Here is a 116,857-nt window from a genome sequence, read left to right on the forward strand (position 1 = left end):
TTAATTAGAAGTTCAGAAATTAGAAACTAGAAATTTGAAATTAGAAATTAGAAATTTGAAATTTAGTAATCTATAATTTATTAATAAGAAATTAAGAAACCTATAATTTTTAATTAGAAATTCAGAAAGTAGAAACTAGAAATTTGAAATTAGAAATTAGAAATTTGAAATTAGAAATTAGAAATTTGAAATTTAGTTATCTATAATTATTAATTAGAAATTAGAAATTTGAAATTTAGTAATCTATAATTTTTAATTAGAAATTCAGAAATCTATAATTAAATAATTAAAAATTTAGAAATCTATAATTTTTAATTAGAAATTTAGAAATCTATAATTTTTAATTAGAAATTTAGAAATCTATAATTTATTAATTAGAAATCTATAGTTTTTAATTTTTTGGCAGCAATAGTTCCATTTTTTTTTTTTGGGCAGCAATAGTTCCATTTATTTTTTTGGGCAGCAATAGTTCCATTTTTTTTTTTTTTTGGGCAGCAAAGGTTCCATTTTGGGCAGCAATAGTTCCATTTTGGCAGCAATAGTTCCATTTTTGGCAGCAATAGTTCCATTTTGGGCAGCAATAGTTCCATTTATTTTTTGGGCAGCAAAGGTTCCATTTTGGGCAGCAATAGTTCCATTTTTTTTTTTTTTTTTGGCAGCAATAGTTCCATTTTTGGCAGCAATAGTTCCATTTTGGCAGCAATAGTTCCATTTTTGGCAGCAATAGTTCCATTTTGGGCAGCAAAGGTTTCATTTTGGGCAGCAATAGTTCCATTTATTTTTTGGGCAGCAAAGGTTCCATTTTGGGCAGCAATAGTTCCATTTTTTTTTTTTTTTTTTTGGCAGCAATAGTTCCATTTTTGGCAGCAATAGTTCCATTTTGGCAGCAATAGTTCCATTTTTGGCAGCAATAGTTCCATTTTGGGCAGCAAAGGTTTCATTTTGGGCAGCAATAGTTCCATTTATTTTTTGGGCAGCAAAGGTTCCATTTTGGGCTGCAATAGTTCCATTTTTTTTTTTTGGGGCAGCAAAGGTTCCATTTTGGGCAGCAAAGGTACCATTTTTATTTTGGGCAGCAATAGTTCCATTTTTTTGGCAGCACAGGTTCCATTTTGGGCATCAATAGTTCCTTTATTTTTTGGGCAGCAATAGTTCCATTTTGGGCAGCAAAGGTTCCATTTTTGAGCAGCAATAGTTCCATTTTTTTTTTTTGGATAGCATTAAAATCTATAATTTTTAATTAGAAATTTAAAAATCTATAATTAAATAATTAAAAATTTAGAAATCTATAATTTATTAATAAGAAATTTAGAAACCTTTAATTTTTAATTATAAAATTGAAAATCTATAATTTATTTATTAGAAATCTATAATTTTTAATTAGAAATTCAGAAAATAGAAACTAGAAATTTGAAATTAGAAATTAGAAATTTGAAATTTCTAAATCTATAATTTTTAATTAGAAATTTAAAAACCTATAATTAAAAAATTAAAAATTTAGAAATCTATAATTTTTAATTAGAAATTTAGAAATCTATAATTTATTAATTAGAAATCTATAGTTTTTAATTTTTTGGCAGCAATAGTTCCATTTTTTTTTTTTTGGGCAGCAATAGTTCCATTTATTTTTTTTGGGCAGCAATAGTTCCATTTTTTTTTTTTTTTTTTGGGCAGCAAAGGTTCCATTTTGGGCAGCAATAGTTCCATTTTGGCAGCAATAGTTCCATTTTTGGCAGCAATAGTTCCATTTTGGGCTGCAAAGGTTCCATTTTGGGCAGCAATAGTTCCATTTATTTTTTTGGCAGCAAAGGTTCCATTTTGGGCAGCAAAGGTTCCATTTTTGAGCAGCAATAGTTCCATTTTTTTTTTTTGGATAGCATTAAAATCTATAATTTTTAATTAGAAATTTAGAAATCTATAATTTTTAAATAGAAATTCAGAAATTAGAAACTAGAAATTTGAAATTAGAAATTAGAAATTTGAAATTTAGTAATCTATAATTTATTAATAAGAAATTTAGAAAACTATAATTTTTAATTAGAAATTTAGAAATCTATAATTTTTAATAAGAAATCTATAGTTTTTAATTTTTTGGCAGCAATAGTTCCATTTTTTTTTTTTTTTGGGCAGCAATAGTTCCATTTATTTTTTTGGGCAGCAATAGTTCCATTTTTTTTTTTGGGCAGCAAAGGTTCCATTTTGGGCAGCAATAGTTCCATTTTGGCAGCAATAGTTCCATTTTTGGCAGCAATAGTTCCATTTTGGGCTGCAAAGGTTCCATTTTGGGCAGCAATAGTTCCATTTATTTTTTTGGCAGCAAAGGTTCCATTTTGGGCAGCAATAGTTCCATTTTTTTTTTTTTTTTTTGGCAGCAATAGTTCCATTTTTGGCAGCAATAGTTCCATTTTTTTTTTTTGGGGCAGCAAAGGTTCCATTTTGGGCAGCAAAGGTACCATTTTTATTTTGGGCAGCAATAGTTCCATTTTTTTGGCAGCACAGGTTCCATTTTGGGCATCAATAGTTCCTTTTTTTTTTTTGGGCAGCAATAGTTCCATTTTGGGCAGCAAAGGTTCCATTTTTGAGCAGCAATAGTTCCATTTTTTTTTTTTTGGATAGCATTAAAATCTATAATTTTTAATTAGAAATCTATAATTTTTAATAAGAAATCTATAATTTTTAATTAGAAATCTATAATTTTTAATTAGAAATTTAGAAATCTATTATTTTTAATTAGAAATTTAGAAATCTATAATTTATTAATTAGAAATCTATAATTTTTAATTAGAAGTTCAGAAATTAGAAACTAGAAATTTGAAATTAGAAATTAGAAATTTGAAATTTAGTAATCTATAATTTATTAATAAGAAATTAAGAAACCTATAATTTTTAATTAGAAATTCAGAAAGTAGAAACTAGAAATTTGAAATTAGAAATTAGAAATTTGAAATTAGAAATTAGAAATTTGAAATTTAGTTATCTATAATTATTAATTAGAAATTAGAAATTTGAAATTTAGTAATCTATAATTTTTAATTAGAAATTCAGAAATCTATAATTAAATAATTAAAAATTTAGAAATCTATAATTTTTAATTAGAAATTTAGAAATCTATAATTTTTAATTAGAAATTTAGAAATCTATAATTTATTAATTAGAAATCTATAATTTTTAATTAGAAATTCAGAAATTAGAAACTAGAAATTTGAAATTAGAAATTAGAAATTTGAAATTTAGTAATCTATAATTTATTAATAAGAAATTTAGAAAACTATAATTTTTAATTAGAAATTTAGAAATCTATAATTTTTAATAAGAAATCTATAGTTTTTAATTTTTTGGCAGCAATAGTTCCATTTTTTTTTTTTTGGGCAGCAATAGTTCCATTTATTTTTTGGGCAGCAATAGTTCCATTTTTTTTTTTGGGCAGCAAAGGTTCCATTTTGGGCAGCAATAGTTCCATTTTGGCAGCAATAGTTCCATTTTTGGCAGCAATAGTTCCATTTTGGGCTGCAAAGGTTCCATTTTGGGCAGCAATAGTTCCATTTATTTTTTTGGCAGCAAAGGTTCCATTTTGGGCAGCAATAGTTCCATTTTTTTTTTTTGCAGCAATAGTTCCATTTTTGGCAGCAATAGTTCCATTTTTTTTTTTTGGGCAGCAAAGGTTCCATTTTGGGCAGCAAAGGTACCATTTTTATTTTGGGCAGCAATAGTTCCATTTTTTTGGCAGCACAGGTTCCATTTTGGGCATCAATAGTTCCTTTTTTTTTGGGGGGGCAGCAATAGTTCCATTTTGGGCAGCAAAGGTTCCATTTTTGAGCAGCAATAGTTCCATTTTTTTTTTTTGGATAGCATTAAAATCTATAATTTTTAAATAGAAATTCAGAAATTAGAAATTAGAAATTTGAAATTTAGTAATCTATAATTTTTAATTAGAAATTTAAAAATCTATAATTAAATAATTAAAAATTTAGAAATCTATAATTTATTAATAAGAAATTTAGAAACCTTTAATTTTTAATTATAAAATTGAAAATCTATAATTTATTTATTAGAAATCTATAATTTTTAATTAGAAATTCAGAAAATAGAAACTAGAAATTTGAAATTAGAAATTAGAAATTTGAAATTTAGTAATCTATAATTTTTAATTAGAAATCTATAATTTTTAATAAGAAATCTATAATTTTTAATTAGAAATCTATAATTTTTAATTAGAAATTTAGAAATCTATTATTTTTAATTAGAAATTTAGAAATCTATAATTTATTAATTAGAAATCTATAATTTTTAATTAGAAGTTCAGAAATTAGAAACTAGAAATTTGAAATTAGAAATTAGAAATTTGAAATTTAGTAATCTATAATTTATTAATAAGAAATTAAGAAACCTATAATTTTTAATTAGAAATTCAGAAAGTAGAAACTAGAAATTTGAAATTAGAAATTAGAAATTTGAAATTAGAAATTAGAAATTTGAAATTTAGTTATCTATAATTATTAATTAGAAATTAGAAATTTGAAATTTAGTAATCTATAATTTTTAATTAGAAATTCAGAAATCTATAATTAAATAATTAAAAATTTAGAAATCTATAATTTTTAATTAGAAATTTAGAAATCTATAATTTTTAATTAGAAATTTAGAAATCTATAATTTATTAATTAGAAATCTATAGTTTTTAATTTTTTGGCAGCAATAGTTCCATTTTTTTTTTTTGGGCAGCAATAGTTCCATTTTTTTTTTTTTTGGCAGCAATAGTTCCATTTTTGGCAGCAATAGTTCCATTTTGGCAGCAATAGTTCCATTTTTGGCAGCAATAGTTCCATTTTGGGCAGCAAAGGTTTCATTTTGGGCAGCAATAGTTCCATTTATTTTTTGGGCAGCAAAGGTTCCATTTTGGGCAGCAATAGTTCCATTTTTTTTTTTTTTTTTTGGCAGCAATAGTTCCATTTTTGGCAGCAATAGTTCCATTTTGGCAGCAATAGTTCCATTTTTGGCAGCAATAGTTCCATTTTGGGCAGCAAAGGTTTCATTTTGGGCAGCAATAGTTCCATTTATTTTTTGGGCAGCAAAGGTTCCATTTTGGGCTGCAATAGTTCCATTTTTTTTTTTTGGGGCAGCAAAGGTTCCATTTTGGGCAGCAAAGGTACCATTTTTATTTTGGGCAGCAATAGTTCCATTTTTTTGGCAGCACAGGTTCCATTTTGGGCATCAATAGTTCCTTTATTTTTTGGGCAGCAATAGTTCCATTTTGGGCAGCAAAGGTTCCATTTTTGAGCAGCAATAGTTCCATTTTTTTTTTTTTGGATAGCATTAAAATCTATAATTTTTAATTAGAAATTTAAAAATCTATAATTAAATAATTAAAAATTTAGAAATCTATAATTTATTAATAAGAAATTTAGAAACCTTTAATTTTTAATTGTAAAATTGAAAATCTATAATTTATTTATTAGAAATCTATAATTTTTAATTAGAAATTCAGAAAATAGAAACTAGAAATTTGAAATTAGAAATTAGAAATTTGAAATTTCTAAATCTATAATTTTTAATTAGAAATTTAAAAACCTATAATTAAAAAATTAAAAATTTAGAAATCTATAATTTTTAATTAGAAATTTAGAAATCTATAATTTATTAATTAGAAATCTATAGTTTTTAATTTTTTGGCAGCAATAGTTCCATTTTTTTTTTTTTTGGGCAGCAATAGTTCCATTTATTTTTTTTGGGCAGCAATAGTTCCATTTTTTTTTTTTTTTTTGGGCAGCAAAGGTTCCATTTTGGGCAGCAATAGTTCCATTTTGGCAGCAATAGTTCCATTTTTGGCAGCAATAGTTCCATTTTGGGCTGCAAAGGTTCCATTTTGGGCAGCAATAGTTCCATTTATTTTTTTGGCAGCAAAGGTTCCATTTTGGGCAGCAAAGGTTCCATTTTTGAGCAGCAATAGTTCCATTTTTTTTTTTTGGATAGCATTAAAATCTATAATTTTTAATTAGAAATTTAGAAATCTATAATTTTTAAATAGAAATTCAGAAATTAGAAACTAGAAATTTGAAATTAGAAATTAGAAATTTGAAATTTAGTAATCTATAATTTATTAATAAGAAATTTAGAAAACTATAATTTTTAATTAGAAATTTAGAAATCTATAATTTTTAATAAGAAATCTATAGTTTTTAATTTTTTGGCAGCAATAGTTCCATTTTTTTTTTTTTTTGGGCAGCAATAGTTCCATTTATTTTTTTGGGCAGCAATAGTTCCATTTTTTTTTTTGGGCAGCAAAGGTTCCATTTTGGGCAGCAATAGTTCCATTTTGGCAGCAATAGTTCCATTTTTGGCAGCAATAGTTCCATTTTGGGCTGCAAAGGTTCCATTTTGGGCAGCAATAGTTCCATTTATTTTTTTGGCAGCAAAGGTTCCATTTTGGGCAGCAATAGTTCCATTTTTTTTTTTTTTTTTTGGCAGCAATAGTTCCATTTTTGGCAGCAATAGTTCCATTTTTTTTTTTGGGGCAGCAAAGGTTCCATTTTGGGCAGCAAAGGTACCATTTTTATTTTGGGCAGCAATAGTTCCATTTTTTTGGCAGCACAGGTTCCATTTTGGGCATCAATAGTTCCTTTTTTTTTTGGGCAGCAATAGTTCCATTTTGGGCAGCAAAGGTTCCATTTTTGAGCAGCAATAGTTCCATTTTTTTTTTTTGGATAGCATTAAAATCTATAATTTTTAATTAGAAATCTATAATTTTTAATAAGAAATCTATAATTTTTAATTAGAAATCTATAATTTTTAATTAGAAATTTAGAAATCTATTATTTTTAATTAGAAATTTAGAAATCTATAATTTATTAATTAGAAATCTATAATTTTTAATTAGAAGTTCAGAAATTAGAAACTAGAAATTTGAAATTAGAAATTAGAAATTTGAAATTTAGTAATCTATAATTTATTAATAAGAAATTAAGAAACCTATAATTTTTAATTAGAAATTCAGAAAGTAGAAACTAGAAATTTGAAATTAGAAATTAGAAATTTGAAATTAGAAATTAGAAATTTGAAATTTAGTTATCTATAATTATTAATTAGAAATTAGAAATTTGAAATTTAGTAATCTATAATTTTTAATTAGAAATTCAGAAATCTATAATTAAATAATTAAAAATTTAGAAATCTATAATTTTTAATTAGAAATTTAGAAATCTATAATTTTTAATTAGAAATTTAGAAATCTATAATTTATTAATTAGAAATCTATAATTTTTAATTAGAAATTCAGAAATTAGAAACTAGAAATTTGAAATTAGAAATTAGAAATTTGAAATTTAGTAATCTATAATTTATTAATAAGAAATTTAGAAAACTATAATTTTTAATTAGAAATTTAGAAATCTATAATTTTTAATAAGAAATCTATAGTTTTTAATTTTTTGGCAGCAATAGTTCCATTTTTTTTTTTTTGGGCAGCAATAGTTCCATTTATTTTTTGGGCAGCAATAGTTCCATTTTTTTTTTTGGGCAGCAAAGGTTCCATTTTGGGCAGCAATAGTTCCATTTTGGCAGCAATAGTTCCATTTTTGGCAGCAATAGTTCCATTTTGGGCTGCAAAGGTTCCATTTTGGGCAGCAATAGTTCCATTTATTTTTTTGGCAGCAAAGGTTCCATTTTGGGCAGCAATAGTTCCATTTTTTTTTTTTTTGCAGCAATAGTTCCATTTTTGGCAGCAATAGTTCCATTTTTTTTTTTTGGGCAGCAAAGGTTCCATTTTGGGCAGCAAAGGTACCATTTTTATTTTGGGCAGCAATAGTTCCATTTTTTTGGCAGCACAGGTTCCATTTTGGGCATCAATAGTTCCTTTTTTTTTGGGGGGCAGCAATAGTTCCATTTTGGGCAGCAAAGGTTCCATTTTTGAGCAGCAATAGTTCCATTTTTTTTTTTTGGATAGCATTAAAATCTATAATTTTTAAATAGAAATTCAGAAATTAGAAATTAGAAATTTGAAATTTAGTAATCTATAATTTTTAATTAGAAATTTAAAAATCTATAATTAAATAATTAAAAATTTAGAAATCTATAATTTATTAATAAGAAATTTAGAAACCTTTAATTTTTAATTATAAAATTGAAAATCTATAATTTATTTATTAGAAATCTATAATTTTTAATTAGAAATTCAGAAAATAGAAACTAGAAATTTGAAATTAGAAATTAGAAATTTGAAATTTAGTAATCTATAATTTTTAATTAGAAATCTATAATTTTTAATAAGAAATCTATAATTTTTAATTAGAAATCTATAATTTTTAATTAGAAATTTAGAAATCTATTATTTTTAATTAGAAATTTAGAAATCTATAATTTATTAATTAGAAATCTATAATTTTTAATTAGAAGTTCAGAAATTAGAAACTAGAAATTTGAAATTAGAAATTAGAAATTTGAAATTTAGTAATCTATAATTTATTAATAAGAAATTAAGAAACCTATAATTTTTAATTAGAAATTCAGAAAGTAGAAACTAGAAATTTGAAATTAGAAATTAGAAATTTGAAATTAGAAATTAGAAATTTGAAATTTAGTTATCTATAATTATTAATTAGAAATTAGAAATTTGAAATTTAGTAATCTATAATTTTTAATTAGAAATTCAGAAATCTATAATTAAATAATTAAAAATTTAGAAATCTATAATTTTTAATTAGAAATTTAGAAATCTATAATTTTTAATTAGAAATTTAGAAATCTATAATTTATTAATTAGAAATCTATAGTTTTTAATTTTTTGGCAGCAATAGTTCCATTTTTTTTTTTTGGGCAGCAATAGTTCCATTTATTTTTTTGGGCAGCAATAGTTCCATTTTGGCAGCAATAGTTCCATTTTTGGCAGCAATAGTTCCATTTTGGGCAGCAATAGTTCCATTTATTTTTTGGGCAGCAAAGGTTCCATTTTGGGCAGCAATAGTTCCATTTTTTTTTTTTTTTTTTTTTTGGCAGCAATAGTTCCATTTTTGGCAGCAATAGTTCCATTTTGGCAGCAATAGTTCCATTTTTGGCAGCAATAGTTCCATTTTGGGCAGCAAAGGTTTCATTTTGGGCAGCAATAGTTCCATTTATTTTTTGGGCAGCAAAGGTTCCATTTTGGGCTGCAATAGTTCCATTTTTTTTTTTTGGGGCAGCAAAGGTTCCATTTTGGGCAGCAAAGGTACCATTTTTATTTTGGGCAGCAATAGTTCCATTTTTTTGGCAGCACAGGTTCCATTTTGGGCATCAATAGTTCCTTTATTTTTTGGGCAGCAATAGTTCCATTTTGGGCAGCAAAGGTTCCATTTTTGAGCAGCAATAGTTCCATTTTTTTTTTTTGGATAGCATTAAAATCTATAATTTTTAATTAGAAATTTAAAAATCTATAATTAAATAATTAAAAATTTAGAAATCTATAATTTATTAATAAGAAATTTAGAAACCTTTAATTTTTAATTATAAAATTGAAAATCTATAATTTATTTATTAGAAATCTATAATTTTTAATTAGAAATTCAGAAAATAGAAACTAGAAATTTGAAATTAGAAATTAGAAATTTGAAATTTCTAAATCTATAATTTTTAATTAGAAATTTAAAAACCTATAATTAAAAAATTAAAAATTTAGAAATCTATAATTTTTAATTAGAAATTTAGAAATCTATAATTTATTAATTAGAAATCTATAGTTTTTAATTTTTTGGCAGCAATAGTTCCATTTTTTTTTTTTGGGCAGCAATAGTTCCATTTATTTTTTTTTGGGCAGCAATAGTTCCATTTTTTTTTTTTTTTTTGGGCAGCAAAGGTTCCATTTTGGGCAGCAATAGTTCCATTTTGGCAGCAATAGTTCCATTTTTGGCAGCAATAGTTCCATTTTGGGCTGCAAAGGTTCCATTTTGGGCAGCAATAGTTCCATTTATTTTTTTGGCAGCAAAGGTTCCATTTTGGGCAGCAAAGGTTCCATTTTTGAGCAGCAATAGTTCCATTTTTTTTTTTTGGATAGCATTAAAATCTATAATTTTTAATTAGAAATTTAGAAATCTATAATTTTTAAATAGAAATTCAGAAATTAGAAACTAGAAATTTGAAATTAGAAATTAGAAATTTGAAATTTAGTAATCTATAATTTATTAATAAGAAATTTAGAAAACTATAATTTTTAATTAGAAATTTAGAAATCTATAATTTTTAATAAGAAATCTATAGTTTTTAATTTTTTGGCAGCAATAGTTCCATTTTTTTTTTTTTTTGGGCAGCAATAGTTCCATTTATTTTTTTGGGCAGCAATAGTTCCATTTTTTTTTTTTGGGCAGCAAAGGTTCCATTTTGGGCAGCAATAGTTCCATTTTGGCAGCAATAGTTCCATTTTTGGCAGCAATAGTTCCATTTTGGGCTGCAAAGGTTCCATTTTGGGCAGCAATAGTTCCATTTATTTTTTTGGCAGCAAAGGTTCCATTTTGGGCAGCAATAGTTCCATTTTTTTTTTTTTTTTTTGGCAGCAATAGTTCCATTTTTGGCAGCAATAGTTCCATTTTTTTTTTTTGGGGCAGCAAAGGTTCCATTTTGGAAAGCAAAGGTACCATTTTTATTTTGGGCAGCAATAGTTCCATTTTTTTGGCAGCACAGGTTCCATTTTGGGCATCAATAGTTCCTTTTTTTTTTGGGCAGCAATAGTTCCATTTTGGGCAGCAAAGGTTCCATTTTTGAGCAGCAATAGTTCCATTTTTTTTTTTTGGATAGCATTAAAATCTATAATTTTTAATTAGAAATCTATAATTTTTAATAAGAAATCTATAATTTTTAATTAGAAATCTATAATTTTTAATTAGAAATTTAGAAATCTATTATTTTTAATTAGAAATTTAGAAATCTATAATTTATTAATTAGAAATCTATAATTTTTAATTAGAAGTTCAGAAATTAGAAACTAGAAATTTGAAATTAGAAATTAGAAATTTGAAATTTAGTAATCTATAATTTATTAATAAGAAATTAAGAAACCTATAATTTTTAATTAGAAATTCAGAAAGTAGAAACTAGAAATTTGAAATTAGAAATTAGAAATTTGAAATTAGAAATTAGAAATTTGAAATTTAGTTATCTATAATTATTAATTAGAAATTAGAAATTTGAAATTTAGTAATCTATAATTTTTAATTAGAAATTCAGAAATCTATAATTAAATAATTAAAAATTTAGAAATCTATAATTTTTAATTAGAAATTTAGAAATCTATAATTTTTAATTAGAAATTTAGAAATCTATAATTAAATAATTAAAAATTTAGAAATCTATAATTTATTAATAAGAAATTTAGAAACCTTTAATTTTTAATTATAAAATTGAAAATCTATAATTTATTTATTAGAAATCTATAATTTTTAATTAGAAATTCAGAAAATAGAAACTAGAAATTTGAAATTAGAAATTAGAAATTTGAAATTTAGTAATCTATAATTTTTAATTAGAAATCTATAATTTTTAATAAGAAATCTATAATTTTTAATTAGAAATCTATAATTTTTAATTAGAAATTTAGAAATCTATTATTTTTAATTAGAAATTTAGAAATCTATAATTTATTAATTAGAAATCTATAATTTTTAATTAGAAGTTCAGAAATTAGAAACTAGAAATTTGAAATTAGAAATTAGAAATTTGAAATTTAGTAATCTATAATTTATTAATAAGAAATTAAGAAACCTATAATTTTTAATTAGAAATTCAGAAAGTAGAAACTAGAAATTTGAAATTAGAAATTAGAAATTTGAAATTAGAAATTAGAAATTTGAAATTTAGTTATCTATAATTATTAATTAGAAATTAGAAATTTGAAATTTAGTAATCTATAATTTTTAATTAGAAATTCAGAAATCTATAATTAAATAATTAAAAATTTAGAAATCTATAATTTTTAATTAGAAATTTAGAAATCTATAATTTTTAATTAGAAATTTAGAAATCTATAATTTATTAATTAGAAATCTATAGTTTTTAATTTTTTGGCAGCAATAGTTCCATTTTTTTTTTTTGGGCAGCAATAGTTCCATTTATTTTTTTGGGCAGCAATAGTTCCATTTTTTTTTTTTTTTTGGGCAGCAAAGGTTCCATTTTGGGCAGCAATAGTTCCATTTTGGCAGCAATAGTTCCATTTTTGGCAGCAATAGTTCCATTTTGGGCAGCAATAGTTCCATTTATTTTTTGGGCAGCAAAGGTTCCATTTTGGGCAGCAATAGTTCCATTTTTTTTTTTTTTTGGCAGCAATAGTTCCATTTTTGGCAGCAATAGTTCCATTTTGGCAGCAATAGTTCCATTTTTGGCAGCAATAGTTCCATTTTGGGCAGCAATAGTTCCATTTTGGGCAGCAATAGTTCCATTTATTTTTTGGGCAGCAAAGGTTCCATTTTGGGCTGCAATAGTTCCATTTTTTTTTTTTGGGGCAGCAAAGGTTCCATTTTGGGCAGCAAAGGTACCATTTTTATTTTGGGCAGCAATAGTTCCATTTTTTTGGCAGCACAGGTTCCATTTTGGGCATCAATAGTTCCTTTATTTTTTGGGCAGCAATAGTTCCATTTTGGGCAGCAAAGGTTCCATTTTTGAGCAGCAATAGTTCCATTTTTTTTTTTTGGATAGCATTAAAATCTATAATTTTTAATTAGAAATTTAGAAATCTATAATTTTTAAATAGAAATTCAGAAATTAGAAATTAGAAATTTGAAATTTAGTAATCTATAATTTTTAATTAGAAATTTAAAAATCTATAATTAAATAATTAAAAATTTAGAAATCTATAATTTATTAATAAGAAATTTAGAAACCTTTAATTTTTAATTATAAAATTGAAAATCTATAATTTATTTATTAGAAATCTATAATTTTTAATTAGAAATTCAGAAAATAGAAACTAGAAATTTGAAATTAGAAATTAGAAATTTGAAATTTAGTAATCTATAATTTTTAATTAGAAATCTATAATTTTTAATAAGAAATCTATAATTTTTAATTAGAAATCTATAATTTTTAATTAGAAATTTAGAAATCTATTATTTTTAATTAGAAATTTAGAAATCTATAATTTATTAATTAGAAATCTATAATTTTTAATTAGAAGTTCAGAAATTAGAAACTAGAAATTTGAAATTAGAAATTAGAAATTTGAAATTTAGTAATCTATAATTTATTAATAAGAAATTAAGAAACCTATAATTTTTAATTAGAAATTCAGAAAGTAGAAACTAGAAATTTGAAATTAGAAATTAGAAATTTGAAATTAGAAATTAGAAATTTGAAATTTAGTTATCTATAATTATTAATTAGAAATTAGAAATTTGAAATTTAGTAATCTATAATTTTTAATTAGAAATTCAGAAATCTATAATTAAATAATTAAAAATTTAGAAATCTATAATTTTTAATTAGAAATTTAGAAATCTATAATTTTTAATTAGAAATTTAGAAATCTATAATTTATTAATTAGAAATCTATAGTTTTTAATTTTTTGGCAGCAATAGTTCCATTTTTTTTTTTTGGGCAGCAATAGTTCCATTTATTTTTTTGGGCAGCAATAGTTCCATTTTTTTTTTTTTTTTTTGGGCAGCAAAGGTTCCATTTTGGGCAGCAATAGTTCCATTTTGGCAGCAATAGTTCCATTTTTGGCAGCAATAGTTCCATTTTGGGCAGCAATAGTTCCATTTATTTTTTGGGCAGCAAAGGTTCCATTTTGGGCAGCAATAGTTCCATTTTTTTTTTTTTTTTTGGCAGCAATAGTTCCATTTTTGGCAGCAATAGTTCCATTTTGGCAGCAATAGTTCCATTTTTGGCAGCAATAGTTCCATTTTTGGGCAGCAATAGTTCCATTTTGGGCAGCAATAGTTCCATTTATTTTTTGGGCAGCAAAGGTTCCATTTTGGGCTGCAATAGTTCCATTTTTTTTTTTTGGGGCAGCAAAGGTTCCATTTTGGGCAGCAAAGGTACCATTTTTATTTTGGGCAGCAATAGTTCCATTTTTTTGGCAGCACAGGTTCCATTTTGGGCATCAATAGTTCCTTTATTTTTTGGGCAGCAATAGTTCCATTTTGGGCAGCAAAGGTTCCATTTTTGAGCAGCAATAGTTCCATTTTTTTTTTTTGGATAGCATTAAAATCTATAATTTTTAATTAGAAATTTAGAAATCTATAATTTTTAAATAGAAATTCAGAAATTAGAAATTAGAAATTTGAAATTTAGTAATCTATAATTTTTAATTAGAAATTTAAAAATCTATAATTAAATAATTAAAAATTTAGAAATCTATAATTTATTAATAAGAAATTTAGAAACCTTTAATTTTTAATTATAAAATTGAAAATCTATAATTTATTTATTAGAAATCTATAATTTTTAATTAGAAATTCAGAAAATAGAAACTAGAAATTTGAAATTAGAAATTAGAAATTTGAAATTTCTAAATCTATAATTTTTAATTAGAAATTTAAAAACCTATAATTAAAAAATTAAAAATTTAGAAATCTATAATTTTTAATTAGAAATTTAGAAATCTATAATTTTTAAATAGAAATTCAGAAATTAGAAATTAGAAATTTGAAATTTAGTAATCTATAATTTTTAATTAGAAATTTAGAAATCTATAATTTTTACTTAGAAATTTAGAAATCTATAATTTATTAATTAGAAATCTATAATTTTTAATTAGAAATTCAGAAATTAGAAACTAGAAATTTGAAATTAGAAATTAGAAATTTGAAATTTAGTAATCTATAATTTATTAATAAGAAATTTAGAAACCTATAATTTTTAATTAGAAATTTAGAAATCTATAATTTTTAATTAGAAATTTAAAATCTATAATTAAATAATTAAAAATTTAGAAATCTATAATTTTTAATTAGAAATCTATAATTTTTAATAAGAAATCTATAATTTTTAATTAGAAATTCAGAAATTAGAAACTAGAAATTTGAAATTAGAAATTTGAAATTTAGTTATCTATAATTTTTAATTAGAAATTTAGAAATCTATAATTTTTAATTAGAAATCTATAATTTTTAATAAGAAATCTATAATTTTTAAATAGAAATTCAGAAATTAGAAATTAGAAATTTGAAATTTAGTAATCTATAATTTTTAATTAGAAATTCAGAAATTTATAATTAAATAATTAAAAATTTAGAAATCTATAATTTTTAATTAGAAATTTAGAAATCTATAATTTTTACTTAGAAATTTAGAAATCTATAATTTATTAATTAGAAATCTATAATTTTTAATTAGAAATTCAGAAATTAGAAACTAGAAATTTGAAATTAGAAATTAGAAATTTGAAATTTAGTAATCTATAATTTATTAATAAGAAATTTAGAAACCTATAATTTTTAATTAGAAATTTAGAAATCTATAATTTTTAATTAGAAATTTAAAATCTATAATTAAATAATTAAAAATTTAGAAATCTATAATTTTTAATTAGAAATCTATAATTTTTAATAAGAAATCTATAATTTTTAATTAGAAATTCAGAAATTAGAAACTAGAAATTTGAAATTAGAAATTTGAAATTTAGTTATCTATAATTTTTAATTAGAAATTTAGAAATCTATAATTTTTAATTAGAAATCTATAATTTTTAATAAGAAATCTATAATTTTTAATTAGAAATTCAGAAATTAGAAATTAGAAATTTGAAATTTAGAAATCTATAATTTATTATAAAATTTAAGATCTATAATTTATAAATTTCTAATTTATAAATTAGAAATTTGAAATTAAAAATTAGTAATTTGAAATTTAGAAATCTATAATTTTTAATTAGAAATTTAGAAATTAGAAATTAATAATTTTAAATTAGAAATTTTAAATTTTGAAATCTTTGAGATTAGAATAAAATTTAGATATATTGATTGGGGAATCAATTTACGTTTTAAACTTAAAATAAAATATACTCTTTTTTATGAAAAATCCGCTACCCGGATGATTTAAAATAAGACGCATAGTTTATGAATTTATAAGTTATATAATACTGAACTTCAAACAGTCATAATGTGAATTTCCAGTAAGCTGTTTATTTTTGTTTTTGCATTAAAGCAAACTAATGAAAATTCCTATAAAACATTTTAAAATTGTAGATATAAAAAGAAAATATTTATATGAATACTAACGAAAAAAATAATATGAACATTTTAAAAAATTGTAATAATAAAAGAAATAAAGAACATTGTTTTTATATATAATTTCAAAATATTTTTAAAATTATAACATGAGTAAGAAATACTCATAAAAAATTAGTTAAAATATTTCAGGTTATCAGTATATAAGATTATTTGTTTTTAAACTATAACTCAATATAAAAATCGTTTTAGAAGAATTAGTTTTTTCGGGGGGGATGAATAATTAATACTCAATAAATCATAAAATATTGAACTTTAAACAGTCATAAAAAATAATTTTTTCTTTCTATTAACCCTTTTTTTTGTTATAGGTAAAAAAAGCTAATAAGAAATACTATATTTTTTTTTTTTTTTAATGCCTTGAGGCTTTATTATTTAAACGACCCAAAGGTCTATAAATACTATATGAAATTTTTAAATTTTTATATAAAAAGACAATATTATATGAATATCTGATGAAAAAATAATTTTAAAATTGTACATATTTAGACAAAAATTGTCAACATTTTAATTTAAAATATTTATACAAGTATATCAGGACAATAGATTTTTGATTACAGTAATTTAGTAAACGACTGATGAGGAACCCTGTATTAAATTTTAAATCATATTTGCTATCGATAATTTTTATCGGCTTAAAAACTAAAATAAAAATTTTAATTATTTAAAATAGTTAAAATGTTTTTATACGTATACAATGACACAATGTATAGGAAATCATAATATAGACAGTTGGTAAAATGTTCAACATTCTATGATTAGTATTTTTAAATTAAAACCTAATAAATGAATTCATTTGGCGAAATTATACAAGTATATAGCGTAATGAATAATGATTTCAGTATTTCTGATATTATGACTAGATCTGAACTTTTTTATTTTATTTTACTATTAACCACCCAAAGTAAATAGATCATATTTGCTACAAAATTTCTCACCAATAAATAAGATTATCCTCGACCACCATAATTATTTACGTTGTTATACAATGTCGTTATAGTGACATACTTAACCTAGTCACCTACTAAACAGCAGACAGATAAATTAAGTATTTATCGTTTAAATATATAATTTCGTTTTATAATAATTTTACATAAATCAGATAACCTTAAATGGGGCCTTGTTTGACATTTTTGAGATTTTGACCCAATGAATAATTTTTTATTGATACTTTTAGAAAAACAAATTATCTTAAATGTGTTATACCTATAACATAGCTAAATAGATAAAAAATAATTAAATTGCTTAGAAAATAATTATATAAAATTTGCTACATTTTTTTGGTATTTACGAATATTCATTATTTAATTCCAAAAAACGCAAAAATTGTTTAATAGAAATATTATAATTTATAACTAAAAATATTCGATATTTTTAACTGGGAATCAAACTTTTAATTAGGAACCTTGCATTACATTTTCAAGCATTTTTTCAAATTAAATATTTATACTATTTTTATTAGCATTTATAAAAAAAAAATATATCAAATACAAATCGAAACTGTCTATTATTGCCTATAAATATCTAAAAAACATTTAAAATATTTGAAAAATTATTTATATATATATATAATGCTAATATAGGTAATCATTTATTATAGATAATTTCAAGTCTCTACAGTTATTCGTTTTTTAATCACATTGCCTAAACAAAATCAATTATGTTGAAAATTCTATTTATGAAAAAAATACAGATTTTCCTTAAATGTTTACTTATGTTTATCAATCATTTTGGAAAACACATTTTATATTTGACCTCCCTAAAGTACAAACTAGATCCAATTTACAATCCATAAACTCCCTCAAAGTTGAAAGTTCGACCAATTCATAATAAAGGAAAATCACACATAGTTATAAAATAAATGTAATCGTAACACTTATTAAAATCTAAAAATTATAAATTATAATACAAGTATTAGGAATAATATAATTTGTTAATTTATTTTCAAAATTTATTGTTAAGCAAATTTTTTTTTTTTAACTGAAATCTAATACAATGTTTCTCATAATATGTAAATATTATTTAAAATTTATAATTGTAATGTAATTTTTAAAAAAAAGGGGGGTGGGCAAGTGGGTATCGCTCTGCTGTATAGACAATATAGACATATAGTAGAAATAGAGAGTAGATTACTATAATGGATGTGTTAAATTTGAATGTAATGACAGGTATCATTGTATACAAAAAACGATGAACGTAGATGATTTGTTAGTCTAGGATAATTAGTAGGATATATTATATTATTACCTATATTTAAATTGTAATATATTGTTATTTTACTCGAATTCGTAAAAAAAAAAAAATTGAATCGAAAATTGATTATGCGTAAAAATTCCCGTTTTTGAGTTACTTTAAAATCAAAGCATTATTTCTACTCCAAAACATGATGACAGACACAAAAAAACATACATCATTTTAAAATCAATACATTCCTTACTTCGTTCATAATCTAAAAAATAATAATAACTTAACTTGAGTTAATAAGTTAATTGAAAGTTTTCATATAAATTTTAACTTAACTGAGTTAAAAAAAAAATTAGATTAACTATTAATTTTAAACTTATTAAAAATTTTTCTTTTAACTTAATTAAAAATATTATCATTAACTTTTCCAGGCTTAATTATAACATACACGTAAAAGTCTTATGTTCCTAAGAATAATGTTTTTAAATAATAAAACAATAATGAACATCGTTTATATATTATATATATAATTTCAAAATAATTTTAAAATAATAACATAGTAAGACAATAGATTTTTAATTACAGTAACTTAGTAAACGACTGATGAGGAACCCTATATTAAATTTTAAATCATATTTGCTTGATTGTTCTTTGGTATAAACTTTAATACCAAAAAATAAGACTATCTTCGTCTAGCATAGTTTTACGTTATGACTCAATGTCGTTATAGTAACATACTTAACCTAGTCTATATGTATAGTCACCTACTATACAGCAGACAGATAACTTACTTAAGCTTTTATTTTTATTTTTCTATTAGTTTACGGTTTGGCTGAACTAAATGATAAATAGTTTTAAACATTTTGGAAAGTTTAATCATAAATTAATATTACACACCAAATAGTTAATATATTATGATGTACGTATAATAAAGAAGGACTTACAAAGTTACAATTAATTGATTAATTTCTAAATAGGTACAATAACCTGCAGTTATTCACATTGGACTCTTTATACACATGACTTTACCATTCCCGTTCGGTACCGCCCTGTTTAGGAACAATACATACTCATATACTATTTTTTACTGATTTTAAAATTGATCGATAGATTCTAGTTAATATGCTCAGATAAATTGTTTAAAAGGAATATTATAACTAAAAATATTTTATATGTTCTAATACAATAAAATCAGTTATTTTATATTATTAATACCTATCTAAAAATTTTTGATATGTATTGTCAATATATTTAAATTTATAGTTCATAGGTTTTATTTATTTTATGGCTTATAGGATACAATAATGTTTCATAAGTATCAATGTAATATTCTTTATAATAATTGTATTATATTGGATTGTCTAAATAGGCAATTCAAATAAAAAATATGTTGAAAATGTATTAGCGTAGGTATTTTTTTTATAAAGCACTGTTTGATTAATAAATATTATACAAATTGAAATGAAATATAAACAATGTTTTAAAAAAATGTAATACTCCCGCCTATATTCTGATGTATTAACTTGATAATAGAGTATAACTATTAAATTACCTATTGAATGATTATGTAATCATTTATTTATTTATTTATTTAAATTATTTACGGGCATTTAGCCCAATTACAGCATGTATTTTTAAGATTAAACATTCAGAAAAATAAAAAGTTTAAAAATATGCATATATAATAATAGAATAATACTTTTATGGTAATATAAAAATAATCATAATAATTAGCAAGAGAAAGAATTACTATCAAAACTAAATTATTTTGAACATATTAAAAAATAATAATGAAGGATATGTTTCCTGCAGGCAAATTTATTTAAATATAAAAAAAAATTGATTTTAATGGAAAACTTAGGTATTATCAAATTTTTACAAGATTTTATAAATAATTTCTTATATTGCAATGTATTAAATTTTCAATTTTAACACCTAATTTTTGATAATTTAATACAAGATTCCTCAATAATTCATATTATAGAAACATTCATAACCTACAAAAAAATAATAATCATTAATTTTTTTTACAGACATCATAGTTCAAATTTTGAAATTAGATATTTAAATAAAAAATGTAAGAGTAAAGACAATGTCCACAACAAACATACTATGAAATTAAAAATATAAATGCATATGCAATTATTTTTTATATGTGTAATATATTATAGTATAGATGTGGTGTGCAGTTTTAATTGATTGTAAAAGGTAAAACCATATAATTTCAATAATAAATAATTATTAAAATATCCTAGATATCGGGCTAAAGATTAAATATATAGTACCTATATAAGAATGTTTTATCTAGTTTTATAAATGAGCAAAAAATATTGAATAAAAAATATTAGAATTACTGATGAACAAACAGAAAAAAATATGTATTAAAATAAAAAATAAATTAATAATTAAATAAGTAGAATTAGAAGTTGAAGAATACAGTCTATTGCGATTACTCAAAAAATTATTACTTAAAATGATTCCACCAATGAAAGAAAAAAAGTTAAATTATACAAACTTATAGAATTTCATTTATTTTATAAATATACTATTTGAAATCAAAAATTGAGAAAATTTGTCATGTATCTGTACTGTACAACATCAATCGCCACTTTTTATAAACCTCACACTTTTTTTATTAACGTATGTACAACAGATAATTTTAAAAAAAAAATTATATATTTGGTATAAACTGGTGACTGCAATCTAATTTTATTTAAAACAATTAAAACCCTATACACTTTGAGGCTTTAATCTAATTTGCAAATTCCTAAACATAAAAAGGCTAGCAAGTTGGTAGCGCTCTGTGCATTTAGCGCCGAGTGAATAACAGTTATAATATATAGGTGTGTTAAATAATAAATTTTAATTCAATAATATAATATAAAATTTGATACGAAAAAACGATTCTTAGCGGAGACTGTCAGCCGGCATTTAGCATTAAGTATATTTGATAATATATTTTTTTATATAGCTATTAAAATCGTTAATTATAATTTTACAGTAAGTTCATATAATGTTTTCGAAAATATTGCATTCATTAGGTTATTTTTATTTAATTATTATGATAATATGTATTTTTTACCATTTACATTTTAACTTATAAAATTTAAAATTTAATTTAACATGTTTTTGTGAATACTGTAAAAATAGGATCATAATGAAAGTAATATCATTATAATATATTAAAACCATAATTGCATTGAGTATAGTACAATTAGGTAAAAGTCTTAAGTCCACGCAAATATGTTAAACATTTAAAACTTTAACAAAATAATTAACATTGATAAATTAGGTAATAGGTATTAACCATTAAGTATCGATATTTATCGTTTAAATACATAATTTCGATTTATAATAGTTTTAATATACCATAAAAACTTATAGGGGACCTTGTTTTAAATTTTTGAGATTTTGACCCAGTAAATATTTTTTTATTGGCACTTAAAGAAAACAAATCAGCGTAAAAATTGTATGCATATAAATAGCTAAAAAATAATTAGTGTTTAGAAAATAATACCATGTATAGAAAATGATCATATAAACTTTGGTAACATGTTTAAGTACATACGACTATTCATTATTGAATTACAACAAAATGTAAAAATCGTTTAAAAGATTGTTTATATTTTTAATTAAGAATTGATTTTTTATCAAGAACCGTGTATTACATTTACAAGCATTTTTTCAAATTAAATATATGAGGTACTTTTTATCGGCATTTATTAAGAAAAAAAAATATCAAATATAAATTGAAACTGTCTTTTGCCAATAAATATTTAAAAAAAGTTAACATACTTGAAAAATTATATTATGTATAAAATATTGAAATACTAATATAATCATTTATTGATAATTTCAAGTTTCTATGGTTATTCGTTTTTGAGTCACATTGAAAAAACAAAATGAATTATGTTGAAAAATCGATTTATGAAAAAAATACAGTTTTTCTTAAATGTTTACTTATGTTTATCATTAATTTTGAAAAATACAAAAAAAAATTCCTAAAATACAAAATAATAATGCTTTCAATTTATTTTAACTTTATTTTTATAAGGATTTTTAATATTTATAGTTTTGTATAATTAAAAAAAATAAAATTTTACAATACGAATGATTTAAATTATATATTTAAATATATATTTGAATGAAAACGATAAAACTATTTATCAATGCTATAAATAAATATACAACGTACTCATAAGGACATGACCGTGTACATTTTTACAGAGAATAACTGTTAAATCAGGACACAGCACATATAAATAGATGCCTATAATACTCTATTCTAATATAATATAATCGCGAATAATACGAATACATCGTTGTTATCTCTCACCATTTTTGTCTGCTATATACCTAATGGGTAAAATAAGCAGACATTGTGTACTACTTTTTAATTGGACCCAGTAGAATAAAATATGTATTTACGTCGATTATATCCGGGTAGTGGATTGTTCATATAAATAAATATATTTTATTTTAAGTTTAAAATGTAAATTTAATCTCAAAAAAGAATAAGAAAAAACTTACTTAAGCGTCGACTCTTCCCGGGAAACCGAGTTGTACCAATCTACAGTGTTTACGGAGTGGTGCACCGCCGTCGAAGAAACTCAAAATTTTTTTCATACAATCTTCATCATGATTCTAAATGGGAGTATAAAGATATTTTATGAAAATAAACAGCACAAAATGAAAAGGAGAATATTAGTCATGTACTGAAGACTGTTGTTTAACGACTGTTCATTAAGACTATTATAAAATTGTTCGACGAATGTCGTCAATTGTCGTATGCCACAGATGACTAATATTTTAATACGATAAATCTATGGTTTTTTTATAGAACTTTTTGTGATATATACGATCTATTTTTCTATTTTAGCTATTTGACATATTAACGTAAAATTGAAACATATAAACTAGACCAAATCTTTATAGATATTGCAAATTATTAATATTTTATTCTAATGAAGATGATTAAAAAATTATTTAATTTAACCTATAAAAATAGTGAATTAAACAAAAATAATTATATTTTTTTATATAATTAAAAAAAAAAATTATGATTAATATCGTTATGTTTCTGAGTTATTATTTCTGCATTTTTGTGATTCTAATCACGCAGTGATTTAACTTAATCTTACATATTACATTAGATGCAATTACCTCTGTAGACTTTGTGTCTGAAAACACCTATCATAATAGAATCAAATTCATACATTTCTTTTATTATGGTTTCGTGTAACAAATAGTACCTAGTTAGTACTTTGGGGGATTCAATTTTCAGTACTATTTTACAAAATAATTAAAAATTACATTAAATTAAAGGTAAAGAAGTGGTTACAGCTGCTTTATACATTAGTGATTAAGTGTATTACTGTAATTAGAGTGTTAAATTTGAATTTGAAAGAGACAGCATAATTTTGATGTATTATGACTTATAATATTATATGTTGATTGATATTGCTAAAGAATTTATTTTTTTTTTTTTGTGTAAAGTTTAACAGGCTAAATTTTTTCCGAACACATTGCATTTATCATAATTATTATTATAACATTGTATAAATAATAAATATAATTTATACCGTATTATATTCTTGTTATATACTTTTGAGTTAATAGGTACAACGTACAACCCTTTCGTAAAATAATTTGAATAAATAATATCTTAAGATTAATCTACGTATGTCAACAATGCCATTGTGTATAGTACCTATAACATATACAATGAACTTTTATGTCCCTATCAATATTTTTTTAAATAATAACAAAATATATAATATCGTAAATATATATAATATTTATGAATATCTAACGAAAAAAATAATTTGAACATCTGATAGGTTTAGCCGAATTTAATCAAAATTTTAATCGTTTATAAAAATATACCGTGACTATACATTTTTTATTACAGTAAATTAGTGAACGATTGATGAAGAAGCCTATATTAAATTTTAAATCATATTTGCATATTTATAATTTTTTTTGACTTAATAATTGTTTTAAATAGTGAAAATGCTTTTAAAATTATACAATTTACCTGTAGAGAAATCATAATGTAGATAATTGGTAAATTTTTCAACATTCTACACTTAGCATTTTTGAATTAAAACTAAATTAATAAATTAATTTTGTCGATTTTATATAAATAAATATCGTTATAATATATTTGTTTTTTTTTTGTTTTTACGATATTATGAAAAGATTCGGTTTTTTTATTTTACTTTTACTTTTAACCACCCAATAACTACTAAATAGATCATATTTAGTACCAGAATTTATGACAGAAAGAAACTATATAATTTTCAAATCAATATATATTCATTGCTATGTCCAGGATCCAAGGTATACTTGACAACTTAATTTTATTCTTGGAGAATTTTATACATTGTAGCAGTGGTCGGAACCTTTTTTGACTCTCGGGCCACATTCACAAATTAAAAACTGTTTGCGAGCCAGAAAAATAAAAATTTTATATTCTTAAATTATTAACTATGCAAAAAAATATTGTTTAGAACTTTAAAATGAAAAAAATTTTTAAAAAAATTCGTCGTTTTAGAATTTAAAGCGGGCCGTATACAATAGCCCACTGGTTGCCGACCATTGCATTGGACGATCGGAAATAAAATATAAGTCTGTCATTCAAGTATAACAGCTTGTACACGTCAATAAATATTTATTTTAAGTATAAAAGATAAATTTAATATTCCATAATTATAGGAAAATTAACTTACGTAATTATTCTTCGACGCTGTTCGGCGAAATCGAGCTGTACCACATTTACAGTTCAAACGTGCACCATCACCGCCGAAGAAACAGCTAGCTCTTATTTCTGCATTTGTCTTCTTTGCACTTCAGAATGAAATTATTAAAATACTCTATAAAAATGAGAGCACTTGTCATACACTAAAGGCTGTTGTTTAAAGACTGTTCAATAAAACTATTAGAATTATTAACAGTCTTCTACGAATGATGACGATTGTCGTTTGCCACGGATGATAAATATTGTAATAATGTGATAGGTCATATGTTCTTTTTTTATAGAACTCTTTGTGATATTATAGGATTTATTTTTATATCTCAGCTGTTTTGCATTCGAAACTTTTGGTATTTAATTAATTTTATACGTAAAATCATAATAATTGTATATTCTGAATTTTTTCTTTAATTATAGTTTTATTATTTCAATAGTTGTTTGGTAAATTTTTTCACCAAAAAATAAGACCATCTTCGACCAGCATAATTTTACATTGTACACAATGTTTATTATACATTGAATTCAAATTGTACAAATTCGTTATAGTGACATACTTAACCTACTCTGCATGTAGTCACCTACTTATATTAGGTAGCTATACAGCAGTTTACGGTTTGGCTGAACTAAATGATTAATAATTTTAATAATATTTAAAAGTTTAATCATTAAATTAATACTACATACTAAATAGTTAATAGATTATGAACTACGTATAATAAAGAAGGACTTACAAAATCAATAAAATTAATTCTCAAATACAAGCAGTTATTTACATTCGACTCGTTATACACATGTGACTTAATCATCCCCGTTCCGGTACCGTCCTGTTTAGGAATAATACATACTCATATTATTTTTACTGATTTTAAAACTAATCGATAGGTTTTAAATACTAATTAATATGCTCAGATAATTTACGATATTAATATAAATATATACACCTATATATATATATATATATATATATATATATATATATATATATATATATATATATATATATAATAAATGAATCTATTTATGGTATTATGTTATATTTATTTTATCCTACGTATAATAAGTGAATAGTCAAAATATTTTGAAAATTATATAATATTTATAAGAAATGCAAACATTAACATTTCGTAAAATTTTTAAATAACTATAGTTTCAAGAACAGCTTTCCTCATCCGTCTTTACCGCATTTCGAATTGAAGATATTGAGATATTTCATAAAAATAAGCTAAACAGAACGCCAAAACATGCGTATTTCATATGCGTATAAAATATTAAAATATTATATATATTAAAGTACAGTTTAACGATTTGTTCGTCTATTTTTTTTCTCCGTTGAAATTATTACAACCGTCAATCGTATCCGACGAATTTTTACTAGCTGTTATTAACATGTTACATGTAGGTAAATCGATACCATCACCGATCGGTGTTAGGTAATAGGTTTATAGCACATAAACAGCTTAAAACATAATATTTTGAATACTTCTCTGTTGGTGTTAATAATATACACGAATTGGTGTCTTTAAATAATATTTTTGTAATAGCTTAGAACAAAATAGATAGGTAAGTATAATAATTATTTTTCGTTAAAATAACCAGTTTTGCCAATATTCAAATTTGGTATGTACCAATATCTTGTACATGTGTATTGTGTAATAATAAGTTGTGTAAATATAATTTTGATGTTTTTAAATTGTAATAAAAACAACTTATGAAGAACCTTATTGTTAAACAATTTACAGTGAATGTTTATAGTTAAAAACTATTAAAATATCCATTATATTTTGAATTTATTTGTTAATATTCTTTAAAACTTTTATAATTACTCCTCTTGCCAATTGTCATACTATGTATATAATATTATAGGTACTGAGATTATTTTATTTTTTAACTTTTCATTTGTTTTAGATATAGTATTGATGTAGGTAGTAATATCGGATAGTTTATTTAATTATTGAAATAATGAAATGGTCATGAATTATATAATAAATAATTTAAAATATAAAAAAATGTAAAATTTATGAATAATTCCTATTATAATTTATAATATATTACACTTACACTACAGGTTGAAATAGCTACAGATGCGGAAATTTTTAATATTATTAATCCACATGACCGCTTTCCTATAAACATCTAGAAAAGAATATGTTTTCAAAGTTTATATCTTTATTTTTTCCTTGGTTCATATTGTGCTAATTAATAATTAATATTTCGAGTGCGTAAATTAATATTTTGTGTATAATATTTAGACATTTTTTTAGTGCACATTCGGAGTAACTGTCCTGATATTCGTGGTAATATTCGGAGCAATACTATATTGGCGGTGAACGGTCACATAGATCCCTCGACAGCTAGATCCCGGTGACTAACTGACGCAAGAGGATTCAATTGACGCGAGATTAAAATGACGCATGAGGATCTAATTGACGGGGGATTATAATAATCATAAGGATTTTACAAATTAAATGTGATTAGTATTATTAATTTTTAATCATCAATGTATTTAAATGCTTTTACGTTATTATATGGTAGTAACACTAGTATAACACAAGTTACTAGCATAATCCATATAATTTTTGTTAAATAGACAATTAAAAAATATTTTCTATTTTACCCTAATGTTTTAATAATACACGCATAAATTATTTCATAAATAAAGATTTCATAATGTTAGGTTTCGTTTACACATCTAATAAAAAATTAAAATGTAGTAACTGAAGTTACTGAACATTTCACTTCTCAGTTAAAATAGCCATAACTCATTATGTCTGGTCACCATCTTATGTTTTTTTTATATAATTCAGAATATAGTACCTATATAACTTAGTACAACTATATAACTATAGCTACTATTATATTATTATTATTGCTTAAAAGTCTTAACTCAATTCATATTCTCACTCCCAGTCTCAGAGGTTAGTCATAAGTACAGTGGAGCCGATCTATATTTCATGTTATGGTAAAAAAATGCTGGTTTTAGACCCACCTACTAAAAAAATTTTTAGTTAGTTACGTTCGAATGGTACTATATTTATTTCTAACTATATACATACAAGATACTGCATAACAAACTATTTTTGATTATCACCCACCCACCCATAAATATTTCTGGGGAATTTTGCCCGTGTTCGGCGCTACTGTTAGTACATATACCAAATTTGAATATTGAAAAACTGTATATTTTAACGAAAAATAACGATTATATTATAGATATAATTATCTATTTTGATTTAAGTTATTACAAAAATATTATTTAAAGACACCAATTCGCGTATTATTATTTAACACTATAACAGTGAATAGTATTCAAAATATTATGTAGATTAGTTTTAAGCTGTTTATGCCATAAACTTATTAACACCTGCAATGGTGGCTCATCAGGGGTCTTTGAGACGGCGGACTCAGCATAAAAAAAAAGTAGTAAAGCAATAAAAAATTTTAAAGAAAATTGTAGTACCTATAATTTAATATTTTTGTCTATTTGGGAAATAATTATGATGGTCTTCGATATTAATATTGATTATTGATAATATTATAATATTTTTACATTAATAATGAGAAGACGGATGTCATTCAATAATAATACGGGCAAAAAATATCGATAACAACAAGTCAACAACTAATTACAAATTTATGCGATGCCAATGGCAGAAACTTTGAATGAGTCTAGTCATCTCAATATCCTGAACAACATTTATACAATCTACCCCACCCTCCGCCTTGTCATGCATATAAAATTTGTATAAGTACACAATTGAGTCTCTCGAACGGCAGACTCCCGAATAAATTTAAATGTCTGGCTAATAATAATATTACAACATAATAATACAGTACATAATCTATGTATATGGATCTATCATATTAATCTATCATCTATGGTAATCATCAATTTTTGCTATTCGTCGGAGACGATTGACGGTTGTAATAATTTTAACGGAGAAAAAAATAGACGTACAAATCGTTAAACCGTACTTTAACATAATATATAATATTTTACACGCATATGCCGTTCTGTTCAGCTTATTTTTATGAAATATCTCAATATCTTCAATTCGAAATGTGGTACAAAGACGGACGAGGAAAGGTGTTCCTGGGTCGGCGATGTGGTTACTGAACGTGTGGAAATATGACACAACTGAGTTTCACAAAAAAAATCAATATTTACGTGAGTTTGATTTTCTATACTTTTGGAGCTTTAATTTACTTTTTTAGACATAAAATAAATACATACTTATTGCACCGGACAATCTGCTACACGACGGGTGACGTATACGTATGCATATTTTATTACCGAACGCGCGATACATAAAATACGTGAGACCAAAAATACATAATCGTCATATTAGTATATTAACAGACCCATTTTATATAATAATTTATATTTATATTAATTGTATAAATAGCATTTTTCATTTTTAACTGGCTGAGTACTTGACTAATTTAAGTTTTTTTATCCCTAACAAAAATAAAAAGATTTCTGAAAAGACGCATTAATATATTTTTTTATAATTGTCTAAATTTTGAATTTTGATGACATTATTAGATATTCATTTCATACTTCTGTGATAACTATTTCTGCTCAACCGATTTTTGTTTTTTTGTAGTAATTTAAAAACGAACTACTATAGTTATTTGATAATCTTAACAAATGTTAATGTTTACATTTCTTATAAATATTATAATTTTCAAAATATTTTGACTATACACTTATAAGATAAAATAACAATAGCATACTACCATAAATAGATGCATTTATTATATATATATTAATATCGCAAATTATCTGAGCATATTAACATTAGAACCTATTGATTATTTTAAAATCAGTAAAAAATAGTATAAGTAGGTATGTATTATTCCTAAACAGGACGGCACCGAAACGGAAATGATATAGTCACATGTGTATATATTAACGAGTCGAATGTGAATAACTGCTTGTATTTAGAAATTGATTTTATTGGTTTTGTAAGTCGTTCTTTATTATACGTAGATCATAATCTATTAACTATTTAGTATGTAATATCAGTTTAATGATTAAACTTTTAAATATTTTTAAAATTATTAATCATTTAGTTCAGCCAACCCGTAAACTGCTGTATAGCTACTTATAGTAGGTGACTACAATACTACATGTAGACTAGGTTAAGTATGCCACTCTAACGAATTTGTACAATTTGAATTCAATTTTCAATGTATAATGCATTAATGCATTGTGTACACTGTACAATGTAAAATAATGCTGGTCGAAGATGGTCTTATTTGTGAGAAATTTTACCAAACAACTATTGAAATAATAAAATTATAATTTAAAAAAAAATTCAGGATATACAATTATTATGGTTTTACGTATGAAATTAATTATACCAAAAGTTTCGTATGCAAGACAGCTGAAATATAAAAATAAATCCTATAATATCACAAAGAGTTCCATAAAAAAAACATATGATCTATCATATTATTATAATATTTATCATACATGGCAAACGACAATCGTCGTCATTTGTAGGAGACGATTAACCATTCTAATAATTTTATTGAACAGTCGTCAAACAACAACCTTCAGTACATGACAAGTGCTCTCATTTTCATAAAAAATTTCAATAATTCCATTCCGATTCGTAAAGAAGACGAATGAAGAAATATAAAATTAGAATATAAAATTTTCATTTTTGTCTGGTCCGCAAACTGTTTTTAATTTATGAATATGGCATGAGAGTTCTAAAAAGTTAAAGTTAAAAAATAGCCAAGAATAAAATAAATTCGTCAAACATACCTTGCATCCTGGACGTAGCAATGAATGTATATTGATTTTAAAATTACTTAGTTTTTTTTTCTATTTGTTATGAATTCTTATAGCAAATATGATATATTTAGTACTTTGGGTGGTTAATAGTAAAATAAAATAAAAATTTCAGATCTTGTCATAATATCGGAAATACTGGAATCATTACGCTATATACTTGTATAATTTCGACAAAATTAATTAATTTACTAAGTTTTAATTCAAAAATGCTAATCATAGAATGTTGAAAATTTTACCAAATGTCTACATTATGATTTCCTATACATTGTATAATTATAAAAACATTTTAACAATTTTAAATAATTAAATTTTTTTTTTTTTAAGCCGATAAAAATTATTGATAGTAAATATGATTTGAAATTTAATACAGTGTTCCTCATCAGTCACTAAATTACTACAATAAAAAATGTATAGTCACGATATTATATTTTTATAAACGTTTAAAATAAAAATTTTGACAAATTTTGTCTAAATCTATACAATTTTTAAATTATTTTTTCATCAGATATTTATATACTATTGTCTTTTTATATACAAATTTAATATAGAAATTCTCATTAGTTTTTTTTAAACATAACAAATATCAAAGGTTTACTGGAAAGTCACATTATTTTTTACGACTGAAGTACAATATTTTATAACTTATTGAGTAATAATTTTTCATCCCAAAACAAAACTATTTCTTGTAAAACGATTTTTATATTGTGTTATAGACTATAATACTATACATAGTTTAAAAACAAATAATCTTATACATTGATAACTTAAAGTCTTAACTAATTTTTTATTAGAGTATTTCTTATTTATGTTATTATTTTAAAAATATTTTCAAACTATATATATATAAACAAGTTTGAAGTTCAATATTATATAATTTATATATAAATTAATAAAATATGCGTCTACATCGATTACATCATCCGGGTAGCGGATTTTTCATAAAAATGAATATATTTTATTTTAATATAAAAACAAATGATTTTATTTTATTAAAGTAAATTGATTACCTAATGCATTGACTAGTGACTAGGTACTATTTGTTACAAGAAATCACAATAAACGAATTGTATGAATTTTTTTCTATTATGATAGGTGTCTACAGACAGAGGTAATTGCATCTAATGTAATAGATAAGTAAGATTAAATTAAAACACTGCGCGTGATTAGAATCAAAATAATGCAGAAAGAATAACTTAGAAACATAACGATATTAATCATAATTCTTTTTTTTAAATAATAAAAATATAATTATTTTATATCTATAAAGATTTGGTCTAGTTTATATATATCAATTGTACGTATGACAAACAGCTAAAATATAATAATAAATCCTATAAAATCACACAGAGTTCTATAAAAAAAACATTATTATAATATTTTTCATCCATGGCAAACGACAATCGTTGTCATTTGTAGGAGACGATTAACAATTCTAATAATTTTATTGAACAGTCGTCAAACAACAGCCTTCAGTACATGACAAGTGCTCTCATTTTCATAAAAAATTTCAATGATTTTATTCCGAAATGTAAAGAAGACAAATGAAGAAATAAACTAGCTGTTTCTTCGGTGGCTGTGCACGTTTGAACATTAATATGGCACAGCTTGATTTCGCCGAAAAGCGTCGAAGGATACTTACGTAGGTTAATTTTCCTATAATTTTGTGGTAGTAATAAATTTAATTTTTATACTTTAAATAAATATTTATTGACTTGTACAAGCTGCCACCCCGCTTACTTATACCTATATTTTATTTTCGATCGTCCATTCCAATGAAGTGATGGTCAGCAACCGGCGGGTTATTGTGTATACGACCAGTTTTAAATTCTAAAACACTGAAATTGTTTTTTATTTATATTTTATTATTTTAAAGTTCTAGACAATATTTTTTTCCATAGTAAATAATTTAAAAATATAAACTTTTCATTTTTATCTGGTCTGTAAACTGTTTTTAATTTGTGAATGTGGCTTGAGAGTTCAAAAAGTTTACCGATTATGCATTAATGATGAAATTCCCAAGAATAAAATAAAGTCGTTATAAGTACACCTTAGAATTTAGATCCTGAATATGTAGCGAAAAATATAAAATTTATTTTACAATTATGTAGTTTATTTTCTGTCTGCCATGAATTCTTGTAGCAAATATGATCTATTTGGTACTTTGGTTGGTAAATAGTAAAATAAAATAAAAAAATTCAGATCTCGCCATAATATCGGGAAAACAAAAAAGCTGAAAATATTACCATATTTATATAGTTTTAATTTTTGTTGATAAATTTTGCCAAAAATCTATTGAAATAATAAAATTATAATTAAAAAAAAAATGCAGGATATACAATTATTATGGTTTTACGTATGAAATTAATTAAATACCAAATGTTTCGTATGCAAGACGGCTGAGATATAGAAATAAATTCTATAATGTCACATAGAGTTCTATAAAAAAAAAACATATGATCTATCACATTATTACAATATTTACCATCCGTGGCAATCGACAATCGTCGTCATTCGTATAAGGCTGTTAATAATTCTAATAGTTTTATTGAACAGTCTTTAAACAACAGCCTTTAGTGTATGACAAGTGCTTTCATTTTTACAGAGTATTTAAATAATTTCATTCTAATGCGCAAAGAAGACGAATGAAAAAATAAGAGCTAGCTGTTTCTTCGGTGGCTGTGCACGTTTGAACTGTAAATGTGGTACAGCTCGATTTCGCCGAACAGCGTCGAAGAATATTTACGTAAGTTCATTTTCCCATAATTATGGAATATTAAATTTATCTTTTATACTTTTATCTTTTAATTTTTATACTTAATTTAAAGTTCTAAACAATATTTTTTTGCATAGTAAATAATTTAAGTATATTAAATTTTTAATCTTTTCTTGCCCGCAAACAGTTTTTAGTTTGTGAATGTGGCCCGAGAGTCCAAAAACGTTGACCACTGGTCCAGTGTATAAAATAGCCAAGAATAAAATTAAGTCATCAAGTATACCTTGGATCCTGGACATAGCAATGAATGTATATTTATTTGACAATTATGTAGTTTCTTTTCTATCATAAATTATTGTAGCAAATATGATCTATTTAGTACTTTGCAGGGTGGTTAATAGTAAAATAAAATAAAAAATTTCGAATCTTGTCATAATAACGAAAACAAAAAAACAAATGTATTATTAGTTATTACGCTATATACTTGTATAATATCGACAAAATTAATTTATTAATTTAATTTTAATTAAAAAATGCTAATTATAGAATTTTGAAAAATTTACCAATTATCTACATTATGATTTCTCTATAGTTAAATTGTATAATTTTAAAAGCATTTTCACTATTTAAAACAATTATTAAGTCAAAAAAAATTATAAATATGCAAATATGATTTAAAATTTAATATAGGCTTCTTCATCAATCGTTCACTAATTTACTGTTATAAAAAATGTATAGTCACGGTATATTTTATAAATGTTTAAAATTAAAATTTTGATTGTATTCGGCTAAATCTATAAAATGTACAAATTAATTTTTTCGTTAGATATTCATATAAATATTTTCTTTTTATAACTACAATTTAAAAATATTATATTGGAATTCTCATTAGTTTTTTTTAAATTAAAACAAAAATAATATGTTTACTGGAAAGTCACATTATTTTTTATGACTATTTGAAGTTCAGTACTATACCTATAACTTATTAAATGTTTATTATACACCCACCCTAAAAATAAATATTTTTTCTCAAATATTTTTTATATTTTGTTATAGTTCAATAACGAATAATCTTAGATACTTAAAACTTTAATTAAATTCTTATGAGAGTATTTCTTACAAATAGTATTTTTTCAAAATATTTTGAAATTATGTATATTTACGATATTATATATTTTGTTATTATTTAAAACATTATTTGTAGGGACATAAAAGTTTTTTGTACATGTTATACTATACGTACACAATGGCATTGTTGACATACGTAGATTAATCTTAAGATATTATTTATTCAAATTATTTTACGAAAGGGTTGTACCTATTAACTCAAAAGTATATAACAAGAATATAATACGGTATAAATTATATTTATTATTTATACAATATTATAATAATAACTATAATAAATGCAATGTTTTCGGAAAAAATGTAGCTTGTCAAACTTTACACAAAAATAATGCTAATACTTAGCAATATCAATCAACATAATATAATATTATAAGTCATAATATATCAAAATTATACTTATTAATGAAGGTTGACTGACTGTCTTTTTCAAATTACTTTTATTACAGTAATAAACTTAATCACTAATGTATAAAGCAACACTGTAATAATTACTTCTTTATCTTTAATTTAATGTAATTTTTGATTATTTTGTAAAATGGTACTGAAAATTGAATTCCTCAATGCATTGACTAGATACTATTTGGGTCATGAAACCATAATAAAGGACATGTATGAATTTGTTTCTATTATGATAGGTGTCTTCAGATATATATATATATATATGTAAGTTTACATGTAAGAATATGTAAGATTAAGTTAAAGCACTGCGTGATTAAAACCAAAAAAATGCAGAAATAATAACTCAGAAACATAACGATATTAATCATAATTCTTTTATTTTTAAATACATATAAAAAAATAATTATTTTTGTTTAGTTCACTATTTTTATAGATTAAATTAAATAATTTGTAATCATCTTCATTAGAATAAAATATTAATACTTTGCAATATCTATAAAGATTTGGTCTACAGTTTATATGTTTCAATTTTACGTTAATATGTCAAACAGCTAAAATAGAAAAATATCTGTGGCATACGACAATCGACGACATTCGTCGAAGACGATTAACAATTCTATAATAGTCTTAATGAACAGTCGTTAAACAACAGTCTTCAGTACATGACTAATATTCTCCTTTTCATTTTGTGCTGTTTATTTTCATAAAATATCTTTATACTCCCATTTAGAATCATGATGAAGATTGTATGAAAAAAATTTTGAGTTTCTTCGACGGCGGTGCACCACTCCGTAAACACTGTAGATTGGTACAACTCGGTTTCCCGGGAAGAGTCGACGCTTAAGTAAGTTTTTTATTATTCTTTTTTGGGATTAAAATTATTTTTTAAACTTAAAATAAAATATATTTATTTATATGAACAATCCACTACCCGGATATAATCGACGTAAATACATATTTTATTCTACTGGGTCCAATTAAAAAGTAGTACACAATGTCTGCTTATTTTACCCATTAGGTATATAGCAGACAAAAATGGTGAGAGATAACAACGATGTATTCGTATTATTCGCGATTATATTATATTAAAATAGTACTAGAATAGTACGCCTTAGATCCTGAACGTGGGCGTAGCGAAAAATGTATAATGATTTTACAATTATGTAGATTTTTTTTTGATTGTCATGAATTCTTGTAGCAAATATGAATCAATTTGGTACTTTGGGTGATAAATAGTAAAATAAAAAAAAAATTTCAGGTCTTGCCATAATATCGGAAAAACAAAAAAACTGAAATAATTACGCTATATCCTTGTATAATGTCAACCCGGAGGACGATTGACAGTATTATTAAGAAGCTCATCTGAATAACAAAAATTAATATCACAAGGCTGTGTTTGTTTAATACTATAATTTTTTGAACAGTAGTACAGTATATTAGAAATATTTACTTAAATTATATTTAATTTTTATGGTTTTTTTTTCAGATCATATACTGTACTACGGTTTTAGGTGTTCTTTTTATTTTAATAATACGTTGATAAATTAGCAATTTTTTCAATTTTTTTTTCTTATCACAAAGCTAGTTCGTCTTTGTGTATGTTTAAATTTATATTTTTTATACTTATTGTGCTGTTTAACTTTCTTATAAAAAAGAGTGAGGAATTAAAAAGGTGGCCACCGAACAGAAAGTTAAACTGCTGCAATATACTATAATCTTTTTAGTTCTTGTTTACATTTTTAACTCATAAATTATGAATATAAAATTTCAAATTAATTGAAATTCAAAAATAAAAGAACACCAACCTAGATTTCTTAAACGATAAAATTTTACTATAAGTTTAAATGACATGTAATAAGCACATTAGTTAAAGTTTTATAGGGACCGAACATTTGGCTGGATCATGGACTACACACCGACGGAGAATTTGTCATTGAGCTGAAGGAAAATGTGTTGGCACTCGGCTTCGTTTCAACCCGGAGGAAGATTGGCAGCATCATTAGACGTTCATCTTAATGTCAATTGTCGAAAGTATTTGTTTGTATTATATTATATTTTTTAGGATCGTAGTAGGTATAGTATACTTTATATAAATATATAATATTTATTAGTAAAGAAGAATTTGTCACAAAGCTGATGGAAAATGTGTCGTCACTCGGCTTCGTTTCAACCAGGAGGAAGATTAGCAGCATCAATAGACGTTCATCTTAATGTCAACTGTTGAAACGATTTGTTTGCATTCTAATATAAGTTTAAAATACATTTAATCTGCATATTATTTGAAGTTTAATAGGAACGGAATATTTAACTGGATCATGGACGACTATCCACCGACGAAGAATTTGTCATAGAGCTGATGGAAAATGTGTCGGCACTCGGCTGTATTTCAACACGGAGGACGTCTAGCAGCAGCAAAAAGAAATTCAACTGACGATAATCTACTGTCGAAAGTATTTGTTTGTATTATATTATATTTTTTAGAATCGACAATCGTAGTAGGTATAGTATACTTTATATAAATATATAATATTTATTAGTAAAGAAGAATTTGTCACAAAGCTGATGGGAAATGTGTCGTCACTCGGCTTCGTTTCAACCAGGAGGAATATTAGCAGCATCAATAGACGTTCATCTTAATGTCAACTGTTGAAAGGATTTGTTTGCATTCTAATATAAGTTTAAAATACATTTAATCTGCATATTATTTGAAGTTTAATAGGAACGGAATATTTAACTGGATCATGGACGACTATCCGCCGACGAAGAATTTGTCATAGAGCTGATGGAAAATGTGTCGGCACTCGGCTGTATTTCAACACGCAGGACGTCTGGCAGCAGCAAAAAGAAATTCAACTGACGATAATCTACTGTCGAAAGTATTTGTTTGTATTATATTATATTTTTTAGGATCGTAGTAGGTATAGTATACTTTATATAAATATATAATATTTATTAGTGAAGAAGAATTTGTCATTGAGCTGATGGAAAATGTGTCATCACTCGGCTTCGTTTCAACCAGGAGGAAGATTAGCAGCATCAATAGACGTTCATCTTAATGTCAACTGTTGAAACGATTTGTTTGCATTCTAATATAAGTTTAAAATACATTTAATCTGTATATTATTTGAAGTTTAATAGGAACGGAATATTTAACTGGATCATGGACGACTATCCACCGACGAAGTATTTGTCATAGAGCTGATGGAAAATGTGTCGGCACTCGGCTGTATTTCAACACGGAGGACGTCTAGCAGCAGCAAAAAGAAATTCAACTGACGATAATCTACTGTCGAAAGTATTTGTTGGTAATATATTATAATTTTTAGAATCGTAGTAGGTATAGTATACTTTATATAAATATATATTATTTATTAGTGAAGAAGAATTTGTCACAAAGCTGATGGGAAATGTGTCGGCACTCGGCTTCGTTTCAACCCGGAGGAAGATTAGCAGCCTCAATAAGAAGCACATCTTAATATCAACTGTCCAAAGGATTTGTTTGTATTATATTATAATTTTTAGAATCGTAGTAGGTATACAGTATACTATATATAAATATAAAATTTATTAGTGAAGAAGAATTTGTCACAAAGCTGATGGGAAATGTGTCGGCACTCGGCTTCGTTTCAACCCGGAGGAAGATTTGCAGCATCAAAAAGAAATTCAACTGACGATAATCTACTGTCGAAACTATTTGTTTGTATTATATTATAATTTTTAAAATCGTAGTAGGTATACAGTATACTATATATAAATATAATATTTATTAGTGAAGAAGAATTTGTCACAAAGCTGATGGGAAATGTGTCGGCTGTATTTCAATACGGAGGACGTCTGGCAGCAGCAAAAAGAAATTCAACTGATGATCAACTGCCCAAAGGATTTGTTGGTAATATATTAAAATTTTTAGAATCGTAGTAGGTACAGTATACTATATATAATTATATAATATTTATTAGTGAAGAAGAATTTATCATTGTGCTGATGGAAAATGTGTCGGCACTTCAACACGGAGGACGTCTTGCAGCATTAGAATATAAGTTTAATTTAGTTTTCCCCTTACGCATTAGCGCTCATCTCTCATCCACTCATCCAACACATTGACTATCGCCGGCCGGCAACACACACATATTATACACATTACCCGTTTTATATTATATAGAATTATTAATATCTACATATAGTTTAAGTTATTGTATATTTTTTTTTTTATTATTTGAATGCATTTATATGATCAGTTGCGTATTTAGAAATTGTATGATAAGGGCAACACATATTTTGCTGCCTCCCTCCCATTAAAAAAAAAAAATTAAAATGCCTCGCATTGGTCAAACTGTTAATACCATAGAATACCATGTTATATACTTATATAAACATTATAGTATTTTACACCTCTATGGCACACATTTGTTGTGAAAAATATTAATGATTGACGTCACTGCGCCAGTACTCATAAAGTACGAAATAAAAATTTGCTGCCCCTCTAAATCTTTAAAAATACGCCCCTGCATATAATGTGTTCTCGCTTACGATGTGGATTAGGCCTACTGGGGACACCACAATAAAAAAACGCGCCTCGTGTAATACCTCATAAAGTTATTAAACAATACGGACAATGTTATTGCACGTCGTTTAATAATAAAGGTGGTGTGGAAAATTACCTAACACTGTTATTCTTATAGTTACCTTGCATACATTTTTTTTTATCAAATACCAATTAAATAATTATTTATATCAAGAAACGAGAAATATTAATGTTTTATTAAGTATTTTAATAAAATAATATTTAATATTTAAAAAATATTCTTTGACTTGTTAAAAAAAGACTCCAAGTATAGTTATTATATTAGTTAAGCGGGTCAAGTTTAATATTGCCAGAAATATTGTGTGTATCTATTACTTTACTTAAAACATTGAATTTACACAGATTTTTATTTACTAATTATTGTGTATTTTACTAAGTTGCTGAATTACCCGTCGTTGCCCGGAAAAACTCCTTTTAAGTGTAAAACGCTGTGGAAGCGTTGTCGAAAAGAAGAATGTTTTTTTAAGTTTAATAATTATATAGTATTTAAATTTGTAGCCACATGTGTAAATAAAAGCTTAAATATTTTAGATGTTACGCGTGTCCGAACTGCTGGTAATACGGAGTGCAAATGAAATGAACGTGTATATAAGTGTATAGGCACCGTGGCAAGGCAATGGAGAGATAACTAATAATTAGAATTTGTATGTGTACTGATTTATGTTATCGATTGTTATTATTATATGAATATAAATATACAAATTACACGTACAAATTTATTTTCACAGATTTCAACCCTTTAAAATCAAAATTTTGAAAATCGGGCGACGTTGTGATACTCAGACAGGTATTTGGAACAACTCTGTGAAAAAAAAATTGGAGAAAAGTTAAATAGCGTCGTCACAAAATGGGTACATAAAAATGGCCTGTTCTTTTATATATATAAGGATAAGGATAATGATTTTATTTTTATTTCATGTAAATTTGAAACTTCATATTTTACTAATTTACTGACGTATTGGTTACGTAGGTATTTGTGTCTTATAATAAAATACAAATGTTTGCATGTGAATATGTGATTGTACACATTTGGATTTTATCCATAGGCTACAATTTCTCTAAAATCATTATGTTCTTAATCTTTTACGCTAACCAGTTTTCAACAAAAATGATTTTTTATTTTCTTAAAATTCAAAAACGAATAGCCGTAAAATTTAAAATGTTTACTAAGTATTTATATTATCATTTTTTTCTATAAATGGTATAATTTTTAAATAATTGTAATTCATTTTGAGCTCTTTATAGACAATTATATTTGCGTGCTTTATTAGTGTTTTTTAGTAACAAAAATTAATAAATGGTTCAAAATCCTTAAAAATTGAATTAATACTCTTCACTACGCAACAGTTTACAATGACAACTAATAACCGTATTGTATTTTGTAAATTTAATTCACCGTATATTTTGCGTGAATTATTCAATAAATGTTAAGACTATTTTATCTATCTGTGATTATTATGTTTAGATGATACATAGGAAAAACTACCATTATAAATACATATAGTATTCTTAACTAAAAATATTTAATTTATACAATATTTATTTTATTCAGTATTCTTGTATAGTTTGTTTAGTTATGACTTATGTTAATTGCTATTGTATTCAAATTTTAAACATAACTAAATTAGCATCAGCCATAGTTGAGCATTATAGCTTTGATTTAATTGTTAATAGGTATAACTGAATAAATGTTGTCTGTTTATATTTGTTTGATTATTGTTATAATATGTTAATCAATAATGTGTTATTAATTTATTATTTTAAATTGTATCATAGATAAATTTTCACTTATCTATCATTTATGTGTATAAACTCATGGTGTAGGGGGCAGATTCACTCTCGGTTTGCTTTTGAAAGCTTTTGGGCTCAACGCTCAAGCATTGTATTTAAGAAACATATTTATATCAATAGCGCTAGTGACAATATTGTCATCGATATTTGCGAACTGTGCGTCAGATGTTAGTGTTTACTATCCTATATAGTATATTCGATATTCCAAATAATTCTTAAATAGTCAAATAGATGATTTTTTTGAAAATTCAAAGTTGTATCCAAATTAACATTTGAGCGAGTAGTTTTTAAGTTATTTAACATTATGTAGTGTATTAAGAATATAAGACCACCGTCCATCCATGATAATTCAGTAGAACGTCGGTTATCCGCACCACAAAATTGTTGTATAAATTTATTTTTAGTTTAATCTAATTTAGTTATCGTTAGCTATGTTCGTTTTGTCGTGTTTATATTATATGAAATACGAGATTATTTTATTATCTACTATGGGCCTCTCTAATGTATCATATTATAGGTACGTTTTACACACAGTAAATTAGTTTTTAACTTTATTTTTAATGCTTATTTGATTATCCGCACACACTCGATCCCAATTAATGCGAATAATCGATGTTCTACTGTATATAGTTTTGGAAAATACAGGGGCTATGCTAATTTAAAAAGTATGTTAATTAGGTAATATAAATTTATCAATATTTTATACTTTGCAAACACTGTTTTATTGTAATTACTAGATTAAAATATATTACTTGCATAGTTACCTCTATTTTTAAGTTTTTTAAAACCATTTTTCAGGATTATTATGTGGATGTAGTTTGATAAATATTTTCAAAAAAATAATTTGCTTAATTATTCGCAATAAAAGGTTATTTCTCATTTGAAAAAATAAGTCTATACCGTTACATGACATAGCTTAAACAATGTACAACTTCTGTGTACTTGAATTTAAAAATATGGCCTTTAGGTAAAGTTAACTCTAAAATTTGAAAGTCCAACATAAATTTAACATTAAAGGAATAAGTGGCCATACAATGCTTGTAAATAAGTATAGTCACCCTGTTAGGTTAATGGTTAGGTTTTAATGTACTTACCTATTATAATAAATAGATAGTAGAGCAAGTTCTTTTAAAAATTATATATAAGCTCTACATTAACATAATCGATAATTCATACATCGTGTATATTAGAATATAATGAAACGTTACTACTTATTTAAAACATCGAATCTATTATCATAATTAATGGAATTAGAGACTTTACTAACGCCATGTAACTTACTTATACTTCATACTATTTTTAAAATTAAAATTGTTATTTAAGTATTTTTTTTAGACAAGTTTTTTAAATTACCGCCGATTTCTGGGTACCTAAATGACGTGGGAGATTATAGTTAATATGGAATCTAAATTGTCTTTGAGGTTCTAAATGTCCGAAAGGATCCAGTTGACGTATGTGGATCTACTTGTCGCGGGATCTAGGTGGTACGTAACCTATATTGGCTATGATGGTGTTATGATAACACTGTTATCCCATTTAATTGATTGTTAATGTTTGTAGTTAAGTGATAAGCACTGAATAGATAATTGTTATCGAAATCAACCGGTCCCGTCTTCTTGACAGGAAGTTGACTGCGAGTTGTGAGCTTAGAACATATACTGTAGTATATATGTAGTATATGAAGGTTGTGAGTGTTGTGACTCTTGATAGTTATCAACTCCGAATGTCGGTTGTCGGATGTCGTATAGTACTTGTCTATGGTTTCGACTCTCGACCCTCGAAACGTTAGCGAACTGCAGAGGACGAAATCGAAAAAAAATAATGGGAATAAAATCGTCCGCAGGAACTTAGATATGAGACAAAAGTGATATGCCAATACTTTAACGTTTTACATAAAAAAATACTTCACTATGTTTCTGTACTTGAGCAAAAAAGTGAGTAGCTCGTTATGTTTGTAAACTGTTATTATTTTGACGATATGACTGCCATGTTTAGATCGCTATACCAAACAACACGAAAATCAACTGTCTTGAATGGAATTCTAGTCAGGATTGCATAGCGGTGGGTGGAGACGATGGTCTTTTGAAAGTGTTGAAAATCGATTCCGGTACACCGGCGGATGGTAAGCCCAGAGGACTAGCAGGCCAGGCCAATCTATCAATAAACAAAACTCTCGAGGGTCATTCTGGTAATGTGTTGACTATTGTGTGGAATGAAAAATACAATAAACTGACTTCAAGCGATGAAAATGGACTGATTATAGTATGGACATTGTATAAGGTGTGTATAAATAGTAGTTATACTTAGTGCAAGCATGCCTAATTATGCACAATGTGTTTATAATACATTTGTTTTTTCCATCTTCCAGGGAACGTGGCAAGAAGAAATGATCAATAATCGTAATAAATCAGTCGTTAAAGGTATGGCATGGAATGGAGACGGCGAAAAAATTTGTATTGTGTATGAGGATGGTAAATCTGCTATAATGTATTTCTTAGTTTAGCCATTCACTTTATGTAGTTAATACTTAATTAAATATATATGATTTCATTTTAGGAGCTGTTATTGTTGGTTCAGTTGAAGGTAGCCGCATCTGGGGCAAAGAATTAAAAAAACTTATGTTGACAGGCGTCCAATGGTCTCCAAATTCAAAATTCCTTCTGTTTACCATAAAAACTGGTGAAGTTCATTTGTTTGATAGTGATGGCAATTTCATAGTATGTATAATAATTTTATGATGAGCTAGTATCATTTACTGGTTTTGTTTCAGTCAAAATTGGGCATAGTGTGTTTACCTGTATCTCTTAATAATGTGCCAATTACTGCCTGTCATTGGCTTGACAAAAATATGAATAACTGCCCACAATTGGCAATTGCATACAAAACAGGACATGTACAATTGATGAGAGACCAATATGATATGAGTAATTTATTAAAACTAAATATTTATTTTACTCGTTTACTCATGAAAGTAGTGTACAATAGATCCAATAATTTTTGAATGCGATATGTCGATTGTGGCTATTAAATGGAACCATAATGGCAGTGTTCTGGCGTTGGTTGGTACATTAATAGTTGATGGAGATGTTAAAGAATCCAATGTGCTTCAACTTTATTCACCTTTTGGAGAAGTGAGTTTAGTATATTATAATAATCATCATTATAATATAATATTATAATAATAATATAATAATATGGTGACATAAACTTTAATATTATTATTTTTATTTTTTAGCATTTGAGAACCCTTAGAATTCCTGGTTATATGGTGTCATCTTGTTGTTGGGAAAGCACGTCTTTGCGCATCACTTTAGCCATTGATAGTTTTGTTTACTTTGCTAATGTGCGATATGATTATCCTTGGTGTTATTTTGCCGGCACAATTGTCTATGCTTTTAGAAATTACAAAGAAGCTGTTACAGAGATTACGTTTTGGAACATAAAAAAAAATGAAGTAAGTACTTTATCTAACTTATAATTAAAGATATTATATAATACAATAGAAGATATGTTTTTTATATTTTTTAGTTTTATCACACAAAATATGATTCATTATTATGTATGGATGCTTATAAAGATCATTGTGTTCTTGCTGTACGAAATAATAATGATGAATCCAAACCTTATACTCTTATTATTTGCAATAATATAAACACTACGGTTGATTGTAAGAGTTTAATTTTAAAAAAAACTTAATGTTTAAAAAATTAACTTATTCAATTTTATGTTATTTGTTTTGTAGCCAAACAAATTAATTTTGAACCAACATGGATTGCAATGAATGGGACTCTTGTAGTCGTTTCTTCACACACAAGCTTTATGACTTGGCAATACGCTGTTCCTAAATCACATTCTGCATCCATAACCAACAGTAAATTATTTATTTATCTACTACTTGTATATAAATAACCTATTTAGGTTACTTAGTATATTACATTATAAAACTTGTTAATTTATTATATGGTTACAGTTAAGCGTAAAAAAGTGAAAATGTTTCATGTTGATGATACTCCTTCTGGTGTTGATGAACTCACTCAAGAATCTAGGGAATTCAAAAGCTCGTCATTTCAGAAAGTAAATCACCTCTAAAGATGCTGAAATTTAATATTAAATGTTCAAAATGTGGTATTTAGGAGACCAAGGATCGTATAACTTGTATAACAGCGAGTGATAAATATTTGTTGATTGGTAGAGAGAGTTGTGCTTTGCAACAATATTCATTACCTCAAGTAGCTTTGGTGGAAAGAAAAATGCTGTCCTCTAAACCTTATAAATTAGCATTGAATTCAAATTCTAAGTAAATTTTCTTTTTTAATTCATCTGTTATCATAATATTATTATAATATAAATGTATTTATTTTTATTCAGGCGATTGGCTATCATTGATTCAACTGGAGTATTAACTTTTGTTGAGATATCAGAAGATAATGTTGTAAAGGAGTCAACTAATTCAGAAGCTTTGAATTCATTCCAAAGACGAGATGTATGGACTATGAAGTGGGCATCAGACGATCCTGAGCTCTTAGCAATTATGGAGAAAACTAGAATGTATGTCATTAGAGGGTTTAACCCTGAAGAACCAATTAGTACTTCAGCCTATATCGCTTCTTTTGAAGTAAGTTTAATGGAATGACACTTTTTTATTTTTTAAACATAAGTAGATTAGTCTAAGCCTCAAGAATCTTAGGTGTAATGGCCTCTTTGTATAACTAATAGTAATTAAGAGGACGCCATACCCGCATGTGTTGTCTCTGTCTTACTAACGTACATTATAACAAATTTTCGTTCAGTAGAATACATTTTGTGACGTTAGCTTTAATATTAGAGTAAATTTACCTTTTAAAAAAATTTAAAGGTAAGAATATTATCTAGACAATGACATATGTTATTAATGATATTATCATTTTAAAGTGAGTTATAGCTATGTAAAATATTACAACTTTAAAATGTTCATAACTCACTTTAAAATGATAATATCATTAATAACATATGTCATTGTCTAGATAATATTCTTACCTTTAAATTTTTTTAAAAGGTAAATTTACTCTAATATTAAAGCTAACGTCACAAAATGTATTCTACTGAACGAAAATTTGTTATAATGTACGTTAGTAAGACAGAGACAACACATGCGGGTATGGCGTCCTCTTAATTGTAATTATTTATAATGGCTAGAATAAATTAATAACTTAACAAATACTTCTTATTAAAATTTAAAATCCACTTTTGTGTTAAGTGTTGCAATTGATGAAAAAAAAAATTTTATTATACTGTATTTTAACGGATATATATTTATATAAGAATTTAGAAATTCAAGCAGTTATGTTAGACGAAATTATTCAATCTCCAGAAAACCCTTCTCTTGATTATGTTATTACTTTGGAAACAAAATCATTGCGAGATACAAGACAACTTTTGGATAAAGTTAGCATTGGAGAAGCAATTAAATTTATTAATGATAATCCTCATCCAAAGCTATCGTAAGTACTGATAATCATTTCACTTTCTCTCGTCACAATCAACAAAATAACACCATACTTTTAGATTTTGATAGATACATTGATTTTTAAATTCAAAATCGTATTGATCTTAAATTATTATACTTGCACGAAATATTTAATTATATTCATAATCAAAATTAAGATCTATTAAATCAATATGTATTTTAAATTGTAATATGAATTAAATGTTAATATAACCCTGATTTTGTTCCAAAGTCTAAAATAATTTAAAAATTTGTATTTAGCTAATTAATTTTAAGGATTTGATACACTACTGCATACAAATAAATAAATATAAATAACTTTTATTTTATGATTTTAAGTCATTTATATTGTTTTATTTAGGAGATTATTAGCTGAAGCATCATTGCAAGCTTTAGACCTTTCAACAAGTGAAACTGCATTCGTACAATGTAAAGACTATTATGGCATCAAACTAGTTAAACAATTAGCTAACATAAATGATACCCTTTTAAAACAAGCTGAAGTAGCTGTATATTTTGGAAATTATGTGAAAGCTGAACAACTATATATTGAAGCTGATCGAAAGTATACATTCTATTATTTTTCTTATAAAACCATTATTTTCTCAAGTTAGTTTTTAATAACTGTTATTGATCATATTCTTCTTATATAGAGATTTGGCTGTAATTCTACACCAGAAACTTGGTAATTGGTTTAAGGTTGTTGAACTTTTAAAATCAAGTTCTTCACTTCTGGGAATTTCCGGCCTCACAATGAATTTAGCATGGCAAGGGATTGGTGATCATTTTTTAGATAATCAGCAATGGTTAATACTAACAAAAATAAATCTGTTTAATATATAGTTAGTTACATCACCAATATTTTATAATTCTATTTTTAACTCTCAGGGATATGGCTGTTGAATACTATAAAAAAGCTGATAATCCAGAAAAGCTAGTTGAATGTTATATAATACTCAAGGATTATGAATCATTAGCATCTCTTGCTAAAAGTCTGCCAGAACACCATCCATTATTGGAAACAATTTCAGTGTTTTTTGTTAATAGTGGAATGGTTGAAGACGAGTCTATAAATCCAAAGGTAAAGTTGAATATTTAATATAAATTATCTTATGACTTAATTTAAGAATAAATTTAAATATTTTAGTTTTCAAAAGCAACAATGATGAGTATTGAATTTGATACAGACAAATTAAATGAACATATGATATCTATAAATGATACAAATCGTGATCAGTGGTTAGACAATATTAAAGACGTGTTGACAATGGTTTCCAAATGCATAAAGGGAGAACGATATACAGAAGCTGCCCAATTAGTATTTGCTGTAATGATATAACTAGCAATAACTTGTTACTTCAATACTCTATACTATACACATATTTCTTTAATTTTAGATTGTTTATCAAGAAATAAAATCTGATATACAACCAAACGTTATAAAACAGTTGGCTACAGCTGGTGCACTATTGATTGAAGAGTACAAAGAAAAAAACATTCAATCCACCCTGTTAGATGGTATGTAATTGATTTCCATTTTATTATCACTATGTTTTTAATCTAAGTTTATTTCTTTCATAAAATTCAATAATTATTAATCAGCCGAAGAAATTGTAATAGACAATTTTGGAATCAAGCCATTTAAATCACGTGCTGAAATTATAGAAAACAGTTGGCATATTGTTGAATCTCTACATTTTTTAATACTCGCCCAACAACAACTGTACAGTGGTAATTGATATTTCAATACCTTTTTAATATTAAGATAAAATTTACACAGTATTGATACTTTAACTACTTTTTATTACATGTGTTTAGGAGACTTTCATTTAGCTATATGGACATCATTAACGCTTCGCAACTACGAAAACTTGTTAAACACAGAACAAATATACTCAATTATAGCATTGGCAGCAATAGCAAATGGTTTGTTTAATATCGCGTCTAGAGCTTTCATGAAACTTGAAACTTTAGATTCAGTAAGTAATGATCTATATATTTAAGAATCCCATAAAAATGTTGATTTTGTTTTTCAGAAAAAAAATTACAATCAATTATCATTGATCATATTTAGTAAGTATGCTCCTAAAGACACTAATCCATTATTCATTCAATGTTACAGTTGTTTGGACGACTTTCCAGCTTGGTAATTTCTTTTCACTTTTTAAAATACCCAATATATACACACTTGAGCGGTTTTATAATTACAACTACAAGGATCTTTTATGTATGTTACAGGTCCTTGAAATGCCCAAAATGTAAGACCAAACCAGAAGCCAGTATTGTTACGGGTCAACCACTGGCAGACATCAAATCTCTTTGGTGTTGCAGACAATGCAAACGTAGTGCAACTACTATAGATATGGGTCCATTGAATTACTGTCCATTGTGTAGGAAAGAGGTTATTCTTTCATTTTAAATTATTTCACTTCTCATGTTGTGATTGCACGTTACACTTGCAAGTCAAGATTTGTACACAAATTGTTTTGCTATTGAAACTAATTCCGTCCTTTTTACACTTAAACGTGCACTATGATAAGACTGAGCAAAATATACTCGTGAGTAAGATATATATTTATTAAATAAATAACAATATATTCAAACAAGTTTATAAGTGTATAATAATATATTTTCAATTTTATATTGAAACTAAAGTTTGAATATAATGACATTATTTGTATATATTTTCCTAGTTGAAGCATATTATTTAAAGTATTTACTATTATTGATTAATTAAATACATAATAAACAATTTAAAATTACATTGTTGGTTTTATGATAATAAAATAGTGTAATTAAAAAAAATATTATTTAATGTGGAATGTTGCATATTAAATTGTGGCTAATACATAAAAGTAATGTAAGTGTTTTAAAAATTGATTTAAAAAGTTTCATAAATTATTATAAATATTTTAATAAACTACATTGCATAAACTTACTGTTGAACAGTAAAAAATATTATCAATAATTAACAATTAAAAATGTAATCACAAAAGCATATACCTACCTACAAAGGTATTGACAAAATTAAAATGGCAATGCTTTATTATGGTTAAACCCATTAAATCTAAATCAAAAATACATAAAAACAATAATAAATAATAGTATCTCGTTAGTTTATTTATTATTTAATATTTTTTCATTTCAAAAACCATTATCACTAACTTTTAACAATTATTTTACTATGGAGATATTATAAATTATAATTTGTAGTTATTATTTTTTTTTTTTTTTTTTAAATAATAATCAATGGCAAAGTAACTTATTTTTTTCTTTTACATTAATAGTTACATTATTATACAATTTAAAATTAATTAAAAATGTACTTGATAATGTTACTCACTCTAACTTTTTTATGCAATTGCAAGTTATCAACTATCATATTTACATTTAATATTTAAGACTTATCTTATTGAGATTTAAAGGACGAATACAATTTTTAGCCTGAACTGTTTCAAACTAAGAGACAAATATAATTTGATTAAATAAGGTAGAATATAAAAAGATATTTTCTGCTTTAACAAAGCTTCCCTCCAAAGTCTGTTGATAACTCCTCTGTCTCTTCGTTTTCAGTATTGGTAACTTGCTCTTTCTATAAATTTAATAATCACGAATAAATGTATATAATTATTATAAAACATATAGTAATAATAATCTAGCATACAGGTTCCACTGTCCATTTTTCAGCCAAATTCTTGGCGAGTATTGCAAACTCAACATCCATGTGCTTAATAAAAGGACTGTTTAACATTTTTTTGATTTGAGCACAATCATGATCAGAATAGGCGTTTACAATGCTGTCAAGCATATAAATCTAATTGCATACAAAGGTTAGTGTTAAACCTTGTTATAACAAAAGTATTGCAATGCATTTGTACCTCTGCTTGTTCACAATATTGCATTCCATATTCGTGCAACACTTTTTTAGCGGCCACATAATCATCTTTAGCCAATTGTAATAAAAATAGTTCAACAGTCACTCTACCCATGTTGGATGTGGGGCCTCCTTCAGTGACAAGATCAAATTGACGTCTTATTTCGTTTTCAGCTTCTTCGTACCTAAAAAAATTACCATTGTAAGAATTTTAATTCAATAAAAATAATGTAAAAAGAACACTACCTTTTCAATTTTACCAATAGTCGAGCTACTTTGTGTGTGTACTCCATTGCTTGTCCAATCGAATCTTCAGTCTAAAAAATAAAATATTATTATCTCCATACAAAGTTTTTTGATACATTCTTAACAATTAAATCAAGTTTTGTGACGTGGGTAAAAATGATAGCTTATTTCAATTTACCCCAGAAATGTTTGAAGCTTCCTTTAAGAGCTTAACGGCTGATTCTGGATCTGATAGTTGTAACATATCTGCAGCTTTGTTCAACAATAATGATGCGCTTCCAGAGGATCCATGTTGCTGGTAATAGTGACTGGCTTTCATAGCCAATTTACACACTTCACTTGTATCGCCAATTTCCTTAGACATTATAATTGCCTGATCCATACACCTAAACAAAAATATTATTAGTTTTGAAAAATAAAAACAAAAACAGAGTTGGTAACTTACTTAGCAGCATGGAAAAGACTAGTATGGATAGTGTTAAGATAAATTTAAAAAACTTTTTCGCTGATATCTTGTTATGTGCACTTTACTGACTTTGTGATTGCAGTATATTATACTCTTACTCAAAACACACTTCAATCATAATAATATATTACTTACAGTTAATACTTTGCTATTACAATTTTTCTATTATGTATAGTTGAAATCAGAAATACCTACCTACATTGCGATACAAATACACCACAATATAAAGTACATTTATATAAACAACAGTTTTATTTCACTATAAATCACCTTTACTTAAAATATTAATTATTTAGACATAACTTTCGATTGTTATACAGATTTAAGTTATGAGTTATGACTGTTATGAGAATATGATGTCGTTAAAAATAGGATATCTTAATGCATGCAGACACTCACTCACTAAACATCATACTAAGTATACAGTCTGATACAGTTTAGTTCTATAATACATTTATATAATAGTTATATTATAGTATCAATACAATAATAAAGTTATGTTAATCTACTTTAAATATCAAAATTTTAAATGTACTCAAACTTCAATTTCAATTTTCATAAAAAATATTTTGTTAAAAATTTAAAATTTAATCAATAAATACAAAAAAAAAAATATGAAGTGTTATTGGTGATTTTATCTAAAAATATAATAACTATTGACTGTCTTGCCGCGTTAGAGCACATACAACTGTTACTAGATTAGAATCTTCAGTAGAGGTTTAAGAGATTTTTCAAGATTACCAATTTTTATTTTAATAAAACTTGATGTTTGTAAATAAAGGATACGATCCATTTTGTAAATAGTTTTCAGATGCTTTCATAAGACATTCCTTACTCTCTTTATATGATTTTCCAACTCTGAAACAAGTAGCTGAAAAAAAAATAAGCAATATAACTTTTCCTTATTCATTCTCAGGAATAAGATTTAAGCAAGCAATTGTAGACAATAGACTATAATTATTTATTTTGCTAACACTGATTACAGGTCTTTTCAAGTCAATTAAAAATTCAAAAAGTAATTTTTAATTTAAGACACATTTGTAAAAGTATAATTTTAAACAATTTAATTAAGTATGGCAATATTATATGCTAGAAGTTTTATTTTCAAATACTACTCAAAAATAAGATCTATAGAAATTTATCATTGAAATTTCACCTTATGTCATATTACCAATTCATAAAAACACTATGACTAAAAATGATTGAGTTATTTTATGTTATAATGGTCTCCCCAAGGAATATTATTAACTTCATAAATTATTGACACTATAATTGTAAACACATCAATTTCTACAAACTACATAACCACACAAAAATAAATTCTAATGTAAGTACTGGTACATGCTCTGATACTCTATAGTATATAATATACCTGCTTTTGAGTATTCGTCTGCTGCACTATCATAATCAGGAACCCATTTTAACAAAGATGTCTTCAGACTTGAAACAAAATGATAAATCAATAAAGAAAACGAGTTTAATATTCAGGCAAAAGGATATAAAAAATTATTTTACTATTTCGCAGCTTTGTCCATACACTCCCTTCCCTCTTGGATCTTGTCTTTGGACATGATCACAACACTTCAAATCTCAAACAATCGTATAAAATCCTTACTAGACTATGTCTGTCAATTGTAGGAGTAGATAACAATTTTAATAAAATATACCTAATATGTTTATCACAAATTATTTACAATTCAATATTTATAAGCAACGAACGGTGTAAAATTCGGACTATTACAAATTACAATCATAGAAAAAAGATTACAATAATATGTCCATTATATAGTCTTATCAGTGATACGACCTTATTACCGAATTATCAATAATAGATTTTTTGGTTACGTACCACCTAGATCCCGCGACAAGTAGATCCACATACGTCAACTGGATCCTTTCGGACATTTAGAACCTCAAAGACAATTTAGATTCCATATTAACTATAATCTCCCACGTCATTTAGGTACCCAGAAATCGGCGGTAATTTAAAAAACTTGTCTAAAAAAAATACTTAAATAACAATTTTAATTTTAAAAATAGTATGAAGTATAAGTAAGTTACATGGCGTTAATAAAATCTCTAATTCCATTAATTATGATATTAGATTCGATGTTTTAAATAAGTAGTAACGTTTCATTATATTCTAATATACACGATATATGAATTATCGATTATGTTAATGTAGAGCTTATATATAATTTTTAAAAGAACTTGCTCAAATACCTATTTATTATAATAGGTAAGTACATTAAAACCTAACCATTAACCTAACAGGGTGACTATACTTATTTACAAGAATTGCATGGCCACTTATTCCTTTAATGTTAAATTTATGTTGGACTTTTAAATTTCAGAGTTAACTTTACCTAAAGGCCATATTTTTAAATTCAAGTACACAGAAGTTGTATACATTGTTTAAGCTATGTCATGTAACGGTATAGACTTATTTTTTCAAATGAGAAACAACCTTTTATTGCGAATAATTAAGCAAATTATTTTTTTGAAAATATTTATAAAACTACATCCACGATCCACATAATAATCCTGAAAAATGGTTTTAAAAAACTTAAAAATAGATGTAACTATGCAAGTAATATTTAATCTAGTAATTACAATAAAACAGTTTTTGCAAAGTATAAAATATTTATGGATTTATACTACATAATTAACATACTTTTTAAATTAGCATAGCCCCCATATTTCCCAAAACTATATACAGTAGAACATCGATTATTCGCATTAATTAGGATCGAATGAGTGCGGATAATCAAATAAGCATTAAAAATAAAGTAATTCAGCTACCTAGTAAAATAAACAATAATTAGTAAATAAAAATATGTGTAAATTCAATGTTTTAAGTAAAGTAATAGATACCTACTAACAATATTTCTGGCAATATTAAACTTGACCCGCTTTTGTTAGTGTATAAAATAAGAACTGTTAAATAAGAACTAATATAATAACTATACTTGTAGTCTTTTTTAACAAGTCGAAGAATATTTTTTAAATATTAAATATTATTTTATTGAAATACTTAATAAAACGTTAATATTTCTCGTTTCTTGATATAAATAATTATTTAATTGGTATTTAATAAAAAAATGTATGCAAGGTTAGGTAACTATAAGATAAGAATAACAGTGTTGGGTAATTTTCCACACCACCTTTATTATTAAACGACGTGCAATAACATTGTCCGTATTGTTTAATAACTTTATGAGGTATTACACGAGGCGCGTTTTTTTATTGTGGTGTCCCCAGTAGGCCTAATCCACATCGTAAGCGAGAACACATTATATGCAGGGGCGTATTTTTAAAGATTTAGAGGGGCAGCAAATTTTTATTTCGTACTTTATGAGTACTGGCGCAGTGACGTCAATCATTAATATTTTTCACAACAAATGTGTGCCATAGAGGTGTAAAATACTATAATGTTTATATAAGTATATAACATGGTATTCTATGGTATTAACAGTTTGACCAATGCGAGGCATTTTAATTTTTTTTTTAATGGGAGGGAGGCAGCAAAATATGTGTTGCCCTTATCATACAATTTCTAAATACGCAACTGATCATATAAATGCATTCAAATAATAAAAAAAAAAATATACAATAACTTAAACTATATGTAGATATTAATAATTCTATATAATATAAAACGGGTAATGTGTATAATATGTGTGTGTTGCCGGCCGGCGATAGTCAATGTGTTGGATGAGTGGATGAGAGATGAGCGCTAATGCGTAAGGGGAAAACTAAATTAAACTTATATTCTAATGCTGCAAGACGTCCTCCTTGTTGAAGTGCCGACACATTTTCCATCAGCACAATGACAAATTCTTCTTCACTAATAAATATTATATAATTATATATAGTATACTGTACCTACTACGATTCTAAAAATTTTAATATATTACCAACAAATCCTTTGGGCAGTTGATCATCAGTTGAATTTCTATTTGCTGCTGCCAGACGTCCTCCGTATTGAAATACAGCCGACACATTTCCCATCAGCTTTGTGACAAATTCTTCTTCACTAATAAATATTATATTTATATATAGTATACTGTATACCTACTACGATTTTAAAAATTATAATATAATACAAACAAATAGTTTCGACAGTAGATTATCGTCAGTTGAATTTCTTTTTGATGCTGCAAATCTTCCTCCGGGTTGAAACGAAGCCGAGTGCCGACACATTTTCCTTCAGCTCAATGACAAATTCTTCGTCGGTGGATAGTCCATGATCCAGTTAAATGTTCTGTTTCTATAAAACATCAACTAATATGCAGATTAACTGTAATTTAAACTTATATTATAATGCAAACAAATACTTTCAACAGTTGACATTAAGATGAGTTTCTATTGATGCTGCTAATCTTCCTCCGGGTTGAAACGAAGCCGAGTGCCGACACATTTCCCATCAGCTTTGTGACAAATTCTTCTTCACTAATAAATAATATATATTTATATAAAGTATACTATACCTACTACGATTCTAAAAATTATAATATATTACCAACAAATACTTTCGACAGTAGATTATCGTCAGTTGAATTTCTTTTTGCTGCTGCCAGACGTCCTCCATGTTGAAACGAAGCCGAGTGCCGACACATTTTCCATCAGCTCTATGAAAAATTCTTCGTCGGTGGATAGTCGTCCATGATCCAGTTAAATATTCCGTTCCTATTAAACTTCAAATAATATGCAGATTAAATGTATTTTAAACTTATATTATAATGCAAACAAATCCTTTCAACAGTTGACATTAAGATGAACGTCTATTGATGATGCTAATCTTCCTCCAGGTTGAAACGAAGCCGAGTGCCGACACATTTTCCATCAGCTCAATGACAAATTCTTCTTCACTAATAAATATTATATATTTATATAAAGTATACTATACCTACTACGATTCTAAAAAAATATAATATAATAAAATAAATACTTTCGACAGTAGATTATCGTCAGTTGAATTTCTTTTTGATGCTGCAAATCTTCCTCCGGGTTGAAACGAAGCCGAGTGCCGACACATTTTCCTTCAGCTCAATGACAAATTCTTCGTCGGTGGATAGTCCATGATCCAGTTAAATGTTCTGTTTCTATAAAACATCAACTAATATGCAGATTAACTGTAATTTAAACTTATATTATAATGCAAACAAATACTTTCAACAGTTGACATTAAGATGAACGTCTATTGATGCTGCCAATCTTCCTCCGGGTTGAAACGAAGCCGAGTGCCGACTCATTTTCCTTCAGCTCAATGACAAATTCTCCGTCGGTGTGTAGTCCATGATCCAGCCAAATGTTCGGTTCCTATAAAACTTTAACTAATGTGCTTATTACATGTCATTTAAACTTATAGTAAAATTTTATCGTTTAAGAAATCTAGGTTGGTGTTCTTTTATTTTTGAATTTCAATTAATTTGAAATTTTATATTCATAATTTATGAGTTAAAAATGTAAACAAGAACTAAAAAGATTATAGTATATTGCAGCAGTTTAACTTTCTGTTCGGTGGCCACCTTTTTAATTCCTCACTCTTTTTTATAAGAAAGTTAAACAGCACAATAAGTATAAAAAATATAAATTTAAACATACACAAAGACGAACTAGCTTTGTGATAAGAAAAAAAATTGAAAAAATTGCTAATTTATCAACGTATTATTAAAATAAAAAGAACACCTAAAACCGTAGTACAGTATATGATCTGAAAAAAAAACCATAAAAATTAAATATAATTTAAGTAAATATTTCTAATATACTGTACTACTGTTCAAAAAATTATAGTATTAAACAAACACAGCCTTGTGATATTAATTTTTGTTATTCAGATGAGCTTCTTAATAATACTGTCAATCGTCCTCCGGGTTGACATTATACAAGGATATAGCGTAATTATTTCAGTTTTTTTGTTTTTCCGATATTATGGCAAGACCTGAAATTTTTTTTTTATTTTACTATTTATCACCCAAAGTACCAAATTGATTCATATTTGCTACAAGAATTTATGACAAACAAAAAATAAACTACATAATTGTAAAATCATTATACATTTTTCGCTACGTCCACGTCCAGGATCTAAGGTGTACTATTCTACTACTATTCTAGTATAATATAATCGCGAATAATACGAATAATACATGGTTGTTATTTCTCACAATTTTTGTCTACTATAACTAATGAGTAAAATAAGTAGGCATTGTGTACTACTTTTTCATTGGACCCTGGAGAATAAAATATACGTCTACATCAACTACATCATCCGACTAGCGCAGATTGTTCATATAAATAAATATATATTATTTTAAGTTTAAAAAATAATTTTAATCCCAAAAAAGAATAATAAAAAACTTACTTAAGCGTCGACTCTTCCCGGGAAACCGAGTTGTACCAATCTACAGTGTATACGGAGTGGTGCACCGCCGTCGAAGAAACTCAAAATTTTTTTCATACAATCTTCATCATGATTCTAAATGGGAGTATAAAGATATTTTATGAAAATAAACAGCACAAAATGAAAAGGAGAATATTAGTCATGTACTGAAGACTGTTGTTTAACGACTGTTCATTAAGACTATTATAGAATTGTTAATCGTCTTCGACGAATGTCGTCGATTGTCGTATGCCACAGATGACGAATATTATAATGTGATAAATTTATGGTTTTTTTTTATAGAACTCTTAGTGATATTATACGATATATTTTTCTATTTTAGCTGTTTGACATATTAACGTAAAATTGAAACATATAAACTGTAGACCAAATCTTTATAGATATTGCAAAGTATTAATATTTTATTCTAATGAAGATGATTACAAATTATTTAATTTAATCTATAAAAATAGTGAACTAAACAAAAATAATTATTTTTTTATATGTATTTAAAAATAAAAGAATTATGATTAATATCGTTATGTTTCTGAGTTATTATTTCTGCATTTTTTTGGTTTTAATCACGCAGTGCTTTAACTTAATCTTACATATTCTTACATGTAAACTTACATATATATATATATCTGAAGACACCTATCATAATAGAAACAAATTCATACATGTCCTTTATTATGGTTTCATGACCCAAATAGTATCTAGTCAATGCATTGAGGAATTCAATTTTCAGTACCATTTTACAAAATAATCAAAAATTACATTAAATTAAAGATAAAGAAGTAATTATTACAGTGTTGCTTTATACATTAGTGATTAAGTTTATTACTGTAATAAAAGTAATTTGAAAAAGACAGTCAGTCAACCTTCATTAATAAGTATAATTTTGATATATTATGACTTATAATATTATATTATGTTGATTGATATTGCTAAGTATTAGCATTATTTTTGTGTAAAGTTTGACAAGCTACATTTTTTCCGAAAACATTGCATTTATTATAGTTATTATTATAATATTGTATAAATAATAAATATAATTTATACCGTATTATATTCTTGTTATATACTTTTGAGTTAATAGGTACAACCCTTTCGTAAAATAATTTGAATAAATAATATCTTAAGATTAATCTACGTATGTCAACAATGCCATTGTGTACGTATAGTATAACATGTACAAAAAACTTTTATGTCCCTACAAATAATGTTTTAAATAATAACAAAATATATAATATCGTAAATATACATAATTTCAAAATATTTTGAAAAAATACTATTTGTAAGAAATACTCTCATAAGAATTTAATTAAAGTTTTAAGTATCTAAGATTATTCGTTATTGAACTATAACAAAATATAAAAAATATTTGAGAAAAAATATTTATTTTTAGGGTGGGTGTATAATAAACATTTAATAAGTTATAGGTATAGTACTGAACTTCAAATAGTCATAAAAAATAATGTGACTTTCCAGTAAACATATTATTTTTGTTTTAATTTAAAAAAAACTAATGAGAATTCCAATATAATATTTTTAAATTGTAGTTATAAAAAGAAAATATTTATATGAATATCTAACGAAAAAATTAATTTGTACATTTTATAGATTTAGCCGAATACAATCAAAATTTTAATTTTAAACATTTATAAAATATACCGTGACTATACATTTTTTATAACAGTAAATTAGTGAACGATTGATGAAGAAGCCTATATTAAATTTTAAATCATATTTGCATATTTATAATTTTTTTTGACTTAATAATTGTTTTAAATAGTGAAAATGCTTTTAAAATTATACAATTTACCTATAGAGAAATCATAATGTAGATAATTGGTAAATTTTTCAAAATTCTATAATTAGCATTTTTTAATTAAAATTAAATTAATAAATTAATTTTGTCGATATTATACAAGTATATAGCGTAATAACTAATAATACATTTGTTTTTTTGTTTTCGTTATTATGACAAGATTCGAAATTTTTTATTTTATTTTACTATTAACCACCCTGCAAAGTACTAAATAGATCATATTTGCTACAATAATTTATGATAGAAAAGAAACTACACAATTGTCAAATAAATATACAATCATTGCTATGTCCGCAGGATCCAAGGTATACTTGATGACTTAATTTTATTCTTGGCTATTTTATACACTGGACCAGTGGTCAACGTTTTTGGACTCTCGGGCCACATTCACAAACTAAAAACTGTTTGCGGGCAAGAAAAGATTAAAAATTTAATATACTTAAATTATTTACTATGCAAAAAAATATTGTTTAGAACTTTAAATTAAGTATAAAAATTAAAAGATAAAAGTATAAAAGATAAATTTAATATTCCATAATTATGGGAAAATGAACTTACGTAAATATTCTTCGACGCTGTTCGGCGAAATCGAGCTGTACCACATTTACAGTTCAAACGTGCACAGCCACCGAAGAAACAGCTAGCTCTTATTTTTTCATTCGTCTTCTTTGCGCATTAGAATGAAATTATTTAAATACTCTGTAAAAATGAAAGCACTTGTCATACACTAAAGGCTGTTGTTTAAAGACTGTTCAATAAAACTATTAGAATTATTAACAGCCTTATACGAATGACGACGATTGTCGATTGCCACGGATGGTAAATATTGTAATAATGTGATAGATCATATGTTTTTTTTTTATAGAACTCTATGTGACATTATAGAATTTATTTCTATATCTCAGCCGTCTTGCATACGAAACATTTGGTATTTAATTAATTTCATACGTAAAACCATAATAATTGTATATCCTGCATTTTTTTTTTAATTATAATTTTATTATTTCAATAGATTTTTGGCAAAATTTATCAACAAAAAATAAAACTATATAAATATGGTAATATTTCCAGCTTTTTTGTTTTCCCGATATTATGGCGAGATCTGAATTTTTTTATTTTATTTTACTATTTACCAACCAAAGTACCAAATAGATCATATTTGCTACAAGAATTCATGGCAGACAGAAAACAAACTACATAATTGTAAAATAAATTATATATTTTTCGCTACATATTCAGGATCTAAATTCTAAGGTGTACATATAACGACTTTATTTTATTCTTGGGAATTTCATCATTAATGCATAATCGTTAAACTTTTTGAACTCTCAAGCCACATTCACAAATTAAAAACATTTTACAGACCAGATAAAAATGAAAAGTTTATATTCTTAAATTATTTACTATGGAAAAAAATATTGTCTAGAACTTTAAAATAATAAAATATAAATAAAAAACAATTTCAGTATTTTAGAATTTAAAACAGGTCGTATACACAATAACCCGCCGATTGCTGACCATCACTTCATTGGAATGGACAATCGAAAATAAAATATAGGTATAAGTAAGCGGGGGTGGCAGCTTGTACAAGTCAATAAATATTTATTTAAAGTATAAAAATTAAATTTATTACTACCACAAAATTATAGGAAAATTAACCTACGTAAGTATCCTTCGACGCTTTTCGGCGAAATCAAGCTGTGCCATATTAAAGTTCAAACGTGCACAGCCACCGAAGAAACAGCTAGTTTATTTCTTCATTTGTCTTCTTTACATTTCGGAATATAATCATTGAAATTTTTTATGAAAATGAGAGCACTTGTCATGTACTGAAGGCTGTTGTTTGACGACTGTTCAATAAAATTATTAGAATTGTTAATCGTCTCCTACAAATGACAACGATTGTCGTTTGCCATGGATGAAAAATATTATAATAATGTTTTTTTTATAGAACTCTGTGTGATTTTATAGGATTCATTATTATATTTCAGCTGTATTGCATACGAAACTTTTGGTATCTAATTAATTTCATACGTAAAATCATAATAATTGTATATTATCCTGAATTTTTTGGTTTGGCAGAACTAAATGATTAATAATTTTAAAAATATTTAAAAGTTCAATCATTAAACTGATATTACATACTAAATAGTTAATAGATTATAATCTATTACATATAATAAACAAGGACTTTTTTAATTAATAAAATTAATTTCTAAATACAAGCAGTTATTCACATTCAACTCGTTATACACATATAGTCACATATCATTTCCGTTTCGGTGCCGTCCTGTTTAGGAATAATACATACTTATACTATTTTTACTGTTTTTAAAATTAATCGATAAGTTCTAACTAATATGCTCAGATAATTTGCAATATTAATATATATCTATATAATAAGTGCATCTATTTATGGTATTATGTTATGTTTATTTTATACTATAGGTGTATAGTCAAAATATTTTGAAAATTATAATATTTATAAGAAATGTAAACATTAACATTTGTTAAAATTATCAAATAACTATAGTAATTCGTTTTTAAATTACTACAAAAAAACAAAAATCGGTTGAGCAGAAATAGTTATCACAGAAATATGAAATGAATATCCAATGTCTTAAAAATTCAAAATTTAAACAATTATAAAAAAATTTTAATGTGTCTTTTCGGAAAACTTTTTATTTTTGTTAGGGATAAAAAAAAATTATATTAGTCGGGTACTCGGACGGTTAAAAATATAAAATGCTATTTATACAATTAATATAAATATAAATTATTATATAAAATGGGTCTGTTAATATACTAATATGACGATTATGTATTTTTGGTCTCAAGTATTTTATGCATTGCGCGTTGGGGAATAAAAAATGCAAACGTATATGTCACCCGGCGTGAATAGTAGAGTAAAATATGTGCTCACGACGATTACATCGTCCAGGTAGCCAATTGTTCATATAAATAAATATATTTTATTTTAAGTTTAAAATGTAAATTTAATCCCAAAAAAGAATAAGAAAAAAAACTTACGTAATCATCGACTATTCCCGGGAAACCGTGAGTAGTGTCAATCTATAGTATATACGTAGTGGTGCACCGCAGCCGAAGAAACTGCAAATTTTCTTCATATCGATCTTCATCGTGATTTTAAATGAGAATAAAAATATATTTTTTGAAAATAAACAGCACGAAATAAAAATGAGAGTACTTGTCATGTACTAAATGCTGTTGTCTGACGATTGTTCAATAAAATTATTAGAATTGTTAATCGTCTCCTACAAATGACAACGATTGTCGTTTGCCATGGATGAAAAATATTATAATAATGTTTTTTTTATAGAACTCTGTGTGATTTTATAGGATTTATTATTATATTTTAGCTGTTTGTCATACGTACAATTGAAACATATAAACTAGACCAAATCTTTATAGATATAAAATAATTATATTTTTATTATTTAAAAAAAAGAATTATGATTAATATCGTTATGTTTCTAAGTTATTCTTTCTGCATTATTTTGATTCTAATCACGCGCAGTGTTTTAATTTAATCTTACTTATCTATTACATTAGATGCAATTACCTCTGTCTGTAGACACCTATCATAATAGAAAAAAATTCATACAATTCGTTTATTGTGATTTCTTGTAACAAATAGTACCTAGTCACTAGTCAATGCATTAGGTAATCAATTTACTTTTTAAACTTAAAATAAAATATATTCATTTTTATGAAAAATCCGCTACCCGGATGATGTAATCGATGTAGACGCATATTTTATTAATTTATATATAAATTATATAATATTGAACTTCAAACTTGTTTATATATATATAGTTTGAAAATATTTTTAAAATAATAACATAAATAAGAAATACTCTAATAAAAAATTAGTTAAGACTTTAAGTTATCAATGTATAAGATTATTTGTATTTAAACTATGTATAGTATTATAGTCTATAACACAATATAAAAATCGTTTTACAAGAAATAGTTTTGTTTTGGGATGAAAAATTAATACTCAATAAGTTATAAAATATTGTACTTCAGTCGTAAAAAATAATGTGACTTTCCAGTAAACCTTTGATATTTGTTATGTTTAAAAAAAACTAATGAGAATTTCTATATTAAATTTGTATATAAAAAGACAATAGTATATAAATATCTGATGAAAAAATAATTTAAAAATTGTATAGATTTAGACAAAATTTGTTAAAATTTTGATTTTAAACGTTTATAAAAATATAATATCGTGACTATACATTTTTTATTGCAGTAATTTAGTGACTGATGAGGAACACTGTATTAAATTTCAAATCATATTTACTATCAATAATTTTTATCGGCTTAAAAAAAAAAAAATTTAATTATTTAAAATTGTTAAAATGTTTTTATAATTATACAATGTATAGGAAATCATAATGTAGACATTTGGTAAAATTTTCAACATTCTATGATTAGCATTTTTGAATTAAAACTTAGTAAATTAATTAATTTTGTCGAAATTATACAAGTATATAGCGTAATGATTCCAGTATTTCCGATATTATGACAAGATCTGAAATTTTTATTTTATTTTACTATTAACCACCCAAAGTTCTAAATATATCATATTTGCTATAAGAATTCATAACAAATAGAAAAAAAACTAAGTAATTTTAAAATCAATATACATTCATTGCTACGTCCAGGATGCAAGGTATGTTTGACGAATTTATTTTATTCTTGGCTATTTTTTAACTTTAACTTTTTAGAACTCTCATGCCATATTCACAAATTAAAAACAGTTTGCGGACCAGACAAAAATGAAAATTTTATATTCTAATTTTATATTTCTTCATTCGTCTTCTTTACGAATCGGAATGGAATTATTGAAATTTTTTATGAAAATGAGAGCACTTGTCATGTACTGAAGGTTGTTGTTTGACGACTGTTCAATAAAATTATTAGAATGGTTAATCGTCTCCTACAAATGACGACGATTGTCGTTTGCCATGTATGATAAATATTATAATAATATGATAGATCATATGTTTTTTTTATAGAACTCTTTGTGATATTATAGGATTTATTTTTATATTTCAGCTGTCTTGCATACGAAACTTTTGATATCTAATTAATTTCATACGTAAAACCATAATAATTGTATATCCTGAATTTTTTTTTAAATTATAATTTTATTATTTCAATAGTTGTTTGGTAAAATTTCTCACAAATAAGACCATCTTCGACCAGCATTATTTTACATTGTACAGTGTACACAATGCATTAATGCATTATACATTGAAAATTGAATTCAAATTGTACAAATTCGTTAGAGTGGCATACTTAACCTAGTCTACATGTAGTATTGTAGTCACCTACTATAAGTAGCTATACAGCAGTTTACGGGTTGGCTGAACTAAATGATTAATAATTTTAAAAATATTTAAAAGTTTAATCATTAAACTGATATTACATACTAAATAGTTAATAGATTATGATCTACGTATAATAAAGAACGACTTACAAAACCAATAAAATCAATTTCTAAATACAAGCAGTTATTCACATTCGACTCGTTAATATATACACATGTGACTATATCATTTCCGTTTCGGTGCCGTCCTGTTTAGGAATAATACATACCTACTTATACTATTTTTTACTGATTTTAAAATAATCAATAGGTTCTAATGTTAATATGCTCAGATAATTTGCGATATTAATATATATATAATAAATGCATCTATTTATGGTAGTATGCTATTGTTATTTTATCTTATAAGTGTATAGTCAAAATATTTTGAAAATTATAATATTTATAAGAAATGTAAACATTAACATTTGTTAAGATTATCAAATAACTATAGTAGTTCGTTTTTAAATTACTACAAAAAAACAAAAATCGGTTGAGCAGAAATAGTTATCACAGAAGTATGAAATGAATATCTAATAATGTCATCAAAATTCAAAATTTAGACAATTATAAAAAAATATATTAATGCGTCTTTTCAGAAATCTTTTTATTTTTGTTAGGGATAAAAAAACTTAAATTAGTCAAGTACTCAGCCAGTTAAAAATGAAAAATGCTATTTATACAATTAATATAAATATAAATTATTATATAAAATGGGTCTGTTAATATACTAATATGACGATTATGTATTTTTGGTCTCACGTATTTTATGTATCGCGCGTTCGGTAATAAAATATGCATACGTATACGTCACCCGTCGTGTAGCAGATTGTCCGGTGCAATAAGTATGTATTTATTTTATGTCTAAAAAAGTAAATTAAAGCTCCAAAAGTATAGAAAATCAAACTCACGTAAATATTGATTTTTTTTGTGAAACTCAGTTGTGTCATATTTCCACACGTTCAGTAACCACATCGCCGACCCAGGAACACCTTTCCTCGTCCGTCTTTGTACCACATTTCGAATTGAAGATATTGAGATATTTCATAAAAATAAGCTGAACAGAACGGCATATGCGTGTAAAATATTATATATTATGTTAAAGTACGGTTTAACGATTTGTACGTCTATTTTTTTCTCCGTTAAAATTATTACAACCGTCAATCGTCTCCGACGAATAGCAAAAATTGATGATTACCATAGATGATAGATTAATATGATAGATCCATATACATAGATTATGTACTGTATTATTATGTTGTAATATTATTATTAGCCAGACATTTAAATTTATTCGGGAGTCTGCCGTTCGAGAGACTCAATTGTGTACTTATACAAATTTTATATGCATGACAAGGCGGAGGGTGGGGTAGATTGTATAAATGTTGTTCAGGATATTGAGATGACTAGACTCATTCAAAGTTTCTGCCATTGGCATCGCATAAATTTGTAATTAGTTGTTGACTTGTTGTTATCGATATTTTTTGCCCGTATTATTATTGAATGACATCCGTCTTCTCATTATTAATGTAAAAATATTATAATATTATCAATAATCAATATTAATATCGAAGACCATCATAATTATTTCCCAAATAGACAAAAATATTAAATTATAGGTACTACAATTTTCTTTAAAATTTTTTATTGCTTTACTACTTTTTTTTTATGCTGAGTCCGCCGTCTCAAAGACCCTTGACGAGCCCGGAGCCGCCACTGCAGGTGTTAATAAGTTATGGCATAAACAACTTAAAACTAATCTACATAATATTTTGAATACTTCATTGTTAGTGTTAAATAATAATACGTGGATTGGTGTCTTTAAATAATAATTTTGTAATAACTTAAAACAAAATAGATAATTATACCTATACTATAAAGCTTTATTTATGAAATAATTTATGCGTGTATTATTAAAACATTAGGTTATAATAGAAAATATTTTTTAATTGTCTATTAAACAAAAATTATATGGATTATGCTAGATAACAACTGTTATAGGTACTAGTGTTACTACGATATAATAACGTAAAAGCATTTAAATACATTGATAATTAAAAAATAATAATACTAATTACAAAATTAATTAATTTATAAAATCCTTATGATTATTTTAATCCCCCGTTAATTAGATCCTCATGCGTCAATTGGATCCTCTTGCCTTAGTTAGTCACCGGGATCTAGCTGTCTAGGGATCTATGTGACCGTTCATCCTATATAATTAATAATATCATAATATATACCATGACTAATCTATGAAAATCTATTTGGTCATGATATATACTATTTCTGTGATCAATGGTCGTTATAATTATATACGGAATATAACAAATCCTTAAGTCCTTAGTATCGATAGTACCTAACAGCAATAAACAAACACAGACACGCAGTTAACATCAGATTTATTTTATTTTGGGTTTTTTATTTAAAACAACAATATTTAGTAAATGGCCTGTAGGTACAAGGAATAATAATCAAATATAATATTATATAAGTAAAATAAATACATAATGTGATGGAAAACAAGACAGTTTCGACTTTAACAATCTTACATTGATACCAAATGCCATTTTAATGAATTTTTAATGATATTTATCATATCTTACTTCAACATTTTAAATATATGTAATTTAGTCAATCTAGAACTAAAATATTCAGGCAACTCATTTTTCATAGATTTCTTTCAAATAGTGACACAAAAATTTAGATTTTAAATGTATTTTAAAAACCAAGTTGAACAATGTCAATTCAAATATTCAATTAACTAATTTATCGACAATTATTCTATAACCAAATGTCTCAGTATATGAATTAAGCATTTTGATGAAGCGAATGCTGCAAAATTTCCGTTGTAAGTAATCAGTAATTTTATATTTCCACAATATCATTAGTATATTACAAAAATACCAAAAAAAAAAAAAAAATATTTAACCATCATAATAATTATATTAATAAATAAATCTAGACATTTTATTGATTTATTGAAATGCCAGACAAATTGATTGTAACAACTTCAATACATCTCTCAACTTCTATGTTCTATTCTTTCATAATTAGGTTGACCAGATTATTAAAAAGAAAAGCCAGGGAAAATAAAATATGTATCATAAAGAAAAAGTAATTTTGAATAAAACAAAATGTCTAATTTAGATAGGTATTTTTTTAATTTACAATATGAATTATGTAATTTTAGCATTTATAATATTTTTTAAATTATTATTAATCATACTTGAAATTTGATTTTACAAGTTAGGTACCATAAAAATTATATAAATTTTGACATAATGTAATACTAATTCATATTAAGGCATTAATCCAGGATATATTGAAGTTCTGATAAAGATTTTCAGGAGAATGATGGGAGAAATTTTTAAAAACTGGGATGTCTGGACACCCTATTTATAATTTACAAATAATTTTAGAAATTGTTTAAGTTTTTATTTCAACAATTAAAATACAAGAGATTATGATGTAAATAAGATACTTCATTAAAAAATAATAAGACATTATAAAACAATATTTAAGTTACAACTTGCAAAAAATAATAGAGATTTACTACACATGAATGCAATAACAGACACAAAATTGAAAATAATATAATATATTTATTTTATTTCTGAGAGTGGGAAAATGCTAGCTATTTACTCAAATGCACCACAGCGTATTTGCCATTAACTTGCCAATAATTAGTGGAACAAAGATAATTATCATCTTTATCAGTTTCATCAATTTTGGTTTCATAGTCACAGTTAAGGTCACATACACAATCACATTTTAATGTACGTAAAGCTACCACAGCTGTTGGTTGAAATTGGCACAAGGCAGATTTGAATGTAGTTGATGGTGACCAATTGATATCTCCAATTAGTTTTCTGTAATTTAAATCGCCTACAAAAATCAAAATTAACATAATATAGTACAATCACGTAAAACAATTTTCTTCTATACAAACTACAAAATAATATTATTATATTGCTCTAAACCAAAAACTGTTTTGATTATGTCCAATTTTCATGAAATATAAAACTAAATATCTGATTTTAACCCAAATAAAACAATTATTATCAACTCTTTTCAATCCATAACATTTTTATAAATTAAAATTTAACCTTTAAATATTAATAATTGGGAGCAAGCTAATTTTTTGTATAACTCTGAATCTTCAGTGGCCATTGTTGAATAACAGTGAGGTAAGGTCCAAAACTCCTCGCACTCAATTACAAATTTTCCTATAGTGATAAAATTAAAAACAGAATAGTTAAATGCTTAGTCATTTTACTCAAAAAAGCAAAAATTAAATTTAAAGAATCTACCAGTTTTGTAATAATTGTTCCATCTATTTCCAATTTGTTGAAGAGCACTTGATGCACATTCATTAATTAAACGATTTAAAAAGTGTTCAAAATCTGGTTTTGTAACATCTGACACATACCAAGGGATAGATTTTCCATGAAAGACAACAGTTTCGGCAAATCCATAAGTAATAAAAAAGTCTGCCAAACACATATCCGTAAATAGTTCATAAGCCGAATTATCCAAGATAATATCTGAAATAATTGAATTAATTTGTATGTATATTATACAATACAATAGTACAAATACAGTATAAAACAATAGACTAATAAGTCTATTTGAATTCAATAATAAAAATAAAAAAAATTTTTCATAATATATTATTGAATATCATTAAAAAATAAAAATATTATTTACCAATTATCTTAGGATTTTTGTCATTTGAAGCATTCAAAGTGTTCCAAATTTCATCTGAATGATCAGTCAAAATATATTTATCTAAGGATACAACAGCTTCTAGCGGATCTTCAGTAATGTTTTTTGATTTTCCAATGTTGAGAGACAAATCAAATCTATTTCCCCACAAACAAATCTATCAAATAAAAAAAAAAAAAATAGTAGGAATATGTTGAACACTATTTTTTAAACAGGTACATGGGAATCATGGCAATATTTAAAAGATATTTTATTAAAATATTTTTTTAATAGCTATTATTGTTTGTAATCAACCATCCCATAAAATATAATAAATCCAATCATATAAAGCAAAACCGGCAAAACCTTTAATATTTGTATGAAAAGTGTCTTCAAATTTTTATTGTCCAATTCTTTCTTTGAAAATTGAGGATTTAAAAAATCTGCTATAGCTATCATTGTTATTTCAGATTCATCAAAAGCTTTATACTTCAGTTGCTTAAAAGGATCATAATCTTTCAACATTTTCCTGTTTAGACAAATGTATATAACATAATTTATTAGAATGTATATTAAATTTATTCATTTTTATAACTTACGTTTTTTCGAAAATCTCTTTTATTCTTATGTACAAATAATTCTCAGTAAAAAGCCATTCTGTATCAAACCATGTTACAATCGAATCTGAATTAAACTTTTTTTCTAATAATTGATTCCAAATCAATGCTAATGTACAAGTACTATCAATTGTTCGTAGAGGCTTATTGTTTAATATTTCAGAAAGTAGTAGTTCCAATTTATTGACAATATCATTTATTTCTTCTTTGTTTGCCTTTAAAAAAAAATTTGATTGATGATTATCTTTAATAGTCTTAAAATTATTACTTCTTACAATTTTAATTAAACAATACCTAACTAATTTAACATTCAATCCATTAAAAATATATTTAAATCTTGTTCAAGCAACCTTATTCAATATATTAAAATTTAAATAGGAAATAAAAATGTTATTAATTTAAGAGAATAAACAAAAATATAAACACTAAGTCCTTACCAAAGTGAATTGTTCGGCTTTTAATAATCCAGTCATTGCAGAAAATACATCAGGCATTCTATGCATTAAAGAATGATAACCAAAACTTCTGTAAAATCAATATTAATTTAAATTTAAATCTAAAATCTTAAATCATCATTTATATTTAATTCATAATATGAATAATATATTATAATTTGCATCATTCAAATAGTTGTGTACAAAACAGTGTCTAGTGATTTAAATTTAAATTTACTAATACACTTAAAAATAAAAAAAATAGAAACTGTATCTTTAATTAAAAATTTGTATGAATGAAGGTTATACAATTAATTTTAATTTTATTATAATACAATAATATATTATTAAATCTTACTTCATGTATTTTCCTCTTAGTGGTTCATTATCTGGTGTTTTCTGATCCAAAAATTGATCAATATTACAAGCCATAGTGTAGTATTTTACTGTTCTGTGTTATTGGATGTCTTTCAACTGAATACAGTTAAAATACTACAACAATTTTAAATTTTAAGTGTAAAAATGTAAAAAGTAATCAAATCACTACAAATATTACCGATTACCATAGCGGCAAGGTTTAAATATATAGGTAGATTAGATCATCATCATTTAGATATTTACTTATCTACCTACTATAGTTATTATCATTTTTTTCGTATAATTAATTGTTCTAATTATAATTTTTATTTTTTAAGATTATGATTGATATACCAATTCTTATTTTTATTTAAATAGGTATACCTAAAAATAATTTTGTTTATCATTTTCCAACCAATTTTGGTCTAAATCACGGACTTCGTGGTGTATACACACTAGTACACTACACAGCTAACTAACATACGTCATATTTGACATTTGTGATAAAATATGAGTGAAACTGAAAAAATGGACTGAGGACTGTCAGAGGTCATAATATTCTCTCACTCTCTCAATATATTTTCTAAAGTAACCAAAATATTCTGTAGCGGTTTAGTGTTTACATATAAACAGGAGTGACAAATGTATATTGAATTGGAGCCTTCAGCGTTTACGGAGTATACTACTTTGTATATTTACAAAGAAATACATATAAGTACCTGAAAAAAATATTCAGTTTTAATGTAGGTAAATGTTGAGAATACGGTGAATGATGGTGGTAAATGGAAAAGGGTACCTATATAATGTTATTAATTGTTTTTTTAAGATTTAAAATAGGTTTTTTAAATTCTAATGTATAATATTAAAAAATAATATATACACATTAAACTAGTGCCTATAACATTTTGTTTCGTAATATTTATTTTTTATTTTTTTAAATTAAATAAGAAAAATGATAAGTAAGTTTTATTTATATGAACTATTTTTCGAACAGAGCTAGAAAAATTTCTGGTATAGATATTGACCACGAGTCGAACTTAGTTAATCATGATATATAACATATCATTTCATTATATTTTGATCATTTCTTTTCTAAATTATCAACAAACGTCAAACATTGAAACATGTGCCAGAACCATAGACTTATATTATAAGTCTATGGCCAGATCAGAGTTGATAAGCCAGTGCATGCATAATTACACTAAACAAAAATGTGCACTTTAAAAATTACCATATTTTTTGATTTGTGTTATCTTATAGATTAGGTACTCTATTAGATTATTAAATTATTTTAACATTTTTAACAGTGAAAACTCAAAACTGAACATTATAGGTACTTAAATCATGAATAATGATCTATAATTTTATTTGTAAGTTTAAAATGTTTAAATAATTTAAGTAATTAAACTTTTTTGTTGTTGATTAAATTTATTTAAAAAAACAAGACTCGTTGTTACCTATATAAATATATTGTAGGTAAGTAAGACTAAAGCATAACGAAAATGGCACTGCGAGTGGCTATTGCCCGTTTAAATACAAAAACAGTTTCTGGAGGACCGTTTTTGTTACGTACAAACAATCCATTTAGTCGTATGAAACATTTCAATAGTGAGTCACCACTAGCTAAACATACTAAAAAACGTACCAGCACAGTACGTTTAATAGGTGGTGGTATGGCCATTGGTGTCGTAGTCGGAGCAGCATATTCATATTTCACAGATTCAGAGCGTAAACTACCTGGTTCCATAGTAAATACTCCAACACGAATACCAATCTTGAAGACCTTACCTCCCGAACTGAAGGTCACCCGTAAAGTATGACATTACTCACAATTTTCATAGCATTTAAATTTATTATATTAATAATTTATAATTTCAGGTACGACACAATAATGATGAACATGCTGATTTAATTCTATTTCAATATCCAACTTGTCCATTTTGTTGTAAAGTGCGAGCATTTCTTGATTATGTTAAGGTGCCATATGACATCATTGAAGTAGACCCTATGCTCAAACAGCAAATAAACTGGTCTGATTATAAAAAAGTTCCCATTCTATTAGTAAAAACAAGTAATGGTTACCAACCACTGACCGATAGTACAATGATTGTATCTGCTCTGGCTACTTATTTAAAAGATAAAACATTTAATATTGAGGATATTGCAAATTTTTATCCTTCAATATCCTATGTTGATGTAGACGGTAAAAGGAAGACAGACATTATGAACAAATATTTCATTATGAATGAAGACGAATCTGAAAAATCAAAACGTTCGAATTTTGAGTAAGTTCTTGTGCTTGGAAATGATCCATTGAACATAATATTTTTTTTTAGTAATGAAAGAAAATGGCGAAAATGGTCTGATGAAACTTTGGTCCATGCACTCTCACCAAATGCTTACCGTACTCTATCAGAAGCTATAGACTCTTTTAAATGGTTTTCAATAGTTGGTGAATGGGAAAAAAATTTCCCCTTTTGGGAAACAAGTCTAATGGTATATGGTGGAGCCTTTATGATGTGGCTAATTAGTAAAAAATTGAAGAAAAAGTAATTTTTTTTAATCATTTTATTATTTAGTATAATTAATGACTATAATGTTTAATATCAATAGGTACATGCTAAAAGATGATGTACGCCTATCATTATATGAAGAATGTAATACATGGGTGAAAGCAGTAGAACAAAATGGCGGAACTTTTATGGGTGGTAACAAACCAAATTTAGCCGATCTAGCTGTGTATGGTACTCTTTCGAGTATTGAAGGTTGTATGGCTTTCAAAGACGTGCAGGAAAATACTAAAATTAATGTGTGGTTTAGTAATATGAAAAAAGTTATACTATAATAATGTTCCTATTTATTAAAAATGTTAAATAGAATGAAAATGGGACAGTGATTTAATTTAACAAAATGAGTTGTTTATTTAATTTTTAATCAAAGTATTTGTTTATCAACAAAAATTATTACATCCTATTTAACTTTTAATCCTGATATATATTAATCAATCATACAAGATTTAGCATTTTAGGTCTCAAGTTGCTCAAAGAATGCTTTTGTTTTTTGACACTACCACTGTTTATTATTTATTTTATATTTAATTATATTTCAAATAGGGTATTTTAATGGGAAATGAAAACTATTTATGAAACTATTTTAATCTATTCTGTGGTATTCATTGTCACTGACACAACTAGGTTTGGCATTTATATTAATGATAAATTGATAAGTGACAGTGTGAAATCAATAAATCATCAAATTATGATTGAATTTTCAACAAAAATTGCACATATTAATGATCAGTTACCACACACTTATTTACCAGATACACAAATATTTCTAGAAAATGCAAACTCTTTAATTTGCTACTAAGAGGTCACTACTAACTCAGGATAAATATTCATTTCAAATAAACTTGAGATGCTTGTATAAAAACCTTAATAGTATTATGTCTAAGACTTTTAGTACCTTATAATGACTTGTAAATATTTAAAGATACTGTTTTTTTTTTTTTATATACACATATTTTGTCATTTTTGGTAAAAAAAAATATCCTATTTTTTTATTCTGCACGTTAATTTATTGGCTTCAAAAAAATCATTTGAGTGGTGATAGGTTAAACAAAGCCAGTACCAAAACCCCTTAATTCGTTAAAACTGTGTTTTATGTTTATAGCAAAAATGTATTCTATGCCAAAAATACTAGAAAATATTTTAATCTTGAACTTATATAATTTTTATTATAATATTAATGTTTTGATAGGATATTTTTAATATTACTTGGTATACGAATAACAATTTACCAAAATATTAAACATAGTTATCTGTATTACAATTTATTAAGATTTAATTAAATAAATTTTAATGTTCAATAAATCAATTGCATTTTCTTTAGATTTATTTACATGAAAAAATGTCAATATATTGAGAAATACCTATATTTACCGTAAAAAATAAAATTTTAACTACAACTCAATATATTATAAATTTTAAGTTCCAATTACATAACATACAAATTAAAACCATTGTGTATTACATTTGTTAAAGTTGAAGTTGTTAAGAACTCAATGATAAACTTTAAACAGTAATATTTTATTTTTCAAATGGTCAAAATTACAAGTTTTTTATAGCGTTACTTTTTTTTTTTTTAATTGATCCCTTTATTCTTTTAGCGTTGATTGACTGTTGTTTTCTATAACTTCTTATGTATTTTTTGTATTCCTTTTTTCTGAGCCAAGTTGGGTGTTGAACTTTTTTTGGAGTTTCCTTTACAGATTCTGCAGTTTTTTCCACTTTAGCTTTTTCTTCCTTTTCTAGTTGAATTTTTTCAGCTTCTTCATTCTTAGCTTTAACTAAAAAATAATTAAAAATTTGTTTTTTGTTAATAAAATTTTAATTATATGTTTTAAATATTTAGGTATAGAATGAATAAATTTTACATTTATGAAATAATATATAAATATAAACTTCATTATTACAACAGGGTTGCTAGTATATTACTAATATGTATTTCAAATTTATATATCTAGTTGTTTAGTTATTTATATGTTTAAATATACAATAAGTTTAATGCTATTTAATATTTATTAATCTATATATAAAACTTTTATATAAATTATAATATTAGCATAGATAACATACCCATATGATATGTAAGTACTATTAATCTTAAAAAATAATAAACTGCAAATAGAACATAGTAACTTATAAACATATTTTAACACATACACATTTATGGTAAACAAATTTTTGTTATCGATTTGAAATGAAAAAAAGTTATCTCCAGATAATTAAGCTTATTATAATAGAAAATGAAACATGTTAAAGTGCCTCTACAGATTTAATAAATACATCTACTTTCCATTAAAAATTAGTAATACACTTAACAAATAACTATGTTTTTAAATACCAATAAACTACATTGATTTATGGGAATTAAATGTTAGTAGTTACTAGTTAGTGCCTTATCATACCTTAAAATTAGTGATAAAATAATAAAAATAAATATTAGTATTTTGTTATGAAAATAAAATTAGTATCTGTTATGCCTATGACTTTAGAAGTGTAACAATATGTAAAACATCGATGAATATTAATGTATACATTGCTGTACTGAAAAACTGAACAACATAAATATTGGGATAGTAAATGCCTAGTTCCCCGTCACAAGTGTATTTTTTTGTACACAACAGATAAACTATTAACATAAACGATAAACAACATAATGAAAGAAAATAATTTACCTAAACAAACATGTTCAATTTCACCGCCTTCCTTGACTTCTATTTCTCCAGCGTTAACCAGCATATTCTTCAATCTGTCTAATTCCTTCACGCCATACCTGATCCGCTTGATAGCTCTCATCTTCCGGCGCCACTTACTCCTTATACTTTTGGCCATTGTAAGCAGGTCGGCGATAAATAAATTATAATAGTAGTAATGATTGACCACGAATTCGGAATTACAATTTCGTAGTGGCACAATCCCAGTGCACACTACACAAAAGTGACAAAACACGAAAGCACGTGAGCAAAAGAATAACAAATGCTTATCAACTATTTGCTGTGTGGTATCAATTTTATCAATATTCGTTTGACAGGACTAGGTAACAGTGGTTAAAGTACCAGACAGTAAAAAAAAACGGTTTATATCACTCAAAAAAAACGCTTTATATCAGTTCATGGATACATGGATGAAAATATAATATCCTATCGGTTTGGAATAAAATATAACAAGCTACATTATTACTTGCCGCTAAAATTTAAATATCTAAAATATTTTTATTATTCAATACTCATTGATTGAAAAATGTATTCAAATTGATAATGTTAAAGTTAAACTAATTCATTGTTCTGTGGGTTAATGTTTCACCTACCTTGCAGCATCAATATTGTTGTAATATTTTTAATTACCTGTTGTAGTTGGTAATAAATTAAATTTAACATCTATGAGCTATTACTCACCAACCCATACAACATTTATGGAAGACACCCTTTCAATTACTCTCTTTAAAATACATAAAATACAATTATTACACAGTTGAGTTTTATAGAAAAATATTTAATTTCAATGATAATTGGTACTTTATTCTAATGCACTTAGTTTTATTAATAACATATTAAGTCTTACATGGCAGTGGTGTTTAGATTATGATTATCTTGCATTAAATTAATAGCAGTATACTATACCTGATATTGAGTAGGTAATTCCATGTATCTATTGTACACTTTTCACTTTTACTATTTTGGCCCTCTTAAGGTTATTTTAATAACTAAGAAACTATTCATTCAAATTTTGGTACATCTAAATATTCAAAAAAATTATACAGTAAAAATGTGGGCAAACAGAAGTTTGTATCGCATACACTATCGCAGTACACTCCTAAATAGTAATTAAAAAAAAATTAAAAAATTAGAATTTGAATAAATTCATTATTAAAGGAAAAAGTTTAAAAATGGGTGTGAGCATGCTTGATGAATCACCGTGTTTAGTTAAACATAATAACCACAATAATATTATGTAGTATTTAAAAATACACTTCACAGTTTATGCTATAAATATTAAATTATATTATAGGTCACATCTTATCCTTTAAAATTATTTAACTATCATAAATATCAAATGTAGGTGATAGTTCCATGAAAGTAGGTATGTCAGTAGAATAGTAGTTTGGTTTATTTTTAACTTAAAAGAAATAATATTCTGTAAAACGTAAAAACTAAAATACTCAATAGAGTTTTGTATTAAGTATTTATCAAATTATTCACTATGAAATGGATGACAAGCAATATATAATTTTTTACCTCTATCTTCATGTAAATTAATTTATATTTAAATAGTTACCTATGTACATAAGCGTAACTAGGAGTGCTTAGGTGGGTTTCAGCCCCCCCCCCCCAGAATTTTTTTAAGCCACCATACATTTTATTCATAATGTACTTATTAAAAAAAATACTAATGCTGAAGTCCCCCTTAACTTGAAAGTCTTGTTACACCTATGTCTATGTAATGTGTAATGTTCACATTTTAATAAGATTGGATTTTACTGTAAGTTAGTAACTACTAGTTAATTGTTACCTACTAGTAAAAAATTATACTTTATTTTTTCAAAAATATGATGGTTTTGAAATAAATTATAGAGTTAATAAACAAACGTACCCATTACATTGTGTTTTTTAAATACTACTTAAAAATTAAAGTGATGTTATTTTTATTTTTATTAATCTTATAATGTTTATAAAAAAAACTGTATTTAAGTATTTTCAGATCTGTTGGTTGCAGTTAGAATATTTATGAGAAACTTTGTTTTGTTTTCAATTTTTAATCCTGACTATAAAGAATTGGGTAAGTGGGTGTTGCTTTGCTGTACAATAGGTTAATAATGGGTGTAATGGGTGGTGTGACATTTAAATACTATGAAATAAAATATTATATACAAGAAACAATTATGAACAAAGATGTTCTATCATCCTATATTATGACTAAGTAGGTTTGATAGCATTGTGAATAAAGTAATTAATTTTACTATGACATTAGTACAGCAGTAGGTTAAATTCATTTTTACGGGAAAAAAAATATAATAATATACTTACAATATAACTTCTTATGAAGAATCATGTATACAATTTTCAAAACTTAAAAATACAATAAAGACAACTTTTAACTACAAAATAGTTTATTTTTTTTGCAATTTTGATAGGTAAATGTCAAGATATAAACTTATAATACTTATAAAAACAATTCATGACTTATGAATTATGATTATACTTATATTAAACTTTTAAGCTTTTTTACACAACAAAAAAAGTTTTATGGTTATTTGTGATCTGTGTTTTGTTTATATTTCAATAATATTAGTTATAGCCAAGTTGTCAGATCCTTTCTTTCATCATAGAAGGGGTTTATATAGGCAAGTTCTATACATTTTAATTATTTTTTAAATATAAAATATTGGTTGGTCGATTGATTCTTCTATTATTCTATCTCTATGATACAATTTATTTTATAAATTATTTTGTCATACAGTACATCTCAAATAGTGAACGCATTATGTATTTTATTAAATTGGCATACAGATTTGAAGGTACTTTGTATAGGCAACCCTACCGCACATTCAATATTTTCGCTATTTTCTATTTTCCTCATAAACTATTGCATAATATTTAAAAACTGTCGACTCATTTATAATTATATAATTGTCCAAATTCTGATTTTTTTATGAATTTTTGTCCAAAAATTCAATTTATTATTACGTTTTCAAAAATCTAACTCCAAAACTAAACCCTTTAATACTGGCCCCATCTAGATAAAATCTTCAAGGATCAACGCAGATGCGTCCCTAGATAATCTTCCAAATAGTAAAGGTTTTTCAACTCAATTATTTAGACGGTAAGTGGCGATTTAAATTTAAAGTTTTCAAAAAATGAAATTGGCGGGAAATTTGATTTTAACAATTTCTTAATTTTAAAACTAAAATTCAACATTTTTGAGAACAGAAATTTGATCTCGAAGTGTCACTGCTATGAACCTCGAAGATATCGAAACGATACAACTATGAACTAATATTAAAAAGTTAGTATTTCAAGTTGAATCTCAAAATCTATAGATGAATATCATAATAACAACATATTATATCATGTTGTTAAAATAACGAGTTGTAAAATGCGAAGTTTTAGAAAAGTTATGTTGTATAACATAAAACTTTTTAAATATTTATTTTATTTACTTAATGCAAGTCTGCATAATATTCAACATTAGATACTTAAGTATGAAAAATTACGACACGGTACAATTTGTAAGCAAACGTCAAAGTCATATAATATTCTATGTAAATAAAAAAACTACATTACTTATTATACGTACAATTACAAAAGGTAGACCTTAAACACCTTTTCAAAAGCGTAAATATTCTTAATTTCGTACTGTGTTTCATCATTGTCTATGAGTACTATTATTACTTATTAGTACTGTATACTTGCATTAAATTGTTAAATTTTAGGAAGGCATTCATATTTAGTAAAACACTAGGTAAGTATACGTATTATTTAGAAATAGTTTTTCATCAAATCATATCGAGAATCATGCGGCAATGATATGATATATTATAATTTTGAAAAATTCTTACGAAAAAACTATTCTCTACAGCTATAAAAGTTAGTTCCCTAGAGTCTAGACAATGGTTAGGCCCCTCAAAAAATTACCTCGTAGTTGGGTACCTTCGACCCCCCCCCGCTCAAATACATTTTTGAAAAACCTTAGTGGTCGTTTGACGTGTCTGAAACTCAAGATTCTGGTATTTTAGAGGATGCTGATCAAAAGTGGTATCTTTTGTCGAGACCGTAAAAGACGTTTTTACCCCACTTTGGGGCCTTGGAATTCCGAAATTTCAGTTTTTTAGTCGAGTGTTACTCGGCCGGGTTTCGATGTAGGGGCATAGTTTCTTCACCAAAAGTTTTGTTTTAAGTTATTTTACATAAAATCTTTCGGTGGTCGGAGGGTCCTATGCCCCCCCTCATGGATATTTTGAAAAATGTTTATTTTTTGTTCCACGTTTCTGAAATTCGCAAGTTCGATTTTTTGTAGATCCGTGATCAAAATCGGCGTCTTGTGTCGACACTGTAGGAGCCTTTTTTACCCCTCTTTTTGCCGTCGGAAATTAGGATTTTGCAGTTTTTTGACTTTGTCGCCACGGAACACTTAGACTTTGGGTGGTTAGAGCAATTTTTTTCCACGCATCGTTAAGAAATTTTTGTCAAAAATCGAACGGTATCAAAACCAAAGAAATCGGATGTTTTGTTGGGAAGTTATGATTTTCTTTTTCTTTTTTGGTACTTAGATTTTACGTATTTTCTGAATTTTTTGAAATTGAGTTTTTGTTCAATCTTTTTGAAATTCGAGTACTGACTTATAAATGCCATGACGAGTTATAAAGGTTCTATGGTCAAAATGCCTAGGATCATTATTTACCCCGTAATCGGGGTGCGAAAATAGTTGAAAATCGAATCACTTGTTTTTTTGTATACACATACGTTTCTTTATGGTATACCCCCGTATATCGATTTAACGAATTATCTTTTTGAACTTTTTTTGAATTTTTTACTCGTTTTAGGTTAGTTTACGTTTCAACGTTTGGCAACTACGCCATCAGCATAAAAAAAAATTTATTTAGAAGTAATTTTTCATTAAATCACATCGATAATACATTTATTTAATGTTTATACCCCTCGTTTATATAAGCAATTTCGTTGTATATATGAGATACGACCATCATTTTTAAAATGTACGACGCAGTCAGTCGATCACTCGATCGTAAGCCATACAATTTTTAATAAGTCGTTTTACTCTAACACTATATTTTATGATCCTTCATTAAGTAAAACTTTATTAACTATTCAGTATTCGACTCAATCAATAAATTAAATTCATCAACCAAAATTGTGTTGATATTTGATTTTCATTCCTTAAGAAGAACCTACTACCAAACAATAAATTAAACAACCGTACAAGATCTGACTGGAACGGGATATAACAGTGTTAAATATCAACTAGGTACCTAGGTATCAATAATTGTTCATATAACTGATGAACTTTGAATTTCAATCATCAAAATTAACGATATATACTCCTAAAAAATGCTTATAATTAAATGTATATTGTTGTGAATGTATAATAATATGACAAGTCTCAAAATGTATTAACGCTGAACAATAGGTATAATAAATTACAAAATTACAAGTGTAATATTATGTTTTCTATTCAAAAATTTGTCATTGTTCGTTTGTGGATGAGGTTAATCCCACATAGAAGAACGATAAATGGTGAAATCTAAAGATTATCGATAGAGAATTTTATGCAGATTCCATTTAAATGGTCAGTGTAATGAATTTTTCAGTAGTTAAATAGATAGCTTTCAAAAAGCATAAAAAAGCCAAAAAACAATACAAAATTAGCTTTATCAATATTATCATATATTATAAATTAAGATAATGAATTATTAATTAGTATAACCATGGTTTTAGTTTTATAAGGTTACCACTTCGAATGTCTGATAAACAATTGCGGTTATGTTCAATTTTTACGTAAATAATAATTATACGTTAATTTGATAATTTGTATTTTTTTAATTTTACTTTTTAGTATTTACGTTCTAAGTAGTTAGTTTTTGTATAATTAAATAATATGTTCTTTACCCTGTACAGTATACAAATTACAGATCTAAACAGTTCTCTTTAGATATGGTCTTCATCAGTCATTCTTATAGTCATTGGAAACAACCGGTTTGCATAATATGTAGATTTGATTAACAGTATAACAGTATAATTATTTTTACTTTCTAGGTACAATGTATCGATAAATAATTGAAACCATTGCAAAAAACAAGTTAAATTCATGCTATCTACAACATTCATATTCAAATCTTCATAACTTAAATCATGTAAGTTCTGTATAGTGTTCCTAATGTGCCTATAATGTATTACTCATTTAAGGTTCATTACCTATTAGCATATCTGAAACAACTTAAGAGATACACTGACAAGATAATTATTTATCTTATAAAGTTGTAGTCAGTTGTTGGTTGATACCTGTGATTTTGTAATTGTTGGCTGATCAATTTTATAGTAGTAGTAAATGGTGATAGAATTACTATTTTATAATATTAAAAAGGTTGTATATATCTATATTGTTATTTTTTTACTTTTCTATATCAGGTATAGATAATAATAAATAATATAAGTATGTATACTTTAGGTACACAACTATAACACAAGGATGTTTGCTATAATAATATTGATTAATGATTGGTTTCTATTTTATATTAATTTTCATTATAATACTGAGCTATTGAAACAATTTTCAAAATTATTTAGTTAATATAATTTTTTTTTTCCTAATTATAGTTAGCAAGATACAGTAACTGAAGTATACATGTATCCAGGCCAATAAGGAGATAATTCTGTTTGGAAAAACATCTGAAAAAACTGTTCCTACTAACATAATTGTTTATCCAGTAAGGTAGAAGAGTTCATATTATCTGAATTACTATAGTGTGTCACTTTACTATTATAAAAGTTATTTTATGAATACTATCTATATTTTATTAGTCTGTATATTATAGCCATAGCAACACAGGGGATCAATGCAATTTGATACTGCTATTAATTATGTTCATAATTATTTAAGTTTTTATTTAACCCAAAACAATATTTTTAGATATTTATAGGCATTGTTACACATACAAAATAAGAGATTTAAATAATACATTCAATTTTATAATATTCTACTCTTTCTTATAGAGGAAAGAAATAATATAAATTTTTATGTTTAATCAATATACATAATACATTGTCAAAATGCATTTAATGTATACTTAAAATCAGTATTGTATTTATTGCTATCTGGTTAACTGTCTGCTATTTTAGTGTTCATGTTTACCTATGTTTCATTTTTATCACAATAGTTTAAACATTTTAAATAACCAGATATTCTATAATATTGTTATCATAATTAACAAATAAATAATACTACATTGGTGATGGTTATTTTACATTTATAATCAAAAAATGTACGCTTATGGTTTTATTTATATGATTTTGTTTTATTTTTATAGTCTGCAAAGAAGAGATTCCAGATAAATTAGTATAATTGTGACTAACATGGACTACTCAAAAAAGATGTGTTGTTCGCATACAAACTAATCGCTATCCAGCAAGTTGTCAATATTACTCTATTGATAAATATCTGATAATTGTTTATCAAACAAAGTTTGTTGGTTTAAATAAAATAAAAGAAAACTTGATACAAATATTATTGTTACAATTAATATTACTTTTTTTTACTTTAACTCCTTATAAGGTGTAAAAGGCTTTTATTTATTGACTTTTTAATGTGTCAACAAACTAATTATTTTTATTCTTATTATTTTTACACTATTTAAATCAAATTTCATCTATAAAAACAAAAAAAATTGCATTCTTGAATCAATTAACCAAAGTAAACATAGGTTTATTTGCATGGCTAAATATTTCGTGAACGGTCACATAGATCCCTCGACAACTAGATCCCGGTGACTAACTGAAGCAAGAGGATCCAATTGACGCATGAGGATCTAATTGTCGGGGTATTTCAATAATCATAAGGATCTTACAAATTAATTAATTTTGTAATTAGTATTGTTAACTTTTAATTATCAATGTATTTAAATGCTTTTACGTTATTATATCGTAGTAACACTAGTATAACAGTTGTTATCTAGCATAATCCATATAATTTTTGTTTAATAAAAAATTAAAACATATTTTCTATTATAACCTAATGTTTTAATAATACACGCATAAATTATTTCATAAATAAAGCTTTATAGTATAGGTATAATTATCTATTTTGTTTTAAGTTATTACAAAATTATTATTTAAAGACACCAATCCACGTATTATTATTTAACACTAACAATGAAGTATTCAAAATATTATGTAGATTAGTTTTAAGTTGTTTATGCCATAACTTATTAACACCTGCAGTGGCGGCTCCGGGCTCGTCAAGGGTCTTTGAGACGGCGGACTCAGCATAAAAAAAAGTAGTAAAGCAATAAAAAATTTTAAAGAAAATTGTAGTACCTATAATTTAATATTTTTGTCTATTTGGGAAATAATTAGGATGGTCTTCGATATTAATATTGATTATTGATAATATTATAATATTTTTACATTAATAATGAGAAGACGGATGTCATTCAATAATAATACGGGCAAAAATTATCGATAACAACAAGTCAACAACTAATTACAAATTTATGCGATGCCAATGGCAGAAACTTTGAACGAGTCTAGTCATCTCAATGTCCTGAACAACATTTATACAATCTACCCCACCCTCCGCCTTGTCATGCATATAAAATTTGTATACGTACACAATTGAGTCTCTCGAACGGCAGACTCCCGAATAAATTTAAATGTCTGGTTAATAATAATATTACAACATAATAATACAGTACATAATCTATGTATATGGATCTATCATATTAATCTATCATCTATGGTAATCATCAATTTTCGCTATTCGTCGGAGACGATTGACGGTTGTAATAATTTTAACGGAGAAAAAAATAGACGTACAAATCGTTAAACCGTACTTTAACATATATAATATTTTACACGCATATGCCGTTCTGTTCAGCTTATTTTTATGAAATATCTCAATATCTTCAATTCGAAATGTGGTACAAAGACGGACGAGGAAAGGTGTTCCTGGGTCGGCGATGTGGTTACTGAACGTGTGGAAATATGACACAACTGAGTTTCACAAAAAAAATCAATATTTACGTGAGTTTGATTTTCTATACTTTTGGAGCTTTAATTTACTTTTTTAGACATAAAATAAATACATACTTATTGCACCGGACAATCTGCTACACGACGGGTGACGTATACGTATGCATATTTTATTACCGAACGCGCGATACATAAAATACGTGAGACCAAAAATACATAATCGTCATATTAGTATATTAACAGACCCATTTTATATAATAATTTATATTTATATTAATTGTATAAATAGCATTTTTCATTTTTAACTGGCTGAGTACTTGACTAATTTAAGTTTTTTTTATCCCTAACAAAAATAGAGAGTTTTCTGAAAAGACGCATTAATATATTTTTTTATAATTGTCTAAATTTTGAATTTTGATGACATTATTAGATATTCATTTCATATTTTTGTGATAACTATTTCTGCTCAACCGATTTTTGTTTTTTTGTAGTAATGTAAAAACGAATACCTGTAGTTATTTGAAAATTTCACCAAATGTTAATGTTTGCATTTCTTATACATAATATAATTTTCAAAATATTTTGACTATACACTTATAAGATAAAATAACAATAGCATACTACCATAAATAGATGCATTTATTATATATATATATTAATATCGCAAATTATCTGAGCATATTAACATTAGAACCTATTGATTATTTTAAAATCAGTAAAAAATAGTATAAGTAGGTATGTATTATTCCTAAACACTAGTTAGAACTTAAAAATATTATATGAAAATAAGTAAAAATAGTATGAGTATGTATTATTCCTAAACAGGACGGCACCGAAACGGAAATGATATAGTCACATGTGTATATATTAACGAGTCGAATGTGAATAACTGCTTGTATTTAGAAATTGATTTTATTGGTTTTGTAAGTCGTTCTTTATTATACGTAGATCATAATCTATTAACTATTTAGTATGTAATATCAGTTTAATGATTAAACTTTTAAATATTTTTAAAATTATTAATCATTTAGTTCAGCCAACCCGTAAACTGCTGTATAGCTACTTATAGTAGGTGACTACAATACTACATGTAGACTAGGTTAAGTATGTCACTCTAACGAATTTGTACAATTTGAATTCAATTTTCAATGTATAATGCATTAATGCATTGTGTACACTGTACAATGTAAAATAATGCTGGTCGAAGATGGTCTTATTTGTGAGAAATTTTACCAAACAACTATTGAAATAATAAAATTATAATTTAAAAAAAAATTCAGGATATACAATTATTATGGTTTTACGTATGAAATTAATTAGATATCAAAAGTTTCGTATGCAAGACAGCTGAAATATAAAAATAAATCCTATAATATCACAAAGAGTTCTATAAAAAAACATATGATCTATCATATTATCATAATATTTACCATCCATGGCAAACGACAATCGTCGTCATTTGTAGGAGACTATTAACCATTCTAATAATTTTATCGAACAGTCGTCAAACAACAGCCTTCAGTACATGACGAGTACTCTCATTTTCAAAAAATATTTCAATAATTCCATTCCGAAGCGTAAAGAAGACGAATGAAACTATAGCTGTTTCTTCGGTGACGGTGCACGTTTGAACTTTAATATGGCACAGCTTGATTTCGTCGAAAAGCGTCGAAGGATACTTACGTAGGTTAATTTTCCTATTATTTTAGGGGAGGAATAAATTTAATTTTTATACTTTAAATAAATATTTATTGACTTGTACAAGCTGCCACCCCGATTACTTAGACCTATATTTTATTTCCAATAATAGCCGGCAACCGGCGGGGTATTGTATACGACCCGTTTTAATTGTTTTAAATTCTTAAACGATGAAATCTTTTTTTTAATATTTTATTATTTTAAAGTTCTAGATAATATTTTTTTTCATAGTAAATAATTTAAGAATATAAAATTTTTATTGTCCGCAAACTGTTTTTAATTTGTGATGAGAGTTCTAAAAGGTTAAAGTTAAAAAATAGCCAAGAATAAAATAAATTCGTCAATTATACCTTGGATCCTGGACGTAGCAATGAATGTATATTGATTTTAAAATAACTTAGTTTTTTTTTCTATTTGTTATGAATTCTTATAGCAAATATGATATATTTAGAACTTTGGGTGGTTAATAGTAAAATAAAATAAAAATTTCAGATCTTGTCATAATATCGGAAATACTGGAATCATTACGCTATATACTTGTATAATTTCGACAAAATTAATTAATTTACTAAGTTTTAATTCAAAGATGCTAATCATAGAATGTTGAAAATTTTACCAACTGTCTACATTATGATTTCCTATACATTGTATAATTATAAAAACATTTTAACAATTTTAAATACTTATATTTTTTTTTTTTTAAACCAATAAAAATTATTGATAGCAAATATGATTTGAAATTTAATACAGTGTTCCTCATCAGTCACTAAATTACTACAATAAAAAATGTATAGTCACAATATTATATTTTTATAAAGTTAAAAATCAAAATTTTGACAAATTTTGTCTAAATCTATACAATTTTCAAATTATTTTTTCATCAGATATTTATATAATATTGTCTTTTTATATAAAAATTTAATATAGTAATTCTCATTAGTTTTTTTTAAATATAACAAATATCAAAGGTTTACTGGAAAGTCACATTATTTTTTACGACTGAAGTACAATATTTTATAACTTATTGAGTAGTAATTTTTCATCCCAAAACAAAACTATTTCTTGTAAAACGATTTTTATATTGTGTTATAGACTATAATACTATACATAGTTTAAAAACAAATAATCTTATACATTGATAACTTATAGTCTTAACTAATTTTTTATTAGAGTATTTCTTATTATTTTTTATTATATTTTCAAACTATATATATATAAACAAGTTTGAACAGCGCCGAACAGCGTCGAAGAATATTTACGTAAGTTCATTTTCCCATAATTATGGAATATTAAATTTATCTTTTATACTTAAAATAAATATTTATTGACGTGTACAAGCTGCTATACTTGGATGACAGACTTAATTAAAAATTTTTTTTTTATTTTTTTTTTTTATCTTTTAATTTCTAGACTTAATTTAAAGTTCTAAACAATATTTTTTTGCATAGTAAATAATTTAAGTATATTAAATTTTTAATCTTTTCTTGCCCGCAAACAGTTTTTAGTTTGTGAATGTGGCCCGAGAGTCCAAAAACGTTGACCACTGGTCCAGTGTATAAAATAGCCAAGAATAAAATTAAGTCATCAAGTATACCTTGGATCCTGGACATAGCAATGAATGTATATTTATTTGACAATTGTGTAGTTTCTTTTCTATCATAAATTATTGTAGCAAATATGATCTATTTAGTACTTTGCAGGGTGGTTAATAGTAAAATAAAATAAAAAATTTCGAATCTTGTCATAATAACGAAAACAAAAAAACAAATGTATTATTAGTTATTACGCTATATACTTGTATAATATCGACAAAATTAATTTATTAATTTAATTTTAATTAAAAAATGCTAATTATAGAATTTTGAAAAATTTACCAATTATCTACATTATGATTTCTCTATAGTTAAATTGTATAATTTTAAAAGCATTTTCACTATTTAAAACAATTATTAAGTCAAAAAAAATTATAAATATGCAAATATGATTTAAAATTTAATATAGGCTTCTTCATCAATCGTTCACTAATTTACTGTTATAAAAAATGTATAGTCACGGTATATTTTATAAATGTTTAAAATTAAAATTTTGATTGTATTCGGCTAAATCTATAAAATGTACAAATTAATTTTTTCGTTAGATATTCATATAAATATTTTCTTTTTATAACTACAATTTAAAAATATTATATTGGAATTCTCATTAGTTTTTTTTAAATTAAAACAAAAATAATATGTTTACTGGAAAGTCACATTATTTTTTATGACTATTTGAAGTTCAGTACTATACCTATAACTTATTAAATGTTTATTATACACCCACCCTAAAAATAAATATTTTTTCTCAAATATTTTTTATATTTTGTTATAGTTCAATAACGAATAATCTTAGATACTTTAATTAAATTCTTATGAGAGTATTTCTTACAAATAGTATTTTTTCAAAATATTTTGAAATTATGTATATTTACGATATTATATATTTTGTTATTATTTAAAACATTATTTGTAGGGACATAAAAGTTTTTTGTACATGTTATACTATACGTACACAATGGCATTGTTGACATACGTAGATTAATCTTAAGATATTATTTATTCAAATTATTTTACGAAAGGGTTGTACCTATTAACTCAAAAGTATATAACAAGAATATAATACGGTATAAATTATATTTATTATTTATACAATATTATAATAATAACTATAATAAATGCAATGTTTTCGGAAAAAATGTAGCTTGTCAAACTTTACACAAAAATAATACTAATACTTAGCAATATCAATCAACATATAATATTATAAGTCATAATATATCAAAATTATACTTATTAATGAAGGTTGACTGACTGTCTTTTTCAAATTACTTTTATTACAGTAATAAACTTAATCACTAATATATACAGCAACACTGTAATAATTACTTCTTTATCTTTAATTTAATGTAATTTTTGATTATTTTGTAAAATGGTACTGAAAATTGAATTCCTCAAAGCATTGACTAGGTACTATTTGTTACATGAAACCATAATAAAGGAAATGTATGAATTTGTTTCTATTATGATAGGTGTCTTCAGATATATATATGTAAGTTTACATGTAAGAATATGCAGTGGCGGTTTTGGTTGTATTTTTTTGGTGAGGCAACTTATGTATCACTCCCCCCTTCATAACAAAAATTAAATTTCATAATTATGGAATTTGAAAATATAAAAATAATTATTATTATAATAAAATATAATAATATAATTAAATTACTTTAATGTTAAATCAAAGCACGACAAGTGACAACACGCGTAAACAAATTTAAACGAATAAGCACGACTGCACGAGCGATGATTCGAACGAGAAAGATAGAAACATTATAAACTAAAAATGAAATCGGTTTCATCAGGCGCTATGACGATAATAACGGTTTATGATTATCCAATATCAATATTATGTTGTTGTTGAACGAGCCGTAGACATGGCTGCGGGCTGACCATAGTACTACATATATTTTTGGTATCAGAGGCGATGAAAAAGTCGCCTCACTATGATCCACGGTTATCTACACCTGTAGATAACCGTGCTATGATCATTTGCGCAATTCAGCTTATTTAACAGTCGCGTGCATTTGCGTAGTCCGTACATTCGCATGTGTGTGTAATTAATGTACACAAGTTACAATTCTGACGTCATCGGAATATTTCCGTCGGCTGAATATGAGCGTTTGTTTACGGAATTATTATTTCGTGCATTTCTTATCGGTTTATTGCTGTTTTTGGTAATAAACACGGAATAATATTATACTATAATAAAATAAATGATTATTTATATTATTAAACTTCGTAAAGAAGAATTTATTTCAAATAAAATCATAAAAATGTTAAAAATTATTTGCGAAATATTTGCTATCAGTGAGCCAAGAAATATACACTTTTAGAGTATTATTTGCTACAAAATTTTAGGTAACTCACTTGCCTCACCACCAAAGCCGCCACTGAGAATATGTAAGATTAAGTTAAAGCACTGCGTGATTAAAACCAAAAAAATGCAGAAATAATAACTCAGAAACATAACTATAATTATTTTTGTTTAGTTCAATATTTTTATAGATTAAATAAAATAATTTATAATCATCTTCATTAGAATAAAATATTAATACTTTGCAATATCTATAAAGATTTAGTCTTGGTCTATAGTTTATATGTTTCAATTCTACGTTAATATGTCAAACACCTAAGATAGAAAAATAGATCGTATAATATCACAAAGAGTTCTTATAAAAAAAAACCATAGACTTATCATATTATAATATTCGTCATCTGTGGCATACGACAATCGACGACATTCGTCGAAGACGATTAACAATTCTATAATAGTCTTAATCATGATATAATAAACTAAAATAAGTTTATTATATCATGGTCTTAATGAACAGTCGTTAAACAACAGTCTTCAGTACATGATAAGTACTCTCCTTTTCATTTCGTGCTGTTTATTTTCATAAAATATCTTTATACTCCCTTTTAGAATCATAATGATTAATGAAGATCGTATGAAGACATTTTGGAGTTTCTTCGGCGGCGGTGCACCACTCCGTAAACACTGTAGATTGGTATAACTTGGTTTCCCGGGAAGAGTCGACGCTTAAGTAAGTTTTTTTTTACTATTCTTTTTTGGGATTAAAATTATTTTTTAAACTTAAAATAAAATATATTAATTTATACGAACAATCCGCACTAGTAGGATGATGTAGTTGATGTAGACGTATATTTTATTCTCCAGGGTTCAATGAAAAAGTAGTACACAATGCCTACTTATTTTACTCATTAGTTATAGTAGACAAAAATTGTGAGAAATAACAACCATGTATTATTCGTATTATTCGCGATTATAATAAATTAGAATAGTAGTAGAATAGTACACCTTAGATCCTGGACGTGGACGTAGCGAAAAATGTATAATGATTTTACAATTATGTAGTTTATTTTTTGTTTGTCATGAATTTTTGTAGCAAATATGAATCAATTTGGTACTTTGGGTAGTAAATAGTAAAATAAAACAAAAAATTTCAGATCTTGCCATAATATTGGAAAAACAAAAAAACTGAAATAATTACGCTATAACCTTATATAATGTCACCCGGAGGACGATTGGCCGTATCATTAGGAAGCTGATGAATAACAAAAAAAAGTGTCGCAGGGCTGTGTTTATTTAATACTATAATTTTTTGAATAGTAGTACAGTATATTATGATATTTACTTAAATTATATTTAATTTTTATGGTTTTTTTTCAGATAATATACTGTACTACGGTTTTAGGTGTTCTTTTTATTTTAATAATACGATGATAAATTACCAATTTTTTCAATTTTTTTTCTTATCACAAAGCTAGTTCGTCTTTGTGTATGTTTAAATTTATATTTTTTATAGTTATTGTGCTGTTTAACTTTCTTATAAAAAAGAGTGAGGAATTAAAAAGGTGGCCACCGAACAGAAAGTTAAACTGCTGCTGCAATATACTATAATCTTTTTAGTTCTTGTTTACATTTTTAACTGATAAATTATGAATATAAAATTTCAAATTAATTTAAATTCAAAAATAAAAGAACACCAACCTAGATTTCTTAAACGATAAAATTTTACTATAAGTTTAAATGACATGTAATAAGCACATTAGTTGAAGTTTTATAGGAACCGAACATTTGGCTGGATCATGGACTACTCACCGACGGAGAATTTGTCATTGAGCTGAAAGAAAATGTGTCAGCACTCGGCTTCGTTTCAATCCGGAGGAAGATTTGCAGCATCAAAAAGCAATTCAACTGACGATAATCTACTGTCGAAAGTATTTGTTTGTATTATATTATATTTTTTAGGATCGTAGTAGGTATAGTATACTTTATATAAATATATAATATTTATTAGTGAAGAAGAATTTGTCATTGAGCTGATGGAAAATGTGTCGTCACTCGGCTTCGTTTCAACCAGGAGGAAGATTAGCAGCATCAACAGACGTTCATCTTAATGTCAACTGTTGAAAGGATTTGTTTGCATTCTAATATAAGTTTAAAATACATTTAATCTGCTTATTATTTGAAGTTTAATAGGAACGGAATATTTAACTGGATCATGGACGACTATCCACCGACGAAGAATTTGTCATAGAGCTGATGGAAAATGTGTCGGCACTCGGCTGTATTTCAACACGGAGGACGTCTAGCAGCAGCAAAAAGAAATTCAACTGACGATAATCTACTGTCGAAAGTATTTGTTTGTATTATATTATATTTTTTAGAATCGACAATCGTAGTAGGTATAGTATACTTTATATAAATATATAATATTTATTAGTAAAGAAGAATTTGTCACAAAGCTGATGGGAAATGTGTCGTCACTCGGCTTCGTTTCAACCAGGAGGAATATTAGCAGCATCAATAGACGTTCATCTTAATGTCAACTGTTGAAAGGATTTGTTTGCATTCTAATATAAGTTTAAAATACATTTAATCTGCATATTATTTGAAGTTTAATAGGAACGGAATATTTAACTGGATCATGGACGACTATCCGCCGACGAAGAATTTGTCATAGAGCTGATGGAAAATGTGTCGGCACTCGGCTGTATTTCAACACGGAGGACGTCTAGCAGCAGCAAAAAGAAATTCAACTGACGATAATCTACTGTCGAAAGTATTTGTTTGTATTATATTATATTTTTTAGAATCGACAATCGTAGTAGGTATAGTATACTTTATATAAATATATAATATTTATTAGTAAAGAAGAATTTGTCACAAAGCTGATGGGAAATGTGTCGTCACTCGGCTTCGTTTCAACCAGGAGGAATATTAGCAGCATCAATAGACGTTCATCTTAATGTCAACTGTTGAAAGGATTTGTTTGCATTCTAATATAAGTTTAAAATACATTTAATCTGCATATTATTTGAAGTTTAATAGGAACGGAATATTTAACTGGATCATGGACGACTATCCGCCGACGAAGAATTTGTCATAGAGCTGATGGAAAATGTGTCGGCACTCGGCTGTATTTCAACACGGAGGACGTCTAGCAGCAGCAAAAAGAAATTCAACTGACGATAATCTACTGTCGAAAGTATTTGTTGGTAATATATTATAATTTTTAGAATCGTAGTAGGTATAGTATACTTTATATAAATATATATTATTTATTAGTGAAGAAGAATTTGTCACAAAGCTGATGGGAAATGTGTCGGCACTCGGCTTCGTTTCAACCCGGAGGAAGATTAGCAGCCTCAATAAGAAGCACATCTTAATATCAACTGTCCAAAGGATTTGTTTGTATTATATTATAATTTTTAGAATCGTAGTAGGTATACAGTATACTATATATAAATATAAAATTTATTAGTGAAGAAGAATTTGTCACAAAGCTGATGGGAAATGTGTCGGCACTCGGCTTCATTTCAACCCGGAGGAAGATTGGCAGCATCAATAGAAACTCATCTTAATGTCAACTGTTGAAAGTATTTGTTTGCATTATAATATAAGTTTAAATTACAGTTAATCTGCATATTAGTTGATGTTTTATAGAAACAGAACATTTAACTGGATCATGGACTATCCACCGACGAAGAATTTGTCATTGAGCTGAAGGAAAATGTGTCGGCACTCGGCTTCGTTTCAGCCCGGAGGAAGATTTGCAGCATCAAAAAGAAATTCAACTGACGATAATCTACTGTCGAAACTATTTGTTTGTATTATATTATAATTTTTAAAATCGTAGTAGGTATACAGTATACTATATATAAATATAATATTTATTAGTGAAGAAGAATTTGTCACAAAGCTGATGGGAAATGTGTCGGCTGTATTTCAATACGGAGGACGTCTGGCAGCAGCAAAAAGAAATTCAACTGATGATCAACTGCCCAAAGGATTTGTTGGTAATATATTAAAATTTTTAGAATCGTAGTAGGTACAGTATACTATATATAATTATATAATATTTATTAGTGAAGAAGAATTTATCATTGTGCTGATGGAAATTGTGTCGGCACTTCAACACGGAGGACGTCTTGCAGCATTAGAATATAAGTTTAATTTAGTTTTCCCCTTACGCATTAGCGCTCATCTCTCATCCACTCATCCAACACATTGACTATCGCCGGCCGGCAACACACACATATTATACACATTACCCGTTTTATATTATATAGAATTATTAATATCTACATATAGTTTAAGTTATTGTATATTTTTTTTTTATTATTTGAATGCATTTATATGATCAGTTGCGTATTTAGAAATTGTATGATAAGGGCAACACATATTTTGCTGCCTCCCTCCCATTAAAAAAAAAATTAAAATGCCTCGCATTGGTCAAACTGTTAATACCATAGAATACCATGTTATATACTTATATAAACATTATAGTATTTTACACCTCTATGGCACACATTTGTTGTGAAAAATATTAATGATTGACGTCACTGCGCCAGTACTCATAAAGTACGAAATAAAAATTTGCTGCCCCTCTAAATCTTTAAAAATACGCCCCTGCATATAATGTGTTCTCGCTTACGATGTGGATTAGGCCTACTGGGGACACCACAATAAAAAAACGCGCCTCGTGTAATACCTCATAAAGTTATTAAACAATACGGACAATGTTATTGCACGTCGTTTATTAATAAAGGTGGTGTGGAAAATTACCTAACACTGTTATTCTTATAGTTACCTTGCATACATTTTTTTTTATCAAATACCAATTAAATAATTATTTATATCAAGAAACGAGAAATATTAACGTTTTATTAAGTATTTCAATAAAATAATATTTAATATTTAAAAAATATTCTTTGACTTGTTAAAAAAAGACTCCAAGTATAGTTATTATATTAGTTAAGCGGGTCAAGTTTAATATTGCCAGAAATATTGTGTGTATCTATTACTTTACTTAAAACATTGAATTTACACATATTTTTATTTACTAATTATTGTGTATTTTACTAAGTCGCTGAATTACCCGTCGTTGCCCGGAAAAACTCCTTTTAAGTGTAAAACGCTGTGGAAGCGTTGTCGAAAAGAAGAATGTTTTTTTAAGTTTAATAATTATATAGTATTTAAATTTGTAGCCACATGTGTAAATAAAAGCTTAAATATTTTAGATGTTACGCGCGTCCGAACTGCTGGTAATACGGAGTGCAAATGAAATGAACGTGTATATAAGTGTATAGGCACCGTGGCAAGGCAATGGAGAGATAACTAATAATTAGAATTTGTATGTGTACTGATTTATGTTATCGATTGTTATTATTATATGAATATAAATATACAAATTACACGTACAAATTTATTTTCACAGATTTCAACCCTTTAAAATCAAAATTTTGAAAATCGGGCGACGTTGTGATACTCAGACAGGTATTTGGAACAACTCTGTGAAAAAAAAATTGGAGAAAAGTTAAATAGCGTCGTCACAAAATGGGTACATAAAAATGGCCTGTTCTTTTATATATATAAGGATAAGGATAATGATTTTATTTTTATTTCATGTAAATTTGAAACTTCATATTTTACTAATTTACTGACGTATTGGTTACGTAGGTATTTGTGTCTTATAATAAAATACAAATGTTTGCATGTGAATATGTGATTGTACACATTTGGATTTTATCCATAGGCTACAATTTCTCTAAAATCATTATGTTCTTAATCTTTTACGCTAACCAGTTTTCAACAAAAATGATTTTTTATTTTCTTAAAATTCAAAAACGAATAGCCGTAAAATTTAAAATGTTTACTAAGTATTTATATTATCATTTTTTTCTATAAATGGTATAATTTTTAAATAATTGTAATTCATTTTGAGCTCTTTATAGACAATTATATTTGCGTGCTTTATTAGTGTTTTTTAGTAACAAAAATTAATAAATGGTTCAAAATCCTTAAAAATTGAATTAATACTCTTCACTACGCAACAGTTTACAATGACAACTAATAACCGTATTGTATTTTGTAAATTTAATTCACCGTATATTTTGCGTGAATTATTCAATAAATGTTAAGACTATTTTATCTATCTGTGATTATTATGTTTAGATGATACATAGGAAAAACTACCATTATAAATACATATAGTATTCTTAACTAAAAATATTTAATTTATACAATATTTATTTTATTCAGTATTCTTGTATAGTTTGTTTAGTTATGACTTATGTTAATTGCTATTGTATTCAAATTTTAAACATAACTAAATTAGCATCAGCCATAGTTGAGCATTATAGCTTTGATTTAATTGTTAATAGGTATAACTGAATAAATGTTGTCTGTTTATATTTGTTTGATTATTGTTATAATATGTTAATCAATAATGTGTTATTAATTTATTATTTTAAATTGTATCATAGATAAATTTTCACTTATCTATCATTTATGTGTATAAACTCATGGTGTAGGGGGCAGATTCACTCTCGGTTTGCTTTTGAAAGCTTTTGGGCTCAACGCTCAAGCATTGTATTTAAGAAACATATTTATATCAATAGCGCTAGTGACAATATTGTCATCGATATTTGCGAACTGTGCGTCAGATGTTAGTGTTTACTATCCTATATAGTATATTCGATATTCCAAATAATTCTTAAATAGTCAAATAGATGATTTTTTTGAAAATTCAAAGTTGTATCCAAATTAACATTTGAGCGAGTAGTTTTTAAGTTATTTAACATTATGTAGTGTATTAAGAATATAAGACCACCGTCCATCCATGATAATTCAGTAGAACGTCGGTTATCCGCACCACAAAATTGTTGTATAAATTTATTTTTAGTTTAATCTAATTTAGTTATCGTTAGCTATGTTCGTTTTGTCGTGTTTATATTATATGAAATACGAGATTATTTTATTATCTACTATGGGCCTCTCTAATGTATCATATTATAGGTACGTTTTACACACAGTAAATTAGTTTTTAACTTTATTTTTAATGCTTATTTGATTATCCGCACACACTCGATCCCAATTAATGCGAATAATCGATGTTCTACTGTATATAGTTTTAGAAAATAGCCTAAACAATGTATAACTTCTGTGTACTTGAATTTAAAAATATGGCCTTTAGGTAAAGTTATCTCTAAAATTTGAAAGTCCAACATAAATTTAACATTAAAAAAGGAATAAGTGGCCATACAATGCTTGTAAATATAAGTTTAGTCACCCTGTTGGGTTAATGGTTAGGGTTTAATGTACTTACCTATTATAATAAATAGGTATTTGAGCAAATACCAATTGAGTATTTTTTTTAAAAATATATAATTAAGTTATACATTAACATAATCGATAATTTATATATCGTGTATATTAGAATATAATGAAACGTTACTACTTATTTAAAACATCGAATCTAATATCATAATTAATGGAATTAGAGATTTTACTAACGCCATGTAACTTACTTATACTTCATACTATTTCATAATATATTTTTTTTAATTTAAATTGTTATTTAAGTATTTTTTTTAGACAAGCTTTTTAAATTACCGCTGATTTCTGGGTACCTAAATGACATGGGAGATTATAGTTAATATAGAATCTAAATTGTCTTTGAAGTTCTAAATGTCCAAAGGGATCCAGTTGACGTACGTGGATCTACTTGTCGCGGGATATAGGTGGTACGTAACCAAATATTTAGCCATGTTTATTTGAACAGTCCAATCAGTCCATAGACCAGTAAGAAAACTTAGAAAACTGAGAAAACATATTATTAAATTAAATTAAATAATAAATTATAGGTATTCCACATTCAAACATTTCTTCAAAACAAGAACCATCAGAAATTATTCACAAAATTATTGTTTTGTTTTTGTCAAACCACGGTCAAGCCATCTGAACACTTGGTAATCTGTGCGAATTGACGTGATGGGAATATGGACAATTATTATTTGTTATAGGTAGGTACACCCAAACCGGCCATACCATAGAATATAATATATATTGTTCTGAGATAGAATAGAATCTATTCTGCATCTGCGGCCATACGGTTGCAGTAAAAATATCCAATGGATTAGTTAACAATGTTAACATTACTACGTTTTTGCCACCTTTCTGCAGTCAAACTAAAAAATAATACAATTTTAATGACTCACTTGACGTCTCACACTTAAACAAATGATCTATTGTACTTTGTAAATAATAAGTCGTGATTAGAATATTCTAATCTTCGTGTTTGTAAGTTGTAGGTATCTATCGTAAAATAAAAACCAATATTGATTAATTGATTGAAATTCAAATATTCAGTTCACATGAACCGTGTTTTATAGACACACTAGGATATGTCAGTCGGGAGTCAAGATTTGTTAAATTTATTTTCGAATACATATTTTGCCCTTAGTTTTGTGTTATAATTTATAAACATAGAGTTATAACGTTTTTACGTTGATAATATATTTTTTATAATATGTGTTGGATCTTTTTGATTGTTTTTTTTTTTTGATCTATAATTAGGTACCTACCTACATTATATTGTTGTTTTACAAATAATTTAAATGAATGAGTTCATATTGTCAGAACTAAGTCTCAAAATTCCAAGTTAGAACACTTACAACAGTTAAAATTTAAGTGAGATGAAAATATGAAATAGATGAATGCGTAACTTTTTATTTTATTTTAACAATTATTCTTATTAAATTTTATATCACATCGCGCAGTTGGTAACGCTCTGTTGTCGACTGTCACTGACAGACAGAAGTCGTGTCTACACGCGTCATAAACGTGTGTATAACTGGTTGAGTGATAACGAGTTAAACTCTGTTATCAAGTATCAACTAACAAATTGAAATTTGAAATAGAAAGTAAATACTAAACTAATTTAATTATCCAGTTCTTTAATTCCGAACGACATTTTGGTGAATATATGTTATATAGGGACACTCGTATTTTATTAGAAAATTAATCGAAGGATTTCCAGTAATGGCGGTATGCAAATATATAAATACTTTTATTTAAATAATTAACTAGATTTATGCTTTGTAAATTGTATTTGTCTTTAACAGCCCCAAAAAGGTAAAACTGGCACTAAAGGCCAAAAACAAATATTAGAAGAGAATGAGGCCACATTGAAGTTTTATAGAAATATGATTGGAGCAGTTAGCGCTATATACATCATAGTTCAATTGGCTTTTGGAAATGTTTTTTCTCTTACAAACATTGTAAGTAAAATATTATATTTTTATAGTCAATAATTTAATAAAATGAGAGCAAAGGTCATCAGTTTTTCACAAAAGTCAAGAATTTTTTATAAACATTTAAAATATAATATTTAAATTGAATTGTTAGAATAATTTCTATGATAAAAAAAACAGTATATTATATTAAGCACTGTAATGAAAAGGGATTCTTTTAATTTTTGTTAATTATAATTATTAATCATTGTATTTATTTATATGAAATTATGTTTAAATATAAGTAATAAAAACCAATAGAATTTATGAATTAATCTATTTTAAAAAACACCTAGCTATATAGTACAGGACAAATTGAAAGTGTTAAATAGTTTGAAAAACAATTGTACTAGTTTATAATTGTTGTGAGTTTTGTTCTCTAATCTAATTGAGTTCCTGCAACTAGAATTAGTCGTAGATTGTTTTGTATTATTATTTGTTTTGAATTAATGCATTTTATAATAATTGTGTTAAAGTATTTCATTAGCATAGGATCATTTTGATTATTTCATATCAATTATTCTTCAATACTTTTTTTTTCTCATAATTTTTATTTTTGCAGTTTTTATATACTCTTGTTATAGCATCACACGGTGGTAGCTATAAATTTATGGCATATATGTCAGTAGCTAAATTTACTGAAAATGGGCAGTTACTAGATGCTGGTACAGATCTCAACATGGAAGGGGGTTTAGCTGAGTAATTATATAGTATTATTATTATTGTTATAAAATTATTCGATATACCTAATATATATTATTTTTATTATTTAATGTATAATATATTTTTATTTTAGGTATACAAAGGATTTGATTATATTAACATCAGGTTGCCAATTATTATCACTTATTTCTAATTACTTTTGGTTTCTGTGGCTCCTAGTAAGTTAAAACAATTAATTTTGTATCATTGTATAGATATTATTTCATAAATTACATTTTAAAGGCACCTGGTCAAGCATTCTGGATACTATGGAAAAACTTTTTAGGACCCTATTTTATGCAAAAAGCACCAGAAGATAATTCACCAGAAATAAACGAGAAAAAACAAAAGAAATTGGAAAGAAGAAAAAAAACGACAGCAAAATGTACGGTTTTAATGATTTTGATTGATAAATCGAGCTTAATTATTATTTTTTTAATTTAAATTATATTTTTGTTATAACTTTGAAAATTTTTTTTTTGTATGCATTTATATATATATATATATATACATACACTATACTTAATATTATATTTTACATTTGTATTTATGAATTGTAATTCAGTTTGTGTAATTTTAAATACTATATTCATATTTGTAATTATTAACTCTGTAGTCAATTATTACGCTTTTAAAGAATATACTAAAATATATTGTGTATTGATAATATATTCAAAATTCATAATGAAATGTTTAAAATACAAACTGTTGAGTCATAGGATGTTATGCTATGATCTATTGCAGTGGTTTTCAACTACCTACATAAGATTTGTGGCTAATTTTACTTATTATTTAGTATTTACTTTTTGCAACTCGCATAACCAAAATTAGGTAGCAACTTATCAGAAAGACTTACTGTATTATATTGTGGTTATTTTCTTTGTTTAGAATTTATAACTCTAAAAGTAGGTAATGCTCATTATTATTATCAGCCCTAGATATTAATTATTAACACTATTAGACTTTTTTAAACTTTTTTAATACATACAAAATAGAGTTGTACAAGTTACGCACATTGTTTCAGAGAAAATAGTTGTATTGTTATATTTCTTGGTAGTTACTAGTTGTGATAGATTAACATTCAATCTAAAATACAATCAAAAAGAAAAAAAAATTAATAATGTTTTGATTAATATAATTGATAATTTGATCTATTAATAGATTCAAAATTCAAGCATTGAACAATTGGTTTCAATACACAATTTACAATTACAATTAACTCAACAATTTTTAATTATATACAAGACTGTCAATTTAATGCATTTGCATGTTTTTTTTTGCTACACCGTATAATAAAATCATAGTTTCTTATAACAATGGCATTACTAAAATAATAAAACACATAGTATCATTAAAAATTGATTTATGACTTTCACTCTAACTTAAAAATTAAAAATGTTGTTAATATGACAGTTTTTATTAACAATCAAAATAAGGTCATATGAATATATGCGATATGAATTATAATTTATAGCCAATAGTTAATAAGTAATAAAATAATAACAAATATTACTTATAAGTTTTATTGGCCAACTGAAATACTTTGGGACAGGCATAATGTGCATCTATTGAATAATCAGATTCTTAGAAAAAGATGACCAATTTATTATTATGTAATAAGGTACTGAGATAATATTAGTATATAATACTATAATTGGATAAATTTATGGACTTGGAAACATAATATTATGTGTTCGTGATAGCTATAGCTATATATAGGTATCTACTATTGTATTAATCTAGTGTTGTAAATATCATACTTTTAGTTAAATCAATTATTTGGTCCAGTGATGCTGATGCAACTAAGCTGAGACAACAAAAATAATACCTATAACAGTAATAATACAACAGCATTAATTCTTAGGTACCTAGCTATTAATGTAGTAGAAATATGGGGATTTATCAATTACTTTTTAGTTTTTTATAGACAAATTTCGCTAAAAACATTTTACAATACCTAAGGTAAACTTATTAGTCAGTTATAATTATATAATAAATGAATAAACTAACCGATTTTCTTGTAAGTATATTATAATATATAATATAAATAAAAGTATTTTTTTTTCTTCACACCCAACAAATTACTTTTTGATCGACAATTATTCAAAATTAAAGTTATAACAGTTACATTCTAATTCACATATAAACTTTTTACATTAATAATACACTTCGATGTTTTTTGCGAGTAGGTTATTTGTATACATAATTTATTTTGTACCTATAATACCTAAATACTTAAATACCTTTAAGTAAATTTTTCTTCAGATTTAATAAGTTACTTTACTTTTCTGATCATCTCTGCATAATAATAACAACGCTTCATAAAATTACCGATACTGTAATAAAATATACTATTACTATAACCAGTAATCAATTGATCAATAAATGAGTTTTTAATTTCCAAGCATTTTAGTGTGTAGATTGTTTATGTTTATATTGATGGAATTAGATCGAACAACAATATTTACATAAATACATAATATCTGAAAATAAGCAAATTTGAATACAAGCGCAATTGGTATAGGTACTGACCCTAAAATATAAGGCACGCAATTGATACACTGACCATGCGGTGCAGACCCAAAACTAAAACTTTGTTTTAGGCGTAATTGGTCCATGCCCAAACTATGACAATATACCTATTATACCAATACAACTAAATCAAATTACCTACTGTCTACCTTCTCTTTATAACAATTAACAGTTAATATTCTTGTACATTTTGTACTGCTAACAATTTATGTAGATGTCTACTCAATAACTACCGATACTCAATCAAAATCATTCAAATATAGTTTGTAATTTTATGGCGAAATACTTAATTTAAATTATACAAAAGTCACGATCACGCACTTCGTGTTAGTGAAAAATAAATAGGCAGTTATTTACAATTTTTTTTTTAAACCTAAATCACTTAAATTATACTAATAAAATAAAATAATGTAACGAATAATTTATGTATTATATGATATTATGATATGTCATTACATTATCTGCAGTAATTAACAAATTTGATTCTATGAAGAAAAGAAAATTAGAATTTTTTCTTTGAAAATTATATATAGTTATATATTACTTATATTGGCTATATTTTGTTATAAGTAATATAATGTTTTTATTAATATTATTTTATAGTTTATCAAGTTTTGGAAATTAATTTTCAATAGATTTTAATTATTTTTGTGAAATAAAAGATTTTAAAGAGTGAACAAGTGCAGGGTACCGCTCCGCTACTGTACGGTGTTGAGTGCGGAGTGGGTCACTGACCACTAGCTGTTATGGATGTTATGTATTAAATTTAAATTCAATGATATACATATCATTGAGCATTGTTTACAAAAAATGATTCTGAATAGAGACGATCGATCAGCCGATATCACTAAATATATTTCATGTTATATTTTTTAATATTGCTATACCTATTATAATAATAATTATATAAATAATATATTATATATATTATATTATTATTATTATTATTATTATTACCTTTTATTAGATAAAGTCATTTGGCATTCATGTAATCTACCACACGATAAATGTGGCACATTAAATTAATCGTTATTATCAATTAATAAAATAAAATTATGCAAAAATATAAAAGACGAATTGCCAAGTATTACATGGTCATTTAACTGAAGTCTGGTACAGATCTATACATAAATCTGATGATAATTTTATCGATTAAATACAGGATATTTGTAAAGTGTACGATTAGATTTAAATAATTAGAATTCAAGTGCTATTTAAAATTTAAAATTAATAATATTCCATTTACCATATATAGAATATAGATTAGCCAATGAATAATGATACCCAAATAGAATTTTTCAATTTCAACTCTATTGAGTCTTTTTGTAATTATATATTAATAGACATTATCAGTAACTACTTTAATGTTTTATATTATATTGGTAGGTACTCATTAAATTATTGTACTATTATTATTTTTCTATTGTTTTCTTCTGACTATTTCATTATTTGTTACTCAATTTTAATTTTAATTATATTTTAAATCTCACCTGTTATTATTATTTATTACACGTTTTTTATAAATCACGTATATTGTGCTTCAGCAGTTCAGCCCGTTTAAATAATCAATCAATAAATAAATATACCTTATACCTACATATTTTATTTTACAATATTTTTTTAATATTATAGATAGATACTACTTTATTTTATAAGCATTAATGATTTATTGACAGAGAATTTTAAAATAATTTGTATTTGTATTATACTATTATATAATAACAGTTTTATGTAGTTTGTAAAATATATTAATATTATAATATATGGTAGATCACAAGTTAATAATAGTAGATCTTTATCGTGTGGTAAACCGCATATTGCACAAATCCATTTATTTTACTATTTGTAATACAATAGATTGAATTATTTTTTGTCAAAAACTTTGTAGATAGAAATATCGTTTTGTAAATAGAGTATACTGTATAGTAATTTACATAAAAGTTTTATGTCCCCATGAATAATGTTTTTGAATTATACCGAAATAATGAATATATTTATTCAAAATTTAACTATATTGACTTTATTAAAATAACATTTTAAACTGTCATTCGAGTTCATTCGCTCTTATAAGAATATTTTATGATAAATCGGTAAAATGTTATCCTTGATTGGATTTCAAACTTATATTATCATAAATGCCTCTAGCTATTGCATATATAGGAACTTTCCCAATGTGTATTATGACTATTAACCTGTACCTATCCAATGTAAATAAAATAAAATAATTTGTTGGCGTTGATTTTTTATTTGGTCAAGGTCAATGCATCTTTTTCATTTTGTTTTCACATTTTTTCTCATTAATTTAATCTTTACGCTTATCAGCTATTGCACTTTTTCTTAAAACCTGTTGAACGTGTTTATTATATTCAACAGTTCTAATATACCAAATTATGAGGAGATATATGTTTAAAAAAGTAGTTATGGGTAGGTATATCAAATATTCAAAACAAAAAAAAGCTATTATACTTTGGTGAAATTTATAATTTTATCTTGTTGTCTTTTAGTCACTATCTAGAGCCTAGAACTAGTATTTTAATAGACTTTTAAGTAAATAGTCATATTTTTATATAAATATGTCAATGTCAAGTACTCATGCCTGTGTGTATGTATGTGTGTAGTTTGACATGTTGTTTTGAGTATAACGTGTTAATATTATTGATATAAATCAGCTGGTATCTACCTATATAAAATAATAATATATTAATAATTGATATACAGGATATACAGGTATATATTAATATATCAATTATGATTTATGACAATTTGATACATCATAATTATATTATATAGGTAAATATTTTGTTTGTTTAACTCGTACTGTATTATATACCTATATAGCTATAGGGCATGGGCTATGTTAGGTTCCTAACCTGTATTATAGTTATCGTATATATATTTTTAGTTACGTTATAGCTATACCTAATAAAATATAATAGTGTAATACGCTTACATATTTTTTGTAATACTAAAATACATTGGGCTGTATGATACAATAGAGTAACCTAAAACTGTGCTGTATGATACAAATAAGTGAAATCTTAAATGTTATATTTTTTCTTTGTATCCTTTTATTAGAATTTATGTTTACAAACATTATAATTACATACAACTTACATACATCAGTAAAAGGTATTTTTGATATGTATAGGATTAGTAGTGTAAGTGTGTAACAGTGGCAATTAATTTAGACGAAAATAGGAAATTATTTCATCACATTTTGTCAATAAGAAGATGGCGTAGACGAAAACAGTAGCGCCAAACAAAAAACAGGTACTTAGTATAATATATAACACTGTCTATATTAATTGCAAACTATGCTTTTAGAAAATAGTAAAATAGGTTTGTAATTTTATTATTGTGCTTAGTGCCTATTGCTTACATAATTATATTGATTCGCATAACAAAAATAAACTGTCATGGGACTTGATGTATAATATTATGATGCTCAAACATAACATTTATTAGGATTCTATCAAGGTTCATGAGTATTGAATATATATGTTATATATATATATATATACTAACTGAATAACTCGACATCGCGGCTCAAGCGCAGTTTTTTAATAATAAAAATATTATTTTCAGTTATAGAGGTATTGTCTTTAAATCATTATATTTCTATTATTATAATTTTTAAATAGATTGCCTAAAAACAGTTGTTTCAGGATAGGCACTCTTAAAAAAAAATTGTTAGGACTTAAGACATCGTTGTAACATTATGACTAGAGTACGGATTTCTATGCACTGAAAATATGCCAAAAGTAATATACTATATGTAGTAAAAATTGTGAAAATATGCAAGCAATTTTTTTTTTCAAAATTAGTTATGGTAAAAAAATATGCACAATTTTAATTTGATTTACAAATTTAACAATTTATAATAATTAATAAGGTATATATAATGAAAATTAATATATTTATAAAATGTTATTTATTATTATAATGAATATCCATTTCCAATTTTTCTTCAGTGAAGCCGTGACATTTAGCTGTTAACATATTTTTAAAAACTGCGAATGATTGTTTGATACAAACTGAAGTTGATTGGGTATATTTGAAGCATTGAAGCAACTAAGTACTAAGTATTTTGTGAAGTTTTGATAAATATAATTTATGTATATTATATCTGTATATTTATCATATTACTGATACTGACATTTACTCATGCTATTATGCATCTCTACTTGAAAATTATCTAAATATTATGTTTAAATCTCATTGTTTTGAACATAAATCAAAATGAATGACAGTTGTTTTTAATAATTTCATTGAGATGAGGATGAAACAGTATAGGTACTAGTAAAGTAATGACAATATAAGAGATTAAAAAAAAATTGCTTTAAGATAAAAAAAAAGTTGTCTAAACTTTAATTCAAGTAGGCACATGTCAACTGACATACGACCTCCGGCATCCACATAAATTTAGAGTAAAAAAGTATTTTTAAGGACGTCAGCTGTCGCACCAGGCTATTATCTAAACTCGTACGCCATATTATGACTGCGGGCCACCGTAATCACATTTATTTGTAAATATGAATATTTTCTGTAGCGTGAGGCTTATAATGAATACTTAGGTATCAATGTATTATTGACTATTGTATAACGCAATAGACAGTAGTGTAAGTAGGTACTTATATCCTGTAAGTTATAATCATATTAATAATATTATTCGTTTCATATAGAATTTTACTTTGTAATTGTATTTTATCAGATAAATTAAATAATATATTTTTTAAAGTTTTTAAATTTAAATGTGAAAATATTTTTATTTTTTACTGTACCTTATTATCTACAGTACGGTTATATCTATTAATGGTTTTAAGATTTTAAATCTTAACGATTTTGTATGTAACATTATTTTTTAAAATTATTATATAATAAAACAAAACACGCAATATTAGAAACGGAAATTGATTTTATATTTTTTTACATTTTATATCATTATACAAGTATATAGTAGAAACCTAAGTAACATATAATAATATATGAGTACTCCGCCAACCATTAAGGAGTGGTGTTGAAACTTGTAACCTCCTCACCCCAGTATACATCACTAAAAATTAAGTTTCGTCATTGGAAATATAGAAATTTACAAGGTAAATGACCATTTTGTTGACAATTTAATCATAATTCAAATAATTTAATTCTTTTTAATATTTTTACAGGTTCTGATTAAATTTTTTGGACTTTTGATAAAAATTGAAAATATTTTTATAAAAATGTAATTTTTTCACTTTTTGTATGTAATTATAATATTCGACTCTAAAAGTTTTTTGCAACCATTTAACAACTTAATACTTATTAAATATCAATTTTCTAGTTTAAAATATATGTAAGTACTTATTTTTAGTATTTATACGTTTTGATTTTTTTATAGTTAAACTAAGTTTAGATACTTAAGTATAATCACTATTCTTTTTAAGGAAATAGTAGTACTCATTACAGTTATTGAAAAATTACGAAAAGTTATGTTATTGGTGGTATATTTATTTTTAACAAAATAGATTTTATAATTTTTGTTGAATCCAGTGACTTGATTGAATTGTACCTACCAATTGTTTTAGTAAAAAGTATTACAAAAAGTGGAACTATTTCTTATTTAGTTATTATAGGTCCAGTAGCACACAAAGGCAGGCATTTTGAGAGCACATGCATTTAAGAAAAGTATACCTAGGTAGGTAGTAACCTACCTTTTTTTTTATTGTTTTGATGAAACATTTCTTGCTCTGTTCATAAACTACTATGCTTGCAAAAAAAAAATATTTAAAAATATATTTTTAATTAAACATTAAATATTCCAGGACAGCTATGTCTTACTTGTAGTGGCGTAGCCAGGGGAGGTTGGGTGTTGACCCCCCCCCCCCCCTTCGGCCGTATTTTTATCAAAAATATAATGTTTATAATATAGGAATACAATCATTTATTCGTGGTGAAATGTATTCTGTTATGCCGTATTCACGTTATCGGCTGCACTGCAGTGGTGATAATAATCATTATCATTCAATTATTTTATTATTTTAACACGGTTGTAGATTTATTTTATTTTATTACTAAACCCCCCCCTAAAATAAATCCTAGCTACGCCACTGCTTACTTGTCTTAGTGATTACTTATTATAAACAAAAAATCAGTAAACCACTAGAATACATATACATTAATTACCATAGCTTATACTATATACACCTGTGGCTCCAGTCACTTTTACTCATTCCTTTCGAGAGCATAATGCAGTTGCAGTATTTGGTGTTCAGTCTAAGTACCGCTTTCTGCTGAGGATAGTATGGATTGTTTAGATTAATATAAGTACTATAAGAGAAGATCTGTTTTTTCCAAACACAAAATTTGGCATTCTTTATAGTTACGCTACATCTTATGCGTGGCTGTGTCCACGAACTCCTATTATACAATATGTACTATGTACATATTCATATAGGTATTTACATTTAATATTTACTCGTAGTTGCTAAAGGGCTTGACTACACTTTACCGTATAAGAGTGATTACATTTTAAACGAATTACTTAAAACCGCCAGGTAATAAATTATGTACCTGTAAAAATTCTTCTACACTTATCCTCATTTTCTAATAGTTAAATCTAATTTGCAAGCTATCATTATCTATATAATATATATTATATATGTTCAATGTACCAGTTGTACTCCATACTAGCTAATATGTATAACGTGGCCAATACTGCGTTAAAAACTTAAAACGAACTCCCATAATACATTATGTAACTATGCGTGTGTACCTACTCCATTCGTTAATAATCGTTTGCTATTAATCTGTTACTATACATATATTTCAGTTTTCAGTAATATTCAAAACCGGTTACATTACATTTTGTAAATGAGTACGAACTACAAGTAAAAACTTATTGGATTTCGCATTTTTGTATACACCCATACATTTGTTTACACTAAATGTGAAACCGTATAAACTATAATCAAGTGTTAACTCATAGTGCTTTGTACTAATATAGTATACTTAATATATGATTATTGATTTTTTTTTTCATATTTTATGCCGGTTCACATAAAAAATATATTAATTTAATGGTTTAATAAAATTTAATGGACCAATCGTGGGTCACTAAATCATGTTTAAGAAACCATTAGACCATTTTTGATTTATTTAATGTTCAGTCATTGTTCATGCATCCCAGCATTAATGCACTATGTGGAAAATAAACTAGTGCCTCAAAATAATATTATTTTACTAGGTAATAGTTGTTATAATTTTAGAGGGGAAACTGCTGAGATGGAAAATATTATAACTTATTTATTAATATATAATTGCATAAGCTGGTCAACCCAAAATGATTTATTAATTAATAATAAATCTATCTATTATTGATTAATCTATTTCTACTGGGTCACTTTTATATAGGTGAAGTTGCCCAAGTTTTTATTCCTAGCTGTGAATTACTGTCCATGGTGATACACACAGTAAAATTGCAAATATAAATACAGTTATTTATGACTTTTTGATTTGTGTCTAGACAGTAGATAAAAATATATTATGTTAATACTTGATTTTAGGTCCTTGACCTGAGGCAGTTATATAATATTAAATATATTGTAATGGTTGTAAAAATCAAGGGTCATCAAAATAAAAGTAATAATAAGAATAACTTACTAAAAAATATATACTTTTACTTAAAACAAAAATTAACTTAAAATAATAAAAATCAAGTACATGCAGAAAAAAACAATTATAATTTATTATGTAATAATTGTGATCAATGTTCAATGTTATAATCTTCTTTCTTCTTGTATGGTAGTGGCCTCTAGGACTATCTCACCGCCATTACAACCAATCCTCAAATTTCCCATGTCAGTTGCTCTTACTTTCCAATCAGAACTATAACTTAAAAATTCTACTTCTCTCTTTACCACATCTTCCCATCTCAAAAGGGGTCGTACGATATGGCTTTTCCTTTTTGGATTCTCTGCCATTACTTTACTATGTGTAACAATGAGGTAAGTACTGTGTTTTGACTACATCAGGCGTGATCAGCACTCTGTAATCTCCTATTTTGGATTGTATTTAAAATTTTTAGTTTCTAAAACAGTTAGGTAATTACTAATTATGTGATAACACATCGCAGAATATTTTCAAATGAAGATCATAGTTCCATTGATAAAAAAAAATAATAATAAATGTATTATTGGTATGAGCAGTAATAAAAAATAAATCACAAAAAAAAATATTACTTTGAATACAAAATGTATCCAGCAACATTATTGAACATGTTGTAAATTGTAATATTTGAAACAATGATCATCTCGCCATAAGCTTATAACCTTGATATTAAAAAGTATTGACGTAACGAGAGCAACGGGCATTGTATAATAACTATTATGGCTAAATTTAAAAAATTAAAAAGCCCCTCTAGTGAGAGTAGTATCCCCTCATCCCCGTAAGCACGTCACTTGATTGACTCGTTCAACAATGATATAAATAATAATTATCATAGTACAATAAATTTATTCCGATTCAATTTCAACGAAATTTTCCAGATTAGTATTCTAATCCTGCGTCAAATGAAATCGTTGTCTTATTATTGTAATACTTTCCAAACTTTTAATACGGCTATGTATATATTATGTATATGTATAATGTATATGTATAAATCGTCATTTCAAAGTTAATAAACAATATCCGTTTTAACCTTGTAAAAGTACAATATAAACGTTATAAACAATTGCTTAAGAAATAATGAACAAAATGGGCGAAAGGTGTTTTAAACCCTAATAGCTAGTAAATTCATGATTTTTAATGTATCAGTTTGATATTTTTAATGCTAATATAGTTATTATAGTTATTAATTCAATTGACGTAATCTGGCTTGAAATAAGACGGGTGTAAAAGTGTTATATAATAATAATTTAGCTAATTGAATGCATGTATTTTACTTCCAAATATGTAATACAAGTACTTAGTATAATTTGGCAAATCCTATTTTTCAAACTGTTGTTATAAGTATGCCATGTGATATTATGAATATACAGTGTTTCGTTTTTATCGTATAGTATTGAAATAATCTACTTTGTGCTAAGATGAAAAATATTATTCTTATTAGTTTCTAATGAAATTGATATTATTAATATTAATATTAATATTGGTTGGTGGCGATTTTATTTATTCGTTCAAATGGAGCAATGGATATGGTAGTTTATGAGGGTAGTTTTTGGTAACGAATTGCATCTATAATTTATACTTTAGGAGATGTTTTATATATATATATATACATATATATATAATAATGTTAATAATATTATATATATAATGAATATTTAAACCACTCGATTTTGTTTTTTGTTGAAATTCAAAAGTGAATAACATATAAATTAATTTCTTTTTCTTCTTCTTCTCTTAGCTCAACAGCCTTTGTAGAACCTGAATTACCACAAGCAATTCTCTCCACCTTTCCCTATTAGATTTCAAGCCAATAGATACATCTCAACACTTTAATATATCTTTCTTTTTGGCATCTTTCCATCTCGTACGCGATTTACCTATATTTGTCTTTTCTTATGTATGGTTTCAGTTCGTATTTATTTTATGATATTATTTCTACGTTTCCAAACTATTCTATTCTCTTAACTTTTAGACATGATGACATATTTGGTTTGTCATACCTCATATAGTCTGTACAGGTCATCATTTTTTTTTTCGAACGTAATAAATTATAAATTAATAAATATAATAAATTATAACGTTATAAAAGCATTTATTAAACATAATATAATTTTTTTATAAGGCTGAAAACTTTAAAATTTAGTACACTGCAGTTATTTTAAAGGGAATTAAAAAATATTGAAAATACATAATCACAATTTTTTTTATATGCGTGTTTAAAGTTAAATAATTTTGTTAGTTAAAAATATACGTATACAATTTTTAATTTAATTACTTAAGGATAATTAGAAATAAATAAATAATTTAGCATGGGTATAGTAAAAAATATCCTTAGAAATATTCAAATATAAACTGATACTGTCTCGAATCGTTTTCTAAATGTGAATATGGGATAATTTATCGATAAAAGCTAATGTATTCATCCATTAAAGTGACCTACTCAATGATGAAGCAAGTATACCAAAGAACTACTTCACCACTAACTGATGAACCACGTCATTTTAAATTGCAATATGTCATATTTTGTTTTAAATCATTAAAATGTTATGTTTAAATGTTATATGAAACGTGTAAATAGTTATAATCCATTATAATTTATTCTACGTACACATTTGTAACTTTATGGGTTGCTGTCTAATAAAAATGTAAAAAATATTGATTGTTTCGAAAGAAATATATTTCGTATTTCAAAATTTGGACTTAAGTAGTTAGTTGTAGTGTATAAATATCAAATATTTTACATATACTATTAGTATGTCTATATACAAATATATTATTATATATTTATATACATGTAATGAATAATCGTGTATTCGTATAGTTCATCTGAGTCACGTGCTTGCGGCCACTACCAGACGTGTGAAATATTTTGTAATTTATTATTGTACAATATGTAAAAAAAAAAACAAAATTTCTCCGTTTGAAGCATCTTTGTTTCTTTCGTATACTCCTTTAAAAATACCTATAGCCTCATACAATAAGTAAATCCGATTCATGTAAAACAAAATACAATATTTTGAATGCCAGGTTGATGGTTTAAATTTCAGGTTAGCATTAAAATTATTATTATTATTATTATTAAATTGTACATACCTGCCTTATATTATTCTAAAACTAATATATATTATATTGGTTTAAACTCTCATTGGAACAAAAAAAAAAAAAAATGTATTCTGGTGTTTTATTGATTGAAACATGAATATTGGAATATTGGATACACATGATTGCATTTATTCCGATATCACATTTCCTTATCTAATCTCCGTTAAATATCGTATCCATAATTCTTGCAGGTAATATGCAACAACTTTCAGTTTTCACCTAAATGATTCAAGATTCGTTGTTTTGATATAATTTAATCCTCAAGGAAAAATTATATTCATTAATCATTACATACTCGTCATTCGATACGACTGCTAAAGGTCTTATATAAATTCATTAGTAACCATGGTATACAGTGACTATAAACATACAATACAGATTCCGCTTAAAATATATTATAATACTCGTATATTATTATATCAATATGTTTTCTAACTTTTTTGTATTACAATTGTTATAAATGTTGTAGTATAATATTGATCTAAAGTTTATGTTTTTAGTACTTTGCTAGAGATATGACTATATGAGTGCTCAATAGAAGCACGTATACAAAAAAAAAATTTGTGGGGGGGGGTACAAAATTTAGCAATACAAATTGTGCCGCAATATAATAAAACATTAGTTTCCTCGTTACTCGAAATTATTTCGGGGGGGGGGGGGGAGGGTTACTATTGTGGGTGATACACGATTTCGCACAATATACCTTTTTATTTACCCGATTCCCCACATATTCGTAATACAAAAGATTTTTTTATTTAACATCAATTTAACACTATTCCGCATAAAAATTGCTGTGACATTGCCAGTTATGAGAAAAAATTGTCAAATTAGTTAAAATAAATAATTAAAAATGTACGAAATGAAAAATAGTCAAAGTTATAACAATACAAAATAATAATATTAAATAAATCAAATAATTAAAAATAAATTTAAATAAAACACAATAATACGATTGGAATATACGTACGAACGGGTATCGAACAGGTAACTGATGAGTCCAGATAAAATATATGTATAATACACTGTAGACGATTTAGATAAGTTAGTATTTTGGAAAAAACCAAAATAATGTTATAATAATATAGCATATACAATATACATAATATGTAATATTGATATCAACTATTTTTATGTCAAAAATAATTTTTAAAATACAATCGGCAACGTTGCAAATTCATTTTGTGCGGAATCGTGTGTATGAAAAGATATATGCGGAATCGGGAATCACCGACTATTGTAACGTTCGTAGAAAATTATGATTTTATTTGTTTTGGAAAAAACCCCTTAAGCACTGTATAATATAGTTCAAAGCAGATTATTAAATGTTTAATACAATATATCATAATATTTTTGTTGAAAATTACTAATTAGACATACATTTTATTTTTTAACATTCTTGTAATATTATGTCGTGAGAAAACAGACATAAATTGCGAAAGAAAAGGCTAGTAGAAACTTGACGTCAAACTCGTTTCACGATATCATTCGACAAATTAAAACACGTTACCAACTTATATTATTTCTATTAATAATTGATGTAGAATTATGCATCTGGTATACGTCATGGCCACCGTGCAGTCCCAGGTACACTATGAAGTAGCGCCCCATTCTCATTCAATTTTATATTGACTTAAATGGCGCTAGATGAGTAGGTAACGTAGTCTTCCACAATACTATTAATATCCCCCCCATTCAACAATAATTTGTCAAATTTTGACGTCCCAAATCGATAAATTTGTTTATAAAATATAAGCTTTTTAATTTTGACTGGCTATTAATTAAGTCTCATGCAAACAAATTCTTTTCAATTGCGATTTAGGTAAATATATTTGTTAGCTTACATATGAATTGCGGAAATTGTGGCCCATGTTTTAGATTACATACTAATAATTACAAATATTAAATAGTACGGAATTCAATATGCATTCTAATTTTTACATAGACTGTTTATAATTACAGATAAGTTAAAAACGTTTTGCAGTTTTCATTTAATTTTTGTTATATATATAAAAAAATAATAATAATAATAATATTATTGCACTGGTAAAAACTTGGTTAATATATTTTTTAAATTATTATTGTTGTCAACGATTATATAATAATATGATATATACATGTCTTGATGACGGACAATTAAACATTAGTATTATAATATGAAATAAACCAATATTAAGATTGTCGATTGTCGTTATTATTAAACTAGCAACGATAATACTATTAGTACACGAATACCAACATTTTACTTTTGACTGATTTTATATTTTATTTTCACGAATTTTTCATTAATAGGCACATGCAAAATTGTCAAATTATTAATGCAACGTATAGTAAAAATAATAATTAATCATTTGCACTTTGAACCTCGGGAACCGGTGTCTCTCTATGATGAAACT

General features: G+C 25.5%; 6 protein-coding genes and 3 long non-coding RNA genes across 11 annotated transcripts; 5 read left to right on the forward strand and 4 right to left on the reverse strand.

Annotated features, from left to right (window-relative positions):
* The first annotated feature begins 37,054 nt into the window (after window positions 1–37,054).
* LOC132918404 (uncharacterized) lies at window positions 37,055–95,712 on the forward strand. The gene is made up of 15 exons (XR_009660484.1): window positions 37,055–37,191; window positions 37,272–37,610; window positions 37,698–38,036; window positions 38,117–38,465; window positions 38,536–38,661; window positions 38,732–38,856; window positions 38,931–39,049; window positions 93,206–93,544; window positions 93,632–93,970; window positions 94,058–94,406; window positions 94,477–94,602; window positions 94,673–94,787; window positions 94,855–95,014; window positions 95,089–95,207; window positions 95,278–95,712. It is a non-coding gene; the product is annotated as an uncharacterized LOC132918404 (long non-coding RNA).
* On the forward strand, window positions 43,123–49,783 carry LOC132931196 (WD repeat-containing protein 35). Its single transcript, XM_060997321.1, has 22 exons — window positions 43,123–43,470; window positions 43,532–43,816; window positions 43,905–44,007; window positions 44,093–44,253; window positions 44,307–44,460; window positions 44,522–44,667; window positions 44,772–44,990; window positions 45,065–45,203; window positions 45,279–45,407; window positions 45,507–45,610; window positions 45,670–45,833; window positions 45,905–46,151; window positions 46,838–47,016; window positions 47,383–47,586; window positions 47,675–47,827; window positions 47,910–48,102; window positions 48,169–48,348; window positions 48,419–48,539; window positions 48,624–48,752; window positions 48,840–49,000; window positions 49,058–49,167; window positions 49,260–49,783. The coding sequence occupies exons 1-22, from the start codon at window positions 43,447–43,449 to the stop codon at window positions 49,438–49,440; spliced, it is 3,486 nt and encodes a 1,161-aa protein (XP_060853304.1). The 5' UTR covers window positions 43,123–43,446; the 3' UTR covers window positions 49,441–49,783.
* On the reverse strand, window positions 49,629–53,370 carry LOC132931207 (gamma-soluble NSF attachment protein). The gene is made up of 9 exons (XM_060997332.1): window positions 53,123–53,370; window positions 52,980–53,047; window positions 52,394–52,478; window positions 51,587–51,604; window positions 51,320–51,527; window positions 51,142–51,212; window positions 50,900–51,080; window positions 50,686–50,835; window positions 49,629–50,613 (listed from the first exon to the last, which is right to left on the reverse strand). The coding sequence occupies exons 1-9, from the start codon at window positions 53,176–53,178 to the stop codon at window positions 50,539–50,541; spliced, it is 912 nt and encodes a 303-aa protein (XP_060853315.1). The 5' UTR covers window positions 53,179–53,370; the 3' UTR covers window positions 49,629–50,538.
* Window positions 55,019–57,241, reverse strand: LOC132932173 (uncharacterized). The gene is made up of 7 exons (XR_009662826.1): window positions 56,780–57,241; window positions 56,559–56,712; window positions 56,130–56,478; window positions 55,945–56,059; window positions 55,718–55,877; window positions 55,525–55,643; window positions 55,019–55,454 (listed from the first exon to the last, which is right to left on the reverse strand). It is a non-coding gene; the product is annotated as an uncharacterized LOC132932173 (long non-coding RNA).
* LOC132921999 (damage-control phosphatase ARMT1-like) lies at window positions 68,635–71,698 on the reverse strand. Of its 2 annotated transcripts, XM_060985301.1 has the most exons (9): window positions 71,533–71,698; window positions 71,335–71,468; window positions 70,980–71,067; window positions 70,525–70,757; window positions 70,292–70,454; window positions 69,929–70,103; window positions 69,532–69,765; window positions 69,328–69,447; window positions 68,635–69,106 (listed from the first exon to the last, which is right to left on the reverse strand). In XM_060985301.1, the coding sequence occupies exons 2-9, from the start codon at window positions 71,406–71,408 to the stop codon at window positions 68,856–68,858; spliced, it is 1,338 nt and encodes a 445-aa protein (XP_060841284.1). In that variant the 5' UTR covers window positions 71,409–71,468; window positions 71,533–71,698; the 3' UTR covers window positions 68,635–68,855. The 2 variants fall into 2 exon arrangements, with proteins under 2 accessions (XP_060841284.1, XP_060841275.1); XM_060985292.1 differs by having other exon boundaries at window positions 71,335–71,698.
* LOC132922009 (prostaglandin E synthase 2) lies at window positions 71,869–74,244 on the forward strand. Of its 2 annotated transcripts, none has more exons than XM_060985318.1 (5): window positions 71,869–72,076; window positions 72,810–73,147; window positions 73,212–73,618; window positions 73,670–73,882; window positions 73,947–74,244. In XM_060985318.1, exons 2-5 carry the CDS (start codon window positions 72,836–72,838, stop codon window positions 74,176–74,178), a joined length of 1,164 nt encoding a protein of 387 aa, XP_060841301.1. In that variant the 5' UTR covers window positions 71,869–72,076; window positions 72,810–72,835; the 3' UTR covers window positions 74,179–74,244. The 2 variants fall into 2 exon arrangements, with proteins under 2 accessions (XP_060841301.1, XP_060841293.1); XM_060985310.1 differs by lacking the exon at window positions 71,869–72,076 and adding an exon at window positions 72,552–72,703.
* LOC132922026 (protein LLP homolog) lies at window positions 75,401–76,873 on the reverse strand. Its single transcript, XM_060985328.1, has 2 exons — window positions 76,573–76,873; window positions 75,401–75,681 (listed from the first exon to the last, which is right to left on the reverse strand). The coding sequence occupies exons 1-2, from the start codon at window positions 76,727–76,729 to the stop codon at window positions 75,443–75,445; spliced, it is 396 nt and encodes a 131-aa protein (XP_060841311.1). The 5' UTR covers window positions 76,730–76,873; the 3' UTR covers window positions 75,401–75,442.
* Window positions 82,264–84,131, forward strand: LOC132932001 (uncharacterized). Its single transcript, XR_009662798.1, has 4 exons — window positions 82,264–82,605; window positions 82,666–82,763; window positions 83,227–83,336; window positions 83,937–84,131. It is a non-coding gene; the product is annotated as an uncharacterized LOC132932001 (long non-coding RNA).
* A 4,322-nt stretch (window positions 95,713–100,034) lies between the features above and the next one.
* On the forward strand, window positions 100,035–101,853 carry LOC132918102 (transmembrane protein 208). Its single transcript, XM_060979194.1, is given in 6 exon segments — window positions 100,035–100,239; window positions 100,317–100,472; window positions 101,047–101,183; window positions 101,281–101,365; window positions 101,430–101,552; window positions 101,554–101,853. Coding segments are annotated over 6 exon segments (537 nt in total). The 5' UTR covers window positions 100,035–100,233; the 3' UTR covers window positions 101,584–101,853.
* The last annotated feature ends 15,004 nt before the right edge of the window (window positions 101,854–116,857 follow it).

This window comes from Rhopalosiphum padi, chromosome 1 (assembly GCF_020882245.1).
Source record: "Rhopalosiphum padi isolate XX-2018 chromosome 1, ASM2088224v1, whole genome shotgun sequence".
Taxonomy (NCBI): domain Eukaryota; kingdom Metazoa; phylum Arthropoda; class Insecta; order Hemiptera; family Aphididae; genus Rhopalosiphum; species Rhopalosiphum padi.

Excerpts from the sequence above, each read along its gene's own strand:
- LOC132931196 (XM_060997321.1), top strand. The coding sequence starts at position 43,447 with ATGTTTCTGTACTTGAGCAAAAAA. Across the intron at positions 44,254-44,306 it reads ATAGTGATGGCAATTTCATA|TCAAAATTGGGCATAGTGTG; the intron begins GTATGTATAATA and ends GTTTTGTTTCAG. Across the intron at positions 49,001-49,057 it reads AACTTGAAACTTTAGATTCA|AAAAAAAATTACAATCAATT; the intron begins GTAAGTAATGAT and ends TTTGTTTTTCAG.
- LOC132931207 (XM_060997332.1), bottom strand. The coding sequence starts at position 53,178 with ATGTCCAAAGACAAGATCCAAGAGGGAAGGGAGTGTATGGACAAAGCT. Across the intron at positions 52,479-52,979 it reads AGACGAATACTCAAAAGCAG|CTACTTGTTTCAGAGTTGGA; the intron begins GTATATTATATA and ends TTTTTTTTTCAG. Across the intron at positions 50,836-50,899 it reads AATATTGTGAACAAGCAGAG|ATTTATATGCTTGACAGCAT; the intron begins GTACAAATGCAT and ends GTATGCAATTAG.
- LOC132921999 (XM_060985301.1), bottom strand. The coding sequence starts at position 71,408 with ATGGCTTGTAATATTGATCAATTTTTGGATCAGAAAACACCAGATAAT. Across the intron at positions 69,766-69,928 it reads CAAAAATCCTAAGATAATTG|ATATTATCTTGGATAATTCG; the intron begins GTAAATAATATT and ends CAATTATTTCAG. Across the intron at positions 69,107-69,327 it reads CCAATTATTAATATTTAAAG|GCGATTTAAATTACAGAAAA; the intron begins GTTAAATTTTAA and ends TGATTTTTGTAG.
- LOC132922009 (XM_060985318.1), top strand. The coding sequence starts at position 72,836 with ATGGCACTGCGAGTGGCTATTGCCCGTTTAAATACAAAAACAGTTTCT. Across the intron at positions 73,619-73,669 it reads TCAAAACGTTCGAATTTTGA|TAATGAAAGAAAATGGCGAA; the intron begins GTAAGTTCTTGT and ends ATTTTTTTTTAG. Across the intron at positions 73,883-73,946 it reads AGTAAAAAATTGAAGAAAAA|GTACATGCTAAAAGATGATG; the intron begins GTAATTTTTTTT and ends TAATATCAATAG.
- LOC132922026 (XM_060985328.1), bottom strand. The coding sequence starts at position 76,729 with ATGGCCAAAAGTATAAGGAGTAAGTGGCGCCGGAAGATGAGAGCTATC. Across the intron at positions 75,682-76,572 it reads AATTGAACATGTTTGTTTAG|TTAAAGCTAAGAATGAAGAA; the intron begins GTAAATTATTTT and ends ATTATTTTTTAG.